This window comes from Aotus nancymaae, unplaced genomic scaffold (assembly GCF_030222135.1).
Source record: "Aotus nancymaae isolate 86718 unplaced genomic scaffold, 86718_ANA_hifiasm-v0.15.2.pri h1tg000008l, whole genome shotgun sequence".
Taxonomy (NCBI): domain Eukaryota; kingdom Metazoa; phylum Chordata; class Mammalia; order Primates; family Aotidae; genus Aotus; species Aotus nancymaae.
Window position 1 is genome coordinate 15,199,790 of NW_026988419.1, and position 103,263 is coordinate 15,303,052.

A 103,263-nucleotide genomic window follows, 5' to 3' on the forward strand; every position below is an offset into this window, starting at 1 on the left:
TAGCCTCCTAACCACTTAGCCTGCTTCCCATCCTCCCCTATCTCCATAGCCATTCACAAGACCAGAATGAAGAGTGATCCTTTTAGGATGCAAGGTAGATCACACCATTCTCTGTTCAAAAGCCTCCAATCAATGCCTCCTCCATTCAAAGTAAGAGCCCAAGTCTTCACCAAGGTCTACAAAGCCTACAACATCTGGCCCCCACCATTACCTTCCTGTCTCATTTTCTACTATTCTCTGCCTTCTTTACTCACTGCATCCAAACTGGTTCTTCATAGCTCCTCAAGCATGCTTTCATCTCAGGGCCTAGGCTTTTCCCTCAAACAGCTGCATGACTCACTCCCTCACCTCCTTCAAGTCTTGTCTCTAGTGAGGCCTGCCCTGACCATCCAACTCAGCACTCTTCATTCCCTTTCCCTGCTTAATTTTTCTCCGGAGCTTTTATCACCTTCCTACATACTATATACAATTTACTTCTTTTAATAATTTCACTATCTCCCCAACCAGAATGGAAACTCTATGATAGGCACTGTTTTATCTCCCGTGCCTAGAATAGTATCTGGCACACAGAAAGGACTAAAAATATATACATTGAAGGCCAGGTGCGGTGGCTCACATCTGTAATCCCAGCACTTTGTGAGGCCAAGACAGGCAAATCACAAGGTCAGGAGTTTGAGACCAGCCTGGCCAACATGGTGAAACCCCATCTCTACTAAAAATACAAAAAATTAGCTGAGCATGGTGGCAGGTACCTGTAATCCCAGCTACTCGGGAGGCTGAGGCAGGAAAATCACTTGAACCCAGGAGGCAGAGGTTGCAGTGAGCTGAGATCATGCCATTGCACTCCAGCCTGAGTGACAGCATGAGACTTTGTCTCAATAAAAAATATATGTATTATATATATTATACATGTTATATGTTACATATTTATTTTATATATATACACACATTGAACAGAATTGAAATATTTTGGATATGAGGAAATTATGGTGTTCCCTAGAAAAATATTATTTTTGCTAAAGTGTAAACACAGTGGACAATAAAGATGAGGATTAAACTAAAGTTCTTACAAAAGTAAGGGCCCTAGGCCAGGCACAGTGGCTCACACCGGTAATCCCAGAGCTTTGTGAGGCCGAGGCCAGCAGATCATGAGGTCAGGAGTTTGAGGCCAGCCTGACCAACATGGTGAAACCCTGTCTTTACTAAAAATACAAAAATTAGCTGGGCATGGTGGCACGCATCTGTAATCCCAGCTACTCAGGAGGCTGAAGCAGGAGAATCACTTGAACCTGGGGGGCAGAGGTTGCAGTGAGACTCCATCTCAAAAAAAAAAAAAAAAAAAGTAAGAGCACTTTACTTGTCTTTCATTTCTAAAACTGGAAGTTAAGGAAGGACAAAAAGGAGTCTCCTTAAAACTTATGGATGGAGAAATAAAGGCCCTGGAAGCTTGTTCTAAGCCATCCAATGAGTTAAGATTTTCCAGTGCTTCCAGTTAGATTACAATTCTAACTAACAGGTCTGACTAAAAGCCCTTTCTGGTAAATTGTACAATCTCTATAATAGCTACCCTTCTAAAGCAGCTTGGATTCCCTACACATTAGAACTCCACTAAATATTAACACTAAGTCTGAGTAACCCAATTTACTGCTCTGTTTAATCCTACCCTTTTCTATTTCAGCTCCACTGGCCTTGCCTTGAAAGTAGGTAACTGGCCGGGCGTGGTGGCACACATCTGTAAGCACTTTGAGAGGCCGAGGCAGGCGGATCACGAGGTCAAGAGATTGAGACCATCCTGGCCAAAATGGTGAAACGCCATCTCTACTAAAATACAAAAATTAGCTGGGCATGGTGGTGCGTGCCTATAGTCCCAGCTACTTGGGAGGCTGAAGCAGGAGAATTGCTTGAACCCGGGAGGTGGAGGTTGCAGTGAGCCGAGGTTGCGCCACTGCACTCCAGCCTGGTGCCTGGTGACAGAGCAAGACTCTGTCTCAAAAAACAAAAAAAAAGAAAGTAGGTAACCATATGTAGTTCATCTAGGAAGGAGGAAATTGGAAGGCAAGAAAAGATATAAATAAGCTGCCAGATCAAGATCTTGTGTGAACAGGACACCAGCACTTCCAACACCACATAGAAGCCAAAAGACAGGTTGAGCCTCCCAACCCTTGTCCTGGGAGCTTCAAGTATGGTGAGGCACAATTTTTTTCAAAAGAGTTTATAAACAGAACTACCACACACACACACACACACACACACACACACACACACACCCCAACCAAAAAAGATACACTCTCCCCCCACCCCCCAATAGGAATGTTGCCTAAGCACTGAGGAATCCCTCAATAACAGACTGATGGCATTGGTCCCCACAGCCTAGAGCTGGGACAGGCTCTGTCTTCATCACTGTCCTGGGGCCAGCACGTCTAAGGCAAAAATCTGCTGGGAGGATTAAAGGAGCTCTAGAAAGGAAGAGATCTTTCAGGTAGATGTTTTTCCACGAGGCAGGTCCCTAAAGTTAAAGGCACATTATTGGAGAAAAGGCCCCTAGATGTAGAGAGGAAAGGAATCTTCTCTGGCACCAACAGCAATAAAATTTACTGGTTGAAATCATCCTGAATCTGGGAGAAGGAAGAAGCTTTAAACATAAATCTCTTCTAGTTTCTTGTTCTCAGTTGAGTTGGCAGCTTATCTCTTTTCTAGTCTCTTTAGTTCTCGGTTGAGTTGGTAGCTTGTGTAGTAGAATAAGGAAGAGTTGACAACAGGAGGGCAACCAAAGTTGGAGGCTGGACCCCAGGAATCTGGAATCACATGCTATAGGCTGGCCTCAGGAGGTGAATGAGTTTCCTGCAGTGTTTGGCAGACGCAGGCCCAGGACTGCTGTGTGGCAGTGATTGATTCCCCAGAGACAGCATGGCTAGTTTCTCACTGGCACCCAGGGACACCAGTACCTGCAGGATAGAGAACAGATGATAGAACAGGACATGAGGCTTAGAAATGGTAGTGTCTGGGACAGGTGCAGAGGACTTTCACTTACCCAGCAATTCTTACTCGAGAAGAAGAAAAAGGAAATGGGCTCTTGGGGACTTGGAATAGACTGAATGGGAGAAGAGAAACCTTGGAGACAGGAATCATCAGGACCAGAAGTCTACTTCCATTCTCTTTGGTTATAGATCATGAAACCAAGGCACTAAGGGACACATTTACTTGTCCCCAGGAAGACTTAATGAATGCAGCAGTATCTCACAGTAAACCAAAAGGTCTAATTCTTAGCCTTCAATGTAGACCAGTGGGTTCTAACTTCATTATCACCAAGAATCCTAACAATTATTTTCCCCATGGATTGCACAAGATCCCTATAAGATCTTCATCATCCTGTCAAATTTCTGTTCTGCATGCACTTCCCGATGTTATCACTGTGAGATGTCATAATTTGTATTACCATATGTAGATGTGTGATTTCCAATTGCCTTTTTATTTTTTTTTTGGAGACGGAGTTTTGCTCTGTTGCCAGGCTGGAGTGCAGTGGCGTGATCTTGGCTCACTGCAACCTCCAACTACCTGGTTCAAACAATTCTCCTGTCTCAGCCTCCCTAGTAGCTAGGATTACGGGCATGTGCCACCACACCCAGCTAATATTTGTATTTGTAGTAGAGATGGAGTTTCACCATGTTGGCCAGGATGGTCTCGATCTCCTGACCTTGTGATCCACCCGCCTCGGGCTCCCAAAGTGCTGGGATTACAGGCATGAGCCACCGGCGCCTGGCCCTTTTGTGTGTGTGTGTGTGTGTGTGTGTGACAGATTCTCCCTCTGTCACCCAGGCTGGAGTGCAAAGGCATGATCTCCGCTCACTGCAACCTCCTCCTCCCAGGTTCAAGCAATTCTCCTGCTTCAGCCTCCCAAGTAGCTAAGATTACAGGCACCTGCCATCACACTCAGCTAATTTTTATATTTTTAGTAGAGACAGGGTTTCATTAGTTGGCCATGATGGTCTCGAACTCCTGACCTCAAGTCATCCGCCCACCTCGTCTCCCAAAGTGCTGGGATTACAGGTGGGAGCCACAGAGCCTGGCCTATTGGGCTCTTTAAATACTGAAAATCGCGGCCAGGCAGGGTGGCTCACGCCTGTAATCCCAACATTTTGGGAGGCCAAGGTGGGTGGATCATTTGAGATCAGGAGTTCGAGAATCTGGGAGCAGCTGAACCTGGGAGGCAGAGGTTTCAGTGAGCTGAGATTGTGCCACTGCACCCCAGCCTGCATGACAGAGTGAGATTCTGTCTCAAAAAAAAAGAAAGAAAAAGAAAATTGTGCAGAAGAGACAAGATAAAGTAGTGGTTAAGAGTATGGGCTCTGGACACAGACTTCTGAGTTCAAAAGCCCAGTCCTACACACTGTCCTTGTAACTTGGACAAGTTATTAAATTATTTGTGCCTCAGTTTCCTCATCTGCAAAATGAGGATAATAATAGTTTAAACCAGATAATAAAGGTAAAATGCTTAGCATCATGCTTTTCTCATGAGTGCTAAAGAACAACATAGCATCTTCATGGCACATAGAGTAAAACTCCTCTATCTCAGCATCTCTTAGTCTTCCCCCAACTCCCTCCTGCACAGCCACTAGAAGAGATCAACTGTGGTCCTTGAGATTCTCAGACATTTCCCAGCCCAATGGAGCCCTCTTCCAGCTCTCTTCCCTTCTCCAGGGCAGAAATAGTAACTGGAAAACTCACTCCAAGACACTATCCCTGGGAGAAATACGGCATAAGTTTCTGGATGTCCTGATTCCAGTTCCTTACAGATGATCTCAGAGAAATGTTGTGAACTCTAGGGGCCCTGATCATCATGGTTCATAAGCCCTGTAGGGTATACCTGATGGATGCCAGGCTCCTGTTGGAGGCTCCGGAGGGCAATGAGGGCGGCTTCCTTCACATTTGGCTGGGGGTCTCCACATGCCATCTCTAGGAGCCGCTGGGGTACTTGGCACTGTAACAGCTCCTCTCCCAACCCTTCAGGTCCCAAGTTGCCAAGAGCTGATGCAACATTGCGCCGGATACCAGCTTGAGGATCTCCAAGCAGCTGGGTCATACTGGGCACTGCAGCTGCCAGGGCAGATCTCAGAGGACCAGCCTGGTAGGCTGCATTGCCCACAGCAAAGCTGGCACTGCACCGCACAACAGGATCCTTGTCTCCAAGTCCAAGCAGCAGAAGACTGAGTAGTCCAGTCTGGCTCTGCAGTGCCCCACGCAGGGCCATGCTGTCTTGGAGCAAGTGGCCCAGGAGCCTGTAAGTGTGTGCCCGCACAGAATTCTCTGGGTGGACCAGGAGGCTGCGCAGGGGCCGATAGGATTCATCAGAGCCAGCCAGGAGCTCTTGGATAAAGGACAAGTGGCTGGGAGACAGGACCCGGATGGTGTGGGTCAGCAGGGAGAGAAGGTCAGAGATGAGCAGTGGCTGGTCACTCAGGAGGGCAACTGAGAGAAATGAGACGATGGTTCTAGAGGAGGCAGCCACTGTGTTCACAAACTGATTGAGAGAGGTGGGGTCCGTGAGGGCCAGGCGTGTGAGGAGGCTGATGGGCAGCTCCACTTGCGTCAATGGAAGATGGTAGCAGCAGACCTGGGAGAATGGAAAGGGTGGGCAAAAGGAATTCAGGGAGAGGGAGAATACATGCAGCTAGGTAGAAGCCCAAAACCTGGGAGAGAGAAAAGTCAAGCTATGGTGAGAAATGCCACAGACAGATGGAAGTCCTGCCCCACGGCACTCCACATGAGACATGACATGGAGACTAAGAGAGCAGGTTCTTTCCAAGATCATTCCTTACTTTGCAAGGGCTCGGTCTCTGCCTTCAAAGACCCATTGTGAAAAAACAAAAAGAAACAACAAAAGAACAAAGACCCACTGTGCAATGCCAAGAATTGCCAGAGATGTGATTCCTGGCCAAGGAGCTGAGTCTCCAGTGCCTAGACCAGGATGTTCTCCCCTCTGAGCACCAACAGAACCAGGTGACGGACTGATGGGGAGGAGGCACCAACCCAGCTCCCACCACATGACTCTGCACAGCCCTGAGTATTGTCTGCACGCCAACTTTTGAGTCAAGCCAGGTGCTCCACTCTTTCAGGGGCCTAGAAGAGCCCTGGAGCTGCTGGGAAGTAAATCAGAGGACACAAGGTTGACTATCTTCCTCTCCCACCTTCATGCTAGCTGCCAAGTACCTGCAGCAGATGGGCTGGAACTTCTGAGTCCCTGAGGTCAGCCGAGACACCCATAAGGAGGTCAGCATTCACATCCAGTGCAAAGGGGAAGCAAAGGAGCTGGCAGACAGAGAGCACTACAACAGGGAGAAACTCAGATCCATGAGGTCTAAGGAGAAGAATGTAGGAGACTTGGTCTTGTTGACTTAACCTTTATCATTCTTCTCTCCCTCCTCAAAATTCCCTTGCCCAGCACCCCTTCTACAATCTTAGCCATTACTTTGGTTTCCAGTCTAAACCTGATCTCATCTTTCTTGCTTCATTGCTCAATCTGTCAGTAACTTATTTCCTGCCTTCTTCTCTCTCCCTCCCCATTGCTAACTCTCTGGCTCTACTTCAAGCTCAAACTCACGCCTGGTGCAGTTGATTCAGGAAGCTGGGCCGAAGCAGATGCTTCAGGATGGACAGGAGGATACTTCCATGCTGGGACAGGTAGCTCAGGTATAACTGGGGCTCCTGTGTAAAGGCGACCATGGCCAGGCTCAGCAGGGCTGCCATGCCTGGAAACACCAAAAATGGAGACCCAATGGAACAGGCAAGAGGCCCAGATACCCCTGCTTCCCTACAGTTCCCAGGGCTACACCTATTCAGTCCCTTCCCCAGCTTAGAGCAGCTCTATGCATACACTGCTTCCTGTCCCCAGGTAGAAACAAAAAGAAGAAACCTCTGTGGGTTAACCCACTTCTGGGCTGCCTCCTCTTGAAGAGACATCAATGCACTCCCACAAAGGATACTGATAGAAAGATACCCTGGGGAGAAATCAGTGTCCAGTCTGGCTCTGGGCTTGGTGGACTGGATAGCGAAAGCTCCCCTTCCTGTGCAGATGCCTCCTCAGGCAGCCTCAGGGCCATGGAGAAGCGATGCCATAAAATGGTCCACATTTCCGAACTGGCCACATCCCTGATTAGGCTAGCCTTCTCCTGCTAGAGAAAACAGTGAAAGAGGGTGGAGGGGAAAGACAGAAGTCAGGAGTCCAAATGCTTTTATTCGTTCCTGTCCCCAACTTACAAGGAAAGGAAGTCCGAGAAATAATTCCTTCTACTTTCCCACCTAGTATTTCTTTGTTGTCTTATTTCACTTTCTTATCAAACCTTAACCCTCTGACCTTACAGCTCATGTGTATGTCTGCTGAAACCCAGGGAATTCATTTTACCCCCCACTGGATCCCAGGGGATGCAGCTGAATGGTTTCCTTCAAACGGTCAGTACTGAGGGCAGGCAGGGAAGTTCCAGGGCAATCACAGGCACAGTATTTGAGAGGAGAGGCTGCGGGTTGCTTCTTCATTCCTCTTGTCCAGAGGCTCCCCAAAATGCCCAGTTCCTCTCTCTTTACTTCTCATCCATCCCAAGATAAATCTGTACCTCAGTGAGGAGCTGCAGCAGAAGAATGAGGAGGCCGTCATAGAATCCACAACTACCTGGTGGAGTCAGCCGAACCTGTCAGAGAGAAACAGGAAGAATGCGGATGTCTAAGAGGAATGGGGTGGCCGCTAAAACCAAGGCAGGTCAGTGGTTGTGCCATGGAGGAAACAGATTTGAGAGTCAACCGGAAGGTAGAATATATGTGACCTAGGGGAACCATTTGGATTGGGGAATGATGGAGAAGAGGGAGCAGTCACTGATGACTCCTGAAGTTCCAACTTAGAATCCTGGAGGAGTGTTAGTGCTATCACTAGTGATATGACCCCTCTGAAGGCTAACTTTGTCTAGAAAAAGCAGATGAGTATTTTTACATTGGTGTGTCTATCTTTCAAGTCTGTTGTGGGAAAACATGTGAAAATGCTTTATAAATTATAAGGAATTCAGCCGGGCATGGTGGCTCATGCCTATAATCCCAGCACTTTGGAAGGCCGAGGCAGGTGGATCACGAAGTCAAGAGATCGAGACCATCCTGGCCAACATGGTGAAACTCTGTATCTACTAAAAATATAAAAATTAGCTACGTATGGAGGCACACACCTGTAGTCTCTGCTACTCAGGAGGCTGAGGCAGGAGAATCACTTGAACCCCAGAAGTGGAGGTTGCAGTAAGCCGAGATCGTGCCACTGCACTCCAGCCTGGTGACAGAGCGAGACTTGTCTTAAAAAAAAAAAAAAAAAAAAAAAAAAATTCTACATATATAAAGGATGACAGGCTGGGTGCAGTGGCTCATGCCTGTAATCCCAACACTTTGGTAGGCCGAGGCAGGCAGATCACTTGAGGTCAGGTGTTCGAGACCAACCTGGCCAATATGGTGAAACCCCATCTCTATTAAAAATAGAAAAAAAATTAGTCAGGCATGGTGGCGTGTGCCTGTAATCCCAATTACTCAGGAGGCTGAGGCAGGAGAACCACTAGAACCTGGGAGACGGAGGTTGAAGTGAGCTGAGATCACGCCACTACACTCCACACTGGGTGACAGAATGAGACTCTGTCTCAAAAAAAAAAAAAAAAAAGGATGACAATAATTTGATTATGAAATCTATTCTCCCTTTTAAGAAATGAAGGAAAGACAAGTTCCAAAGGGTCTAAAAATGAAAGAAAGAAAAGTCCTGGAAAAGGAGAAAGCAGAAAGAAGTCTACATGATGGACTGTGTGCCTAAAGAATTCACAGGATGTCAGCCACCTTTTCCATCTGTTAAGAAGAACAAGTGGGAAAAGCAGAGTGGAAACCACAGTCAGAGGTGAAGAAATTATGCATCAGGAAGGACTTTGCCAAGAGCATGAGCTTCTGGAGGAGGAGAATGAAGCAGGCAGGGTTATCTCACTACTCAGAAAACTCAGGTTGGCCACTTCCTCTTCCCTCCCCTCCCTCACTCTCTAGAAGCCCTGTATATTAAAAAGAAATCTAAAGTCTGGATCAATCTGGGCTCAGAGGGGCCTATTATATGGGGACAGAAATCTAGAAAAAGAAGGGCTCCTTAATTCTTTTTCCATTCCTCAGCTTACTCTAGGCTTGCTGCCATTTCAGTCTTTTCCCCTTGAATGCAGTCCTAGTGTCTGACTCAGAAAAAACACATCTGTGCCCTCCTTGTGGGGGCCTCACCTCTGCAGGGGCAGACAGGGCATGTGTGGCTGCAGCCATCCATTCCGTGGGCTGGAGGTCAAAGGTCACCCCTTGCTGACCAAGCTGTCCCAATAGACAGGCTGCTGCACTCTGTGGGAGAGGCAGAAGAAGAAAAAGAATGTTCAAATCTAAATGGTATTCGAGACAAGCAGAGAGGATTTATGTCTTTGTCTTGGTCCAAAAGAATGCCTCCAGAAACACATACAAATAGGATAGTGATTCTCCCACTTCCACAAGAGTTTGTTGCTAGGGTGAAAAGGGGTAGAGGGTAAAGGCTAAAAACTTACCACAAGAGAGACGACGTGTGAATGGGTAAAGAGAGTAGTAACGTCATTGCCTAGCTTCTCCATTCTGGAATAAAGAGATATATCAAGGGATGCAGCAGTATTAAAGGGGGTTGGTGAGCAGCCTTCCCTCTCCCTTGCATGGCGTTCTTCACCTAGGCTGCGTGTCTACCTCCAAGGCATGAAGTTGATGGGAGTCTAGGTCTGTTCTTTGTAGAGAAAGCTTCACACTCTCTGTCCCAATTCCTCCTAAGGATAGGCTATAGGATACCATTCCCCATATGCTCTGTGAGGGTTATCTATGTGGGTAGAAGACTTCTGCGGAGAGACCCTACCTTATGACTCACCCGCAAGGCAGATTTTGGAGCCTAAAGACAAGAAGGGAGAGGAAGTAGAGTGCCACTTCAGTAGACTCTTCCCAGTCTACTACTTTTACCTACAAGGGAAACCTAAGATATCAGAACAACCTCTGGCTGAGACAGTGAGGCCACCAGGGGAAGCCCACCCGTGCTGCTGGCTTACCTTGCCCTGAACCAACACGAACAGGGACTCCAAGGCCAGGGGCTCCTGCCCTAGAAGATGGCACAGGCGCTCGCTGACAAGGCAGCAGGAGTACAGAACCTGAGGGAGAGGGAAGGAGTCTGGAGTGAGGCAGAGCAGGCCCCAGGCTCCAAGATTGAAGGCTCAGCGGCAACGCTAGCCAGCCCCTCAAAAGATCTGATACTCACACTTGGGAGTGTGAGAGAACCCCCTTTTGCCTCTTGCTGTGAGATAGTGAGACAGGGACCCTTCTCGGTTCTGCTGAGGACTCACTACCAGTGGGGGGCTCTTAGTTGAACAGATTTAAAAGCAGAGAGGAGTCTCCCAAGAGGGGTCTCTCAATTGGTCTCTCTCAGTCTCTCTCTCTCTTAGTCTACCTCTCTTGGTCTGTCTCTCTGTCTGTTTCTCTGTCTGCCCTGGGAGTTAAAAATAAAGCTGTGATGCCAGGAGCTATAAGAATTACCTTGAGAAGGTGCAGACACAGGATGGGATGCTGCAGGCCAGAGATGAGGGATGGCCTGAGCTGGCTGCTGTCTTCAGTTAGCTGATTTGCCAAATGCCAGCAGACCTACAGAGACATACCTGAAGGCTCAATCCTATCCTCATTATTACAACCCTATTCTTTACATATGTCCAGTTGACCAGAACTCTCAGTCTCTTGCTAGTCACTCTTCTCAGGTTCACCAGAAACCTCACACCCCATTCTATTCCCAGTCTTCATCACCAATAGAGAACCAAAAGTCATGGCCTAGTTTGGCCCCAGAGGAGGCAGGTACAGCAGAAAGGATCTCTGGCCAACAGAGCGCAGGAAAGCTAAATCCTGAGCCCTTGAGGAAGCATCACCGGAGGCTTCAGATCAGCTGCCCCACCACCTGGGCAGTTTATCACTGTGCTCTCTCCCTCACCAACTGACCACTGGGATTCTGGCTATATCGTGTTCTACAAGTGACCCAGGGTGAGAGCATCTGTTTTTGGAAGTACTAAAGGAGGGGCTTAAAAGCTTGTTTTTCTGCCTTTCTGAAAAACTGGGGCCAACCTCCCTAACTCCTCTGGCAGTAGAGATGAGAGGAACAAGCAATTGTAGCTCAGACCTGCTCCTTGGCATCCCAGCAGTCAGGCAGTCCCACAGGAGCAGTGCATATGGCTGCCAGGGCAGAGGCAATGGCTCCTGGTAGATCCTCACTTTGCTCTCGCAGTGGTCGGCTCACTTGTGGGGCTCCTATGGAGAAAGGCAAAAAGTGAGTCCAAGTTCTGGGGCTCTTACCCTAGAAAACAGCACCAGTACTCACTGACATGGCAGCAGGTATAGGGAACCTAAGGGAGTGGGAAGAATGCAGGATGAGGTCTGGTTGTTTCCCTCAGATCCCCATTCATCCTCTCAGTTCACAGTTATTTATTGAGCGCCTACTAAATGCCAGGCGCTATCTAGGTGATGGCAGTAGAAAAAGCAGAGCCTGACCTACGCAACAAATAAGTCAAGAGAACCCCCCTTCCCCACTCTGGTTACCTGGGGGAGTGTGGACAGGGAGCTGTGGAACTGTCAAGCCATGAAGGAGCCCATCCAAGACAACCTGCTGCGTAGTCAGCAAGCTGGAGTAAAAGGCTTTGGAGATGGCCCGGCTGTTCCCATCCATGGCTTCACACAGGACAGTAAAGCACTAAAGGAGACAAGGGCAGAGGTAGCATCAGGACATTAGAAGATGGGGCTTAGTGTAAAAACCAAGAAACCCTGAGGACCTGAGGAAAGAGGACAAAAACCGAAGCAAACAGCTGTCTAACTCTAAGCATTCTTCACACCAAAAATGCATTATAACTGCCTTCATTCATGCTTCAAGGACAACATTTTAGGTGTCAATCCTTCTATTCTCTGATCAGCTGCTCCCTAGATGATGTTTCTCAAAGTGTTTTTTACAGACCATGAGCATAAGAATTCCTAGGGGTCAGGCGCAGTGGCTCATGCCTGTAATCCCAACAGGGGTTGGGAGGCTGAGGCAGGTGGATTGCTTGAGCTCAGAAGTTCAAGACCAACCTGGGCAACATGGCAAAACCCTGTCTCTACTAAAAATACCAAAAAAAAAAAAAAAAAAGAGCCAGGCATGGTGGTGTGCACCTATAATTTCAGCTACTTGGGAGGCTGAGTGGGTAGGATTGCTTGGGCCTGGAGGGTGGAGACTGCAGTGAGTCAAGATCATGCCACTGCACTCTAGACTGGGTGACAGAGAGAGACTCTGTCTCAAAAAAAAAAAAAGGAAAGAAAAAAAAAATCCTTGTGGCCAGGCGTGGTGGTTCACGCCTGTAATCTCAGCACTTTAGGAGGCCGAGGTGGGCGGATCACCTGAGGTAAGGAGTTCAAGACCAGCCTGGCCAACATGGTGAAACCCTGTCTTTAAAAAAAAAAAAAAAAAAAAATCCTTGGGATTACTGGGTCCCTCCCAACTGAGTCCTACTGATTCAGAATTTCAGGAGGTAATTATTCCAAACTCCCTATTCTACTCATAGCACATGACAAAAGAAGTGCTGGCCAATAACATGAATCACTGCTGGCCAAAATTTAGGTTAGACAGTAAAAGCTTTCTGACTTGAAAGGGTGAGGGATATTAAAAAAGGACGTTAGACCAGGAAAGTCTGAATGAATGCTAAAGGCAGGAAGGTAGTCCAGATCTATGTTCCCAATTACCAGTTTCAACAATGATCAGGCAATTGTTAACTTCCTTACACATATATGCTCCTCTCTGTCTCCTCTGAGATTAGTCAGAACTCAGCTATTTTCTCATTCAATCCTCCATTCTCCTGTCCCTTACCTCCAGGATCTAGGGAAAAGAACTGCATAGTTTAATAATCCTCAGGACAAACAAGGTTGGACAATACTAGATGATCTGCAAGTCTCTTCAGGAAGTAGTTCTATTTGTGGTCCCCTGAAATATGCCAAACTGCTGAAAGTCACTCGGCCTTTATATATGTTACTCTTTCTGTGTGGAATTCCTACTTTCCTGCCTCATTTACATGACAAACTGCAATGTATTCTTCAAATCCCAGCAGAGATAATTTCCTCCTTCGAGATTTCTTCTATGATGCTCCAAATAGTGTTGACTGCATCTTCTTCATAAAATACAGCGCTGCTCTTGTATTATATGCAAAGTCCTAATGTACTTTTCACTGTCATCCTTGATCACTTTACCTCTACCCTATTAAAATATCCCAAGTCCTTGAAGGCAGGTACTTTGTCTTACTTATATGGCATATGACATGGTGAGAATTCAACAAATGTTTGTTGTATTAACTTGATCTTACCCTATATAGTCATAAGAAAGGGGATGGGAGAAACACGGGAAAAGATAGGAGACACAGAAATCTGGAAGTGGGAGCAGATTACCATCAGGCTGTCCCTCCGCAAAGTCTGCTCAGAGTCATCTGGTTGGGCCAGCAGTTTCCCCAACAGGTCCAGAAAGAGGCTGGCAGCCTCCTGAAACACCTGTAGGCTGGGGGTAGAAAATGAGCCCATATTTCTTATCTCTCTACTAAAAGTCTGGATGTGGTAAATGGGTCAGTTCTGGGCCAGTAGGAGAATCTCTGCAAAGGGAAACATCAGAATGTTTCTTGCTTGCTACACATACACACACACACACACACAGCAGAATGTTCCTCCCTTGCTACACACACACACAGACACAGAATGTTCCTCCCTTGCTACACACACACACACACACACACACACACACACACACACACACAGCCTCCAAGCCCCTTCTTTGCCATTTTTCTTTCTTTCTGTAATCCACTTGGCTTCCTGGAATAAGTTATTCACATCTTGACCTTTCCATTTTAGGACCATGGTGACTTGCTGACTCTTAGAACCTGTAAGTCTTGAGGCCAAGTCAGAACTGTCTTGGGGTCCTTAAAAGGAGTGTGAGTGGCCCCTGAGCTGATTCCTAAACCTGGAACAAATCACAGCTTCTTCATACTTGGCCTATTCCTAAAGGGGAGGGATGCATGAGGTAGAAACAGAAGCCAAACTTGCCAACAGTGCAAAAGCGCCTCTTATTCTACTCTTATCCTACCTGTCACTCGTCTGGCTTCTCTCCAGATTGAAGGTGCAGGCAAAGTAGGCCTGAATCACAGCCATCAGGTCCCGTAAGAAGGTCCCATACCAACATTGCTGCCCAGGAAAAGAGACGAGAGTAAGGGCAATGTGAAAGATGGAAATAAAGAATAGAAAAAAAAGTAAAAAGGGTATACAGAGATCAATTTAAGTTGATCAAACAGAAAGGGACAGAAGAGAAATATAGGCAGAGAGAGAAGATCTAGAGGTAACAGAGAATCAGTCAATGGCCTATAAACAGCCTGGATTAAATATGTCTTCTCTGGCCTGAATAGCATTTTGAAGTATAGGAGGTTCTATTTTTCAAAAAGCTTTTTCTCTAAATTCCTTAAAATCATCCAAGATCAATATTCATTAACAGAGTCCAGCTTTCCAGCTGCCTCAGCTGAGGCCCTGTTAAGCATCGACACTGACTCTGAAAGGTCCCCATCCTCTCAGTCCAGCTGCAGTAGGACACAGCAGGGGGAAGTGGAGGTTTGGCCCCCAACACAACGAGTCTCAATCCCAGCCCTTCCACTTGTTATCTCTGTGACCATTTACAAATCAGTGACTGTGTATGAGTTATCTCTGAACTTCAGTACTCTGCTCTGTAAGATCAGGTCAATGAAGCCTAGGATCTAACATTTCAAAGCATAGTGCTCTAAATACTTAAAAATTACACATAAAAATTTGGGTTTCTCCCTTTTCTTGGAAAACTAGGAGATCTGGCAACACCAGGCCCATATTTCCCTGTGGCAACAATGGGCTGGAGCTGAGGAAAGGATTCCTCTACTCCATTTAGAGTAGGCATGTGATCTCCAGTTCATCATATTCCCCCACTACTCATATAGTCACACGCAGAGCCTACTTTATGGCTGACATTATCTGCTAGCCCCAAAAGGCATTAGAGTTTGTAATTAATGGTCTACTAACCAGAAAAAGGAGGAAAGAAAATAAAAGGCAGTCAGCTCAAAGACAGATGGCAACCTAAAGGAGAGAAATCCAAGAAAAAGAACCTCCATGAGTCTTTGGAGGCTCCTGGCCTGGTGCTTACCTGCTGGAGGCTGTTGCTCTCCTGGCTGTGCCTGAGTAGATTTAGCAGCAGCCCAGGCATCCCTGCCTCCCGGCAGAAGGAATACAAGGCAACAGAGTCACGGCAGCTGGAGAGAAGACGGCTCAGGACCCGGAATGCAGGCAGGATGTGGGAAGCACCCTCCAAGATGCCTTTCAGGATCTGGGTGACATGAGGGAAAGAGGCAATGATGGATATTTTTTTTCTTTTTTTTTTTGAGATGGAGTCTCACTCTGTTGCCAGGCTAGAGTGGAGCAGTGTGATCTCGGCTCACTGCAACCTCCGTCTCCCAGGTTCAAGCGATTCTCCTGCCTCAGCCTCCCGAGTAGCTGGGACTACAGGCATGCACCACCATGACCAACTAATTTTTGTATTTTTAGTACAGACGAGGTTTCCCTGTGTTGGCCAGGATGGTCTTGATCTCTTGACCTCGTGATCCACCCACCTCGGCCTCCCAAAGTGCTGGGATTACAGGGGTGAGCCACCATGCCCAGGCTACAATTGATATTTTCAGAGGTAAAAGAAGGAGAGATATATATACCAAGTGTCCCCAAGGAGCTGGCAAAGCAAACCAAATGCTTGCATTCTTTTCTTTGCAAGTCTAAAACACAGAGAAGGAAAGCAGGGAAACAGGGGAATTGTACCAGGGAAGAAGACAATAGATGGTCAGGTTACCTGACACAGAACACCAGTGACCAAGGGGTAGGGGCCTCTCCTCAGGATTTCTGTCAGACTAAGTGCCATTCCTATCTGCTCCCTCCCTTCTCCAGCCCTTCACCTTAAAAACAAAACACATGTGCACTGCACATGCTTCTGAAAATTCAGAACAAAGCATATAAAACAATGTTATTCAACCACAGAAAGATAAAACATTATTCAACTCTAGATCAGGGTTGACAAACTATGGCTCACAGGTCAAATCTAGCCTAACATTTATTTGTATACAGCCTGCATGCTAAGGATAGTATTACATTTATATTTATTTATTTTTTGAGATGGAGTTTCACTCTTGTCCTACAGGCTGGAGTACAATGGTACAATCTTGGCTCACTGCAACCTCCACTTCCTGGGTTCAAGCGATTCATCTGCCTCAGCCTCCCGAGTAGCAGAGATTACAGGTGCCTACTACCACACTCAGCTAATTTTTGTATTTTTAGTAGAGATGGGATTTCACCATGTTGGCCATGCTGGCCTCAACTCCTGACCTCAAGTGATCTGCCCACCTCGGCCTCCCAAAGTGCTAGGATTACAGGCATGAACCATCACGCCTGGCCAGTATTATATTTTTTAATGGTTATTCTTTAAAGGAAGAACATTTACACCAAGTGTTTTATAAGATGTCATTAGCTGTTCTAAATGTTAGCATTTGCTCATTTAATATTTACAATAACTCTGTTAAGTAAATAGAATTAGCCATATATATATATATATATATATATTTTTTTTTTTTTTTTGAGATGAAGTCTTGCTCTGTCGCCCAGGCTGGAGTGCAATGACACGATCTCGGCTCACTGCAACCTTCCTCCTGGGTTCAAGTGATTCTCCTGTCTCAGCCTCTGGCTAATTTTTTTTTTTTTGTATTTTTGTAAAGAGAGGGTTTCACCATGTTAGCCAGGCTGGTCTCAAACTCCTGACCTCAAGTGATCTACCCGCCTCAGCCCCTGAAAGTGCTGGGATTACAGGCATGAGCCATCATGCCTGGCCTTAGAATTAGCCATTTTATAGATGAAGAAACTGAAGCTTCTACATAGGTCAAGTAAGTAGTCAAAGATCATACAGCTAATAAGTAGTGCTGCTGGAATTCCACCAGAGAGAGTCTTATCCCTAAAGGCAGAGCTTTCAGTCTGCTTCCTCACACTGAAAATTATCCAACAGTAGGAGGAAAATGTGTTAGTGCCAAAAGACAAGTGCAAAGTGCCATACCAATTCAATGAGGAAAGGAGAGTTTTTTCAACAAATATTGCCACGACAATTATATATCCACATGCAAAAATGATCAACTTAGATCCTTTCCTCATATTACATATAAAAATTAGCTCGAGATGGGTCAGAAACCTAAATGTAAGAGCTAAAGCTATAAAACTTTTAGAAAAAGAGAAAATCTTTAAGACCTTGCATTTGGAAAAGGTTTCTTATACACAACATCAAAAGCATAAACCATGAAAGGAAAAAAACAGTAACTGAACTTAATCAAAATTCATCATCATTTTGCTTCAAAAGACACTCTTATGAGATAGAATGAAAAGACAAACCACAGACTGGGAGAAAATATTTGGAAATCATCTGTCTGATAAAGGTCTTATGTTGAGAATATACAAAGAAGTCTTACAATTCAGTAAGACAAACAACCAAATTAAAAACTGAGCAAAAGATTTGAGATATTTCGCTGAAGAAGATATATAAATATTCATCATTAGTGGAATGTAAATTAAACTAACAATGAGATACTATCTCACACTTACTAGAATGGCTACAGTAAAAATGTCAGACAGTAATAAGTGTTGACAAGGATGTGAAGAAACGAGAACCCTCATAGGATACTGGTGGGAATGTAAAATGGTACAGCCACTTTGGAAAACAGTTCAGCAGTTTCTTAAAATGTTAAATATAAATTTACCATATGACTAGCAATTCTATTCCTATGTAGCTGCCCAAGGGAAATGAAAACATATATCCATACATATCCTTGCTTGTGAACGTTTGTAGCAGCATTATTCGTAAAAGCCAAAAAGTGGAAAAACCCAAAACATCAATGTCCCATCAACTGGTGAGTGGACAAACAAAATGTGATATATCCATATAATGGAATACTAACCAGCTATAAAAAGGAGAATGATGATTAACTGTAAATGGGAGCCAGGGGCAATGGCTCACACCTATAACATCAGCACTTTGGGAGGCTGAAGTGGGAGGACTGCTTGAGCCCAAGAGTTCCAGACCAGCCTGGGGAGCATTATAAAACCCCATCTCTACAAAAAATACAAAAAATTAGCTAAGGATGCTGGTGCGTGCCTGTAATCCCAGCTACTTGAGACGCTGAGACATGAGAATCACTTGAACCTGGGAGGTGGAGGTTGCAGTGAGCCGAGATCGTGCCACTGTACTCCAGCCTGGGTGACAGAGTGAGACCCCATCTCAAAAATTAAAAAAACAAACAACAACTATAAATGGGTATGAGGGATTTTACTGGGGTGATAAAAATGTCCTAAAACTGAACTATGGCAAATTTACTAAAAATCATTTATCGACATCAAAAAAGAGTAAATCTTATACATAAATTATAACTGAATAAAGTGAGACAAGCAACATAGTTTGGCGAGCACCCAGGAAGGAAAAGCACTGTGTTTCAGAGAAGCAAAGTAAGGCTCCACAAGAGGGAACAGTAACTTACACTAACTTTGAATGCTAACTAAGCAAAATGTCTCCCTCCTCCCCCACAAAAAAACCTTATTCTTCTCACTAGTGTACCTGTAGTACAAAATATTGTATATTCAGTTGTTACATTTATATTTTAAGTTTCTTCAATAAAAAATTAGTGAAAATGTGTTTTCCCTCATTATATAAGTACTTAATATCCTCCATTTTTGCCTATTGGCTCACCATGCCTAAAATATTTACCATTGAAAAAGTTTGTTGATCCCTGCTCTAGTAGGTATTTTTCCCTTCAGAAAGAGAAACCCCAGGGCTGCTCTTTCTGTGTTACTAAAGAAGGTTGGCAAACTTCCTCAAACTAAGCAGATAGACTGAAAGAATTGGAAAAGGACAAACTTTCTCTTTCTCCTGAAATCATTGGATTCCAATGCTCCATCTGTGAAAACGGTCTTGATCCCATCCACAGTGTCCTTCTGTCCTTACCTGCCCTCCAGCTTCATGCAGCTGACTCTGGATGCACTGGCAGAAGTCAGGATTGCGCAGCAAAGTGAGAGGAGCCTTCAGTTGAATGGACGCAGGCTCAGTGGTCTCTAGCAGGTGTTGCCACTCATTGTCACTGTCTGGCTCCTGAGGCAGAAGGGAGTGGAAGGGGCCAGGAGTAGTGTGTAAGTCTAAGAGTAGTAGATCCCAACCCATAGAAACCATGGGGAATCATGAAGTAACTGCAAGAAGCCAGTGACCCCTTTAGCACAGAAGTATTTCTTCAGTCATCTGCGGAAAAAGGTACGGCTGGCAGTCTGTGAGGGGTCTTGAAGAGTCTCTTGGAGAACACTGGCATGTGTGCATAAAGGGATACCTAGAAAGATGTCCACTGCAGCATGGTTTGTAATAATTTTAAAAAGGGAAAGATAATAAAGTCAGTCACTAAGGGAATAGTAAGTCATGGTCCATCCATATTAGAAAATACTATGAGGTTATTAAAAAGATTGTGAAGGCTGGACACAGTGGCTCACGCCTGTAATCCCAGCACTTTGGGAGGAAGAGGCAGATGGATCACCTGAGGTCAAGAGTTCAAGACCAGCCTGGCCAACGTGGTGAAACCCCGTCTTTATAAAAACACAAAAATTAGCCGGGTGCGGTGGCACACTCCTGTAATTTCAGTCCAGCCTGGGTGACAGAGCGAGACTCTGTCTCAAAAAAAAAGAAAAAAGAAAAGAAAAAGGCTGGGCACAGTGGTTCATGCCTGTAATCCCAGCACTTTGGGAAGTCTAGGTGAGCAGATCATCTGGGGTCAGGAGTTTGAGACTGGCCTGACCAACATGGAGAAACTCCATCTCTACTAAAAATACAAAATTAGCTGGGTGTGATGCCACATGCCTGTAATCCCAGCTATTCGGGAGGCTGAGGCAGGAGAATCACTTGAACTTGGGAGGCAGATGTTGTGGTGACCTGAGATCACGTCATTGCACTCCAGCCTGGGCAAGAAGAGTGAAATTCCATCTCAATAAAAATAAAAATAAGAAGTATTGCTATGGTTTGAATGTTCTGTCCTCTCCAAAACACATTAGAAACTTAATCTCCATTGCACCAGTGTTAGGAGGTAGTGCCTGATCGGGAGTGTTTAGGTCACAAGGGCTCTTCCTTCAAGAATGGACTGATGCTATAAGAAGGGCTTGCAGGCTGGGCGCGGTGGCTTACGCCTGTAACCCCAGCACTTTGGGAGGCCAAGGCAGGTGGCTCACGAGGTCAGGAGTTCAAGACCAGCCTGGCCAAGATGATGAAACCCTTTCTCTACTAAAAATACAAAAATTAGCCGGGCATGGTGGCATACACCTGTAATCTCAGCTACTCAGGAGGCTGAGGCAGGGAATTGCTTGAACCCAGGAGGCGGAGGTTGCAGTGAGCTGAGATTGTGCCACTACACTCCAGCCTGGGCGACAGAGCAAGACTCTGTCTCAGAAAAAAAAAGAAGGGCTTGCAGGAGTGGGTTCATTCTCCTCTGCACTTCTGGAAAGTGAGAACACTGCATTCTTCCCCTCTCAAGTACTGAGCATTCAAGGCACCTTCCTGGAGACTATGACCCAATCTGCCAGCACCTTGATCTTGGACTTTCCAGACTCCAGAATTGTAAGAAATAAATTTGTTTGTTATAAATTACCGGTCTTAGGTATTCTGCTACAGCAGCACAAAATAGACTAAGACAAGGGTATATACAGGAATTCTTTGTGGTATTCTCGCAATTATTCTTTAAGTTGGAAATTATTTCAAAAAAAAAGGGCAAAACTCTAAAAGAAAATTAATAAAAGATTGTAGGCCTGGCACAGTGGCTCACGCCTGTTATGCCAGCAATTTGGGAGGCCAAGGTGGGCAGATAAATTTGAGGTCAGGAATTTGAGACTAGCCTGACCAACATGGTGAAACTCTGTCTCTACTAAAAATACAAAAATTAGCCAGGTGTGGTGGCACAAGCCTATAATCCCAGCTACTCAGGAAGCTGAGGCAGGAGAATTGCTTGAACTCAGGAGGCAGAGGTGCAGTGAGCCAAGATCTTGCCACTGCACTCCAGCCTGGGCAACAGAGTGAAACTGTCTTGAAATGAATAAAAAAAGATTGTGGTAAAACTACATGCTCTGGTGTAGAAAGATCCCAGATTATATGGTGAAAGAAGCATGATGCAAAATAATACATGTAGTACAAACTCAGTAATGGAAAAACAGCCAAACTATACATTCCTACGTGTGCATATGCACGTATGTGAAATTATAGAAAGTTTGGAAGGAGACAGCTTAAATTAATAACACTGGTCACCTTGAGGACTAACTCAATGAGGACTTTCATTTTTACCTATGTGTTTCCATTTTTCATAATTATATGTTCAGATACTGTGCAATTAAAATCTATAAATGAGTAAAAAAGCAATACCTTTTAATACAAAGGGAGCTCATACTTAGGGGATTGGGAATCACTGTTCTAGAAAAACATCTACCTAGACCCAGCATCCCATGAAAGAAACAAAGTCAATAAGAGACCCTGGGCCTCACCTCATTTTTCGGGTCCACTGCATCAATGCCCCGCTGGCCCAGCACCTCTGGCCTCTCCTCTGGGAATGCTTGTTCACAATCTGGGGTAGTCCGGTTTTCCCTGCCAGAGGAAGCCAGGGAGTAGAATGGGTTTCAAACCTGAGTCTCAAGGTTCATTAACTTGTCCCTCTCTGTAGGTCCAGGATAGGAATGAGAAACAAGCCATATAGGATTGACTAGAGGAAACTTCTTTCTGGGATATAGGATATGACCAGTACAGGATATGTTGACTACTACACAAATATCCTTAAGTGTCTTCTCACTTTAGAGCTTATTCTCGAGTCTACTTTGCAGTTTTCACCTATGGCTCTCAACCCAAAATAATCTTCCCTTTTGGATAGAGATGATTCTTTCCTTTTCAGCTAACCATTTTATTTTTTTGAGACAGAGTCTTACTCTTTCGCCAGGCGCCAGGCTGGAGTGCAGTGGCACGATCTCAACTCACTGCAACCTCCACTTCCCAGCTTCAAGAAATTCTTCTGCCTCAGCCTTCTGAGTAGTTGGGACTACAGGCGTGCACCACCATGCCCAGCTAATTTTTGTATTTTAGTAGAGATGGTGTTTCACTATGTTGGCCAGGCTGGTCTCGGTCTGTTGACCTTGTGATCCACCCGCCTTGACCTCCCAAAGTGCTAGGATTACAGGCGTGAGCCACTGTGCCCAGCCTCAGCCAACCTTTCAATGTACATAAAGAAGAGAAATGCCCCAAGTTTCCTGATGAATCAGAAAAGCATCTATAATTAGAATCCAAGAACCTAGGACTCAGACTCTCAAGGCTCTATCCATATTTAGGCAGTGGCTAGTAACAGGGACCATTTTGTATTTGCTCTGGCTAGAGTCAAAGATATGCAAGATACCCCACCCTACAAATCCCTACCTATACCCTTCTCACCCAGGTACATGGGGCGCCTCTCCAGTCCCTGACTCAGCCGAGTTGCTCTTCATTTCTGAGGCTAAGATCCCAGCCAGGAGGCTTGATTCCTGAGGAGTGGCCCCGAGTCTGGGCAGAGGGGCTGTGCCAGGAGCCACCTTGCTGGTTTTGTCCTCTTGCTTGAGGGCAGGTCCTGTGTTCTGATGTTTCTATGGGAGGTAGGGGGCGACACTGGATCAGAGCTATTTGGTTGCCATAGGACACTATGGATGCTATTCATAGCCTTCCCCCAAACAGTAGAAAGTCACCTTCCTCCTCTAACTCCCCAGTCAATAGTCTGGTCATTTCACATATTTTCCTCTGCCCCATATACCTTCTGCCTGGCCTCCTCAGCCATGCATGTATAGGCCTGAGTCAAAATGCGAGACTGATTGCCTTTGGGGGCCAATCGATGGGCCTGTTCGTCCTTTAGGACCTGCAGTTCTGGGGGTAGGTGGCTGGTGAATGGGTTGCCCAAATCTGGGCGTGCTGGCTCAGTTATTACTGCAGGGAGGGAAGAGGAGGAAGACATGATCATGGGGGTTGTAGTCACCATGTCCACTTGGCCAGGGACAACTTCAGTGTCTCCAGGCTTCTGTGGAAGAAGACCATTCTGAAAAAGTGACAGAGATTACAAGGGAAGTGGCAAAGGTTAGCTGAAGGGCTAGGAAGAAAGTTCAAGCTGCTGGAGGAAAGAGGATATGTTAGACCTAGATGGTGGGGGAAGGGAAAGGGAAGTGGTTTGGAGAAAGTACTGGGAAGTACAAGAGCCATGGGAAGCTGATGACTCACTGGTGACACGACCAGCAATAAAGGGGTGATGTAAGAGGTCTGGCCAGGACAGTCGCTGTCGGGGGTCTTTGGTGAGCAGTCCCTGCAGGAAGTTCTATAGAGAGAAAAAATACTCCATCAGTCATTCCTTCCCTTCCCTTAGGGCTCTAACTTATCAGCAGAACTGGCAAACCAAGACTGCCATATCCATTCTCACAGCAGACTAGCTGCTCCTGATCATACCCTCTAAAACCTTTGTTTAGGCCCCATTTTCCTGGCTGACATCATGGACAGACCACTGCCTCACCCCCTAGGGACAGGACCCCAAATCCTGTTCATGGACATTTTGTAACCCCAGAAGTAAAAACAAATTTTAATGTCACCAACTTTGTAAAGAAGGGAGGAAAAAAAACTGGGAGAAAGATATGTCATCTTCATAATCATCTTCAGAAAACAACATTCTAAGAACTCCCAAACTGTTCACGCTGCCCTCCCTTTGACTATGGTTTGTTTGTGGCTGGGTAGGAACAGATGCATTTTTGGTTAAAAGCGCATTCACAAACCAGTAATTGTGTGAAGGTGTGTTTGGGAGTACTCAAAAACAGAAATCTTTTAGCAAGTCTTGAGAAGTGGAGAGATAAGGAGACAGTCTCTGAAAAGGATACATCTATTACCAGGAATATTTGGGGAAATCCCCAATTGGGCCTGAAATAGGAACAGAGGTACTAGTAGATTATGACCACTTTTCTAAAACAAGGTGATCTGTATAACTACAGATCTTGCTGGAGCTACCTGCACATCAGCCCACAGGGAGAATGAATATCCTACGTGCGCCTCGTCCACTTAAGGTTCCTTCATTTAGGTTCTTCTTGACAATTATTGGGGCCTCCTCAACTAAACAGGGGAGGAATTTGTTGTCCCTTCTCTCTCTCTTTTTTTTTGTTGTTGTCTCTTTTCATCTCAGATAAAGCAAAGCTGTAATGAGGTTTCACTCTGTGAGAAGATTGCATTTAAATTCCATTGAAGATCTATAATTTTGCCCTACATAAAAAATAAAAGAGGGTTGGGTGCAGTAACTCATGCCTGTAATCCAAACACTTTAGGAGGTTGAGACAGGAAGATTTGAGGCCAGGAGTTTGAGACCAGCCTGGGCAACAGAGTGAGACCCTGTCTCTAAAAAAAAAAAAATTAATTAAAAAAGAAATAGAAAAGAAGTCCAACTCCTCTCCTACTCTCTTCCCTCCTCCAGCCTACTGACTTAGTCACAGTGAGTAGGCACCACCTCTATCATCTGTCCCTAATCACTGAACCAGCTCCACCAGCTCCACCAGCTCCCCGGCTCTCACCATGCCATCTATTCCATAAGCGGAATCTATCCATAAGTGGAATAGATGGCATGTAAGAGGACCAGTATCTATCTCCAGTATCTTCAAGTTACTTTTTCATTGTAATAAAGCATAGCCTGGCTCAAACTGGAGTTACCATTCTCAGGTTTGGCAAACTTTAGAACACCCTCCCAGAATAAGCCCCTGCAGTAGAAAAGCAAGGCTGCCTGGCCCAGCTCCAGCATTGATATGGTTTGGATTTGTGTCCCCATCCAAATCTCATGTTGAACTGTAATAATCTCCAATGTTGGAGGAAGGGTCTGGTAGGAGGTGATTGGATCATGGGGGTGGACTTCCCCCTTGCTGTTCTCATGATAGTGAGTGAGTTTTCATGAGATCTGGCTGTTTAAAAGTGTGTAGCACCTTCCCCTTCTCTCTATTCCTCCTAATCCGTCACTTAAGACATGCCTGTTTCCCTTTTGCTTTCCGCCATGATTGTAAGTTTCCTGAGGCCTCCCAAGCCATGCTTCCTGTACAGGCTATTGAACTGTGAGCCAATTAAACCTCTTTTCTTTATAAATTACCCAGTCTCAGATAGCTCTGTATAGCAATGTGAGAACAAACTAACATAGGCATTAATTCAGTAACTGCAAAGTCCCACCTCAGCTCTGGAAAAGGATTTTGGAAAAGGAACAGAGGTAGAGGGAGACAGATTTCTAATGTAAAAGTAATCGCCCTTTCAATATTCATTACCTTAAAGCAGGGACTAATGGTTGAAGGCCAGCGCACAGGGTCCTTGAGAATGAGGCTGACCAGTTGAAAGATGCTTGTAGCATAAAAGGGAGGGGTGCCTACTGCCAGTTCATACAGTATGCAGCCAACAGACCAGAGGTCCGCCGTGTGGTCGTATGGTCGCTCCTCCACCAGCTCTGGAGACATATAGAGTGGTGTGCCTTTGATGGACGTCAGCACCATTGTGTTGGTGCTCATAGCCCGGGCAAACCTGCAGAAGATAATGGGATGGAAATGGAAAGGGAAAAGATATTCTAAATCAGGTCACTACTACCTAACATAGAGATATCCCGAACTGAAGCAGAGGGAGCATCTCTGATGATGCTCCAGAAGATCCAGCAGAAGTCCCAGTCTCCAGCTCTGGTTCTAAAATGAGGACCAAGTAAGTCAAGAGTATGGTCTAAGATTCCCTGTGGAACTGGAAGCATAGATAGATGCTCAGAATCCTTACCCAAAGTCACAGAGCTTGATGCCACCACCCTTGGCAAGGAGGATGTTCTGAGGTTTCATGTCTCGGTGTAGGATGCGGTGAGAATGCAGATAGTACAGGGCTGACACCAACTGGGCAGCGATGACCTGAACCTAGAAGTCAAACAGGTGGGAGAAAGAAAGAAAAGGTTAGAAGCAGCAGCTGGCTGACAAGCCCAAAAACTTTTCCTAATACAGTAGTATTAATCTTTTCTTCCTTCCCTTTCTTGCAGAGCTTTACATTAATCTTTTCTTCCTTCCCTTTCTTGCAGAGCTTCACACTATTCCTTTCTTATTTATTGCTCGCCTTGTTTAATCACTCTTTCATTTGCTCATTCATTCATTCAAGGAAAATTTATTGAATCTCATTTACTATCTGCTTGACCATGGGCAAACTAAGGTGACAATCTATATAAAGACCCCATCTACTTCAGAGGATTATTGTGAGGATTGAGTTAAAGCATGCAAAATAATATTCAGAATGGTGCCTGGCACATAGGAAATACTCAAAATACATTACCCATTGTTAAATAAGACAAAATGCCTTTTTTCAGGAGAAGTAGTCAGACAAACAAATGAGACAGATAAAACAAATATGAGGCCGGGTCAGGTGGGTCACTCCTGTAATCCCAGCACTTTGGGAGGCCAAGGCGGGCGGATCATGAGGTCAGGAGATTGAGACCATTCTGGGTAACAGGGTGAAACCCAATCTCTACTAAAAATACAAAAAATTAGCCAGGAGTGGTGGCACACGCCTGTAGTTCCAGCTAATCAGGAGGCTGAGGCAGGAGGATCGCTTGAACCTGGGAGGCAGAGGTTGCAGTGAGTGGAGATCACACCACTGCACTCCAGCCTGGGCGACAGAGCAAGACTCCATCTCAAAACAAAAACAAAAAACAAAACAAAACAAAAATATGGTGGTTGGGTGTGGTGGCTCACGCCTGTAGTCCCAGCACTTTGGGAGGTAGAGATGGGCGGATCACCTGAGGCCAGGAGTTCGAGACCAGCCTACCTAACATGGTGAAACCCCATCTCTACTAAAAATACAAAATTAGCTGGGTATGGCGGCACATGCTATAATCTCAGCTACTGGGGAAGCTGAGTCAGGAGAATCACTTGAACCCAGGAGGCGGAAGTTGCTGTAAACCAAGATTGTGCCACTGCACTCCAGCCTGGGCAACAGAGTGAGACTCCATCTCAAAAAATAAAATTCAATTAAAAATGAAATAATAAAAGAATGTGATTATTTACTATTTGTCAGAAGGAAAGAGAATGCTGCAATAATGAGTCCCGAGGGGGCCTACTTGATAAGGTACAGAGAAACCCCTAGAATAAATGTGACTGGAGGATGTGTCCAATAAAATCCCACTGCTCACCACTATGTCCTGGTGGTGAATCCTGACTCACCACACCTTTATTCTTTTTTTTTTTTTTTTTGAGACAGAGTTTTGCTCTTGTTGCCCAGGCTGGAGTACAATGGTGCGATCTCAGCTCACCATAACCTTGGCCTCCCGGGTTCAAGCAATTCTTTTGCCTCAGCCTCTGGAGTAGCTGGGATTATAGGCATGCGCCACCACACTGGGCTAATTTTGTATTTTTAGTAGAGATGGGGTTCGGTCAGACTGATCTCAAACTTCCGACCTCAAGTATCTGCCTACCTTGGCCTCCCAAAGTGCTGAAATTACAGGCATAAGCCACCATGCCCAGCCCACAACCTTTATTCTTACTGCCCTCTTTCTGGTACCATCACACTGGCCCTTCTTCCATAAAGGTATCTAATAACAACAACAGTGTTAATAGCTAACTACTTAAACACATTACATGACTTATCACTCTTCACCATAGACTTATCAGGCAAACATGATTATTATCTCCATTTTACAAATGAGGAAACTAAGCACAAAGAAATTAAAGTAACTTATCCAAGGAGACCCAGCTAGGAAGGAGCAGAGCCAACCTTCCTACTCAGATATTTTGGATCAGACAGAGTCTCGCTCTCTTGCCCAGAATGGGCTGCAGTGGCGCAATCTCGGCTCACCACAATCTCCGCCTCTCAGGTTCAAGCAATTCTCCTGCCTCAGCCTCCCAAGTAGCTGGGCTTACAGGTGTGCGTCACCACGTCCAGCTAATTTTTGCATTTTTAGTAGACAGGGTTTCACCATGTTGGTCAGGCGGGTCTCGAACTCCTGACCTTGTGATCCACCTGCCTCAGCCTCCCAAAGTGTTGGGATTACAGGCATGAGCCACCACACCCAGCTTATACCTAGACTCTTATATTCTTCTCAGAAGTCTTTGAAATGGAGACTCTCAGTGCCCTTAGCTTGCTCTACCAGTTCTTCACCTGGAGAGAGGTCAATGGTGGGGAAAAGTCGAAGGCAGGAAGCATACCTGGTCTTCGGGAAGTTTTCCATCATCTTCTAGGATCTGAAAGAGCTCTCCCTCAGCATAGTCTGTCACCACCACCACCTACAGATAGAAGACAGTGGCACGAGGCTGGGAAACTCCTGGAACCCTTGTGCTTAGGGAGAGGGGGTCCAAAACTGTCAAAGCACACCTCTTTGTCAGTTTCAAAACTGTCAAGCATATGCACAATGTTGGGATGCCGCAGACCCCGCATGATTTCAATCTCTCGTTGCAAATTCCTCAGCTCCTTCTCTGAGCGCCCCAATTTTGGGATGAACTTCAGGGCTACGACCTGTCAGTGGTAAGGTGAAGAGTTAATGCCTAATCACACTAGAGCTGAAAAGGGCCAGAATTTCAGCCTTAACCTCAGAGCTCCAGAAGTCAGACTTTAGAATGTTTGAGAAACTCTTATTTCTGTTAGTCTCTCACTTCCACTTTCCCCATGGTACCCTGGCCTTATCCAGGCTTTCCCCACTCCTCATCCCAGGAGGAAACATTTGCCAGACATCCACCTTCTTGGAGAAGTGTTCTGATTTGATCAAAGGAGTCAAGATGAGATTTAGGGGAAAAGAAAGGAAGAAAAAATGAAGAGGGAATAATAGAGTTCAAGTGATTTAACTCTTACTAGATAGTACGCTAGAAACTAATAATACTTGTTGTTTACTAAGAGCCAGGCACTGTACTAAGTGATTTAATGTGACAAAATATTTAATCCTCAAACTCCATCAATCAGTTGTTGTTCTTATTCCCATTCTAGAGATGAGGAAATTGAGACATAGAGAAGTTAAGTAATTTGTCTATAATTCTAAGGCTAGAAAGCAGTGGAGATGGAATTTGCACCCAAGTAATCCAACTTCAGAGCTTATACTCCATAAGAAGTATGAGGGAGTCAGTGCCTTAGGAATACAAACCGGTAGAAATACATCTCTTCTTGACCCATTTTCCACTGGGGTTTGAGGTACCAAATCCCACCCAAAAGGTATCCCTCTTTGTGCAACACCTGAGCACTGTATTTTCTTCGACCCTTGTACACCCTTCCAAAAGAGCCTTCTCCAATCATCTCCAACACATGGTACTTTTCCATGACAGAGGTTTCAGGATCTCTTAGAAGGAAAAACGTAGAGATGGTGGTAAAGAGCTATAGATTACCAAGGGCAGTTTCACAACATCTGGGAGGCCTAGTTCGGGCATGAGAAAGAAAAAATGTTAGCCACTTTGCCTTTTCCTCTTTTTCACAATAACGCAAGCCTCAAAAAAACATGGGAGGGTAGAATGGATGGAAAGATGATGAGATCTTGGAACAAACAGAGCGTCTCTTTGTAGTTTCTCCTGACTTTCAGGCTCCTGTCCCCAACCTGGCCCCTCGCCCACCTGACACCTAGTCTCCCTTCTCCCTCCACCCAGCTGGCCCACTCAACCCTGCTCTCTCAACCTAGACTTGCCCACTCAACCCTGCTTCTTCGAGTCTCCCCCAAGGTTCCTGCCACTCCCAGCCTCCTCAGCACCCGTTCTCAGACCCCCTGGCCCGTGCACTTCACGGGCCAGAGCCCCTCTCTCACCCCTAGCCTAGGAGCGTCCAAGCTCCTGAGGCCGAAGGACAGATTCCTTGGCCTTTAGCCCCATTTTTTCTGGCTGCCTGAGTACTTTGCCTGACTTATAATTCTTCTCCACCCCGCTCTCCCGCCGATCTCTTTTGGCTCCCTTTCTTACAATTTCACTCGCTAGAACCGATGAGAAGTTCAGAGGACAAAGGCGCTCAGAGGTGTGGGAGGGACGGCGGATAGAACAAGGGCACTTCCTGGGATACTTCCGAACTGCCTCATGGCCATCAGGCCCCGCTAAGGACCTGGAGTCTGCGGTTGCCTAGAAACGACGCTAGCTGCCCTCCTCTCTTAGTTTTCCTCCTTCGACTTCCCTAAGGGCATTTCCGGTTCCGGCTGCGGGCCGGAGAAGATATGGCGGCGTCTGCGTCTGCTGTTGCAGGGGAGGAGGACTGGTAACTTTGGGGGCATGGGCTTTGGCTGATGGCCTGGATTTAGTCCAGAGGCCTAGCGGCTGTCGCAGACAGTCCATACGGCGGGGATGTCGGGTGAAGCGAGGGATGAGGGATGGCAGAGATGCTGACATCTCCTCTGGGAGAGCTTCTGGACTGGGGAACGGGAGGGTGGAGGGACGCTGATCTGAGTGAGTGAAGACCGGGTCTGTGCCCGCCGGGCCAGTTCGGGCCTCTCCTTATCCGGTGCGATCCCCTTTCCTCCAGCCTCACACCATCCCTTTCTCTCCTCCTGAAATGAATTTTCTCAGGGGCTTTGGGGGAATGCCTCCCCATGGCTTTGGGGGAATGCCTCCCCATCTCCCCTTCACCTCTCGGAACCACTGCTCTCGAGCTCCGGTCCCCCTTTCCCCTTGAATCAGCCTTTTTCTGCCGACGCTTCCCTGAACCTTCTCTCTCCCAGACAGCACTAGTGAGGACTATTGTCTGAATAAAGCTTTACACCTCACATGAAGTCCCTCTAGTCCTTCTCTCAAGCATTCTTTAACAAAAGACCGGAACATGGAAGGACTCAGGGATTTGAAAGTAGGATAAATGTGGGTTAACTCCGTATTTTATTAGCTGTGTGATGCTGACCAGTCCACCTAGCATCTGTGAGTCAGTGTCCTCAGCTGTAAAAAAGTGGGTGTGGCATCTACCTCAGAGTAGTTGAGAGGATCAAGACGGATTTTGCAACATACTTAAGTCTGCTTTTTGTTTTTTGGGTTGGTTTTTTAATTTTTATTTATTTATTTTTTTTTTTGAGACAGGGTCTCACTCTCGCCCATGCTGGAGTGCAGTGGTGCAATTACTGCTCACTGCAGCCTTGACCTCCCCAGGCTCAGGTGATCCTCCTGCCTCAGCCTGCCGAGTAGCTGAGACTACAGGTGTGCGTCACCATGGCCGGCTAATATTTGTATTTTTTGTAGAGACAGAGTTTTGCCATGTTGGCCTGGCTGATCTTGAACCCCTGGGCTCAAGTGATCCTCCCACCTCAGTCTCCCAAGGTGCTGGAATTACAGGCGTGAGCCACCACGCCCAGCCTCCTTTTCATTAATAACTGAGGTGCAGGCACCTGGGAAGACTAAATGAGCCCCAAAGAAGTAAAATAAGTTGCCAAAAGGTAGAAAATTATGACTAGAAATCCACATCTGTCTGGCTCCACACCTTAGATTCTTTGTACTAGGACATTCTTCAGAGCCTGCCCACCCCCGCCACCACCACCACTATATTGTTTTCACCACCTTACCACTATCCATCCCATCCAGGATCCACATAATTAACTAGGGTGGGCAAAGTATTGAAGGGCCACTTGACTGAGACCACACCTCAGTGTTACATTGGTTCAGGGAGCCCAGCTAGTACTGGCCTTTATTAAAACTATCTAGACTAGTGGTTTTCAAAGTGTTCAGGGAAGCTTTTTTTATTCTTAAGAGACAGAGTCTTACTTTGTCACCCAGGCTGAAGTAGTACAGTGGCAAGATCATGACTTACTAAAGCCTCGACCTCCTGGGCTCCAGTGATTCTTCTGCCTCAGCCTCCCAAGTAGGAGGACCACCTTGTCCAGCTAATTTATTATTTTTTGTAGAAACAGCATCTTGCTTTGTTGCCTAGGCCGGTCTCAAGCTCCTGGCCTCACGTGATCCTCCCCATCTCAGCCTCCCAAAGTGCTGGGATAATTTTATAGGCCTGACCCACACACTCACCTGTTTAGGGGGAACTTTTAAGATTCGAGGGAGACACCTTGACCCATGGAGAGAGCAACAGTGAGTGCAGCAGCTTGTAGTACTGAGACTCCCACTCCCATATCAGTCAAAACTACACTGTTACCTGTGAGGTGTAAAGCTTTATATTTTATATTTTGAAGTTTCTGCCTAAGACTTAACAACACTGACATAGGTCCTGCTGGGGCAGCCTTACTCTTAGAATAAAGAGGGAGTCACGTAGGAAAGCAAAGTATGCATTTTTCCTTATATCACCTGAGTAGAGCTGTAGACACAAACTAATCACTCAGCTTTAATTTCATTTCAGTTGCTGTTCCTATGCTGAAGCATGTGTGTCCTCTGATTTACATCAGAACCATGGATCTAATCTCAACAGGCTGATCTAGATCAACCAGACAGCCAGGGTCATAAATACATCCAGAATACTCTAACTACTTTCCTCCTTCCCTCTTTCCTTTTAAGGGAGAAGGTTATATACAGACAGGAAAAAAAGAGGACATAGCCTAGCTATTATAGCCCAGATATTATTAAGTACTTGATATAAACAAGTCACCTTTTATCCTCATGATAGCCCTAGAGAGTAGGTGGTATTACCTATATGTGATAGACAGGATAACTTATCAGAGAGGACACTTCACAGATCACATAGCCAATAAGTGATTAGTACCTGTTACTAACTCTGAGGCTGCTGGCACTTCATTACAACACAGCCTTTATACCACCCTAGACCTGTTGTGTTGAGGTTGGTATCTCCTTTAAGAAGGCTTGTGATGACTGGTGTTAACAGTGGGTATAGACAGTAGCCAAGGCACTGAGATCCATGCTGGACAGTGATGTAGGGAAAGACTGGAGTAATACTGGTTAATGTTAATGCTAATGAAAGGGTGCTATATTTCTAGATCAGAGAATCAGCCACAAAGGGGAATGAAACTTAAACAGGGAGTCAGGAAACCTGGCTGTGGCCCCAGTTCTACCTATGTTAAGACTTGGTTAGTCATTTTACTTCTCTGAAATGCATTTCCTCATCTGTTGGCAGAAATGAGGCCTAAAATTCTGATTTTCATGCCCACTACATGGCCAGTTGACAACTTAAAGAAACATTTTCCTTGTTTTTAAGGAGTTTAGCAGGATGCATTCTGGTAGATTGCCATTTTTCTACAAAGCCAGCTTTTATTGCCCTTAGCAGGGTTCAGCAGGGAGAGATGTAATTGTGAGTCAGTCTACTCCTGTCTCTCTAGGGTCCTTCCCTCTGAAGTTGAAGTGTTAGAGTCCATCTATCTGGATGAACTACAGGTGATTAAAGGAAATGACAGGTATGTATTCAACCAGTGGTGGGCAGGAGTCCCTCTAGTAATGAGGAGAGGTTCTATGCTGAATCTGGGTCTTAAGACACTGTCAGCCTTAATTCAGAGATAATACTTCTCTTGTGTTGACAAAAGCTATTCCTTTAATCCTCCTCAAAAGAAAGAGTCCAATGCATACTTCCTCTGCCCACTTTACTGTCTGAACCCCATCCTTCCCAGCCCCCAAGCCCCTGCCCAGTCACATCTGCGTTTCCACTTTATCCACCTGCAGAACTTCACCGTGGGAGATCTACGTCACTTTGCATCCTGCCACTGCAGAGGACCAGGATTCACAGTATGTCTGCTTCACTCTGGTGCTTCAGGTCCCAGCAGAGGTGAAGCCCCTACTCTGTGGCAGCAAAGGGAGGAAGGGAAAAGTCCCTGGGGTGGATCAGTTCAGCAGTAACTTGTGATTTGCCCTCACTAGTATCCCCATGAGGTGCCACAGATCTCTATCCGAAATCCCAGAGGACTCTCAGATGAACAGATCCACACGTAAGTTGGACCTATCAGAACAGGGAAAACTCAGCTATAGCTTTGCCTTGTGAGGGAAATGGGCAGGCCTAATGTTTGGTTTGCCATCTTCCTCCAGGATCTTACAGGCGCTGGGCCATGTGGCCAAGGCTGGGCTGGGCACTGCCATGCTCTATGAACTCATTGAGGTAAGAGGTGCGCTAGCACCATGGGCCTAGAATCTTTAATAGATCTGGAGTCATTAGGTAAAGCCTAAATTAATCCAGAGAAATGAGACTCTTCTATTTGAAAAACTTCCCAAAAGACAGTTCAGTAGCTTCTCCAAGTTCCGTATGCCAGCATCTTGACAGAAAATGACTTTTCCTCTTCAACTTGAATTTTTCTTGCTTCAGTTTCAGTGTGTTTCTTGTTCTCTAAGCACTGGCAACTGAAAGTGGCAAAAGATAAGGATCTTGCTTGGGGGAGTCTTAGCCATAAATGAACATTTGAAGGCTAGACTGCCATTGGAACTGACTAGAAAAAGTCGTGGTTGGCCGGACGCAGTGGCCCATGCCTGTAATCCTAGCACTTTGGGAGGCTAAGACAGGTGGATTGCTCGAGGCCAGGAGTTCAAAACCAGCCTGGCCAATGTGGTGAAACCCTGTGTCTTCTAAAAATACAAAAAATTAGCCTGGCATGGTGGCACGCGCCTGTAATCCCAGCTACTTGGGAGGCTGAAGAAAAGAAAAGTCATGGTTCCTTACTAAAAGAGCTTGTACACTGCTTAATGAAACAACCCACGTGAAGCAACACCTGGAGCTTCAATGTACACAGAAAACTTTTATTTGAGATTAAAAATAACAATTAACCCAGGAGTGGTGGCACGTGCCTGTAGTCCCAGCTACTTGGGAGGCTGAGGTGGGAGGATCGCTTGAGTCCAGGAGTTCTGGGCTATAGTGCACTATGCCGATCAGGTGTCCACACTAAGTTCAGTGTCAATATGGTGACCTCCCAAGAGCAGGGGACCACCAGGTTGCCTAAGGAGGGGTGAACTGGCCCAGGTCAGAAACGGAGCAGGTCAAAACTCCCGTGCTGATTAGTAGTGGGGTCACACCTGTGAATAGCCACTGCACTGTACAATTAAGTACAGTCTTTTTTTCCCCTAGTTTAATTTTTTTTTTTTTTTTGAGACAGTCTTAGTCTGTCACCCAGCCTGGAGTGCAGTGGCATGATCTCAGCTCACTGCAACCTCCACCTCCCAGGTTCAAGTGATTCTTCTGCTTCAGCCTCCCAAATAGCTGAGATTACAGGTTATGCCACCATACCCAGCTAATTTTGTGTTTTTAGTAGAGGTGCGGTTTCTCCATGTTGGCCAGGCTGGTCTTGAACTGCTGACTTCAGCCTCGGCCTCTAAAAGTACTAGGATTATAGGCATGAGCCACCATGCCCAGATTCTCCTAGTTTAAATTTTTAAGAAAAATGTCCAGAACAGAATGAAGGTGGGTGGCTGAGAGTCAAAGAGAGTGGGTTTGCTAGGCCACTGTAGCAGTCCTAGGTTGGGCTTCCACAATGCAGCCTTAGAGTTTGTGGAATTCCAGAGTACACTATTAAGCTATTCAAATAACAATTCAAATGCATATTTCACAGCCCAACTTGATGCCTTGTGAATTCTCTGTCCATTTGGGTTGTCCATGCCTTGACATGCTTTCTGAAAGCTGACTCAGAACAAACTCATTGCCCCATGGTGGGGAGTGATATTGAAGGGGGTTAATCAAGAAAGGCCTCCCAGAAGATGAGTTTTAATTGAACATTTTTTTCTTTCAAGGTGTATTGTTTTCATCTCCAAGATATATTAAAAGTGACTTAAAGAAAGGAAAAACAATTAAGTTGGATTTCAAAACCAGGAAGATCAAATTGTGGGGAGGGGGACAGGGACGTGGAGAAGGACTGATTCCCAGCAGAGGGAGAATCACCAAGACAGAAATCATAAACACCAGGTACCAAACTGGCCTGGTAGGAGCCGCGTCCAGCCAGTCACTCCTAGGAGTAGGAGACACGCCTTGCTCACCGTTCTGCCCCCACCCCCCTATTTGAGCAGTGTCTTCTCTCCTCAGAAAGGGAAGGAAATTCTCACGGATAACAACATCCCTCATGGCCAGTGTGTCATCTGCCTCTATGGTTTCCAGGTGGGTTTCTCTCTTGGGACCTGGCATCTGCTTGGAACAGGCAGGTGAGGGCTGTGAGAGAGCTCTGACTTAGTACCCTACATCTGTCCTCCCTCTAGGAGAAGGAGGCCTTTACCAAAACACCCTGTTACCACTACTTCCACTGCCACTGCCTTGCTCGGTACATCCAGCACATGGAGCAAGAGCTGAAGGCACAAGGACAGGAGCAGGAACGGCAGCATGCTGCAACCAAACAGGTCAACCTCACTGCAACTGCGCCCTCACCTGACACCCTTAGGCACTGCCTTTCACAGCCTTCCCATCCCTCTACTCCAGTGGCTCTTCACCTTTTTAGGGTCGTAGATACCCTTGAGATTAATGAACTCTTACCTCTGTCCAGAAAAAAGGGCATCCTTATATTTTATTTTTGGAGATGGAGTCTCACTCTGCTGCCCAGGCTGGAGTGCAGTGGCGTGATCTCGGTTCACTGCAACCTTCGCCTCTGGGTTCAAGCGCTCCTCCTGCCTCAGCCTCCGGAGTAGCTGGGATTACAGGCGCCCACCACCATGCCCAGCTAATTTTTATATTTTCGGTGGAGATGGGGTTTCATCATGTTGGCCAGGCTGATCTCAAACTCCTTACCTCAAGTTATCTGCTCGTTCTGTCTCCCAAATTGCTGGGATTACAAGCCTCCTTCTCCTTCTAGGAGACCTCTAGTTAGACTGCCCGGTGCTCTGTCCTAACTCACTGCTGAAATGGTGTCCCTGTGCCTTTTAGTCCCAGCCCTCGGCGGATTAGGTTGGCTGACTGGGTCAGTACCAGGGGGCATCCTGGGCTGTGATGCAGGCATGTGATTTCTCTTTTTTAGAAGGCAGTCGGTGTGCAGTGTCCGGTGTGCAGAGAGCCCCTCGTATATGATCTTGCATCGCTGAAAGCAGCCCCTGAACCCCAACAGCCCATGGTAAGGGGACTTTCTTCGAATGTGAGCCAGGAATAATGGCATTTTCTAAAGAGTAAGGAATGGCATCTTGTCTGTGTCAAATGGAATCTCTGGAATTGGGCTTGAACTGCCTAGGACCTCTCTGCAAAGCCACAGCCCCCACTGGTGGGAGCCTAAGACTCTGGGAGCCCAGACCTGAGGGACTAAACCAGAATCTTGTGCAGATTTCCTGAGGCAGCTTTGGAGGCATAGGGATTTGAGTCTGCCTTCTGCTGTTCATTATTTCCTCTCTGCCATTCTTCCCTCCAGGAGCTGTACCAGCCCAGTGCAGAGAGCCTGCGCCAGCAAGAAGAACTCAAGCGGCTCTACCAGAGGCAGCAGGAGCGGGGAGGCATCATTGACCTTGAGGCTGAGCGAAACCGATACTTCATCAGCCTTCAGCAGGTGAGGGAAGGGTTTCCCAGTCATCCCGTAATGCCACCAACCTTCCTACAAACCCCAATCTGCCATGGCCCCAGAGTGGGCTTTGTTCTAAGCAGGGAGATTATAGACTGATCTTGGTGAGCCCCGACGGTAGGAGAGGGGCCTGCGGTTCCCTGCTTTGAGGAGCTGCATCCCCCTTGCTGCATTATCTCATTTCTTTCTAGCCTCCTGCCCCTGTGGAACCTGAGTCAGCTGTAGATGTCTCCAAAGGATCCCACCCACCCAGCACCCTTGCAGCAGAACTGTCCACCTCACCAGCCGTCCAATCCACCTTGCCAGCTTCTCTGCCTGTGGCCACCCAGTACATGTGTGAGAAGATTCCAGGGGCTGGGCCAAATCAGCAAAGGTTGGGCGAAACCCAGAAAGCTGTGCTAGATCCCCCCAAGCCCAGTCGAGGTCCCTGGCGACAGCCCGAACGGAAGTACCTGAAGGGAGGGGAGTGCCATGCCCCCAAAGGTACCTGTGACACCCAGGAACTGCCACCTCCTGAGGGGCCCCTCAAGGAGCCCATGGACCTAAAGCCAGAACCCCATAGCCAAGGGGTTGAAGGTCCTCCCCAAGAGAAGGGGCCTGGCAGCTGGCAGGGCCCCCCACCCCGCAGGACTCGGGACTGTGCTCGCTGGGAGCGCTCCAAAGGCCGGACACCAGGTTCTTCCTACCCCCGCCTACCTCGGGGCCAGGGAGCATACCGGCCTGGTACTCGGAGGGAGCCCCTAGGCCTGGAATCTGAGGATGGTTCCTAGCAGGACTTGGCGGGGACGGGGAATTGGGGATGGGAGGGGAACAATAAAGATATTTGACCTTGTTTGGCTTTCTTTGCTCAGCAGCGCCTAGCCTGTGAGAAATGGGTCTTTTTCTCAATTCCTAGTAAGATTGGGGTGTGGCAAAGCAGCCCCCACCTGTACTCTGAAGTCTATTCTCCAAAGAGCTGGGTAAAGAGGGTCTGACATCTCATCAGCTAATGTAGTCGGTTCCAGGGAAAACTAGTGGGATGTCAACATGTAAGCAGAGTCCTTAGGACTCCCGTTAACAACACATTGTGTATACACCCATGTCTGTCCATTATATATATACATAGAATGCCTTTAGGTAGAGGAATTTAGTTTCCTGTTTTGTGTCTCATCTCTATCTTAGTCTATGCTCCATCATTTGCATATGTGGTTGCCTGACTGAACCCTGTAGGCACCTGTGATTACAGCCCCTGGTTTTTATTCAAGTACCAATCCAGTGATGAAGGGAGATCCGAGAGAAGAGTAGTGTGGCAGATGTTTATTGAACTAGAGAAGGAGAGCTGAGCTGAGCGCAGCCTAATCACCTCCTCAGTGACTCAGCATTGTGAATCGCCCCTACAGGGTCATTTTTGTACAGCATGAAGTAGCCCTGCACCTGGGCAGGACTGATCTGGGTTGTAGCTCGAAGGACGTGTTCTGCAAAGTCCTCAGCTAAGGAAGGTGCCTGCCCTGGATAGAACCTCTGGAACATCTGGGTCAGCTGCCAGTGTGAGCAGTAGCCCACGTACTCCTTCAGGTCCACTCGCCCAGGGCGTATCAGGGCAGGGTCCAACCTGAGAGAAGACAGGGAAAGCAGAGTCACAGGCAGCAGTCACACTAGCACCCAAAAGAGATGGCCCCTTGACCTCCTGCTCCTCTCAAGGTACTGAGGAGGTGGGCTCTTGCCTCGGTCTCAGGATCCCTGGCTCCTTCCTACCTGTCAACATGGTTGGTGGTCATGAACACGATACGGGCCTCAGTGGAAGCCACACCATCCAAGGCATTGAGCAGTCCACTGAAGGTGAGGCGACCTAGGCCTTGGTACTTTACTGGGTCTGGAGGAAGGCAAAGATAAAGCATGGGTAGTCATGGCCCAGCATAAAATTAGCACGCCCCACTATGTTCCCTTATCATGCCTCTCATGGGCTCCTGTTGTTAACCCAGGCATCCTCTGCCAGCCCTCTGGATTTCCACTGTCTTCCCCTGTTCCAGTTACCCACTCCCCTTCCTCCAGAACCCCTCACTTACTCTCTGCAGCCAAGTCTCGACTGAGAAAAGCAGCATCCACGTCCTCCAGGAGCACCAGGCTCTGCTGTGGGGCCACGCTCAGCAGGTGGTTGAGCCGGTCATCAGAGAGGCTGGAGTCTGTGAGACTCAGCAGGCAGATGCTGTGCTCCAGTTCCCCAGCCAGGGCTGTGCTATGGAGGATGGGATGGCAGGAGGTAGCAGGCAACCTGGAAATGCTTCCTCAGGCCCAGCTACTCTCCTCACAGTCTGGGGACATGTGTCTCAGAGGCCTGACTTCTAGCTCGCACCCTAATGTTCGACACATTTCATGTTTATCCTGGCCCCTGGTCCCCAGATTCATTTCCCTTTCCAACCCCATCAGCCCAGTGTTTCCACAAAGGCTTAGTTTTACCAAGAGAAATTTTGACTACTCACATAAAACTGCTCTTTCCACAACCAGGGGGCCCATAAAGCAGGTAGCCACGTCTGTAGGGAATGCCTAGGGAGAGAGCCAAGAGGATACAGATTTTGCCCGATATCCACGTTCATTCCCAGCCCTGCCCGCTGGAAGCCTGATAAACTTGGTAGGGAAAGAAATCCTCATACACAACTTTTCATTCCTCTTAATCTCTGGGAATTGGACTAGAACTTTCTATCACCCCATCTGGCCAGAGACCAACCTGTCCCCTCTAAAATGTCAAAAACAGCACAGCCAAGACCTCAGCTGCTTCTCACCTCTGTCAGTGTACCACTTGGGGTTATCAATGAATTCCCGGATGTCTCTGACAATTCGGTCAGCCAGACCCTGTTGTAGAACCACAGAACTCAGTGGCCGCCGGCGGCGTGGATAGCCAAAGGGACGCCATTCAGAGCCCACAGCTGTGTACATCACGGTCTTCCCTTCTTCCTGCTGCAAGGCTAGCTCTCGAGCTGGGAAGGAGAAGATGAGATAAAGCCAATAATTCTCTTCACCATGGCTGATGCTTCGATTAGGTGGAGCTATGCCAAACAGCTTCCTTCTGGCCCCCTGCTCCCCTGGGCTCACCCCGGTCTGCTTATTCCACCTCTCCAAACTGCTTATCCTCTGATGTCAAATGTCCCCATCCCTGCAATGTCCCTAGAAAGCCTGCCTGTGCCATCCCACACCTTCCTCCAGGATGTTGAAGAAAACCTTTCGGTCAGTGCCCAGGGCCGTGAAGGTAACAGATTCCCAAGGAGTCCCCGTCTGCAAGTCTATCATCTGCATCTCTCGACTTCGTTCTACTCGGATCCATTTCCCCTGATACCTGAATAAGAACAATCAAAACAGAGTGAGTGAATGGTTCAAACCCAGCTCCCATCATTCTTTTCTACTCTCACAGCCCTCCCTGGCTCCCAACCTTACCAGATAAAGTGGTTTCCAGGGCTGGGGACAAATTCAAACTTAGTGGAAATGCGGCCACTCTCATGCTGAAGGTACGAAGTCTCCACACTTAGGTGCTGAGTACGGGTACTGTGGCGGGTCAGCCAGCTAAGCAACCAAGCGTAGCTCCTGTCTCGAGCAGGGACTTCCAGTGTGATCATGTAATGGCGCCGGAATGCCACCAGGCCCAGTTGGGCACCCTTCCGGGCCAGGGCCAGGACTGTGCCCACACCCACCAGTCCAAATCCAGCCCCAAAGTAGGGATTGTCCTTGAGGGCCAGAATAAAGTCTGAAAGTGGCATCTTGAAAGGGAAACACCAAACCTTACTGGCCCTGGGGTGTTGCAAAAACCTACGAGTGAGGAACAGTAGAGATGGGACAAAGCAAAAGATTACTTTAGAAATTGGACCCCTCCAGCCCTGCCCACAGGTTAGCACTACTCTGTCGGTCAATATCCTCCTTTTGTGGGGTAAGGGTAGTGTTGGAATGCAAGGGTGGAGACTCCAGGCCCCTCATCCCATTTTGCTCTTCATTACTCTACTCATAACCTGTTTCCTACCAGAGGACCATGTCTGCAGATGTCTTAAACCAAAAAGAGCAATATAAACCGGCTTCACATCAGGATAATGGATGGACAGGATTTTTGTGGTCCCTGGTACCAGCTTTGATAGAAAGGGGCCCACTAGCTGGAGTCAGCAAGGAAGAAGCGTCCATTGACTTGTCAATAACCCTATGCCTTGTTACCATGAGTAACGTCCTTCAAATATCCTCTCCCTTACGTCCCCAATATCTAATGTCCTGTTTAGACCTTTATTACTTCCCACCTAAACTATCTTTAAAATTATAGTTCTTGAAATGGCATTTTTTCTTCACCTCCTGCTTCACTGAACAGCTACACAAGGGTCCGGATCTTTCATCATAGGGATCAGCTCCAATTCCATCTCTCTGCTCCAGCACCTTCACTGGCTGGCTCCCAACAGACCTCTGAATTGGGTACAAACTCAGTCTGGTACTCAATGCCCTCCACAATACGGCGCACACCTACCTTTCATGGATTAGTTCCTAACACTACCTGTTCAGCAAATATGCAACAAATATGTTCAACAGATAAGCAACCTCCCACCTCCTTGCTCATGCAGTTCTCTTGGTTCGGAATGCCGGTTCTTTTCTCCCTTATCCTCCCCAACTGAAAACCTGCCCATCTGCTACTTTCTCCAAGGATCGTTACACTGTAGACAATAAGATCCTGAGGGATAAGCGCAAAGTTGTCTCTAGTACACCTGTCCTCCAACCCCGAACCCCGGCCACTTTGCCCTGCACCTGGCATGCAGGGAGATGAGCTGACAGCAGTGACCTCGGCTGAGCCTCAGAACTGGGATCCAGAATTCCAAAACACCCATGCATGGAAGGCCACAGACAAAGCTATCCCGTGCCCGCCCTCTCCGCGACAGCCAGAAGCCCCCTCCTGAACCTCACCCACACCCCAGCTAGTGCCTCCAGCCACATGGTTTGGGGCAACCCGTCACTCCGCCCACTCACCGCCATGACTCTCTGGCCCTCCATCTCGTTGGTTTCACCGCGCCCGCACTTGGGGGAAGCAGCGCTCGGCCCCGCCCCGAGTCCTTTCATCTACTTCCCGCCACACCTACCGAGAAGCCCACGCCACTCTACCCGAGAGCTCTCGATGGTGCTTCTCCGACTTCAGGGCTGGAGTAGGGGTAGAGGGCGGGAAAAACCACAGAGAGAAAACATAGAGTACCACGGCAGCCGGCAAGAGGAAGAGAGAGTGGCTTCCACATCCCCGATATACTAGAGGCTGCTGGGCCGGAGGCGGTCGCACAAAGGGGGCCCCTGGGTGGCCGCTCCAGCCACGGCCGACCATAGAGATGCGGCTCCAGCCGGCTCTGGGTCGGGAGGTGAGTGAGCGGCTGTGGGGCGGGAACTGGGAAGGGAATGCGGGGTGGAGCGAGCCGGAGGCAAAGTTTTTCCAGCCACAGCATCAGTGTGGGCCTGGACCCTAGGACTCTCGGGAGGAGGTACTTGAAGGGAGCACGCAGACGAGCTGGGCCCCGGCGCCGCAGTCGCGTCGTGGCTCTGGACCCCGCCTGGGTACCCGCTGCTCTCAGGAACAAAATCATGACGATGCTCCATCCCAAGCCTTCCAGGTTACAAACTGCCTTTCCCGTTCGCTGGCTCTTGTGATCCAGCTCCCGCCCGAAGATGTGGACACTGTCATCACCTCCATTTTACAGACAGGAAAGCTGAGGCCCAGAGAAGCGAGGCGACTCTCTGTCCAAGGCCACGCGGAGAGTCAGAACCCAGCGGCAGGTGGGAACCTGGGTCCCTAGGCCGGGGCCCGTTGCTTCTCCTGGCCTTCCCTCTGCCTTAGTCTGTCCTTTCTCTTCCTCAGTGCTCCTGCCCGGAAGATAACGCGTGTTTCTTCTCTCGTGCCCATCTGTCTCCTACCTCACCCTCCCCTCCCGCGGGTGAAGGTTCTTAATCTTGACGGCTCAGCGTCCTCCTTGGCTCCCCCCGGAGGCCATGAATGGCCGAGCCGGAAGATTCCCCAGAGCAGCGATAAAATTCGATAAGTGGAGGCTGCAGTTTACAGAGAATCCCTCTGACCGTGGGAGTGCTCTTCCCAGCCACCTAGTGAATCCCTATGTGCCGCTGTTTTGAGTCCGTAAGATTCTGGAAGTAGGGACAATCAGATTGCAGGATCTTGCTTTCTTTCTTTTTTTTTTCTTTTTGCATCTTCTCTATGACTCAATTTCATAAAATGATTACTATCATTCTTATTAATTACTAATTATTCAGCTTAAATTCATTATAGCCGTGTATAACAGTATGCAATTTAATTGTCATTCATTCCTCAGTTATGTTCCCATATTTAGTTTTAGGTGACAGTTAATGAGTTTGAAATTTCTCCAAATATGTTACATTATAGATGATAAACCACTGGTTTGGTACAAGATACCTAGCTTTACTCCAATGCAGTTCCCTCTCTGTGGTTCTTCACTAGAATCCTCGATTGTGGTGGTTTGTATTCATTGAAGTGATAATGTATCACAAAGTGATATTGAAGTGATAATGTCAACAAATTATTAAAAAGCTACACATCTAGGGAGAGAGACTGACAGGTAAACAACAGTGCAGTGTGACCTCGTTTCTGATAGGACTGTGTACAGAGTGCCCTTAGGATGCCAGAAAAGAGAATGGGTTAAGAGTGTTAGGAAGCTTTCATGGCGGAAGTGACATTTGTGCAGCTTCTTCAAGGATAGTTAATTGGTTAGCCAGACAAGAGGGAGAGATTGAGAAGGGGAAAGGCATATCAAGCCAAGAGACAAGAAAGGCTGTGAAGGTGTGAAAGCAACAGAGAATGTGACGGGTCTGGAGAATGGCACATCATCTGGTTCAGAGACCTGTTGAGGGGAGAAGTGGGAGATGAGCCTGGGGAGGTCAGCAGGAGCCAGCTGATGAAGGAAAGGCCTTCCTTATAATCATGCTGAGGAACAGTGAAATTATCAAACATTAAGAGGGAAAGGGACCAGGCAAGGTGTCTCACACCTATAATCCCAGCATTTTGGGAGGCCAAAATGGGCAGATCACCTGAGGTCAGCAGTTCAAGACCAGCCTGGCCAATACGGTGAAACCCCATCTCTACTAAAAATACAAAATTTAGCCAGGCTTGTGTGGTGCATGCCTGTAGTTCAGCTACTTGGGAGGCTGAAGCAGGAGAATTGCTTGAACCCAGGAGGCGGAGGTTGCAGTGAGACTGCACTCCAGCCGGGGCAACAGAGTGAGACTCCATCTCAAAAAAAAAGGGAGGGGAACTTCTGAGTTACTTTGGCCCCACCTAATTTTGTTGCAGATAAGATTGCTTAATGACTTGGCTAAGGGCACTTAGCTATCAGGAGACAACCTGCAGTCATTAATATTTTGGCCGATTCTTGTTGGCTCTCTCTTAATATTCTGTTATCATTTTTTGTTTGTTTTTTCTTTTTCTTTATTACCATTTTTATACTTTTTGTTCTGAACATTAGCCTAAAAAGAAAGCCTCTATTTTGTCTCATAAGGTATGTATGGCATGCTGCCATACAAGAATATGCCTAAGTGGGTGGGCACTGGGCTGTGTACCCACACCAGCTGGGAAGAGAGTAAGAACTCTAACCTTATTTTGTTTTTCTTCTGGTTGGCTTGTCAGCATTTAAGAGGCCAAAACACACAAGTCGTGGTGATGACAGACCCCCTGTTGAACTCACAGCCAACCAATAGCACCGGAGAGATGGATGGACTATGCCCTGAGCTATTGCTGATCCCCCCACCTCTCTCTAACCGTGGACTCCTGGGGCCTGTCCAGAGCCCCTGTCCTTCTGGGGACTCCGCACCTGTACCTACTGAGCCCGGCTGCCTGCTGGTAGAGGCCACAGCAACTGAAGAGGGACCAGGGAACATGGAGATCATTGTGGAGACAGTAGCTGGAACCCTGACCCCAGTTGCTCCTGGAGAGACCCCAGGTACAAACCCAGTTGCAAGCAGGCCAGTGGGACAAGCAGCCCTGAGGTTTTGCCTGGGCTATTTTTGATTCTGTATAAATATGACGAGAACACAAGGTAGCATCCTATTTTTATTCTTGGAGGTGTTGTAATTTGGTTTGCAGTTGGTGCATGTTGATTGAAGGCTGGCAAAGTGGTGCACAGCCTTCTACCAAGCTTTTGGCAGAGTCTGTCCTGCGAGGGCTTAGTGTGTGCTAGGCGGCAATCCAGAAAGTAAGACCTTTCTGACACCTCTGCCCACTCCTGGCTTGTCCTTCCTCTTACAGTCCTTGGAGATTCTTTCCTCCATATTGACCCTCCTACCCAGGAATTGCAGCCAGGAATTAAGCAAAAAGCCTGTCTCTACCACCCTGGGCTTGGCAGGGCTTTCCAGAAGTGATCTGGTATTTCCCTGCCCTAGTTTTTTTGTGTATAACATACTTTACTCATCTAAGGTATGTTGTTAAGAATAGGAGTTGAGGCCTAGTACAGTGGCATGCACCTCTCAGCTACTTGGGAGGCTGAGGCAGAACGATTGCTTGAGCCTAGGAGTTAGAGGCTGCAGTATGTTACGTTCACACCTGTGAATAGCCACTGCACTCCAGCCTGGGCAACATAGTGAGACCCTCATCCCTTTAAAAAAAAAAAAAAGTAGGAGTTGTGCATTCGTATTTCTCTCAGATGAAAGATTCTCCTTTTATTCATCCTATTATCATCACCTCTTATTTTTAGGAAACTTCCCTGTTTTTTAATTGCCATCCTCCAGCCACAGTTGTCACCACTTCACTTGGCAGTGTAGTATAGTGACAAAGAATACTCGAGGCTGGGCGCAGTGACTCACGCCTGTAATCCCAGCTGTTAGGGAGGCAGAGGCCGGAGGATAGCTTGAGCCCAGGAGTTCGAGACCTGCCTGGGCAATATAGCAAGACCCCGTTCTCCACAAAAAAGGGAAAAAAAATACAAAAAGTAATAATAATAAGTGTAAGAATATTGGGAAAGATCAGCTAATTTGACCATATAATATTTCCAAACTTTCATGTGGCAAAAGAAATTTAAAAAAAAATGCCTAGGAAAAACATTTGCAATATATGAGAAAGAGTACCTTTAAAATTCAAAGAACCACAATAAGAAAAACCATCTTTTTTGTTGTTTGATTTCCTTTTTGTTTTGTTTTGTTTTGTTTTTGTTTGGGTTTTTTTTTTTTTTGAGTTGGGGTCTTGCTCTGTCACTCAGGCTGGAGTACAGTGGCACAGTTATAGCTCACCACAGCCTTGACCTCCTGGGCTTAAGTAATCCTCTTGCCTCAGCCTCCCATAGCTGGGGCCACAGGTGTATACCACCCACACCCAGCTAGTTTTTCAATTTTTTATGTCGAAACAAGGTCTCACCTTGTTGCCCAGGCTAGTCTTGAACTTCTGGGCTCAAGCAATCTTCTCACCTCGGCCTCATAAAAGAAATCTATGTGCAATACACTAAAGAAGAAATAAAAGTAGTAACTATATGGAAGGTGCTTAATCTCACTAGCAAACAAATTAATTCCAGTTAAAAATAAGAGATGGACTTTGGCATAAATTAAACATTTTTAATAATAATACCTGCTGTTGATGAGGCTGTAGGAAATGCCATGTTACAGCTTACGGAGATATAAATTAGTATAATCTTTTGAAGGTCAATTTAGCTACATAGAAAATTTAACATTATGCATACTCTGACCACTGTAATTCCACTGTAGGAATCTGTCCTATAGACTCATATACAAGCTGGGCGTGGTGGCTTACGCCTGTCATCCCAGCACTTTGGGAGGCAGAGGCAGGTGGATCACAAGGTCAGGAGTTCAAGACAAGCCTAGCCTGGCCAATATGGTGAAACCCTATCTCTACTAAAAATACGAAAATTAGCTGGGTGTGGTTCTGTGCACCTGTAGTCCCAGCTACTCGGGAAGCTGAGGCAGGGGACTCACTTGAACTCAGGAGGCAGAGGTTGCAGTGAGCCGAGACTGCACCACTGCACTCCAGCCTGGCAACAAAGTGAGACTCTGTCTCAAAAAAAAAAAAAGAAAGACTCATATACATTCACAAAGATACAGGGATGAGGATATGTAGGAGAACTTTGTTTGTAACAGTTGGATACAGCCCAGATGTCCATCTGTAAGGGCAGAATTTATTTATTTTTTAAAATTATTTTTAGAATAGGCAACATAGGGAGACCCTGTCTCTACAGAAATTTAAAAATTAGCCAGGCATGGTGGTGCTTGTAGTCCCAGCTACTCAGGAGGCTGAGGTGGGAGAATCATTTGAGCCCGGGAGGTCAAGGCTGCAGTGAGCTATGGTCACATCACCACTGTACTCCAGCCTGGATGACAGAGAGAGAGAGAGAGAGAGACCCTGTTTCCCCATGACGAACCAAAAAAATTGTATTTTTTTGTTCCCCAGGGAAGCAAGGCAGAATTTCATTTTGATTTGTCCATGCTCTGAAAAAACATGAACTGGACAAGAAAATACCAAGTACATGTAAATGTACTCAAAGATAAAAATATCTTTGATATGTAGCAAGTGGGAAAAAAAGGCTCAAAAAGATACAGACCAAATTGTGTGTGTGAAGGTACTGGGTGGTTATTCTTCCTTTGTATACGTATATATCATTGTAGTTGCTGCACTGAAATTTTTTTTAACAAAAAAATAACAATAAAGAGCAAAAGGATTAGCAGAATAAATGTAGGACATCCCTGGCCTTGAGTCATGGCTCTACCACTAGTAAACATAGTGGCCTTAACCTCGCAGAATCTCAGGTCCCTGTTCTCTTAGGGCTGTTGAAGGACCAGAGCGTTTCTTAAGCCTTTCTTTATCAAAAGGCCCATTGCTTTTAAAAAGGCAGCAATTATTATGGAGATGATTTGGCTGTTTTCAGAAAGGATATTCTCCATTTTATCAATTCCTGTGCCTTTGTAAAGCTCTTTAAAGAATTTGAAAGTAACACTTGTAATTTATATTGCAGATACTATCCCTAGTTTGTCATTTTCTTTTGGAAGTTTCTGGTTTTTACTTGGGTAAAATATACTGTCTGAATGCTTTTTGGATTTGCTTGTTTGTTCACTCATTTAACAAATATTTATTAAGCACCTACTTTGTGCCAAGTCTTTTGCTAGGAATCCAAACACTTGTGCCAGATAGATGGTTCCTGACCTTATGGGGCTTACAGTCCAGGTGTAGAACCAGACTTAAAGTCCATCTGTACTCCATGAATATTAAAAGATTCACCTACATTTTCTACTAGTAACTAACTCCTATGAGTCTTGTTCCATCTGATTCTATGCCTTTCTCTGTCGGTCCTCTGCCTGCAGGTGTCCTGGTAAAGGTGGTGGAGGTGTACTTCTGTGAGCGCTGTGAACAGAGCTTTGCAGAGCCCACTCTGCTGGCCCTGCACCAGTGCAGTGAGACCCGTATACAGCCTGTGCAGGGCCTCTCTAGCCCCCCATGCTCTGTAGAGCTGCCTCCCAGCAACCCAACCCTCCCTGGCCCTCTGCAGGGCCAGAGCCCACCAGGTAGCCCCCTATCATGCCCTGTGTGTAGACAGGAGTTTGCCCAACCCCAGGCCCTGAAGAGCCACTTCAAGATTCACCGGGGCACTCCTGACACCTTCTCCTGCCCAGAATCTGGCTGTGTGTTCTCTGCTGAAGATCGCAAGGGTCTGCAGCATCACCTGAGGCAGACTCACAGAGCAGTTCCTGTGCCCTGTTCTTTCCGGGGCTGCCCTCTGCTTTTCGGGAGCCAGCAGGGCATGGAGCTGCACCGGCAGGCGCATTACCCTTTCCACTGCAGCCACTGCAGCTTCATGGGCTCCAACGTCAAACTCTTCCGGCAGCATCAGCGGAGCCATGGTGCTGGGACACAGGGAGAACTTTCTGCCGTTCAGGGCCTTCCATCCCAGGAGCTGCTGCCAGGTATGAGGCCAAGGGCCAAGCAGTTCCTCCCCCTAGAATTCAGCCACAGTTGATCTTACAGGAGAGGCAGTTGTTTCCAGGGCCATGAATGTACATGAATATAAGAGAATCTAGATAGTGGCTCAGGAGGATGGAATTACTGGATGACATGGGAGGGCGTCTTGAAACAGTTGGAATATATGGGACAAAGAGTAAGTCTTTGTTCATTGACAGTGAGTGATAGTTGGCTTAGGCTACTTGTGGCCTGATGTTACTTAACCAGTATTCTCTAATGATGATCCATTTCAGAATTTTCTAAGAGCAAAAGCGAAAATGACCATCCTTGGCTATAGCCACTAATAGAATGCCTGTAGACTTTCCTTTAGAGCAACTGGGGATTGGGCAGTAGAAGCCTGGGTTATTTTAAAAAGGAAATAACCCTTCGGGCTGGGCACTGTGGTGCACGCGTTAATCCCAGCACTTTGGGAAGCCAAGGTGGATGGATCCTTTGAGCCCAGGAGTTCAAGACCAGCCTGGGCAATGTGGTGAAGTCCTTTCTCTACGAAAATACAAAAATTAGCTGGGTGTGGTGGCGCATGTCTGTAGTCCCAGCTACTCAGGAGGCTGTAGTGGGAGGATCACTTGAGCTCAGGAGGCGGAGGTTGCAGTGAGCCGAGATTGTACCACTGCACTCCAGCCTGAATGTTAGGGTGAGACCCTGTCTCAAAAATAAAAAAGAAAGAAGGAAAGAAAGGAACCTTCAAGGGAGATGGGGTTTACTAGTTGTCATTCCTCTTGGTCTCAAAAAAGCTGAGAGAGCAGAGAAGCAGGAAGAAACAGAGAAAACGGTCCAGGATTCTGATAAGAGAAGGAATTACAGTCTACCCATTCTCTACGTTCAGCCCCCTATGACCTCAATGCTGTTAGCTTCATGGAGTCTGAAGTTGGTGCTCTCTGAGGTTTGAGTTACTCTAGACTGGAACATTGCTAATAACTTAGCTCCTGGTCCTCCTATTTATCTCTTGAGTGGGAATACATTTATACATAAAACCCAAGATTCCCTTATGCTAAAAGTGGGAGAGGGCGATTATTTCAGCCAATAGGTGGAGAAGTATAAGCATTTAGTGCTGTCATTGGCTTCTGTAGACTTTATCAAGTTTTATGTATCTCCAGCTCCCAATCTGCCTCCAGGAGAGAGAGAACCTTCACAGGAAGCAGGTGCACCCTTGCCTGGGCAGGAGATGGCTGAAGAGGAGAATGTAGAGAACGAAGAGAAGAGTGACACCCAAAAAGAATCCCAGAAGGCTGTGGATAAAGGCCAAGAGGCTCAGCAGCTGGAAGGTAATGGCATCTTGAGGCTTGAAGCCCTTGGTGGTGGGGAAGAATGGATTGTTGAAACCCTGGCATTGAGGCTCTGGGGTTTGTTTTCTGAGCTTTGGTTCAGATCCTTTTATTCTGCTCTACCTTCACTCAAAAGTCAAGGTCTAGTGGGAAAATGATGAGTAAATGGTGAAGACTTTAGTAATACAGCGTTGGAGTAAACAGTTTGCTTTACTGGACTGGTTTTCCTCAGGCAGAAAACTCTTGCAGGAAAGCAAGAGGTGATCTTCGTCATACAGAGATGCCAGAAGTTTTGTTTTTTTTTTTTTTTTTTTTTTTTTTTTTTTTTTTTGAGACGGAGTTTCGCTCTTGATACCCAGGCTGGAGCGCAATGGCGCGATCTCGGCTCACCGCAATCTCCGCCTCCTGGGTTCAGGCAATTCTCCTGCCTCAGCCTCCTGAGTAGCTGGGATTACAGGCACGCGCCACCATGCCCAGCTAATTTTTTGTATTAGTAGAGACGGGGTTTCACCATGTTGACCAGGATGGTCTCGATCTCTTGACCTCGTGATCCACCCGCCTCGGCCTCCCAAAGTGCTGGGATTACAGGCTTGAGCCACCGCGCCCGGCCGATGCCAAAAGTTATTGATGATCATCAGCCTATTTTGTCTGGCACTGAGTCCTCAAATACTTTTTTTTTTTTTTTTTTTGAGACAGAATCTTGCTCTTTCGCCAGGCACCAGGCTGGCGTGCAATGGTGTGATCTCAGCTCACTAACCTCTGCCTCCCAGCTTCAAGCAATTCTCCTGCCTCAGCCTCCCAAGTAGCTGGGACTACAGGCGCGTGCCACCACACCCAGCTAATTTTTGTATTTTAGCAGAGACTAGGTTTCACTGTGTTGGCCAGGATGGTCTCGATCTCTTGACCTTGTGATCCACTCGCCTCCGCCTCCCAAAGTGGTGGGATTACAGGCATGAGCCACCACGCCCAGCCCCCTAATACTTTTTTCTGAATCTTTGCTTCCCAGTTTTTCACCCCAGTAGAATATATGAAAGATCCCACAAGGCGTATAGTTGTTGTCAAGTGAATGAGAAAGATTTGGTTGTATGTTACCAGCTTCATTATTATTTAGAGCCCTGTGGGCCAGTGTTTGGAAGTAAGAGTACTTTACCCTCTTTTGGCTCACTCCCTTGGGGACTCTTTTCCTTCTAACTAATCTTGCTGATCCTTCTGCCTGCCTCCATAGAACAAGGCAGGAAAGAACAAGAATGCTGCTTTCAGATTGTTTTAAGCAGCTCTAAACAAAGGCTCGGGAAGAACAGGTAGCCGAGTAAAGCACTTCAAACAGGCTGTCACAGCAAGATCTGAGAAGCCCTTGTAATTTTGCTTCTCTTAAAACTTGAGTTTCTCACGTTTTCCTTGAGACTACAGTGTTTGAGACCCTTTTGCTTGGTTTCCTGGAGGGAGGCCACACATTGTTTGTGTCTGAGCAAATTGTGATTCTCCCATTATCTGGCTATCCCATGACCTGTTGAAGAATCTCACTCTCAACTCTCTCTCTTCCCTCTCCCAGGGGATGTGGTCTCTGGCACCGAGTCCCTCTTCAAGACCCATATGTGTCCAGAGTGTAAGCGCTGCTTTAAGAAGCGGACCCATCTGGTGGAACACCTGCATCTCCACTTCCCAGACCCCAGCCTCCAGTGCCCCAACTGCCAGAAGTTCTTCACCAGTAAGAGCAAGCTCAAGACCCATCTGCTGCGGGAGCTGGGTGAAAAGGCCCACCAGTGCCCACTGTGCCACTACAGTGCGGTGGAGAGGAATGCGCTCAACCGCCACATGGCCAGTATGCATGAAGACATTTCCAACTTCTACTCGGACACCTATGCCTGTCCTGTCTGCCGTGAGGAATTCCGCCTCAGCCAGGCCCTCAAGGAGCACCTCAAGAGCCACACAGCAGCAGCTGCAGCAGAGCCCTTACCCCTGCGCTGCTTTCAGGAGGGCTGCAGCTATGCTGCACCCAACCGCAAGGCCTTTGTTAAGCACCTGAAGGAGACCCATGGGGTGCGGGCTGTGGAGTGCCGCCACCACTCATGTCCCATGCTCTTTGCCACAGCGGAAGCCATGGAGGCCCACCGCAAGAGCCACTACGCCTTCCACTGCCCCCACTGTGACTTTGCCTGTTCCAATAAGCACCTATTCCGTAAACACAAGAAACAGGGCCATCCTGGCAGTGAAGAGCTGCGCTGTACCTTCTGCCCCTTTGCCACCTTCAATCCAGTGGCTTACCAGGATCATGTAGGCAAGATGCATGCTCATGAGAAGATCCACCAGTGCCCTGAGTGCAACTTTGCCACTGCCCACAAGAGGGTGCTCATCCGACACATGCTTCTACATACCGGTAGGATGGTTTCCATCCTTACAGTAATGTAATAATGATGGTGATGATAATGGCTACAAAGGGCCTTGCATACATTTTCTTGTTTAACCCAAAATTCCTAGAGATAGATCTAGTATTCCAAGTTTACAAATGAGCCTTAAGTTGAGTGTCACTTAGCTAGTGAAGTAGTAGAGCTAGGATTTGAATCCAGGCAGGCTGATTCCAGAGCCTGTGCTCTAAGCACTATGGTGCTGTGCCTTGCTCTTAAGCCCCTGTCCAGTTCTGCCCACCCCTAGTCAGGTTTGAGTGGGTTAACGCCAAGCTTGAAGAAACCCAGACCAGGACAAATGCCTTACTTTGCAATTGTTGTTTTGGGATGTGCTGAGAGAGATGGGTGAGGGGACTGGGCCATCCACATGCATATGGCCTTCCATAGCTTGGGCATCCATGCCACTGAACAAGATGACCTCCAGTGACCTGGAAGTTGCAGATCTTTAACTCACACTTGTTAATTGCCTTGCTGCATTCTCGATGCTTTAGGTAACAACCAACCCAAGCTTCCTTCTACAGCCTCATCCCATTTGTGATCTCTATGTTAACATCAGTGGATTGACAGGACATTTTTAGAATTTTCATCAGACACTGGAGTGGGAGAAAAAAATTTTAGGTAGCCTGGGGCAAAGCCATTATTCTCATTGAACTTGTTTCCGTACATGATTTAGTCACAAAATCTCATGTTTCTGAGGTCTTTCCTAAAGCCTTCCATCTGTATAGTGCTATAGTGCTTTACAGTTTACAGAGTTTTTTCATGTTATCCCATATAATCCACAATAGCAATCCTGTAAGTAAGGCAGGTCAAGATGAGAAAAGAGACAAACTCTGAGACCTACTTTAAGATCACACAGCTAATGTGAGAACCAGAATACCACGTTGCTAGCCTTTCACCATAGGGAAGGGGGCTGGGTGAGTTGGCAGGGACAACAAGGAGGGGTCTTAAAGGAACCTGGCCCCCAGCATGTCAGTGCCAGGCCTTGACCGTCAACATGACAGCTCATCTTTGAGTTCTCACTGAGTATCACTCATAACTTTAGAACATCTCATTTAATCTTTATACCATCCTTTTGGAGACAAGGAAACAGATAGCTCAAAGCCACACGGGAGTAAGCTAGGATTTAAACTACCACTTAATGGCTCTGTGATTTCTTTGTGCCTCAGTTTCCTTATCTATAAAATGGGAGTGATAATACCACCTGCCTCTTAAGGATGTTCTGAAGATTTGAGGAGAGGAGGCATTTTTTTTTTTTTTTTTTACAAAGTGCTCAGAAGAGTGCTATTCACATAGTAAGAACTTGTTCATGTTGGCTGTTAATATTTTTATTACCATGTTGGACTTCAAAGTCAGAATTCTTGATCATTCTGTTCTAGTGTCTCATTTATTTTTCCTTTTGTTCTAGAAAACAAAAGAATTAGGCTAAGTAGAGCAGTTAACTATTGTGACCACAAGCTGTAAAATAAATCAAGAGTGGACTTTAAGCTAGTTTTGAAAAGCTTGGGCCAGGTGCAGTGGCTCATGCCTGTAATCCCAACACTTTGGGAGGCCAAGGCGAGCAGATCACCTGAGGTGAGAACAGCCTGGCTAACATGGCAAAACCCCATCTTTACTAAAAATACAAAAAATTAGCCGGGGGTGCTGGCAGGCACCTGTAATCCCAGCTACTTGGGAGGTTGAGGCACAAGAATCGCTTGAACTCGGGCGGCAGAGGTTGGCAGTGAGCCAAGATCGCACCACTGCACTCCAGCCTGGGCGACAGAGCGAGACTCCATCTCAATTAAAAAAAGAAAAGAAAAGCTTAGTTTCTACTTTCTTCCCATTTTCATTGGTGTAGGAGTCAGGGGAGTAGTTGTCTGAGAGGGCTGCAAAGCAGACTTCATTATTGTGAGCTTTTCACCATCTCAGGTAGCACATGAAGCTGTTGTTCCTCCTGTCATCAGGGCAGGCTTGCTGGAAGAAACGGTCTGTCCACTCAATCTGTATCTGACCTGTGTTCTCTCCCCTCATCCTCACCCCTCCCCCGTTATCAGGTGAGAAGCCTCATAAGTGTGAGCTGTGTGACTTCACGTGCCGAGACGTGAGCTACCTATCCAAGCACATGCTGACCCACTCCAACACCAAGGATTACATGTGCACTGAATGTGGCTATGTCACCAAGTGGAAGCACTACCTCCGTGTGCACATGCGAAAACATGCAGGGGACCTCAGGTACAAGCACACACATATGCCTCCATCCCAATCCCAAGAATCTTATGTCAAGCTAGCTTCCTCTTGGATCCAACTTCTGGCCCTCTTGCTTTCTCTGGTCCCTAGAGCGTCTCCTCCCAGGGCTGGGTGTGGTGGCTCACACCTGTAATCCCAGCACTTTGGGAGGCTGAGGCAGGTGGATTGCTTGAACTTGGGGGTTCACGTCCAGCCTGGGCACCCCATCTCTACTAAAAATACAAAAATTAGCTGAGTGTGGTACCGGGTGCCTGTAATTCTAGCTTCTTGGGAGGCTGGAGCACTAGAATTGCTTGAGCCCTGGAGGCGGAGGTTGCAGTGAGCCAAGATTGCACCACTGTACTCCAGCCTGGGCAACAGAGTAAAACTCTGTTTCAAAAGAGAAAAGAGTTTCCTCCTAACACCCTTCTCTGCTCCCACCGTCTCAACTCCATTGCCCACAGCTGACCTCTGTGACTGTGGCTTAGTCGCATGGTGAATGCTCTCTGGGCTCCAGGAAGGGAGTATAGACCTAGAATATAGGCCTAGAGACTAAGGCGTCACTTGAGTTCTCAGAGTTTGGCCCTGGGAAAGTGGATAGACTCTATATTCATGCCCCAATCTTGGCCACTTCCAAATCCAGGCAAATTCTTTGACCTATGGCACAGCTGGCTAAGGGGTCTCTAGAGCTGACATGCTTCTCTCTGTGGGAGAAGGGGAACGAGGCACAGAAACCTGCCTTGTGGAGATGTAGCCACATCAGCTCCTTAGAAGTCTATAGTGAGTTGGCTGGGCATGGTAGCTCACACCTGTAATCCCACTTTGGGAGGCTGAGATGGGTGGATCACCTGAGGTCAGGAGTTCGAGATCACCCTGGCCAACATGGTGAAACCCCGTCTCTACCAAAAATTCAAAAGTTAGCTGGGTGTGGTGGTGGGCGCTTGTAATCCCAGCTACTCAGGAGGCTAAGGCAGGAGAACTACTTGAACCTGGGAAGCAGAGGTTGCAGTGAGTCAAGATTGTTCCACTGCACTCCAGCCTAGGCAACAAGAGTGAAACTCCATCTCAAAAAAAAAAAAGAAGTCTACAGTGGGACATGCTGATTTATGATTACTTTCTTTTAGGAAGGCAGTACAGAGTTGGGCTTAGAACACAGGCCCTGAAGCTAGGCTGTCTTTGCTCCTGGCTTCCTTTGTAACCAGCCTTAGCCAAGTTACTAACTTCTGTGATTTGGTTTTCTCACTTGGAAAATAGAGATGCCAGTTTCATGGGGTAGTGAAAAGGAGAGTTACATCAGGTGACACATGTACGATACTAAGTGTACAGCCTGGCCCACTGTGAGTATTTACTGAGTGATTCTTAGTTGTGATTGATTATCATGATTGTCTCCCCTTTTCTGTCCTTCCCAGGTATCAGTGCAACCAGTGCTCCTATCGCTGCCACCGGGCTGATCAGCTGAGCAGCCACAAGCTGCGGCATCAGGGCAAGTCTCTGATGTGTGAGGTGTGTGCCTTCGCCTGCAAGCGGAAGTATGAGTTGCAGAAGCACATGGCTTCCCAGCACCACCCTGGCACACCAGCCCCACTCTACCCTTGCCACTACTGCAGCTACCAGAGCCGCCACAAGCAGGCCCTGCTGAGCCATGAGAACTGCAAGCATACCCGCCTCCGTGAGTTCCACTGTGCCCTCTGTGACTACCGCACCTTCAGCAACACCACACTCTTGTTCCACAAACGCAAGGCCCATGGTTATGTACCTGGAGACCAGGCCTGGCAGCTCCGCTATGCAAACCAGGAGTCAGAAGCGGCCAGGCAAGACCCGACACCCCCACCAGATTCAGAGCCCTCAAGCCAGCTGTCTGCCCAGCCTGAGGGGCCAGGCCATGAACCTGGGACTGTGGTGGACTCCAGCTTGGACCAGGCCCTGCCAGAGATGAGTGAGGAGGTCAGCACTGGAAGACAGGAGGCCAGTGAGGCTCCCCATGGGGATGACCTGGTTGGCAGTCCCAGCCCTGCAGAGGTGGAGGAGGGCAGCTGCACACTACACCTGGAGGCCCTGGGAGTAGAGCTAGAGTCTGTGGCTGAGCCACCCCTTGAAGAGATCGCTGAAACAGCTCCTGTGGAGTTCAGGCCCCTGGGACTGGAAGGGCCAGAGGGACTGGAAGGACCAGAGCTGTCTAGCTTTGAAAGTATTGGGACTTCTGACTTGGGTGCTGAGGAGAATCCCATTCTGGAAAAGCCAGTGTCTGAGCCCTCCTCAAATCCTCCATCCTTAGAGGAGGCCCCTAACAACTGGGTAGGAACCTTCAAGGCAACTCTACCTGCTGAGACAGCACCCTTGCCCCCATTGCCTGAGTCAGAGTCGTTACTCAAGGCCCTAAGGAGACAGGACAAAGAACAAGCAGAGGCATTGGTGCTAGAGGGGCGGGTGCAGATGGTAGTGATCCAGGGAGAGGGGCGAGCCTTCCGCTGCCCACACTGCCCTTTTATCACTCGCCGGGAGAAGGCCCTGAATCTGCACTCGAGGACTGGGTGCCAGGGCCGTAGAGAGCCCCTGCTGTGCCCTGAGTGTGGGGCTAGCTTCAAGCAACAACGTGGCCTCAGCACCCACCTGCTGAAGAAGTGCCCTGTTCTGCTCAGAAAGAGCAAGGGCTTGCCCAGACCAGATTCACCGGTCCCTCTGCAACCTGTGCTCCCAAGTACCCAGGCCTCAGAGGACACAGAAGGTGGGAAACCCCAACCTGCACCACTAGAAGCAGAGCTACTGCTTCCAAAAGATACTCCTTTGGAGCTTCCCAGGGAGCCAGAAGAAACAGAGGAGTCTCTTGCCACAGTCTGTGGCTCCCCAGTCCCTCCTACAGGAAACGCCTCACCCACAGAGGTCCCTAAAAAGTACCACTTTGAACAGGGCAAGTTTCACTGCAACTCGTGCACATTTCTGTGTTCTCGGCTCTCCTCTATTACCTCTCATGTGGCTGAAGGCTGCAGGGGAGGACGTGGTGGGGGAGGAAAACGAGGGACCCCCCAGACTCAGTCTGTTGTGTCCCCGTTGAGCAATGGGGACTCCGTTCCCCTGAACAATGGGAGTACAGAGTCCAGCTCTGGTGATGGGGATACCGTTCTGGTTCAAAAGCAGAAGGGGGCTCGCTTCTCCTGTCCAACCTGTCCCTTTAGCTGCCAGCAGGAACGGGCTCTGAGGACTCACCAGACCCGGGGCTGTCCCCTCGAGGAGTCTGGAGAGCTGCACTGTGGACTCTGCCCATTCACTGCTCCTGCTGCTGCTGCCTTAAGGCTCCACCAGAGGCGGAGGCACCCCACTGCGGCCCCAGCCCGTGGGCCTCGGCCCCATCTGCAGTGCGGGGACTGTGGCTTCACCTGTAAACAGAGCCGTTGCATGCAGCAGCACCGGCGTCTCAAGCACGAGGGGGTGAAGCCCCATCAGTGCCCCTTCTGTGACTTTTCTACCACCAGACGGTACCGGTTAGAGGCTCACCAGTCCCGACACACAGGCGTTGGCCGGATCCCCTGCAGCTCTTGCCCCCAGACATTTGGTACCAACTCAAAACTGCGCTTGCACCGGTTAAGGGTACATGACAAAACACCCACCCACTTCTGTCCACTTTGTGACTATAGTGGCTACCTTCGCCATGACATCACTCGTCATGTCAACAGCTGCCACCAAGGCACCCCAGCCTTTGCCTGCACCCAGTGTGAAGCCCAGTTCAGCTCAGAGACAGCACTTAAGCAGCATGCTCTGCGCCGGCACCCCGAGCCTACACAGCCTGCCCCTGGCTCTCTTGCAGAGACCACAGAGGGCCCCCTGCACTGTTCCCGCTGTGGGTTGCTGTGCCCCAACCCTGCCAGCTTACGAGGACACACCCGTAAACAGCACCCACGGCTTGAGTGTGGGGCCTGCCAGGAGGCCTTCCCTAGCCGACCAGCTCTGGATGAGCACCGGAGGCAGCAGCATTTCAGCCACCGCTGTCAGCTCTGTGACTTTGCTGCCCGGGAGCGGGTGGGCCTGGTAAAGCACTACCTGGAACAGCATGAGGAGACTTCAGCCTCTGTGGCAGCCTCAAATGGGGATGGGGATGCTAGCCAGCCCCCTCTACACTGCCCCTTTTGTGACTTTGCATGCCGTCATCAGCTGGTACTAGATCACCATGTGAAAGGGCATGGGGGTACCCGTCTCTACAAGTGTACTGATTGTGCTTACAGCACCAAGAACCGGCAGAAGATCACCTGGCACAGCCGCATCCACACTGGAGAAAAGCCTTACCACTGTCACCTCTGCCCCTATGCCTGTGCTGACCCCTCTCGCCTCAAGGTAATGTCAGGATATGATACAGGAAGTGGAAGGAGCACAGGCTCTGGAGTTAAACTGCCTGGCCCTCTTCTTCCAGATATTAGCTCTGTGACTTTGGGAAGGTTCCTTTACCAAGCTTCAGATTCTTCATCTGTAAAAAAAAAAAAAAAAGATAATACTTACCAATTTCATAGGGTTGTTGTAAAGATAAAGTTCCATAATATGGCTCATGCCTGTAATAACACTTTGAGATGCCAAGGTAGGAGGATCACTTGAAGCCAGGAGTTGAAGACCACTCTGGGCAGCAAAGCAAGATCCCATTACAAAAAAATTTTTTAGCTGGGCCTGGTGGCTCACCCCTGTAATCCCAACACTTTGGGAGGCCGAGGTGGGCGGATCACCTGAAGTCAGGAGTTTGCGACCAGCCTGGCCAACATGGTGAAACTCTGTCTCTATTAAAAGTATAAAAATTAGCCAGGTGTAGTGGCGGGCACCTGTAATCCCAGCTACTCAGGAGGCTGAGGCAGGAAAATTGCTTGAACCTGGGAGGTGGAGGTTGCAGTGAGCCAAGATCTAAGTCACTGCACTCGAGCCTGAGCAACAAGAGCGAGACTCCATCTCAAAATAAAAATTTTTTTTTTTAATTAGCTTGGCATGGTGGTATATACCTGTAGTCCCAGCTACTGAGGAGGCTGAGGTGGGAGGATTGCTTGAGCCTAGAAATTTGAGGCTACATTGAGCTATGATCATGCCACTGTACCCCATCCTGGGTGACAGAGCAAAACCCCATTTAAAAAAAAAAATTTCATGGCCAGGTATGGTGGCTTATGCCTGTAATCCCAGCACTTTGAGGCTAAGGCGAGAGAATTGCTGAGCCCAGGAGTTTGAGACCAGCCAGGGCAACATATTGAGACTCTGTCTTTACAGAAAAAATTATTTTAATTAGCTGAACATTGTGGTGTATACCTGTAGTCCCAGCTACTTGGGAGGCTGGGGTGGTTAAGGCTGCAGAGAGCTGTGATCACACCAGTTCACTCCAGCTTGGCCAATAGAGTGAGACTGTATCTTTTTTTTTTTGAGATGGAGTCTCGCTCTGTCACCCAGGCTGGAGTGCAGCGATGTGATGTCGGCTCACTGCAGCCTACACCTCCTGGGTTCAAGCGATTCTCCTGCCTCAGTCTCCCAAGTAGCTGGGACTACAGGTGCATACCACCATGCTCGGCTAATTTTTTTGTATTTTTAGTAGAGACAGGGTTTCACCGTTTAGCCAGGATGGTCTCACCGTGCCCAGCCTGAGACCCTGTCTCTTTAAAAAAAAAAAAAGTCCCTAGCAAGCAAACTGAAGATTAAAAAAATAAAGTTCCATAATGTCTGTTTGCCATATGATAAAAGTATAGAGTAGGGTGGGAATAATCTGCATAATAACAGATGCTATTTATTGAGCACTTACAATATTTTGCAGCACTATAATTCTAATCCTTCAAAAATATGAGATATAGATACTTTATTCCCCATTTTACAGATTAGTAGACTGAGAATTAGGGATTAGACCATCTAGGACACAGCTAGTAAGTGACAGACCTAAGGCAAACCTAGGATACCAAACTGACCAGACTGGGGGGCCTGGGGGACCACATCCAGGCATGTGGGTAGGATGGGAGCAGGGAACAGGGTTATCTGCCAACGGTTTCTCTGCCTGCTTGTCCCTACTTCTGCATCCCGTGAGTACCAAACGGTACACGTTTTCTGCTTTTTGCTCTTGCCTCTTCCAGTACCACATGCGGATCCACAAGGAGGAACGGAAGTACCTGTGCCCTGAGTGTGGCTACAAGTGCAAGTGGGTCAACCAGCTCAAATACCACATGACCAAGCACACAGGTGAGTCTTCGTGGTTTTGACAGGCCTAAAGGGTTCCCTTGTCCCTGGCAAGCCTAACCTCACCAAGGTGGTGTATGTCCTTGGTCAAATTCAGGGCCAACATCAATTTTCACATTGGGAGTAGAGGGTAGGCTGCGGTTGTATGTGCCAGAATGGCTCCCCAGCCCACTGAAGACCTGTCAGGATCAGAAGGGAAAAACCTGAGAGCCTGGGCATATGTATGTTCCAAAAGCTTCCCAGGTGACTGTGTTACAAGGTCATTTATCTCCTGGTGAGAACCCCCAACTGAAACTTGTGTGACTGAGGGCGGATTTACCTTGTTCTTTTTTTTTTTTTTTTTTAAGTATATATATATAAAATGAAATATTACCTGGTTCTTAACACAGAGATTGTGGAACTGTCATGAGTTAAAAAGGAGAAAGTATAGGGTTCCCCAGTTTCAATCTGTCCTTTTCTTCTCCTGGGTATGGAATCCACAAACTTGGTTGTTGTTGTTGTTGTTGTTGTTGTTGTTGTTTTTGAGACAGAGTCTCACTCTGTCACCAGGCTGGAGTGCAGTGGCACGATCTTGACTCACTACAACCTCCACCTCCCAGGTTCAAGGGATTCTCCTGCCTCAGCCTCCTGAGTAGCTGGGATTACAGGCACATGCTACCACGCCCAGCTAATATTTTAATATTTGTAGTTTAATAGAGATGGGGGTTTTATCACGTTGGCCAGGATGATCTCGATCTCCTGACCTCGTGATCTGCCCGCCTCGGCCTCCCAAAGTGTTGGGATTACAGGCGTGAGCCATCACACCCAGCATTTGGCTCTTGAAAGCACACAATCTGGGCCAGATGCAGTGGCTCATGCCTGTAATCCCAGCACTTTGGGAGGCCAAGGCAGGTGGATCATGAGGTCAAGAGATTGAGACCATCCTGGCCAACAGGTGAAACTCTGTCTTTACTAAAAATAAAAAAAAATTAGCCAGGTGTGGTAGTGTGCACCTGTAGTCTCAGCTACTCACGAGGCTGAGGCAGGAAAATCGCTTGAACCCAGGAGGGGGAGGTTGTGGTGAACCGAGATCATACCACTACACTCCAGCCTGGAGACAGAGGGATACTCCATCTCAAAAAAAAATAAAAACAAACAAGCCAAGTGCAGTGGCTCACGCCTGTAATCCCAGCACTTTGGGAGGCCAAGGTGGGTGGATCACGAGGTTAGGAATTCAAGACCAGACTGGCCAACGTGGTGAAACCCTGACTCTACTAAAAAATACAAAAATCAGCTGGGCATGGTGGTTCATGCCTTAATCCCAGCTACTTGAGAGGCTGAGGTAGGAGAACTGCTTGAACCAAGACCAAGAGGTGGAGGTTGTAGTGAGCTGAGATCACGCCACTGCACTCCAGCCTGGGCTACAGAGCAAGACTCCAACTCAAAAAAAAAAACCAAAAAATTAGCCAATGGTGGCACATGCCTGTAGTCCCAGCTACTCAGGAGACTGAGGCAGGGGAATTGTTTGAATCTGGAAGGCAGAGGTTGCAGTGAGCCGAGATCACTCCACTGCACTCCAGCCTGGCGACAGAGCAAAACTCCGTCTCAAAAAAAAAACCACATAATTGTGTGCCTGTGCTTATGGCATATGATCCTCCATATGTGGAGGAATTGACTAGGGGCATTTCAAGGCCCTTTGCTTTTATGAATGCCACTTCTTTCACCTCTACTTCTTTCCTCCTATGTATTTCTTTAACTTATTTTTTATTTTTATATTTTTAGTGACAGGGTCTTGCTCTGTTGCCCATGCTGGAGTGCAGTGGTGCAGTCACAGCTCACCACAACCTCAAACTCCTGGGTACAAGCAATCTTCTTGCCTTAGCCTCCCAGTTAGCTGGGACTACAGGTGCACATCACCACCCTCACCTAATTTTTTTGTAGAGACAGGGTCTTTGACTTTTTGAGTTGAACAAGCAGTTGTGTTTAAATGAATTCTCACATTCCGTGAGTACCCTGTGACCAAAAGAGGGTTGTAATTTCCCATGTGGAAACTCTTCCATATTTGAATATTCATTACTCTCAGGTAGCTAGCTGGTTAGAGGTCCAGTTAATCATCAGCATCCTTTGGGCACCCACAACATTGATTGCTGGGACTACAACATTGATTTCTTATTGATGTACAAGGATGCTCTGTTGGAAGGGCACAGAAGTGTCAAATGGGGCCGGGTGCGGTGGCTGACGCCTATAGTCCCAGCACTTTGGGAGGCCAAGGTGGGCAGATCACCTGAGGTCAAGAGTTTGAGACCAGCCTGGCCAACATGGTGAAACCCTGTCTCCACTAAGAATACAAAATTAGCCGGGTGCGGTGGCTCACGCCTGTAATCCAAGCACTTTGGAGGCCAAGGCGGGCGGATCACCTGAGGTCAGAAGTTCAAGACCAGCCTGACCAACATGGTGAAACCCCGTCTTTAAAAATAAATAAATAAATAAATAATTTTTAAAAGAATACAAAATTAGCCAGGTGTAGTGGTGCATGCCTGTTATCCCAGCTACTTGGGAGACTGAGGCAGAAGAATTCCTTGAACCTGGGAGGTGGAGGTTGCAGTCAGCTGAGGTCACACCATTGCACTCCAGCCTGGGCAACAAGAGCAAAACTCCATCTCAAAATAAATGTCAGACAGGACTGGAGGACTGGAGCGTTCCAAAATACGGTCATTAACCTGCTGCTTGCATTCTTTATATTCGTGGATCACAGTAACTCCAGTGAACCTTACTCCACCACCTTTCATTGGTGATTTGTTCCCTGTCCTGTAGGACTGAAGCCATACCAGTGTCCCGAGTGTGAGTACTGCACCAACCGGGCTGATGCACTTCGTGTGCACCAGGAGACACGGCATCGAGAGGCACGGGCTTTCATGTGTGAGCAGTGCGGCAAGGCCTTCAAGACGCGCTTCCTGCTGCGTACCCACCTTCGCAAGCACAGTGAGGCCAAACCCTATGTGTGCAACGTGTGCCACCGTGCTTTCCGCTGGGCTGCTGGCCTGCGCCATCATGCCCTCACCCACACCGACCGCCACCCCTTCTTTTGCCGCCTCTGCAACTACAAGGCCAAGCAAAAATTCCAGGTGGTCAAGCACGTGCGCAGGCACCACCCTGACCAAGCCGACCCAAACCAGGGTGTGGGCAAAGACCCCACCACCCCCACGGTGCACCTGCATGATGTGCAGCTGGAGGATCCCAGCCCTCCTGCTCCTGCCGCTCCCCACACTGGACCTGAGGGCTGAGAGCCTGCCCCACCTCCTGGATAGGAAGAGGGTATGGTCTGAGATGCGCAGACTTTGACCAGCGCTAGCCTGAGGAGCTCAGAGCCTAAGGGAAGACTGGCTTTTGGGGTGCAAGGGTGACTAGAATCCTCTTGGGACTCTGGCTATAGTACTTTGAAATTATCACCCATATAAAAGAGGGACATGGACTACAACACTGATTTTTTTTTTTTTTTTCCCGAGACAGAGTCTTGCTCTGTCACCCAGGCTGGAGTGCAGTGATGCGATTTCCGCTCACTGCAACCTCCGCCTCCCAGGTTCAAGCTGTTCTCCTGCCTCAGCCTCCCGAGTAGCTGGGATTATAGGCACATGTCACCACATCCAGCTAATTTTTGTATTCTTAGTAGATACGGGGTTTCATCATGTTGGCCAGGCTAGTCTCGAACTCTTGACCTCGTGATCCTCCCGCCTTGGCCTCCCAAAGTGCTGGGATTACAGGTGTGAGCCACTGTGCCTGGCCCTCTGGCGTTGATTTATTGCTATACATTGTGTTTTCAACCTGTGAGTTCACAGTTTCTTCACCCTCACTCCATCAAAGTCCCTGGCTGTAAGATCTGGATTTTACTCACTCCATCTTCTCTTTCCTTCTTACTGTGTCAAGTCCTATTTTCATTCAGAATCTTCTCAAAACAGTTGTATCTAACTGCATGTGCTATTGTGCCTAATGCTCTATAAAGCATGTTAAACAGAAAGTGGTTACTACATTATAGATTCATCCAAATCCCTGTCTTAACATTTCCAGGCTGTCATCTTGATCAACTCTGTCCCCTTTCAGACCTCTGCCTCGCTTTTGCCTCCTTCCATCTTCATTTAGCATTGCTTCTGAAACAGGTCTAGGTCTGCCTTCTCCCTGTCCTTGAGCCTGTCTTGGCCCTTGCCCTGCTCCCTACTTCCAAGCTCCTTTGTCTACCTGTATCTATAGAGGGAGGATTGCTACCCACTAAGCCTCCTCCTAGAAGCACCTTTAGCTCATCATCAATCCTCAGACTGGCTCAGCAGCTACATTAAGCTGTTGAAGCACAAGGATACTATGGAAAGGCAGCTGACTAGAGAGGAGAATCTCCAATTGAGAATTCTCTAAGAAGAAGTGCCTCATAGTATAATGCTATAGTGCCTTGCTATATAATTGATCATCTAAACTGGGACACAGTGGGAAAACTAAAGAGGGTACTATTAATAATTATGCTGGGCTGGGCGCTGTGGCTTATGCCTGCAATCCCAGCACTTTGGGAGGCCGAGGTGGGCTGATCACGAGGTGAAGAGATTGAGACCATCCTTGCCAACATGGTGAAACCTGTCTCTACTAAAACAATAGAAAATTAGCTGGGCATGGTGGTGCACGCCTGTAGTCCCAGCTACTTAGGAGGCTGAGGCAGGAGAATTGTTTGAACCCAGGAGGTGGAAGTGGCGGTGAGTCGGGACTGCGCCACTGCACTCCAGCCTGGAGCCTGGCAACAGAGCAAGACTCTGTCTCAAAATAAATAAATAAATAAATAAAAATAATTATGCTGGGACAACACGCATAAACCAGGATGGTTCCAGGCAGACTCTTCAGGAAGGCTGGAACGACACAACCCACCCTTCGTCTCCTTTTGCCCTGATTTTTTTTTTTTTTTTCTTTTTTGAGATGGAGTCTTACTCTGTTGCCAGGCTGGAGTGCAATGGTTCAAACTCAGCTCACTGCAACCTCCGTCTCCTGGGTTCAAGCAGTTCTCCTGCCTCAGCCTCCCAAGAAGCTGGGACTACAAGTACTAGCCACCATGCCCAGCTAATTCTTGTGTTTTTTGTAGAGACGGGGTTTCACCACTTTGGCCAGGATGGTCTTGATCTCTTGACCTTGTGATCTGCCCACCTCAGCCTCCCAAAGTGCTGGGACTACAGGCCATGAGCCACCTCACCCAGCCTGCCCTGATTCTTAAAAGCCATACTCTGTCCTTCCTGTGTAGCACATGCAAGAGGTCTCCTGGGAACCTCTTCTTTCTCTGTTTTCCTTGTCTCACCAGACTACCCAGATGTCCCCACAACCCTTGTACCTCCCCTTCTTGCCCAACAATGACAGATCATACTCAAGTCAAATTGGAGAGAGATGTATTTATACCAGTGGGGCTAAGGAGGAAGCAGTCCAGTGGGGACTGTGAGTGCTGTGCAGTGTTCTCTTGAGAGTCGTAGTACAGTCCTGGGGTCAAGTATCTCCCTAATATTTGCCTGGGAAGACTTGGGCCTTTATTTATCCTTCCTTTGGCTTTGGGCTTTGAGGAAAGTTGGGGTTTCTCTGTTCCAAGCCCTTTTGAATTTCTAGTTGCAATCTGCCTTCACACAGAGTTGATGGGAAATATCAGTCGTAGATGTTGGTATGGGATTGAGCCTACAGCAAGAGGAAGAAGGGAACTCCAGTATAGAGTACACAAAGGGAAAGGACAGGAAAGATACCAAAGGCTTACGAAAACAAGGGAAGGGAAGAAAAGAGAAAAAAGGTGGGAAATGAGGTCCCAGATCTGCTTGTTAGGAAGGATGAGGTAATTTTATGCCTAGGAATGCACAATCCAAAGCTTGGTTTCACCACCTCCATTTGTTCTCTAGAGCAGCCTTCCAGGTGTTTCTCACTATCTAAATCCAGCACACCAACTCTTCCCATGAAGTGCCCAACTCAGGACTCATCCTCCTCCAGGCCTTCCCGGATGGAGATATACACAAAGATGGAAGCTGGGCGGAGACTGATGCCATCTTTGGAGAGCAGGTGAATGTGGCGATAACCTGGAAGGGCCAGGAGGACAGCATTAGGAAGGCAGCCAGAGTTGGGGTATTGGCCAGGGGTCACAGGGGCTAGCTCACCTTGTTGCATGCAGGTGCAAGGCAGGGTGTACTGACCGATAAAGTCATTTCGGGATTTCCAGTCATAATCCATTACCACAAAACGCAGCATGGCAAGTTCAGGCACCAGCACCCGGAAACATAGTGTCTGCCCCCAGTATGGATTAAAACCTGAGTTGTTAGGTAGGAAATGAAGAAAAAGACATGACAATCTTCTTGACTGGGTTACTTTCCCTGTGTTCTTGTTTAATCTAGATGGCAATCAGCATTTTACAGGCGAGGAAAAACGCTAAGAGTAAGCAAGTAATTTGCCCAGGTCACTGGAGCTTTTAAGTGAAGGGCCAGGATTCTTTGCACTGTTCCACACTGCCTCCCATGTGAGGCCATGCAATAACAGACTATACTTAATGGAAGGCAGACTAGAAGGAAAACTAACCATGCTCCCACCCCCACCTCCCCAGCACTGCCAATTTCTCACCATTGTTGTCCACATAGTTGGTCTCCTGTCGTGCTGTGTCTAGACGGACACCAAAGATCTGCACTCTCACCAGTGGATCCACAATGGACCCCTCTTTGGTCTTGTCCACTTTGGGGAGTTGCTGACCACTGATCACCTGTAAACAGGGCTCTGGAACCTCACCAGTTCCTGCTCAGCCCAGCCCCACCCCACCCTACCCCCAACCCCAGGAGAGGGGAAGCTTTTTGGTTTGTAAAACAACCTCCATGGGTTTCTTCTAGTACTCTATCTGCAATTTGAAATGCATCCAAGGGCCAGGCACAGTGGCTCACGCCTGTAATCCCATCATTTTGGGAGGCCGAGGTGGGTGAATCACTTGAAACCAGGAGTTCAAGACCAGCCTGGCCAACATGGTGAGACCCTATCTTCACTAAAAATACAAAAATTAGCCAGGCATGGTGGCAGGCACCTGTAGTCCCAGCTACTCAGAAGGCTCAGATGGGAGGATCATTTGAACCCAGGAGGTGGAGGTTGCAGTGAGCCAAGGTTATGCAACTGCACTCTAGCCTAGGCAGCAGAGCGAGACTGTCTCAGAATCAATGAATTAATAAATGAATAAATGTTAAAAATGCATCCAGGTAGAAATTTAACAGTTTGAAAGTAGGTATGCTAATGATAGCAGCCTCTTTTTTATTTATTTTTTCTCCAGAAAGACATGGTCACAGGCCAGGCACAGTGGCTCACACCTGTAATCCCAGCACTTTGGGAGGCCGAGGCAGGTGGATCATGAGATCAGGAGTTTAAGACCAGCCTGACCAACATGGTGAAGCCTCGTCTCTACTAAAAATACAAAAATTAGCTGGGCATGGTGGCGCATGCCTGTAATCCCAGCTACTCAGGAAGTTGAGGCAGGAGAATTGCTTGAACCCGGGAGGCAGAGGTTGCAGTGAGCCAAGATCACGCCACTGCACTCCAGCCTGGGTGACAGAATGAAACTCTGTCTTCTTGCCCAAGCTGAAATACAGTGGGGTGGTCATAGCTCACGGCAACCTGCAACTCCTTGGCTCAAGTGACCCTCCAGCCTTAGCCTCCTGAGTAGCCAAGACTATAGTCATATGCCACCATGTCAGGCTAATTTTTAAATTTTTGGTAGAGACAAGGGTCTCACTGTTGCCCAAGCTGGTCTCAAACTCCTGGACTCAAGCAGTCCTCCCGCCTCGGCCTCCAATGTGCTAGGATTACAGGTGTAAGCTCTCGCTCCTAGCCAGAGCCTTTTTTATAGCACTTTCTATGTACCTGGAGTTGCAAGGACTTTATATTAACTGCTATATTCTTATAACCCTATAAAGTAGGTGGTAGTGTTACCCTCATTTTCCAGGTGAGCAGACTGAGGTATGGAGAGGTTAAGGAACTTGCCCAACACTACCAAATTAGGAAGTTGTGGTTTGAAGCTAGGCACTGTTAACAGGCTATCCAGCCTCTACATTCCTGTCAGGCCTAGCCACCTCTTCCCCCACTTCTATCCCAGTTATCTCAGTTTCTTCCCAACAGTTTCTTTCCACTGTACCTGGATTAATAGAGTCTGGGCCTTGAAAGGGCTGATGGGCCTCTCAGGGTCAAAGGAACTCTGGGCATCACGCAGGAAGTCTGGCTTCAGCACATAGCCACAGCCACCATTCTGGCGGAAATGCCCATCACAGATGTCCATTTCAAGCCCTGCAGTTTGCATATTCATGGCCACTGAGGGCCCCAGGAAAAAAGAGCAAGATTCACCATGGAGGCCTTCTAGCCCCTCTTTCAAGGAGTTCAGAAGATGGGGGTATTGGGTATAAGGTGCCCGCTAGTAATACCTCCACTGAAAGCATTTCTCAGCCTAGCAATTTTCTTGAGCATTCCCCAACCCTACCGTCACTAGAGAACTTATTTCCCACCTGCTCCTCCTCCACTCCCTCTTCCCAGTTCCTGCTGGCCTGCTCACCCATCTGGCAGCCTGCATTCCAGAGTTCTTGGGGGTTGTAGTTGGAAGAGTCTGTCCTCAGGCCGCTGGGATACACACGGCTTAACTGCCAAGCATTGTGCTGCACAAACTCATTGCCTTTAAAAGGGTATAGAGAGGGAAATGGAAGTGGGGTGGAATTTCCCACTTCCCTGGTCCCAAGAACACTGCCTACCTACTTCACTCTTCTCTCCAGTAACTGAAGCTGGCTCCAGAAAGTTTCAGTGTGCCTCTCTACTCTGTTCCATCCAGACCATCTTCCCCAGCCTTCCTCCCCCTAGAGCCTTGAGCCACCATTCATAACTCCTCTGCCCTTGCCTGCTCTGAGGAGTTTCTGAAGTCCTTCATCTCTCCTTAGCTACCCTGTCTTTTTTTCTTGAGACTTACCTGCCAGTTTCTCAGGCCTGAACCTATCCATCCCACTTCCCTCCCCATCCTCCATTTTGGTCCTGACCAGCCTCCTTGATGAGGCGCTTGGCCTTGGTTTCGGAGAAAGATGATATCTCGTAGAAGTGGTAGTGCTCTTTTGAATGTGTGAAGCTGCGGAATGAGACAGACTTCAAGTAGGTAACCAGGGAAGAGAGAGCTGGACACAAGATGAGCTTGGATTTCTGGAGATAAAATGGAAAAGAAGATGAAATTGAACCCTCAGCAGTCTGAGAGAAGAAGCTAATAGCCATCCAACCTAAGCCTCTGCCCACTGCCTCCCCACTCCTGCCTCACCTGCTGGGACAAGAGAAGGGACTCAGGCTTGGAAATAGTAGCCTGGGCCGTAATCTGACAACAGATAGATGGACAAAACAGCGGGCACGTCACAACCTGGGGGTGGGAATGGGAATAAAGGCAGTCTGCATGTACTGCTGGGATCAGTGTCAGCCTCTGGACTTGTGTTTGCTCTATGGTATATCCTGGGTAACAGGTTTTAAATTTATTATTACTTTTAAAGAGAGGCATCATTCTCCCTCCCTCTTTTAAAACAAAGGAACAACAATCTTTGGTCAAAATGTACATGAATCCAGACAGATATGTCAAGGTATGCAAGTGGTCATGGAAGTCACACCTGGAAGGACGTGAGGGTCCCAGAGTAATATCTTTGGATTTGTCTCCTGAATTCCCATTTCCATCCCTGGACATGGCAGCAGGTTAGACACCACAGCCCCAGAAGGAACAGGATAAGCTAGGTGTCAGTCAGCTGAGTGAGCCACCCAAGTGCACAAGAGAGAGAAAGGCAGACTTCAAACAGGGATCTTGGAGGCCCCACCAATGGCATCCCTTCTCCTCTGCCTCCCTTCCCCATAGGGAGATGGACCACCTAGCACAGCCTTCTCAGAGCCTTCACCTTCCCCACCTCAAAGCACTCTCCTTCCTGCTCCTCTGGCTACTGCTGGCCCTTCTTAACACTCACCCTTTCCAAGAAGCTTTCTCTAACTATGCCCAATAGTTACACACACAAACACACACACCCTCATCCCTGGTTTTTAAACTGGCCTTTAAGAAGAACAAGAAGGGGCCGGACGCAGTGGCTCATGCCTGTAATCCCAGCACTTTGGGAGTCTGAGGTGGGTGGATCACAAGGTCAGGAGGTCAAGACCAGCCTGGCCAAGATGGTGAAACCCCGTGTCTACTAAAAATACAAAAAAAAAAAAAAAAATTAGCCTGGCATGGTGACAGACGCCTGTAATCCCAGCTACTCGGGAGGCTGAGGCAGGAGAATCGCTTGAACCTGGGGGCTAGAGGTTGCAGTGAGCCGAGATTGCGCCACTGCACTCCAGCCTGGGTGACAGAGTGAGACTCCCATCTCAGAAAAAAAAGAACGAGAAGTACAAAAATGCCTCAGGAGTCACTGGGACACCCAGGAGAGAACCAAGTGGGTGCTTCAATTAGGATAGTTCTGCATGTATCTATTTTGTATAAGATTTCATTAAAAAAAGATTTATGGCCCAAAAAAGTTGGAAAGCCACTGCAATATACCTGTATATGGCAATATAGAATATACAGTGATGCCATGTATGCATTCTTACATCTCCTTCATTAGGAGGAAGGGTCATTGCTCCTTGGCCCTGCACCTTGCCTGGCTCTAATCTCTTCACGAACAAGCCCTCAGCTTGTGCAAATTGACTAAATGCCACAGCAGAAAGACCACTCCTGGCTTACCTTCTTTTTGTCCTTACTCTGAAGGTTCTGCTCCTGGGGCTCAGGCTCAAACTGGGACTCCAGCGCCAATTCTGACTCCTGTTCGCCCTCCAGCTCAGGTTCTGGTTCCTCTTCCTCATACTCCAGGTCTTCCTCAAATGTTAACTTCTTCCCCTTCACCAGGATCTTCCTCCGAAGCTCCTAGGGGACAAAAATGAAGGGGCCTGTCTACCTGTCTGCTTTGGGGTCCTCCTGGGAATTATGCTGGTCTCATTGTTCTCACAGGCAGAGGAAGTGAGTGAGTGGTCACAGTTCCCAAGGGAAGAGATCAACTCATTGATAAATACAATTGGAATTCCCATATTGTTAAGCAAACTTTTAACATCTCTATCCATATGGAAAATAATATATATGGTCTCCTACCACACATTTGACACGCTACTTATAGATGAGAGATTTACATGTCAGTATAAAGAACCTAAGAATATGAGAAGAAAATAGAGAATCTTTTTGAATAATCTTATTGTGGGAAAGCCTTTAGAAAGATGACTTGAGGCTGGGCGCAGTGGCTCACACTTGTAATCCCAGCACTTTGGGAGGCCGAGGTGGGCAGATCACAAGGTCAGGAGTTCAAGACCACCCTGACCAACATGGTGAAAACTCATCTCTACTAAACATACAAAAACTAGCCGGGCATGGTGGTATGTGCCTCTAATCCCAGCTACTCCAGAGGATGAGGCAGGAGAATCACTTGAACCCGAGAGACGGAGGTTCCTGTCATCCCAGCACCTTGGGAGGCCAAGGAGGGTGGATCACCTGAGGTCAAGGGTTCAAGACCAGCCTGGCTAACATGATGAAACCTCATATCTACTAAAATACAAAAATTAGCCAGGTGTGGTGGTGCATGCCTATGATCCCAGCTACTCGGGAGGCTGAGATAGGAGAGTCGCTTGAACCCGGGAGGTGGAGGTTGCAGTGAGCTGAGATTGCGCCATTGCACTCCAACCTAGGTGACAAGAGTGAAACTCCATCTCAAAAAAAAAAAAAATTATTGATAACTGGTTGTTATGGGAGAGGTTGGGATTATGACGGGAGGGGAGATTTCCCTTTATATTGTTTGTAGAGTCCACAACTATGAGCTACCAGGAAAAAAATCAAGATCTTCCATTGAGAAAATAAATAACGTAAATTGTTGATTTAAAACATAGAGAACTATAAATTCAATTCTGTGTTCAATTAGATTTTTTTAAAGTTAAAGTTGTCTCCAAGGATTGAAGGACATTAAAGAGCAAGATGGGCCATCCGAGGATAGAAAGAAGGGAACAGAGGGGCATAGAGGAAGGAGCCCAGGTGGAGGAATACAGAAGCCACAGCAGAGCCTGGGCTGGAGGAACAGTGTCCCTACCTCAGGTGAGGGAAGCTGAGTGGGTAGCAGCCCATCCAAGGTGGTGCTCAGCAGCTGCTCCCCCAGGATCTCAGTCAGATGGCGGGCCATGGTCTGCTGCTGCTCCCAGCTGCAGTGGGTCTCCAGGGACAAGATGACTGGGTAGTCTGATGTCTGGTGGTGAGGGGAGGGAATGGTGGATTCAGAGTTCTTTTTTTTTTTTTTTTTTTTTTTTTTAAAGACAGGGCTTCACCATGTTGGTCAGGCTGGTCTTGAACTCCCAACCTCATGTGATCTACCCACCTTGGCCTCCAAAGTGCTTGGATTACAGGCGTGAGCCACCACACCCGGCCCAGATTCAGAGTTCTAAAACGCTGCAACCTACTTCTCTAAGTGCCTGCTTCCTAGGCCTCCCTACTTACTGACTCAAATGGGTACCCTGATCGCTAAACTCAAACTCCATCACAGGATTCAGTGAGATCTTGCTGGGTCTGACACCCACACCCGGGACACTGTCCACATCTAAAGACATTTTCACATCTTGGGATCCCAGATCTCATGCCTGTGCTCAGTCTGACCCAGGCCCCTCTGGGACCTGTGAGTTTTCAGGCTCTAAGTGGGAAGGCCAGGCCACATTCCCTGGTTATGTGTTCACATTACACTCTCATGCTTTCATTCTCCAGATTCCTGTTCTTCAGCCCTACTCACCACTATCTCCGTGTCTCCTATCCACCCTGTTCCAGAAGAGTGATAGAACTTGTTAGAAGTAATAGTTTCTAACCATAAGTAATTACCTCCATAACTACTAATTATTAGTAACATGTCCAGAGCTTATTCATAATCAGCCTTTAATATTTGGCTGACGAGTTACAGTTAAATCCTCTTTTGATGGACCTTCCCCTGCACTCCTCCACCCTCCCCAGACCCAGAGCTGGTCGCTCTTCCCTCAATCCTTCTGGCCTCACCGGTGTCCCCATCCTGGGGCTACTACCTGGAAAGCATACTGTGCTACTGTGGCCACGACATCTTTGAACAGGATGCGGGAGGTCAGGGTGTGTCCGTGGTAAACGACAGGTTCCCCATTAGGTCCATCCCAAACATCCACCTCCACGCAGCGGCACCCCCGCTTCAGGGCCCTGAAAGAATCCCCCACCCCAGAAATAGGAGAGGTCAATATCTGATCTACCTAGGGACTCTCTCCCCACTCTAGAGAGAACAGTGCTCACCAGCACTTACCCATCCAGACCCCTTCAAGCTACATCTGCATAGAGCCTTCTCTGTCCACGGAGACACTGCTGCAAGCTCACGCTGATCTCCACCCATACTTCAGCCCACCCGACTCACAGTCCTTCCATAGCAACCCATCACACATTGCCTCATGATGCTTCTGGTGTTCTGGTTTTACTTATTTACTTATATATTTATTTGAGACAGAGTCTTGCTCTGTTGCCTAGGCTGGAGTGCAGTGGCGCAATCTCGGCTTACTGCAACCTCCACCTCCCAGGCTCAAGCGATTCTCTTGCCTTAGTCTCCTAAGTAGCTGGGACTACAGGCACACACCACCACACCTGGCTAATTTTTTTGTGTCTTAGTAGAGACAGAGTTTCACTATGTTGCCCAGGCTGGTCTTGAACTCCTAAGCTCAGGCAATCCGCCTGCCTTGGCCTCCCAAAGTGCTGGGATTACAGGAGTGAGCCACCATGCCTGGCTGAGACAGGGTCTTAATCTGTCACCCAGGCTAGAGTGCAGTGGTGCGATCATGGCTCACTGCAGCCTTGACCTCCCAGGCTCAAGCAATCCTCCCACCTCAGCCTCCCAAGTAGCTGGGACTACAGGCACACATCACCACGCCTGGCTAATTTTTGTATTCTTTGTAGAGCCGAGTCTCACTATGTTGCCCAGCGTGATCTTGAACTCCTGGGCTCAAGCAATCTCCCCACCTCAGCCTTCCAAAATGCTGGAATTACAGGCATAAGCCACCATGTCCGATTCCTATACAACACCTTGGTTATTCAAACTCTCAGTAAATTTACACCTTAATTTCTCAGCTAAACTTCCTAAGGTGGAAACTATATGTTCCACTCATCTTTGTGTCCCTTGAAGCTACTAGTTCAGTTGCTGACAATACAAAGATATCTTGACTATTCAATCTAATCCATGATTAGTCACAATAAAAGCAGCTACTGTTCATTAGCTATTGACATATGGATTATCTCTTCACAACAACCCAGACAGAATAGGCACTGTGACTATCCCATTCCATAGATGGAGAAATAGGGATGGAACTTCCTATTAGAGGTTAAATACTTAGCCCCAGAGGCTGGGCACGGTGACTCATGCATGTAATCCCAGCACTTTGGGAGGTGGAGGTGGGCGGATCATGAGGTCAAGAGATCAAGACTATCTTGGCTAACACAGTGAAACCTTGTCTCTACTAAAAATATAAAAAATTAGCTGGGTGTGTTGGTGGGAGCCTGTAGTCCCAGCTACTAGGGAGGCTGAGGCAGGAGAATCGCTTGAACCCGGGAGGCAGAGGTTGCAGTGAGCCAAGATTGCGCCACTGCACTCCATCCCAGAAAACATAGCAAGACTTGGTCTCAAAAAATTAAAAAAAATAGCCGGGCGCGGTGGCTCACGCCTGTAATCCCAGCACTTTGGGAGGCCAAGGCGGGTGGATCACGAGGTCGAGAGATCGAGACCATCCTGGTCAACATGGTGAAACCCCGTCTCTAGTAAAACTACAAAAAATTAGCTGGGCATGGTGGCGCGTGCCTGTAATCCCAGCTACTCAGGAGGCTGAGGCAGGAGAATTGCCCGAACCCAGGAGGCGGAGGTTGCGGTGAGCCGAGATCGCGCCATTGCACTCCAGCCTGGGTAACGAACGAAACTCCGTCTCAAAAAAAAAAAAAAATTAAAAAAATATAGCTCCAGAGTACCAAGTGAGGGAGCTAGGATCTGACTTCAGATGGTCTCACTCCAGAACTTACATTTTAAACTCCTATTCTCTATTGCCTTCCATTTAACAATTTATTTATTTGTTCAATATAAGTCTGTCAGGGCCTCTGAGTTCCAGAGTTTCATAGCTTGTGAAAGAGAAGTTCCATTTACCCATAGGGTTTCATTACCATTCTCCCACCAGTCTTCAATATCTCCTCCAAGTGTCCCAGGTATCCAGGGCTCCTCAGCCTCTAAACCCCCACAACACTGTCCCAATCTGTTAGACACTGACAGCTCCCCTCACTTTCCTACGTGGTCCCTCTCATGAGTTGGACCCCTTCTCTACCACCACTGCACCGTATGTATCCCTCGACGCTGCTCTGGCCACAAAGCTGGTCCCCCACTAGGTAGGTGTTGTGAGAGGAGCAGATGAAGTAGTGGTTCAGGGGTTGAGTCATATCCTGATAGATGGGGAGGCAGGCTGGGTTGAAGATGTCTCCATCTTTAGAGCAGAGGTAGCTGAGGAAGCCATCCATGCTCAGCACATGCCGCAGTTTGCCTGGAGTGTGGATAAGGGAACACTAGAGTGAGAAGCTCTGAATGGGAACATCCCAGCCCATCCTTCATGCCACTCCATCCAGAGTCCTGCCTTTCAGATGGCACCCATTCCCAGCCTTTAGATCTCAAACCTGCCCCACCTAGTGTGTATCATTTCAATCATTCCCATTTATATATATATCATTTATATATATATATAAATATAAATATATATATTTATATTTATAAAGATTGGGTTTCACCATGTTGGTCAGGCCGATCTTGACCTCAGGTGATCTGCCCACCTTGGCCTCCAAAGTGCTTGGATTACAGGCGTGAGCCACCACACCCAGCTGAAATAAATGTCTTTTTAAAAACTTTTTGGGGGTCTTTTTTTATGCTACAGTACTAAGGAGAAAAATGTTTTATTCTGCAGTGTCATATATAGTAGCCTTTAGCCACATGTGGCTACTGAGCACCTGAAATGTGGTTTGTGTAACTGAGGAACTGAATTTTAAATTTTATTAGATTTTAATTAATTTAAATTTAAATAGCCAAATGGAGCTCCCAGTTACTATAATGGACAACATCCAAAAGGCTAATTTTTTTTTTTGAGATGGACTTTCGCCATTGTTGCCCAGGCTGGAGTGCAATAGTATGATCTCGGCTCACTGCAACCTCCGCTTCTCAGTTTCAAGCAGTTCTCCCGTCTCAGCCTCCTGAGTAGCTGAGATTACAGGCATGTGCCACCACACTCGGCTAATTTTGTCTAATTTTGTTTATTTATATTTTTTTAGAGCTGGGGTTTCACCATGTTGGTCAGGCTGGTCTCAAACTCCTAACCTCGTGATCTGCCTCGTGATCGGCCTCCCAGAGTGCTGAGATTACAGGCATGAGGCACTGTGTGGCCCCGAAGGACTAATTTTATAGATGGGGAAACTGAGGCCCAGAGAATCGAAGTCAAAGACTTAGTGACATGGCCAAGCTACCTGTATTTTCTTCCTTGGGCTGTATACCTGTGACTAATTATGGCCTGAGGGTTTCTTCTTACTCTCTTTGTTCCTGTATGATGTTCTGAGGCACATTTTTCAACATTCTCTTAGACTACACTTCCGTTGAGGAACTGGCCCTGTTACTCTCCATAGCTCTCACTCATCTCAGTATGGGTTTTATACAGCAATAGCGACTAATAGTTATCAAGCACTCACTCTACGCCCAGGGCATTACATGCAGCATCTCACTAATGTTCTCCCTAACATGATGAAGTAGATGTAATATAATTTGCCGTGAGAGGTTAGGTAAGTTGTTCCAGGTCTCGTAATTAGTAAGTGTAGAAGCTGGGATTTGAACCCAGGCAGCCAGGTGTCAGAGCCATGCCCTGCACCACCGGACTGTGCGGTTTCACTGAGAATAATGTTGCTACAAGGACGCTCACCTGTTAGGTGAAACAACCTCACTCTCATGCCCAGCTTCCTTGCTCCAGATTTCACAAGACCTGGAGATGGTGAAGAATGACAGGAAGTTGGGCAGGAAGTTTCTTTCTTTCTTTTTTTTTTTTTTTTGAGACAGAGTCTCGCTCTGTCACCCAGGCTGAATGCAGTGGCACGATCACAACTCACTGAAGCTCTGACCTCCGGGCTCAAGCAATCCTCTCACCTCAGCCTCTCAATTAGCTGGGTCTGCAGGAATGCACCACCACACCTGGTTAATTTTTTTTTTAGATACGGCGGTCTCACTATGTTGCCCAGGCTGGTCTTGAACTCCTGGATTCAAGCTGTACTCCTGTCTCAGCCTCCCAAAGTGCTGATATTACAGGCATGAGCTACCATACCTAGTGGAAATTTCATTCTTTTTGTTTGTTTGTTTTTGAGATGGAGTCTTGCTCTGTCACCCAGGCTGGAGTGCTGTGGCTCAATTTTCACTCACTGCAACCTCTGTCTCCTGGTTCAAGCGATTCTCCTGCCTCAGCCTCTTGAGGAGCTCAAATTACAGATGCCCACCACCATGCCCAGCTAATTTTTGTATTTTTAGTAGAGACAGAGTTTCACCATGTTGGCCAGGCTGGTCTCGAACTCCTGACCTCAAGTGATCTGCCCACCTCAGCCTCCCAAAATGCTGGGATTACAGATAAGAGTCACTGTGCCCGGCCAGGAAGTTTCCTTGTTGACTGTAACGACTCAAATCACTCAGATAAATTTACAGTTGCCAGATACTTTTCATGTGCATTATTTCATTTGATCATCAATTATTTTACAAACGAGGAAACTGAGTTAGTTAGCTTAAAGTGACTTGCCCATGGTTATGCAGTTAATAAGAAGCACAGTGGAGACTTGAGTCCGAGGTTTTGTGACTGATACTACACTCTGCGCCCAGAGTATAGTATCTGATTGTCAAGTGCAAGGGAAGGAAACACTAAGAGGGGTGGAGGTTGAAAGAAATGTAACTGATGTTTACTGGATTCTGCACTGGGAACAGAAGATCCTATTTCTCTCTCTTTCTTTCTTTCTTTTTCTTTCTTTCCTTCCTTCCTACCTTCCTTCCTTCTTTCTTTCTTTTTTTGAGACGGAGTCTTGCTCTGTTACCAGGCTGGAGTGCAGTGGTGCAATCTTGGCTCACTGCAACCTCCGCCTCCTGGGTTCAAGCGATTCTTCCGCCTCAGCCTCCTGAGTAGCTGGGACCACAGGCGCGTGCCACCATGCCCGGCTAATTTTTGTATTTTTTTTAGTAGAGACGGGGTTTCACCATGTTGGCCAGGATGGTCTTGATCTCCTGACCTCATGATCCGCCCACCTCGGCCTCCCAAAGTGTTGGGATTACAGGCATGAGCCACTGCACCCGGCCTCTTCCTTTCTTTTCTTTCCTTCCTTCCTTCCTTCCTTTCTTTCTTTCTCTTTCTTTCTTGTTGTTTTGAGACAGTCTTGCTCTGTCACCCAGGCTGGAGTGCAGTGGTGCAATCTTGGTTTACTGCAATCTCTGCCTCCCGGGTTCAAGCAATTCTCCTGTCTCAGCCTCCTGAGTAACTGGGATTACAGGCACCTGCTACCATACCCGGCTGATTTTTTGTGTTTTTAGTAGAGATGAGGTTTCACCCCGTTGGCCAGGCTGTTCTCAAACTCCTGACCTGAGGTGATCCACCTGCCTCGGCCTCCCAAAATGCTAGGATTACAGATGTGAGTCATCGCACTCAACCTACAACTTCTGCTCTATTCTGAACACCCAAACAAATCTGAAATAACTGACTCTTACGTTTTCTGTTTGACTCTAAGTTTCATGAGGGCAGTGTCCTTGCTTGATCTAGGCACTAATGTATCTCTGGTGCCTAGCATAGGTCCTGATACATTATAGGAACTCAATAAGCATTCACTGAAGTAGTGAATGAATGAATGAATGAATGGTGAATGAATGAATGAAAGGGAGTAAGAGTTTAGACCCAGAAAACCTGGATCATTTGTCCAGCTCTCATTTGTTCCATCTCTTATCCTTATTCTAAAGAGAGGTACCAGCTAAGACTCAGATGACTTGGATTTGAATCTCAGTTCCTCTCTCATTAGCTGTTGGCTTTGAGCAAGTCATTGAATCTTTCTAAACTTAAGTTTTCCTCTTTTATACAACTGACTTAATAACAGGACCTATTTCAACAGATCATTGCATTAGAAAATGTACGTAGAGCCGGGTGCGGTGGCTCACGCCTATAATCCCAGCACTTTGGGAGGCCGAGGCGGGTGGATCACGAGGTCAAGAGATCGAGACCATCCTGGTCAACACGGTGAAACCCTGTCTCTACTAATACAAAAAATTAGCTGGGCATGGTGGCGCGTGCCTGTAATCCCAGCTACTCAGGAGGCTGAGGCAGGAGAATTGCCTGAACCCAGGAGGTAGAGGTTGCGGTGAGCCAAGATCGCGCCATTGCACTCCAGCCTGGGTAACAAGAGCGAAACTCCATCTCAAAAAAAAAAAAAGAAAATGTACGTAGAGATATTAGTGTATTATGGGATACGCAGTAAAGGGCCAATACAGATTATCGTTGGCCAGGCACAGTGGCTCCCGCCTGTATTCCCAGCACTTTGGGAGGCCAAGGCAGGTGGATTGTGAGGTCAGGAATTCAAGACCAGCCTGACCAACACAGTGAAACCCTGTCTCTACTAAAAATACAAAAAATTTGCTGGGCGTGGTGGTGGGCGTCTGTAATCCCAACTACTCGAGAGGCTGAGGCAGGAGAATCACTTGAACCTGGTAGTCGGAGGTTGAAGTGAGCGGAGATCGCATCACTGCACACCAGCCTGGGCAACAAAGCAAGACTCCATCTCAAAAAAGAAAAAAAAAAAAGATTACTGTTGATTTACAAGGTTGTACTGAGAACTAAATGAAATGAGGAATGTGAAAGTTCCTTGTAAATAATTTATTATTGATGTAAATTTCTCACACCCTGAGGGGAATGGAGGGCAGGAAATGAGTCTACAGAAGAGGCAAAAGGAAGAAGCTTTGAAGACCAAGAGCGTATATTTCAGCTGCACTTGTTAAAAGCTAAATAACTGGCCTTCTTATCATTCTTCCAGCCAGGGACTAACTGGCTTTCTGGCTCAGGGGCTTAGAGACTCAAGAACCCCTTTGAGAATTGAAGACAACCCAGGAAGGGGCAGAGAGCCAACATTTAAAGGAATAGCAAACAGGAACCATGAACGAACCAGAGGAAAAGGAATCATTTACACTAGAGAAGAGGCCAAAGCAAGAGGATCAAGGGTTTCCATTTCCACTGAGGGCAACGCTGGTATCAGGGAGAACTTGAAAGTCAAGGGTATGAAATGTGAGCATAGTGAAGGAGTGGGGAGTCATGGAATCTTCTTCCTCCTGAGAGATCTAGCACCTCAGAGGAAACCCGTCTTGTCTGAACAGGGAATGCCTGCTCTCCTTTAGGAGGCGTGGTTAAATGAGATGATTGGGCAGGGGTCAGGATAGAGGTAGACTCAACCTTCTCAACTTTCTCTCAGTTAAGCAGATGACTGCTTGTCTCTGGACCTTGTAATCATGCTCCTCTCCAACCCCTACATCTGGTGCCTCCCCACCTGATTCCTCTTACCACTGTCTGAAGGTTCATAGCGGTCAATGAGTTCCAGAGCAAGGTCAGAGGTGCAGTCTCTTTCCTTCTGCTCCTCTCGGAGGAAATCCAAAAATTCCAGCAGAGTCAGCTTCTGCCCATCAGCTGAAAAACTTTCAAATAGTTCCTGCACCTCAGCACGTTTAGTCAATGCCTTATAGAACTGTACAAATTCTTCTCCTTCCAGAGTCCCAGACTGGGATGTGTCTGCTTCCTGCAAGAGAGGGTTTAGGGGAGAGTGAATGAACCTTTTAATGGGAAATGTTATGACCTTTTTCTTTTAATTTAAAAATAAATGTTTTTAATTTTTATGGATACATAGTAGGTGTATATATTTATACGGTAAATTAGATGTTTTGATATAGGCATGCAATGTGAAATAAGCACATCTCCGAGAATGGAAAATGTTACAATCTTTTTTTTTTTTCTTAGACAAAGTCTTGCTCTGTCGCCAGGCTGGAGTGCAGTGGCGTGATCTCGGCTCACTGCAACCTCCGCCTCCCAAGTTCAAGCGATTCTCCTGCCTCAGCCTACCGAGTAGCTGGGACTACAGGCACATGCCACTGTGCCCAGCTAATTTTTGTATTTTTAGTAGAGACAGGGTTTTACCATGTTGGCCAGGATTGTCCCAATCTCCTGCCCTTGTGATCCACCTGCCTTGGCCTCCCAAAGTGCTGGGATTACAGGCGTGAGCCACCATGCCTGGCTGGAAATATGATCTTGACTTGCACTGTAAGAGCAATCTTACAGGCAGATAGATCCAAACATGTTTCCATAAAACTCCCACGGAACTCCTAACATTTAGTATTCATAGCATAAATCACTTCCTAAGTAAGAGGCAAAATTTTAGCCATACCATTTGCTACTAGAGAAAATTTTCAACTAGAAATAGTTAAATCTCCCAAAGGCCCCTAAAAGGTCAGAATATCCCTCCTCCTATTTACTCACATTCCAGCTGGGGTTTTCCATTGTTCTAAGCACCTGTGAAATTCTGGCCATGGACAGAGAGATCCTTGAGGTCCAACATAATAACATTGTTATTTACCTTTCATAGAGTTATGACTTTTCAACAAGACTGAAAGGCAAGAATGACCCCCTACACTTCCCATTGAGCATAGGGCATTGAGCCTAGTACTCAGGGCACAGAGCAGAGATTTAACAATTGAGTGTTTCAGACTGGGGTCCGAGGACTTCTGGCCCAATGAAAATGTGGCCTCGTTGGCTGCTGGAAATTCTTCCCTGCCGACTCACCTGAAAAAGACTGAAGGCATATTCTTGGTCCATTTCCACATTCATTAGGTGCAGTAACCGCTGAACTTCTTGGAAAGTCATCTTACCATCCTGATTTTTGTCTCCACGCTGAAACCAGTCACTCAGCCATCCAGGTCTGAGTCAAGGCAAAAGCACTAATATATGTGTTTGTGTGTGCAGTTGTGTGTGCACGTTCATCCACTGATATCTCTCCCGTCTTTCCTGCCAGTCTCTCCCCAATGCCAATCCATTCTCCACACAGCTTCTAGAATAATCTCTCCAGAGCACCAGTCTATCTTGTCACTGCATGACCCAAGCACTTGCAGGGACCTCCCTGTTGCCTGCAGAAAGAAATCCATATTCTGGCCAGGCGCGATGGCTCATGCCTGAAAACCCAGCACTGTGGGAGGCCAAGGTGGGTGGATCACCTGAGATCAGGAGTTTCAAGACCAGCCTGGCCAACATGGCGAAATCCCATCCCTACTAAAAATACAAAAAATTAGCTGGGTATGGTAGCACACACCTGTAGTCCCAGCTACTAGGGAGGCTGAGACATGAGAATTGCTTGAACCAGGGAGGCAGAGGTTGCATGGAGCAGAGATTGCGCCACTGCATTCCAGCCTGGGTGATGGAGTGAGATTCTGTCCAAAAAAAAAAAAAATCCTTTGAATATCTGTAGTAATCTAAGTACCATAATACTTCTACAGCACTTAAATTATTTACACAGGCTAGGCACAGAGGCTCATGCCTATAATCTCAGCACTTTGGGAGGCTAAGGAGGATCGTTTGAGCCCAGGAGTTCGAGACCAGTCTTTGCAATATTGTAAGACCCTGTCTCTATTTAAAAATATATGTATTATTATTATTTTGTTTTTGAAATGGATTCTCACTCTGTTCTCCAGGCTAGAGTGAAGTGGCAGGATCTCAGCTCACTGCAACCTCTGCCTCCCAGGTTTAAGCAATTCTCCTGCCTCAGCCTCCCAAGTAGCTGGGATTACAGGTGTGCACCACCACATCCAGCTAATTTGGGTTTTGTTTGTCTGTTTTTTTGAGACGAAGTCTCACTCTGTTGCCCAAGCTGGAGTGCAGTGGTGCGATCTTGGCTCACTGCAACCTCCACCTCCTGAGTTCAAGCAATTCTCTTGCCTCAGCCTCCCGAGAAGCTGGGACTACAGGCACGTGCCACCACGCCAGACTAATTTTTGTATTTTCAGTAGAGATGGGGTTTCACTATGTTGGCCAGGCTGGTCTTGAACTCCTGACCTCGTGATCTGCCCGCCTTGGCCTCCCAAAGTGCTGGGATTGCAGGTGTGAGCTACCGCGCCCAGCTAATTTTGGTATTTTTTTTAGTAGAGATGGGGTTTCACCATGTTGGCCAGGCTGGTTTCAAACTCCTGATCTCAAGTGATCTGCCTGCCTTGGCCTCCCAAAGTGCTGGGATTACAGGTGTGAGCCACTGTGCCCAGCCAAAAAAAATATTTACACAATTCCATCATCTTCACTAATTGAAGCAATATATGAGTCTCCTTAATCACTGTACCCCTGTAGTCTGGCATAGTGCCTAATATATTCTGCTTAATAGATGATGAATGAATGAATAAATGAATGAAATGGCATACAATCTCAGACACTTGAAGTGAGTCTGTATCACTGAGCCTTCTAAGGGGTTGTTTCCCACCTATATGCTATTTAATGTCACTGGGATCTTCTGTGCAGCTCTTAGGAGCAGCATCTTGTTTGCGCCTCTGCCTCTCACTGTCTCTTCCTCCAATCCTGGGAGTCCTGATTCATGCCTGGCTTTGTCATCCCTGGCCTCCATTCCTCCCTCAGTAGTCTCAGTCTCACATTGGCCTGAGCTGTCTCTGCCCATATCATCTAGACCCTTGGGCCTCCCTAGTCCTGCACCCCTTCTCACCTTTCCTAGATCTATTGCATCTGGCTCCTTCAGGGATAGAGTGATCCCCCACCCCCCACCCTGACTCCATCCTGCCGATACTGGTCCAGGCGCTCCTGATGGTCCATGCTGGTAACAAGATCCACCAACAGCTGGAGCCCTCGCATCCATATCTGGGCCTCCTCAACACTGTTGGCCACCAGGTCCAGGTTGGAGCCACGGCCGTGGAAGACAACGGTGAAGCCCTGCTCCAGGGGGAGCTCCTCTGCCAGGCTACGCAGCAACTCAGAATCATGCCCGTTACGTATTGTATCCACATCAGAGATTGAGACTGCCAGAGAAGAAGCAGGTGAAGGTATTGAGGAAGGGAGTCGAGCAAATAGCAGGGGCTAAGGGTGAAAGACCAGCACGCCCTTCTCCCTAACACCATAGAAAGAAACCCCAGCCTCTGCAGGCTGAATCCCAAAAAGCATTAGTACAGAGAGATGCCCCAGGGATTCAGGAGTCCACATGAATTACTGATGTTTTCAAAGGCAGCACAGCAAAGAGCCTGTGCTGGAAGTGGCAAGACAAGGCTTCCAGCCACAAGCTGGCAGTATGACACAAACCAAAATGACTTAACTCCTCAGTGTCCTCATCTGAAATAATGGATAGTCCCCTTCCATAGGCAGCCCCAATGGTGATCACAGGAGGACTGGTGTGGATGACAAATGGAAACACATTTGAAAGGCAGAAGCAGTTCTACTAAAGCATTATATGCCCAAGTCCAGTTCTCCCATTCCAGGTTTGAGAGCTTCCTCTTCCCAGATGTCTACGAGGGAACCAGAGAAATTCTTTCACCCCCTTACCTCAGCTGGGGGTGGTATGGATTGTGAGCAATTTAATTATGTCTCTAAAACAGACTCTCTTAGATGTGTCCTGTGATTAAATTATGTCCTGTTATCATAAAGAGTTTGGTCAATAAGTGCACACTGTTATGATTTTTTACGTTTTGTTTTTTGAGACAGAATTTCCCTCTTGTCACCCGAGCTGGAATGCAATGGCACAATCTCGGCTCACTGCAACCTCTGCCTCCTGGGTTCAAGTGAGTCTCCTGCCTCAGCCTTCTGAGTAGCTCAGACTACAGGTGCCCGCCACCACGCCTGGCTAATTTTTGTATTTTTAGTAGAGACGGGGTTTCACCATGATGGCCAGGCTGGTCTCGAACCCTTGACCTCAGGTGATCCACCCGCCTTGGTCTCCCAAACTGCTGGGATTACAGGTGTGAGCCACCACACTCGGCCACATTTTTTATATTGAAAAATATTTATCATAATGGTTAACATTTATTAAATGCATCCTGGTTTTACATCCCATGCTAAGTGTTTTACACATTAACTCATTGAGTCCTTGTAACCTACTAAGCAGGTACTGTTTAATCCCCATTTTACAGATGAGGAAACTGAAACTTGATTTATGTATGTATGTATGTATGTATGTATGTATGTATGTATGTATGTATTTTTTTAGAGACAGGGTCTCGCTCCCCAGGCAGGAGTGCAGTGGTGTGATCACAGCTCACGGCAGTCTCAACCTCCTGGGCTCAAGGGATCCTCCCATCTTAACCTCCCAAATAGCTGAGATGACAGGCATACAGCACCACACCCAGCTAATTTTTTATTTTTATTTTTTGTCGAGACAGGGTCTCCCTATGCTGTCCAGGCTGGTCTTGAACTTCTGGTCTCAAGCAATCCTCTTGCCTCAACCTCCCAAATTGCTGGGATTACAGGCATTGAGCCATCATGCCCAGCCATAGTTTAACCACTTGATTTGTCCAAAGCTACTCAGAAAGTGGCAGAGCCAGGGTTTTCATTTAGGCAGGTTGATGCCTGAGATCATGGTCTTATTATAATAATAAGAAGATATAACCAATGATTTATTACATCTTACTATGTACCAGGACTCTTTTTTTTGTTTGTTTGTTTTTGAGATGAAGTTTCACTCTTGTTTCCCAGGCTGGAGTGCAATGGCGCAATATCAGCTCACCGCAACCTCCACCTCCCAGGTTCAAGTGATTATCTTGCCTCAGTCTCCCGAGTAGCTGGGATTACTGGATGCACCACCACGCCCAGCTAATTTTGTATTTTTAGTAGAGATGGGGTTTCTCCATGTTAGTCAGGCTGGTCTCGAACTCCAAACCTCAGATGATCTGCCCGCCTCGGCCTCCCAAAGTACTGGGATTACAGGTGTGAGCCACCGCACCCGGCCCTACCAGGACTCTTCTAAACCCTTTATATACAATAACTAATTTAATCCTCATATCAGCCTTACGAGGCAAGTACTGTTATGATTTCCTTTTACAGGCTCAGATACAGCCACAGTTAGGACAGCACAAACACACACTATTGTAGGACTTTGGTCCCTCCCCTGCCCTCAGGCTGCTGGGCTCCTCAAGACCCTATCCACCCATGTACCCACCCCCTGCTATCCAGGTAACTCACAGCTGGGCTTGGCACTGCCCCTGGCCTGCCGTGCATGCCAGACCGTCATGCCGTCATTCTGAAGTCTGAAGTATCTCAGCTTCTTCCAGCTTTTGGACCTCACCTTGCGCATAAGCATGCCTTCCTGCATCAGCAGCAAGTCCTGATCGGTGGTCAGCCCTAGGTCAGGAAAAGCACGGGCTAGGTAGCCAGCAGAGAGGGTATTGGGCCCCGGGAGAGCTCTGGAACAGGGGTCCAGCCTCCTTCCCTTCCCTGAGCTGTACCCTAACCCCTCTTCCCCTGCAGGGGCACTCACGGTCTTGCAGCAGGGACGCCATCACCCACTGTTCCACCGGCTGGCACCAGAGTCCTCTAAAGAAGCAAGGAAGAGCAAAGGGCTCTGGGTGAATCTTGAAGATCAAGGAAGAGAAAGAAACCAGTGTTTCCTGAGTGCCCACTGTGTGCCAGGCACTTCAGCTATATAGTCTGTAGCTGATTTTTGCTTCTAATTTTGAGTTTAGTGACTCTGAGACTTTAGATAGGTTTAGAAGCCTGCCTCAAATCACATAAGGATCAGAATTTAAACCAAGATATGTCTGATCCCAGAGCCTCCACTATTTTCCATGGCTCTCTTCAGAGAGAACTAAACCAAAGTGTCTGCCAAGCACCCACTTCCTACCCAATACCCCACAGACTACTAGTGCAACATTTTGCTCACTCCACACCCTCTCATTATTAGGAACCAACATCTTACTGGATTTCTTTTTCAGAAACTAGAATCTCTCCACACCCTGGCCTTCTCATTTCCAGGTGGAAGGCTTCCAGCTTCCCTATTCTAGGAGCCCTCTCTATGCTCCCACGTAGATTGTCCAGCTCCTGAGGGGCTAGAGCAGACTGTTTGTTTTCTCTTCGACAACACTTAATTGTCTTCTTCTACCTTCACATGGTAGGACATATTTTATAATTTTTCTTTACAGTTATTCTCATGGTTTTAATGGACCAAATAAATTACACAAGTCCCAGAACTACATTTTCAAATTTTCTCTACCTACCAAAAAAGAGTGCCTCTTTAAAGACATATACTGTCAGCCGGGCGTGGTGGCTCATGCCTGTAATCCCAGCACTTCGGGAGGCTGAGGCGGGCAGATCACCTGAGGTCAAGAGTTCAAGATCAGCCTGACCAACATGGTGAAACCCCGTGTGTCTATTAAAATACAAAGTTAGCCAGGTGTGGTGGCGCATGACTGTAATCCCAACTACTTGGGAGACTGAGGCAGTAGAATCACTTGAACCCGGGAAGCAGAGGTTGCTGTGAGCCGAGATTGCACCATTGCACTCCAGCCTAGGCAACAAGAGTGAAACTCCATCTCAAAACAGACAGACAAACAAACAAAAACACCTGTATCCATATGACATGTGGTCATAAGAGAGCCAGTTTCTTTCTTTCTTTCTTTTTTTTTTTTTTTGAGATGGCGTCTCACTCTGTCACCCAGGCTAGAGTGCAGTGGTGCAATCTCAGCTCACCGCAATCTCCGCCTCCTGGGTTCAAGTGATTCTTCTGTCTCAGCCTCCCAAGCAGCTGAGATTACAGGCATCCGCCACCACGCCCAGCTAATTTTTGCATTTTTAGTAGAGACGGGGTTTCACCGTGTTGGGCACGATGGTCTGGATCAGAGGACCAGTTTCAAATCAGGGAGTCATAGAAGGTCAGAGCTGGATTTCATTTTATAGAAAAGGAGCCTGAGAACTAGAAAGGTTAGGTGAACTAAAAAGAATTAGTGGGCCAACAAACATGGACAAAAGCTCATCATAACTGGTCATTAGAGAAATTTAAATCAAGATACAATCTCACGCCAGTTAGAATGGTGATCATTAAAAAGTCAGGGAACAACAGATGATGGAGAGGATGTGGAGAAATAGGAACTGTTAGACTTTTCGCCGAGTTCAATGAGGAAACAGAGACCGGAGTGAGGAAATTAAAAGCCAATTTATTCGGCTCCCGGGCGAGGTTCTATGGTCCGGGAAGGGGTCAGAGAAGTCGCGCTTCTCTTCTTGGGGCGTGGGGTTTTATAGGGAGTAGAAGTGGCTGATTGACTACGGGGGAAACAAAGACAAGGTAGTTCTATTGGGTATTAAAAGACTGGGGACGGGCGAGGTGAACAAAGCGGGGGCATTTCCATTGGGTATGAAGGGAGTGAGCACGGACGAGGGGCTGGCCGAGGATGTACGGGGGAGCTACCATAGGGCAGGCTCTTGGCAGGCCTTTTCAAAATTTATGGCAGGTGCAGGGCTGAGATTGGAATGTGGAAATGGGCAAGGGGAGCCTGCGTGGAGAGGGCAAATGCTGAGCAATGTGCTCAGTATGATGATGTAGTTTTTAGGCATGGAGAGAGAAGGGCATGTCCATTCGGCTCCCAAGGAGGCACCGGCCTTACAGGAACACTTTTACACTGTCGGTGGGAGTATAAATTAGTTCAACCATTGTGGAAGACAGAGTGGCAATTCCTCAAGGATCTAGAACCAAAAATACCATTTGACCCAGCGATCTCATTACTGGGTATATACCCAAAGGATTATAAATCATTCTCCTATAAAGATACATGCACACGTATGTTTATTGCAGCACTGTTCACAATAGCAAAGACTGGGAACCAACCCAAATGCCCATCAATGATACACTGGATAAAGAAAATGTGGCACATATACACCATGGAATACTACATGGCCATAAAAAAGGATGAGTTCATGTCCTTTGCAGGGACATGGATAAAGCTGGAAACCATCATTCTCAGCAAACTAACACAAAAACAGAAAACTAAACACAGCATGTTCTCACTCATAGGTGGGAGTTGAACAATGAGAACACATGGACACAGGGAGGGGAACATCACACACTGGGGCTTGTTGCAGGGTGGGGCCTAGGGGAAGGATAGCATTAGGAGAAATACCTAATGTAGATGACGGGTTGATGGGTGAAGCAAACCACCATGGCACATGTATACCAGAACTTAAAGTATAATAAAAAATTTAAAAAAATTAAAAAAAATTAAAGGCCGAGCACGGTGGCTCATGCCTGTAACCCTAGCACTTTGGGAGGCCGAGTCAGACAGATCACGAGGTCAGTTGTTCAAGACCAGCCTGGCCAACATAGTGAAACCCTGTCTCTACTAAAAATACAAAAATTAGCTGGGTGTGGTGGCATCCGCCTGTAGTCTCTGCTACTTGGGAGGCTGAGGCAGGAGAATCGCTTGAACCTGGGAGGTGGAGGTTGCAGTGAGCCAAGACTATGCAATTGCACTCAAGCCTAGGCAACAGAATGAGACTCCATCTCAAAAAAAAAAAAAAAAAAAAAATTAGTGCCAGAGTTGTTTAATGAGTAACAGAACTGGAATTAGAAGCCAGGTTTCTGGCCAGGTGCTGTAGCTAACACTTGTAATCCCAGCACTTTGGGAGGCTGAGGTGGGCAGATCACTGGAGGTCAGGAGTTTGAGACCAGCCTGACCAACATGGTGAAACCCCATCTCTACTAAAAAAAAAAAAAATTAGTTGGGTGTGGTGGTGCACACCTGAAATCCCAGCTACTTGGGAGGCTGCGGCAGGAGAATTGCTTAAACCCCAGGAGGTAGAGGTTGCAGTGAGCTGACATCGAGCCATTGCACTCCAGCCTGGGCAACAAGAATGAAACTCCATCTTAGAGAGGAAAAAAAAACCCAGGTCTCCATACCTCCATACAGCCAGCTCTAGGATCTCACAATGACTCTGCTCTTAGAAAGGGCCTTCTCTAGAAAGCAGGTTGAAGTAAGGCTAGGAATCAATGAAGGACATTGATATTTTGTCTCTCCTCTCCATCATTTTCTCTTTCTTTCCTTCCTCCCTCTCTCTCTCCATCCCTCCCTCCCTCCCTCTCTCTCTCCTTTCTTCTTTTTTTTTTTGGACATGGGGTCTCACTCTGTTGCCCAGGCTGGAGTGCAGTGGTATGATCTCGGCTCACTGCAACCTCCTCCTCCTGAGTTCAAGCAATTCTCCTGCCTCAGCCTGCTGAGTAGCTGGGATTACAGGCATGTGTCACCACACCCGGCTAATTTTTGTATTTTTAGTAGAGATAGGGTTTCTCTATGTTGGCCAGGCTGGTCTCAAACTCCTGACCTCAGATGATCCACCTGCCTTGGCCTCCCAAAGTGCTGAGATTACAGGGGTTGGCCACTGTGCCCGGCTTCTTTCATCTCATTTTCTTTCTTTTCCCCATCCCATGCCTGACCTGGTCCTTTTTTTTTCTTCCCAGTTCACTATAAAAATACTTTTTTTTCTGAGATACAGTTTTGCTCGTTGCCCAGACTGGAGTGCAATGGAGCAATCTCAGCTCACCACAACCTCCGCCTCCCGACTTCAAGCGATTCTCCTGCCTCAGCCTCCCAAGTAGCTGAGATTACAGGCATGCGCCACCACGCCCAGCTAACTTTGTATTTTTAGTAGAGACAGGGTTTCTCCATGTTGGTTAGGCTGGTCTCAAACTCCCAACCTCATGTGATTCGCCTGCCTCGGCCTCCCAAAGTGCTGGGATTACAGGTGTGAGCCACCGTGCCTGGCAGAAATGATTTTTTAAAATTATTATTTGTTTTGTGTGGAGATAGGGTCTCCCTGTGTTGCCCTGGTCTCAAACTCCTGACCTCAAGCAATCCTCCTGCCTGGGCTTCCCAAAGTGCTGGGATTACAGGCATGAGCCATCATGTCTAGCCCCATCCCCACCTCTGTCTCTCCTAATCCTCTCTCTGTCTTCCTATTTGCTCAACTAGGTCAGTCTCTCCTCTTCTCATCCTTCTCCTCATCCCTTTTCCCCATCACCTCTTCCAGTTGGTTCCGTCTTTTGACTCCACTAATTCCTAATGGCTCCGATTCTCTCTCCTCTGAGAATTTTGAGACTGTGGTCCAGAAGGAAGGACACTTGGGTTCAGAACTCAGTAGCATGGATGTACCTCTGCTCAGCCTCACTTTTCTCTGTATCCTAGGAGACTGAGCAAACAAACTGCCCAGAGAATGTGAATTAGAACCTAGGTGTTCTAGGTCTCACTGTTTCCTCTGCAGTCTAATGATAGAATAGGAAGGATGCCACAGCTGATGCAGGTGCAGTGAGGAGAGAAGGAGCAAAGGACTTGGGAGTGAGGGCACTGGGAAAAACACAGAGAATGATGTCTGAGAATAAGAGAGGTTGGTCTTAAATATTAATTCCAGACACATATATGGAGATCTTTAATGATATAGTAATTACCTCTCTAATACAGACATGAAAATAGAGACACCAAATGAGGTAAGAGGTAGCCCAGAGCTGCAGATCACAATTTGGTCCTCAACTTCTAAGTGACTTCATGTTACCTAGAGGTGGACTTTGGCAGGGTTGCCAATGGCACCAAGGAGATTACAGTGGGATTCAGGGTGTCTCAGGTCTCTCTGAGGGGCAAGAAAGAAGAGAATCATTTTGTCTACTCCCTTGCTTCTGAGAAGGATTATGCCTAACCTGGTTCATATAGAGGACAAAATGGCTCTGGTCACAGGTCATAGAACATTGACACTTGAAGGTTCTTTTATAACACATCTAATCCAGACATTCCCAGTTACATCAGTAGCCTCTGGAATGTCTTAAAATTGAGATCCCTTAGTCCTACCCAAAAATATACCAGATCAGAGTTTCCCAGGATGGGGCTCTATAATATATTTATTTTTAACAAGTACACCTAGTACCCAGGCAAGTCTGGGAAACCCTAAACTCTCTCCTATTACAGATCAGGAAGCGGTGGTTAGGGATCCCGTAGCTAGTTAATGGCACAGGTAGAACTAGAAGTAGGTTTTCTTACCAACATAGCACTCTGGTGTGCTAAGAAATTGCTCTGGCCCATTGAATAGGCAAAGAACAAGGCATAAAACTCAAACCCTGACTCTTTTTGAGGAACTCTCATAACTCTCCCTATTACTAGGGATCTCTGATTCCCCATGATTCTTGGCCAACCCCTATTTTGCAATCCTTAACAATCTGTTAATGAATCTATGCTAAAGCGTAGCTACTTCAATTTTCTCTTCCCTTATTGTTGGTGGGACTCATTTCAGGAGTGGCTAGGGTTGGCATTCCTGGCCCTGCATAGCTAAGAGGTACCTCATACAAAGGGATACTGACACAACCAGGAGGAAAGCTGTAATCAAGGAGAATAAGCTAGAGATAACGGGAGGTAGGAGCCCTGTAGAACTGTTAGGGTGAGGAAAGTTGTCTAGAGTACAATTTAACCAGTGTGGGTGAGCATCTAGAGGGCAGAGATAGGGATTCAGGGAAGACAGAGCTTGGAGCAGAGGCTAGTCAGAGTTTCCAGACTCTTACCGTGGGCAGGAGGGCCGAATAGCAGTCCTGTGTCTGTGCAGAATAGCAGGCCTGTGTCTGAACTGTGCCTCCCGAGTTCCGCGATGCTGTGGGATCAGGAAGCCCAGCCTGGCTCCTTTTCTCTTTTGCTCCCCTTGGCACTGGCTTTTTTCCTCCCCTCTTCTACAGCAGCTGGCTGCCGTGACTGGCAAGTTATAGCCGGAGGGAAGCAGTAAGAAGGGGAGAGGTGTGAGCTCTCTCCAGTCCAGCCCATCCAACTCTTAAAGGCCCAGGACGCTGGTCAATGTGAGGGACTAGTGGGGGTGGGGTGGAGAGGATTAAGGGCACCACATCTCCAGGGAGGAGGAGCCTGGCTGCCCTTCATCTTGATGCCAGCCCTCATTGACCCCAATCCCGAAGGAGCTCTCAAACTGAAGGGAGTGTCCTCAGTTGCAGTGCTCTGTGAATCACTGCTTTTCATTCTGGTCCCTGCATGTAATACCACTGTCTCTGCCCTTATTTAATCTGGCTTCTTTCCACAGTGTCTGTTTCCGCTGGCCTGCTCTTGTATCTCTGAATCCTGCCTTGCAGGGCACTCAGTCTAGCTCTGTCGCACAGGGAAAGTAAGAAATAAGGTGGGAAAAGAGGAAGATGAGGAGAAAGGGAGGACAGGAATGACGGTAGAGTATAGAGGGACAAATAGATTAGTATCTATGTATATTTTAGGCATTCACTAAATATCGAAAGAATGCATAGATGAATGTGTGAAACAATTCATTTTTTTTAAACATCCATTCATTCCTCCTACAAGCATTTGTTCAGCACCTCCAGGTTATAGGTCATAGCCCCCAGAAAGGAGGTAGCACCTTCAGGACATACAAGCATGTTTATAAAGGTGTGTGCAGAGATGAAGCATAGGTTCAGAGGGAACTGTGGGAAATGGTGTAATTTTTTTTTTTTTTAATATATATATTTATTGCATTTTAGGTTTTGGGGTACATGTGAAGAACATGCAAGATTGTTGCATAGGTACACACATGGCAGCGTGATTTGCTGCTTTCCTCCCCTTCACCTATATCTGGCATTTCTCCCTATGCTATCTCTCCCCAACTCCCCACTCCCCACTGTCCCTCCCCTATTTCCCCCCAACAGACCCCAGTGTGTGATACTCCCCTCCCTGTGTCCATGTGTTCTCATTGTTCAACACTCGCCTATGAGTGAGAACGTGTGGTGTTTAATTTTCTGTTCTTGTGTCAGTTTGCTGAGAAATGGTGTAATTTTAAGTGTGCTGAGATCTGGCTGCCTCTCATGGTTCCCACAAGCATCCCTCAACTGCCTAATATTTTACCATTAGTGATTATAGCTATGTATTTTTAGTCCCATTAAAATAAAATCCTCCTAAGTGATTACCATAAAAGTCAGGATAGTGGTTACTGTTGGGAGGGGGAGGAATTGTGATGAGATGGGACACAGAGCCGGCTTCTGGCATAGCTAGCCAAATGCTATTTCTAGTCCTAAGTGCTTCACTTCATAATTTATTAAGCTATATATTCTCTTCATGTAGTTTTCTATATGTGTTTTTAATTTTTAAAAAATCTCATTTAAAATATCATATAACTGTGTTAATTTTTGAAGGCTTAAGGATTTTAAATAATTTTTTTTTTTTTTGAGATGGAGTCTCACTGTTGCCCAGGCTGGAGTGTAATGGCGTGATCTCGGCTCACTGCAACCTCCGCCTCCTGGATTCAAGCAGTTCTCCTGCCTCAGTCTCCGAAGTAGCTGGGATTACAGGCACATGCTGCCACCCCTGGCTACTTTTTTTTTTTTTTTTGTATTTTAGTAAAGACAGGGTTTCAACATGTTGCCCAGGCTGGTCTTGAACTCTTGAGCTCAGGCAATCCACCCACCTCTGCCTCCCAAAGTGCTAGGATTACAGGCAAGAGCCATTGTGCCCAGCCTATTTTAAATAACGTTTTAAAAATTTAATCCCAAGGTCAAAGTAGATTTTAAATAATTTATACCTAGGTTTGGTTGACTATACTCTTTACTGAGTAGGTTTTGATGGTAGAAGAGTAGTTTGAAGGAAGGGGAGGCATTAGGAGGGAGGTCATTCATGGGGAACAGGAAGATTGAGGGGCATCATAGTGAAAACTGTGCTGATTTCAGATTTGACTTAATAGAGGCCCTGTTTCCCATGCCTGTCTTGCTCTCCCATTTCTACTTTCCCAACATGGCCAGCTTATTTCTCCAAGCCTCACCTTCACAGTCCACACTCCTCTTCTACACTGCCAGATTACATACCATCTTTCTGAGTCACTATTTGCAAACTCAATGCTGCCCAACCTCCTTCCCTCCTGGGTGATCTGTGAGGGATGTTATCAATCATAGTGGATTTTCTGGGAGAGTCTAGATTTCAAATATTCTGTTTCAATGTTCTCATGAACACACCAGTACTCCCCAGCCCATATGTCCTGATTTTTGGGACAGGGACTTGGAGACTTTCACAAGGTTAGTATGATTCCAGGGTGCCAAGGCATGCCCACCACAGGACTCTCATGAGACAGAGGGAGGGAGCAGACAGACAGGGCTCCAGGCACAGTAACTGTCCATCTGGTATGGTTATTCCTGTTTCCACCATGATCCTGGCTGGCCCTTCCCCCACTGTTGTCTATTATTAACAGATCCAGAAACCTGATCAGGGCAGTAGCAGCAGAGGGACTTTCTGGGAACCATGCCCAGGAAAAGCCTAGAAGCCCTAAACTGAAATGAAGCAGCAGCTGGCAAAGAGGAAGACCTAAACATGGTACTCTTGCCCTGCCACCTAGACCCTCCTCCTGACATCCAGAGCAGATGCCACCCAATTAAACGTCTCCACTTGTCAGGGTGGAAAGTCAGTTCCCCGACCCATCCAACTATACTACTCTAACTTCTGAAATAAAGCCAACTCCTTTCTGGTCAAAAAGGCAACTCAAAACAGTAAATTCCATTTTAAAATCAATATAGGGCCAGGCACAGTGCCTCACATCTGTAATTCCAGCACTTTAGAAGGACAAGGTGGGAGGACTGCTAGAGTCCAGGAGTTTTAGACCAGCCAGGGCAACATAGCAAGACTCCATCTCTTAAAAAAAACCATCATTTTTTTTTAAGAGATGGCGGTGTGGTGGCTCACACCTGTAATCCTAGTACTTTGAGAGGACAAGGTGGGTGGATCACTTGAAGTCAGGAGTTCGAGGTCAGCCTGGCCAGCATGGTGAAACCCCCATCTCTACTAAAAATACAAAAATTAGCTGGGCGTGGTGGTGCACACCTATAATCCCAGCTACTCGGGGGGCTGAGGCAGGAGCATTGCTTGAATCTGGGAGGCGGAGGTTGCAGTGAGCTGAAATGGCGCCATTGCACTCCAGCCTGGGTGACAGAGCGAGACTCCATCTCAAGAAAAAAAAAAAATCATCAATATGAGACCACCTGTAGAATTAAAAGCCAGGAAATAGCCTGGTGCAGTGGCTCACGCCTGTAATCCCAGCACTTTGGGAGGCTGAGGTGGGTAGATCACGAGGTCAGGAGATCCAGACCATCCCGGCTAACATGGTGAAATCCTGTCTCTACTAAAAATACAAAAAATTAGCCAGGCGTGGTGGCACATGCCTGTAGTCCCAGCTACTCTGGAGGCTGAGGCAGGAGAATCACTTGAATCTGGGAGGCGGAGGTTGCAGTGAGCTGAGATCGCACTGTACTCCAGGCTGGGAGACAGAGTGAAACTCCATCTCAAAAAAAAAAAAAAGCCAGAAAATAAAACTTCAAAAGACCAGAGGGGAGAAATATATATATATATAATATTATATACATACGTCTCCTCAATTCTAGCAAAATTTAAAATATATATAATATATATTATATATATGTTATATATAACATTTTATGTATATATATTATATATAATGTATATATATAACATATTATGTATATATACACATGTGTATATATATACATGTATTATGTATTTTTATATATATATATATATATATATATATATATATATATATATGTCTACTCCTCAATTCTAGCAAAATTTAAAAACAAAGTCCCAGTTCTGCTATTCAATTCATTAAGTGGGCATGGGGAGTGGGCAACAAGGAGGTATTAAAAAGCCCAGAGAACAAGACGATGGAAACTAGAATAAAAAATACAAATAGTATTTTACTCCAAGAGACAAAACTTTCAGAAAAGGTCATAAAACAAAATATAAATATGTGCTATTTGCAAGAGTCATGTCTACAGGCCGGGCATGGTGGCTTATGCCTGTAATCTCAACACTTTGGGAGGCCAAGGAAGGCGGATCACTTGAGGCCAGGCGTTCAAAACCAACCTGGCCAACATGGTGAAACCTCATCTCTACTAAACATTAAAAAAAAAAGAAAAAACAGCTGGGCATCGTGAGGCATCCCTGTAATGACAGCTACTCTGGAGGCTGAGGCAGGAGAATCACTTGAACACAGGAGGCAGAGGTTGCAATGAATCGAGATCACAACACTGCCACTGCACTTCAGCCTAGGTGACAGAGCAAGACCTCGCCTCAAACAAAAAAAAAAAAAGTGGCATCTACAAAAAGATGTTACCAAAAGGAAAGTTCCAGTCTGGGTAACATGACGAGATCTTGGCTGAGGCAGAATTGCTTGAGGCCAGGCGTGGTGGCTCACACCTATAATCCCAGCACTTTGGGAGGCCGAGGCAGGCAGATCACCTGAGGTCAGGAGTTTGAGACCAGCCTGACCAACATGGAGAAACCCCATCTTTACTAAAAATACAAAATTAGCCAGGTGTGGTGGCGCATGCCTGTAATCCCAGCTACTTAGGAGGCTGAGGCAGGAGAATTGCTTGAACCCAGGAGGCAGAGGTTTCGGTGAGTCGAGATAGTGCCATTGCACTCCAGCCTGGGCAACAAGAGCAAAACTCCGTCTCAAAAAGAGAAAAAAGAATTGTGGCCGGGCACAGTGGCTCACGCTGTAATCCCAGCACTTTGGGAGGCTGAGGCAGGTGGATCATGAGGTCAAGAGATTGAGACCATCCTGGCCAACATGGTGAAATCCCGTCTCTACTAAAAATACAAAAAAAATAGCTGGACCTGGTGGCACATGCCTGTAATCCCAGCTACTTGGGAGGCTGAGACAGGAGAATTGCTTGAACCCAGGAGGTGGAGGTTGTGGTGAGCCAAGAATGTGCCATTGCACTCCAGTCTGGGCAACAAGAGCGAAACTCCGTCCCAAAAAAAAAAAAAAAAAAAAAAAAAAAGAATTGCTTGAACCCAGGAGGCGGAGGTTGCAGAGAGCTGAGATCGTGCCACTGCACTCCAACCTGGGTGACAGAGAAAGATTCTGTCTCAAAAAAAAAAAAAGAAAGAAAGTTAAAGGAAGGTATCTGGGAGTGGAAGAAATCCAATTTTCTTCTTAAGATTGCCTTGGCTGCACACAGTAGCTCATGGCTATAATGGCAGCACTTTGGGAGCCCAAGAGTTTGAGACCAGCCTGGGCACATAGTAATATTTTGTCTCTACAAAAAATAAAAATATTAGCTGGATGCGGTGGTACACACCTGTATTTCCAGCTACTTGGGAGACTGAGGTGGAAGGATTGCTTGAGCCCAGGAGGTTAAGGTTGCAGTGAGTCATGATGGCTCCACTGCACTCCAGCATAGATGACAGAGACCCTGTCTCAAAAAAAAAAAAAAAAAAAAAAAAAAAAATTGCCTTGGCTGTTCTGGCAAAATTTTAGAATCAGCTTACTAATTTTCAGAAAATAAACCTGCTGGGATTTTACTTGGAACTGAGTTTAATAAACAGATCGATTTGAGAGAATTGGCATCCTCATAGTATTTTTAATATTGTTTTCCAATCCATGGAGATGATATATTCCTTCAATTATACAGCTCTTTAATTTCTCTCAAGAAATGTTTCATTGTTTTCAAGGTAAAGTTTCTGCACATTCTTTGATATATCTATTTCTAGCTACTTGATTTCCTATGCTTTATAAGCTATTTTTGAAATTTCACTATTTATTGTATATGAAAACAAATAATTGAATTTTACATATATTGACCTTATAGTCTGTGACCTTGCTAAATTCACTTACTACTTCTCCTTGTTTTTTTTGAGATAAGAGTCTTACTCTTGTGTAGGCTGGACCTCAGCTCATTGCAACCTCTGCCTCCATGTCTGGCTAATTTTTGTATTTTTAATAGAGATGGGATGTCACTATGCTGATCAGGCTGGTCTCAAACTCCTTACTTCGTGATCCACCCGCCTCAGCCTCCCAAAGTACTGGGATTACAGGTGTGAACCACTGCCCCCAGCCTCACTTACTGTTTTTTAGGGGTTTGTAGGTTATTTCAGATTATATACATACACAATCACGTTGTTAGCAAATACCAAGTGTTTTTTTTTTTTTCCCCTTAAAATCTTGTTTTTATTTCCCAGAGACAGGAAAAAGAAAGTGAAAAAAAATCTTGTTTTTATTGGCTGATAAATGGAGGTGTGATAGTGGACAAATGTTTAATTCCTTGTCTCATAAAGAATATATTTTATGGTGGCATGTGCCTGTAATCTCAGCTACTCGGGAGGCTGAGGCAGGAGAATTGCTTGAACCCGAGAAGTGGAGGTTGCAGTGAGCCGAGGTAGCACCATTGCACTCCAGCCTAAAATGGGGTCCTGCCCAAGCTAGTCTTGAATTCCTGCCCTCAGAGTGTTGAAATTACAGGTGTTACCCACTACATGGAGCCATCATTTGAATTTTCTTAGGGTCTTGCTGTCACCTAGGCTGGAGTGCAGTATAGTGTGCATGGTGCATGGTGGCTGACTGCGTCTTGAGCTCTAGGCTTAAGCATCCCCCCACTTCAGTAGCTGGGACTACAGGTGTGCACCACCATGCCTAACTCTAATTTTTTGGTGGAGACAGGGTCTCACTGTGGTGCAGTCTGGTCTTGAACTACTGGTCTCAAGCAATTCTCCGACCTTGGCCTCCCAAAGAGTTGAGATTACAGGCAGGAACCACAGAGCCCAGCTTTCCCTTCTTTGTTTTGAGACAGTCTGTTGCCCTGGCTGGAGTGCAGTTGTGCAATCTCGGTTCACAGCAAACTCAGCCGCGCCCGTGTTCAAGCAATTCTCCTGCCTCAGCCTCCCAAGTAGCTGGGACTACAGGTGCGCACTATGCCTAATTTTTGTATTTTTAGTAGAGATAGGGTTTTACCATATTGGCCAGGCTGGTCTCAAACTCCTGACCACAAGTGATCCACCTGCTTTGGCCTCCGAAAGTGCTAGGATTACAGGTGTGAGCCAGCATACCCTGCCCCAAGCTTTCATTATCGTGTAATCAAAAATATCTTCTAGGCCGGGCAAGGAGGCCCATACATGCATATATATACATATATATATATATTTATTCTATGGTTTCTTTTGTGATTTTTTTTGACCTATGGTTTATTTAGAACTGTAGTCCTTTTTTTTTCTTTTTTGATAGAGTCTCACTGTCGCCCAGGCTGGAGTGCAGTGGCCTGATCTTGGCTCAGTGCAACCTCCACCTCCCAGGTTCAAGCCATTCTCCTGCCTCAGCCTCCCAAGCAGCTGGGACTACAGGCAACCACCACCATGCCTGGATAATTTTTTGTATTTTTAGTAGAGACAGGGTTTCACTATGTTGGCCAGGCTGGTCTTGAACTCCTGACCTCATGATCCACCTGCTTTGGCCTCCCAAAGTGCTGGGATTACAGGCTTAAGCCACTGTGCCCAAGTTTCAAACAGCTAAGGACTTTCCAGTTAGTCTTCTTAGCTTACTCCCACTGTGGTCAGAGAATACTACTCAATTTTTTGGAAACGTTTTGAGGCTTGGTGGTCCAGCTATGATCAATTCTGATAAATGCTTAGGTGTAATTAAAGAGAATATGTATACTGTTGGTTAAGAGTACAGTGTTCTATGAGTGTCAATTAAGCCAGATTTGTTAACTGTGTTATTCACATTGTCTGCTAGTTCATCAGCCACTGTGGCTCATGCCTGTAATCCCAGCACTTTGGGAGGCTGAGGCAAACAGATCACCTGAGGCCAGGAGTTTGAGACCAGCCTGGCCAACATGGCAAAACCTCATCTCTACTAAAAATACAAAAATTAGTGGGGTGTGGTGGCGGGAGCCTGTAATCCCAACTACTCAGGAGGTTGAGGCAGTAGAATTGCTTAAACCCAGGAGGAGGAGGTTGCGGTGAGCCAAGATCACGCCATCGCACTCTAGCCTGGGCGATGAGCAAAACTGTTTAAAAAAAAAAAAAAAAAAAAAGACAAATTTTCTGCTTGTTATATCTGCTTTTGAAATAAGTGTATCAAACTATTTTTCCAAAAATTAAATTCCATAATGTATCAGGAAAAATAAGTATCATTCATTCTACGTTTTCCTATTCCAACTGTTTTAAGTTTTTTATACCAACAACTTTGTATATTCTCCTTTTCCTAGGCTTTAAGCAGCACGAAGTGAGCAGAGGAGTAATATGTTGACAGTAAGCAAGGCATGCTCCGAAGGTTACCAGTGCTGCTCCTGTTCCACCAGTGAAACAGCCACAGGCCCTCTAAGGCCCCTGAAAAAAGCATGTGGAAGCATAGCTCAGTTGTGTCCCACTGAGAGCCAGGCATGGAAACAATCTTGGAGATGTGCTCCAAGCCTTGAACTTGAGGAAATGAAAATTAAAGTTAATGATAAGACATTTCAAGCATTACTTCTTCACTAGGAAATCTCTTCCTACACTGGCTTACTAAGTTCTGGCCACTATGGCTAGGAGTGAGGTTCTGTTCCACTTTATCAAGGCCAGCTGATAAAGACACTTTTATCAGGTATGGGGCATCATCTCCATCCCAGCCTCCCAAATAGCTTTTGTACCTCAGTTGGAGTCTCCAGGAACACATGTTCACAAAAGAACCACCACTACCGTATTGGCAGGACAGCGTGTGTGTGTTGTGTAGGTGGACAGAGGGTAAAAGCAGGCATGACAAGGATCACCTGACCAAAGTGCTCATATATTGAAAGAATAAAATCTCCAGTGTAAAGGAAAAGTTATTTTTACAAAAACAGAAGCATGTTTTATTTTAATCCTGTTGAGGGAGAGGGATGGAAACACAAAATA

General features: G+C 47.1%; 5 protein-coding genes across 31 annotated transcripts; 2 read left to right on the plus strand and 3 right to left on the minus strand.

Annotated features, from left to right (window-relative positions):
• Window positions 1-894: 894 nt before the first annotated feature.
• Window positions 895-30,277, minus strand: STK36 (serine/threonine kinase 36). Of its 7 annotated transcripts, none has more exons than XM_012446092.2 (27): window positions 30,097-30,277; window positions 29,387-29,489; window positions 28,538-28,678; window positions 28,372-28,449; window positions 25,967-26,097; window positions 25,477-25,726; window positions 23,420-23,513; window positions 22,962-23,131; window positions 22,610-22,797; window positions 21,679-21,778; window positions 19,121-19,264; window positions 15,248-15,427; window positions 14,174-14,271; window positions 13,489-13,594; window positions 11,623-11,773; window positions 11,207-11,334; window positions 10,579-10,683; window positions 10,098-10,196; window positions 9,923-10,011; window positions 9,579-9,642; window positions 9,271-9,381; window positions 7,608-7,682; window positions 6,995-7,169; window positions 6,599-6,746; window positions 6,208-6,355; window positions 4,865-5,611; window positions 895-2,945 (listed from the first exon to the last, which is right to left on the minus strand). In XM_012446092.2, the coding sequence occupies exons 2-27, from the start codon at window positions 29,468-29,470 to the stop codon at window positions 2,802-2,804; spliced, it is 3,948 nt and encodes a 1,315-aa protein (XP_012301515.2). In that variant the 5' UTR covers window positions 29,471-29,489; window positions 30,097-30,277; the 3' UTR covers window positions 895-2,801. The 7 variants fall into 7 exon arrangements, with proteins under 7 accessions (XP_012301515.2, XP_012301513.2, XP_012301514.2 ...); XM_012446090.2 differs by having other exon boundaries at window positions 29,387-29,564; XM_012446091.2 differs by lacking the exon at window positions 30,097-30,277 and adding an exon at window positions 29,946-30,088.
• Window positions 30,278-30,309: 32 nt separating this feature from the next.
• On the plus strand, window positions 30,310-38,331 carry RNF25 (ring finger protein 25). Of its 2 annotated transcripts, XM_012446096.2 has the most exons (10): window positions 30,310-30,382; window positions 33,381-33,455; window positions 33,718-33,820; window positions 33,913-33,980; window positions 34,078-34,147; window positions 36,053-36,124; window positions 36,223-36,360; window positions 36,972-37,064; window positions 37,353-37,487; window positions 37,691-38,331. In XM_012446096.2, the coding sequence occupies exons 1-10, from the start codon at window positions 30,342-30,344 to the stop codon at window positions 38,267-38,269; spliced, it is 1,374 nt and encodes a 457-aa protein (XP_012301519.2). In that variant the 5' UTR covers window positions 30,310-30,341; the 3' UTR covers window positions 38,270-38,331. The 2 variants fall into 2 exon arrangements, with proteins under 2 accessions (XP_012301519.2, XP_012301521.2); XM_012446098.3 differs by lacking the exons at window positions 36,053-36,124; window positions 36,223-36,360 and having other exon boundaries at window positions 30,334-30,382; window positions 37,691-38,325.
• Window positions 38,332-38,780: 449 nt separating this feature from the next.
• LOC105712816 (mitochondrial chaperone BCS1) lies at window positions 38,781-42,538 on the minus strand. 8 transcript variants are annotated; one of them, XM_012446084.2, is made up of 9 exons: window positions 42,402-42,438; window positions 41,799-41,909; window positions 40,908-41,276; window positions 40,670-40,809; window positions 40,259-40,453; window positions 39,959-40,022; window positions 39,545-39,714; window positions 39,234-39,351; window positions 38,781-39,090 (listed from the first exon to the last, which is right to left on the minus strand). In XM_012446084.2, exons 3-9 carry the CDS (start codon window positions 41,225-41,227, stop codon window positions 38,838-38,840), a joined length of 1,260 nt encoding a protein of 419 aa, XP_012301507.1. In that variant the 5' UTR covers window positions 41,228-41,276; window positions 41,799-41,909; window positions 42,402-42,438; the 3' UTR covers window positions 38,781-38,837. The 8 variants fall into 8 exon arrangements, with proteins under 8 accessions (XP_012301507.1, XP_012301505.1, XP_064229058.1 ...); XM_012446082.3 differs by lacking the exons at window positions 41,799-41,909; window positions 42,402-42,438 and adding an exon at window positions 42,465-42,538; XM_064372988.1 differs by lacking the exons at window positions 41,799-41,909; window positions 42,402-42,438 and adding an exon at window positions 42,465-42,524 and having other exon boundaries at window positions 40,695-40,809.
• A 59-nt stretch (window positions 42,539-42,597) lies between these two features.
• Window positions 42,598-67,325, plus strand: ZNF142 (zinc finger protein 142). 10 transcript variants are annotated; one of them, XM_021666759.2, is made up of 11 exons: window positions 42,598-42,841; window positions 43,083-43,253; window positions 43,336-43,608; window positions 45,130-45,442; window positions 48,801-49,400; window positions 50,553-50,720; window positions 52,273-53,097; window positions 55,159-55,336; window positions 56,740-59,656; window positions 61,408-61,513; window positions 64,304-67,325. In XM_021666759.2, the coding sequence occupies exons 3-11, from the start codon at window positions 43,588-43,590 to the stop codon at window positions 64,771-64,773; spliced, it is 5,598 nt and encodes a 1,865-aa protein (XP_021522434.2). In that variant the 5' UTR covers window positions 42,598-42,841; window positions 43,083-43,253; window positions 43,336-43,587; the 3' UTR covers window positions 64,774-67,325. The 10 variants fall into 10 exon arrangements, with proteins under 10 accessions (XP_021522434.2, XP_012301495.2, XP_021522436.2 ...); XM_012446072.3 differs by lacking the exon at window positions 42,598-42,841 and having other exon boundaries at window positions 42,857-43,253; XM_021666761.2 differs by lacking the exons at window positions 42,598-42,841; window positions 43,336-43,608 and having other exon boundaries at window positions 42,857-43,253.
• Window positions 66,884-94,923, minus strand: PLCD4 (phospholipase C delta 4). Of its 4 annotated transcripts, XM_064372985.1 has the most exons (16): window positions 94,131-94,629; window positions 88,083-88,138; window positions 87,788-87,946; window positions 85,410-85,638; window positions 83,414-83,543; window positions 82,145-82,376; window positions 76,888-77,089; window positions 74,585-74,729; window positions 73,615-73,767; window positions 72,231-72,410; window positions 70,531-70,687; window positions 70,059-70,175; window positions 69,648-69,820; window positions 68,102-68,237; window positions 67,645-67,794; window positions 66,884-67,566 (listed from the first exon to the last, which is right to left on the minus strand). In XM_064372985.1, the coding sequence occupies exons 2-16, from the start codon at window positions 88,102-88,104 to the stop codon at window positions 67,460-67,462; spliced, it is 2,292 nt and encodes a 763-aa protein (XP_064229055.1). In that variant the 5' UTR covers window positions 88,105-88,138; window positions 94,131-94,629; the 3' UTR covers window positions 66,884-67,459. The 4 variants fall into 4 exon arrangements, with proteins under 4 accessions (XP_064229055.1, XP_064229054.1, XP_064229052.1 ...); XM_064372984.1 differs by having other exon boundaries at window positions 66,884-67,794; window positions 83,414-83,534; window positions 94,131-94,923; XM_064372982.1 differs by having other exon boundaries at window positions 66,884-67,794; window positions 94,131-94,923.
• Between the last annotated feature and the right edge of the window lie 8,340 nt (window positions 94,924-103,263).

Excerpts from the sequence above, each read along its gene's own strand:
- LOC105712816 (XM_012446081.2), bottom strand. The coding sequence starts at position 42,325 with ATGGGTGTTTTGGAATTCTGGATCCCAGTTCTGAGGCTCAGCCGAGGT. Across the intron at positions 40,810-40,907 it reads CCTGGAAACCACTTTATCTG|GTATCAGGGGAAATGGATCC; the intron begins GTAAGGTTGGGA and ends GTTCTTATTCAG. Across the intron at positions 40,023-40,258 it reads CAAGTGGTACACTGACAGAG|GCATTCCCTACAGACGTGGC; the intron begins GTGAGAAGCAGC and ends CTCTCTCCCTAG.
- PLCD4 (XM_064372982.1), bottom strand. The coding sequence starts at position 88,104 with ATGGCGTCCCTGCTGCAAGACC. Across the intron at positions 87,947-88,082 it reads GGCGTCCCTGCTGCAAGACC|GGCTGACCACCGATCAGGAC; the intron begins GTGAGTGCCCCT and ends TTCCTGACCTAG. Across the intron at positions 67,795-68,101 it reads CAACTATGTGGACAACAATG|GTTTTAATCCATACTGGGGG; the intron begins GTGAGAAATTGG and ends CTAACAACTCAG.
- STK36 (XM_012446092.2), bottom strand. The coding sequence starts at position 29,470 with ATGGAAAAGTACCATGTGTTGGAGATGATTGGAGAAGGCTCTTTTGGA. Across the intron at positions 14,272-15,247 it reads AGAGCAACAGCCTCCAGCAG|CAATGTTGGTATGGGACCTT; the intron begins GTAAGCACCAGG and ends TTTCCTGGGCAG. Across the intron at positions 10,684-11,206 it reads GCTGGGATGCCAAGGAGCAG|GTCTGCTGGCATTTGGCAAA; the intron begins GTCTGAGCTACA and ends ATGTCTCTGTAG.
- ZNF142 (XM_012446075.3), top strand. The coding sequence starts at position 45,004 with ATGTATGGCATGCTGCCATACAAGAATATGCCTAAGTGGGTGGGCACT. Across the intron at positions 50,721-52,272 it reads AGAGGCTCAGCAGCTGGAAG|GGGATGTGGTCTCTGGCACC; the intron begins GTAATGGCATCT and ends TCCCTCTCCCAG. Across the intron at positions 55,337-56,739 it reads AAACATGCAGGGGACCTCAG|GTATCAGTGCAACCAGTGCT; the intron begins GTACAAGCACAC and ends TGTCCTTCCCAG.
- RNF25 (XM_012446096.2), top strand. The coding sequence starts at position 30,342 with ATGGCGGCGTCTGCGTCTGCTGTTGCAGGGGAGGAGGACTG. Across the intron at positions 33,981-34,077 it reads TCAGATGAACAGATCCACAC|GATCTTACAGGCGCTGGGCC; the intron begins GTAAGTTGGACC and ends ATCTTCCTCCAG. Across the intron at positions 34,148-36,052 it reads TGCTCTATGAACTCATTGAG|AAAGGGAAGGAAATTCTCAC; the intron begins GTAAGAGGTGCG and ends TTCTCTCCTCAG.